Raw genomic sequence first — 144,179 nt, 5'->3', positions numbered from 1 at the left:
TAGTTTATCAACATTTTAAGCTAAACGTTCTGATCTGTTGTGTCAGCCTCATTGCGTAAAAACGTTTTTTTGATGCTAGTGGTTGTACTAATTTGGTATCTATCACATCCCACAACTGTCCCAGACGATGTTTGGAATATTTATTTCTCACACAGAATAGGTCAACTTTTGTACTATGGGGGATAGTAGATTGACGTAGGCTAGTGCTTTTGCTGTTCGTTAGGCCTACTCATCTGTTTGGCTGACGAGAAGTAAATGTGAACAATTCTTCCAATATCTTAAATATGGGCCTCAGAATTAGATAAGTATGCGTGCAGTTGCCTCCCTGATGTGTCTGTCTTCACTTGTAGCCTGTGAGAAAGACCCGATCATGTGACGGAGAGCCATGTGAGTGAGAGGTGCTTCAGAGCACGCAGCCAGGAAAAGGGAATTATAATGATTATATTCAGCCCAAGGGCACAACGGCCACTGGCCGCAAAAGGCATGGATATTTTTAGGGGGCATTATGGCCACACAAAGGCGATGCCACTGGGAAATTCGAGGCGTTATCAAGTGCTTGTCAAATTGTGATTGAGAGACTGATGAAGTGTGTACAGCCTGCGCAAAGAATAAAGCAGGGCTCATGCCTTCCATGCAACTTTTTTCAAATCAACATTGGAGTCACATCATGCAGCCTTAGAATGTATTAAAAATGAAAACATATAGCCCAACATTTGTATCACAACTAAAGTTACATAAATAACTCTAAATTAAGCACATAGTACCTGTTTCTTCGTTAACCGCTCAACACAGAATAGCCGCATGTGCGCACTCCCTCATCGTTTGGAGAAAATATCCTTTCTAATTTTTTCAAATATGTTCAATTGTTTTCTTCATACTATAAAATAATATAAAATAATGCCACAGAATTCTAAGCAAATCTTGTCTGCTAAATCAACTAGTGTAGCCCACAGCCAAATGGCAGAGCCAGATCAGGGCCTAACATAAGGACATTCAGATTATGCTATTCTGTTCTTCTGAAATAAATAATGGATTTATTGTGATGGTGTAAGCTATTTTACATGGATTTGTTAGATTTTTTTTAAATGTAGATGTTCCAAAGGTCTGCATCAGTGGTTTGTAGGCTATGCGTGGAAAGCAGGAGATACTAAATGTGTTTGTTAATTTACGGAGACTGGCAGTTATTTGCTTGACAATCACCGGCTGACAAAATGCCATGACTCCCACAGCCCTACCTAGGCTACATCTTGATTTACCCAGTTTATCAATAAAGATTTACTATTCAGATAAATAATTACCATTGTGTAGTTAGATTGGTAAAAACAAAGTCAAATTGTTTGTATAATTGATTCATTAATGCATACATGGCTGTCTCAGAAAAAGGTTGATGTAAAAATATTGAACTCAAAGATGCCCAAGCAGTAGCTGAGTTTCTGTCTGGATCAAGTGCCATTCTGTGACTTTGTGGCCCTGGTCAAAAGTAGTACACTATATAAGGAATTAGGATGTCATTTGGGGCACATCCTAGATTTCCTCCACAATGTTTGGCTTGCATTAGCCCTGTTCTATCCTGTGATGATGTGTATGTGTGAGTTGCCATCCAATGACTAACTATTGCAGCACATAGAAACAAGCTGTGTTTAGCATCTTCTCTCCATAGATGCAGGCCAGGCCAGGCCAGCGTCTTGGACTCACGGTGTTTACCTTTCTCACACGCTCTGCTCAGGTTAATCGGCTTAGCCTTGCTCCCTCTAGACTGGATATGCGTCCCAAACGGCAGCCTATTCCCTATGTAGTGCACTATAAAGGGAATAGGGTGTCATTTGGATGCAGGCCAGATACTACTAGATTTCCATTCTAGTTTTTGTCCTTACTTTGCCTTCTTAGTATTCTCCAGCAGGGCTTTCCCTTCTCTCTGCTGGATCCCCACGGGCAGTACCAAAGCAAGGAGCAAGCAAGGACCTCCTACTGCTCACTATCTGCCTGCTTGACCTTTCTCACCCAGCTTTACGTTTGGCAAGGCCAGCAGTCTCACCCTTACCCCTACCCCAAAACTAGCTAGCTTCCTTCCTCTCTACACCACCCTCTAGCCAAGTGTGTTCCAAACCGCTCTGTGTGGCCATACTAGTAGCTTGGCCAAGTTGGATCAGTGGTAAAACTTTACAGTTTGACAACCTACTATGGATGTATACCAAATGGCACCCTATTCCATTTTAGTCATTTAGCAGACGCTCTTATCCAGAGCGACTTACAGTTAGTGAGTGCATACATTTCCCCCCCATTTTTTCCCCCCATACTGGCCCCCCGTGGGAATCGAACCCACAACCCTGGCGTTGCAAGCGCCATGCTCTACCAACTGAGCTACACGGGCACCTATGTAGTAGGGGTGCAACAGTTTGCGGTGTTGGAGTCACGGTTCAGTTTCGGTACAGCAGGAAATGTAATGCCATTCACAATGTTCAGCATTCACAATGTTCCTTGTATTGTCTGTTGTGACCGGATCGTTATGTTGGGCCTCTCAAGTTTCCACTCTGATGGTGAGTTTGAAACCATTTTAACAGTTGTGAAGTCCTAAATACCAATTGGATGCATTCATGTGATTTGAACTTGTTAAGCTGTCAACCATAAACTAAAAGTACAGCTATCATGCTTGTAAACAAATTATGGAGTTAAAAAAACACATTTAATAGATTGCTTTTTATGAATAATGTTTTGTTGTTGCATTTAACTGCCGAAAATGCTGTCGAGGCCATTTCCTTAGTAGGTGACGTCAGAGGTCAGCATGTAGGAGAAGTGGGTTCTCAGGATGATAGACGAGTTTCCCACTAGTAATTATCAGTTTGAGGGCCGTTCAAGTAGGTTTCCCCAGTCATGTGGTAAATTCCCTCTTCCCACTTGGTTACGAACGCACCATGACACACTGCCTCCAGTGCCAGATGCGCAATTGTGACTCTCATAAAGGGGGCATGTCTGTTGTGCGGTATATCTCCCACTCTGGGGTAACATGTTGCATTGGATAATTCGTTCCTAATATTGAGTTGCACCCTCTTTTGCCCTCGGAACAACCTCAATTTGTCAGGACGTGGACTCTACAAGGTGTCAAGTGTTCCATAGGAATGCGGGCCCATGTGGACTCCAATGCTTCCCACGGTTGTGCCAAGTTGGCTGAATGTCCTTTGGGTGGTGGACCATTCTTAATACACACGGGAAACTGTTGTTCTTGACACACTCAAACCGGTGCGCCTGGCACCTACTTCCATACCCCGTTCAAAGGCACTTACATATTTTGTCTTGCCCATTGACCCTCTGAACAGCACACATACACAATCCATGTCTCAATTGTCTCAATACTTAAAAATACTTCTTTAACCTGTCTCCTCCCCTTCATTTACACTGATTTGAAGTGTATTTAACAGGTGACATCAATAAGAGATCATAGCTTTCACCTGGATTCACCTGGTCAGTCTGTCATGGAAAGAGCAGGTGTTCCTAATGTGTAGAGTGGGTTCTACCTACAGTTGAAGTCCGAAGTTTACATACACTTAGGTTGGAGTCATTAAAACTTGTTTTTCAACCACTCCACAAATTTCTTGTTAACATTTACATTTTAGTCATTTAGCAGACGCTCTTATCCAGAGCGACTTACAGTGAGTGCATACATTATTTTATTTTTCATACTGGCCCCCCATGGGAATCGAACACACAACCCTGGCGTTGCAAACGCCATGCTCTACCAACTGAGCTACATCAGTTGGTATAACAAACTATAGCTTTGGCAAGTCGGTTAGGGCATCTACTTTGTGCATGACACCAAGTAATTTTTCCAACAATTGTTTACAGACAGATTATTTCACTTATAATTCACTGTATCACAATTCCAATGGGTCAGAAGTTTACATACACTAAGTTGACTGTGCCTTTTAAACAGCTTGGAAAATTCCAGAAAATGATGTCATGGCTTTAAAAGCTTCTGATAGGCTAATTGACATAATTTGAGTCAATTGGAGGTGTACCTGTGGATGTATTTCAAGGCCTACCTTCAAACTCAGTGCCTCTTTGCTTGACATCGTGGGAAAATCAAAAGAAATCAGTCAAGACCTCAGAAAACAAAGTCTGGTTCATTCTTGGGAGCAATTTACAAATGCCTGACGGTACCACGTTCATCTGTACAAACAATAGTACGCGAGTATAAACACCATGGGACCCCGCAGCCGTCATACCGCTCAGGAAGGAGACGCGTTCTGTCTCCTAGAGATGCACGTACTTTGGTGCGAAAAGTGCAAATCAATCCCAGAACAACAGCAAAGGACCTTGTGAAGATGCTGGAGGAAACCGGTACAAAAGTATCTATAGCCACAGTGAAACGAGTCCTATATCGACATAACCTGAAAGGCCGCTCAGCAAGGAAGAAGCCACTGCTCCAAAACCGCCATAAAAAAGCCAGACTACGGTTTGCAACTGCACATGGGGACAAAGATCGTACTTTTTGGAGAAATGTCCTCTAGTCTGATGAAACAAAAATAGAACTGTTTGGCCATAATGACCATCGTTATCTTTGGAGGAAAAAGGGGGTGCCTTGCAAGCTGAAGAACACCATCCCAACCATGAAGCACGGGGGTGGCAGCATCATGCTGTGGGGGTGCTTTGCTGCAGGAGGGACTGGTGCACTTCACAAAATAGATGGCATCATGAGGAAGGAACATTATGTGGATATATTGAAGCAACATCTCAAGGCATCAGTCAGGAAGTTAAAGCTTGGTCGCAAATGGGTCTTCGAAATGGACAATGACCCCAAGCATAATTCCAAAGTTGTGGCAAAATGGCTTAAGGACAACAAAGTCAAGGTATTGGAGTGGCCATCACAAAGCCCTGACCTCAATCCTATAGAAAATATGTGGACAGAACTGAAAAAGCGTGTGCGAGCAAGGAGGCCTACAAACATGACTCAGTTACACAAGCTCTGTCAGGAGGAATGGGCCAAAATTCACCAAACCTATTGTGGGAAGCTTCTGGAAGGCTACCCGAAAGGTTTGACCCAAGTTAAACAATTTAAAGGAAATGCTACCAAATACTAATTGAGTGTATGTAAACTTCTGACCCACTGGGAATGTGATGAAATGAATAAAAGTTGAAATAAATCATTCTCTCTAATATTATTCTGACATTTCACATTCTTAAAATAAAGTGGTGATCCTAACTGACCTAAGACAGGGCATTTTTACTAGGATTAAATGTCAGGAATTGTGAAAAACTGAGTTTAAATGTATTTGGCTAATGTGTATGTAAACTTCCGACTTCAACTGTATTTGCTGAAATGTGTGCATGAGGGACGTTCATAACGTCGCTCGAGTACTTTCACGTGTTGGTGAAACCCCCTGTTCTCAACCACAGAGAATTGGCACATATCTGCTGCTATAAACCCAAATATTAACACAGCCTACCTAACGCTCTTGTAATTTCTTTGGCCTGGTCAGAATCAACTGCCAAGGGCTGCTTGAATGCAGAGGGGAGATGATGTTGTGTTTCTTTGGGTTTCCTTCTTGCTTGGGTGATGTGCCAAATGCTTTTGGGAACGGGCAGAAAAGGTCAGGACAATGTTGGAGTTTAATTCAATAAGAGAAAAGCTGCGAAATAGAGAGTTGAGAAGAGAAGGGAGGGCCAGAAAAGTACATTGTGGGAAATATTTTGTGAAGTGTTAAAAGAGGATGATACCAGTGAATGTTGTGTGATGATTGTGAGGCACTGTACAAATTTGACAGTCTTAAGATGGGGACTTCAAATGGGCCTATGGCACGTCAAGGGAACTGTAGCCTACTGTTCAGATGGGTTAAATGGAAACTGAAATCTGGACACTGACTGTAGGTCTACAGTATAAGCTTTCACAGCCTTAATATTAACTCCTGCAGAATTAAGCATATCCTGTAGTAAAATGATATACCAGATGTCAATGGAGAAATATGATTTCTTTCAGCATCTTGAGAGAATGCGAATGCGCAGTAAGGGCCGTCTGTAGAGGCGCTATCTTTATCAGCATCATAAAAGCTGATAGTATTTCAACCATATAAAATATGTTGGCCTCCCGAGTGGTGCAGTGGTCTAAGGCAATGCATCGCAGTGCTTGAGGCGTCACTAAAGACCTGGGTTCAATCCCAGGCTGTGTCACATCCGGCCGTGACCGGGAGACCCATGAGGCGGCGCAATTGGCCAAGCGTTGTCCGGGTTTGGGGAGGGTTTGGCCGGCTGAGATTTCCTTGTCCCATCACGCTATAGTGACTCCTTGTGGTGGGCCGAGCGCCTGCAAGCTGACTTCGGTCGCTAGCTGGACGGTGTTTCCTCCGACACATTGGTGCGGCTGGCTTACGGGTTAAGTGAGCGGTATGTCAAGAAGCAGTGCGGCTTGGCAGGGTCGTGTTTCGGAGGACGCATGCCTCTCCCGAGTACGTAGGGGAGTTGCAGCGATGGGACAAGACTGTACCTACCAATTGGGGAGAAAAAGAGATAAAATAATAACCATATAAAATATTCATCCAAGCCAAATCTAAAATCGTATCAAACATGTTGGGTAGTTTTCACAGCTTTCTATTTCCTTACGACAGGTCAAACGGATGACATTTTGCATGGAAATCGTCCCTTAAAAAGAAATTCTCCCCGGTCCCTAATCGTCTTTGCTCCGTGAAAGAAGCAGAGATGAAAGATAACATTACCGATGATTTAGTGATTTATGACATTATTCTGGTGAGCAAGGGTTTATTTAGTATTCTAGTGCAATACATAACCTAATGACAGAAGATAAGCTGCATGTATCTAATTATAGACAAGTTGACTAACAAATAGCTGACCAAAAACGTTTTTGTGTGCTGTGTAGGGCTACAGTGGCAGTTCAGGAGGAGAGTCAAAGGTTTCTTCTGAAAATAATTTTTTATTAGGCTACTCCAAAAAATGTGCGCAGACTAGCCTATAGCCTATGTTCTGTTCCGTTTGAGAAGGAGAGAGCGAAGATCAGAAGGAGGACCGGAGGGCAACTTTATAGCCTGCTACCACTATAATTGAGTTTTTATTTAAAAAACTATGTTTCTTGCCAATTATGTATTTATCAGAGTTATTGACCTCACAATAAGCCAGATTCGAGTAACTTACATTGTGGTGCAGAAACTTGAAGCAGCAGCCGCAGCACAATCAATCGGAAATGGACAGCTCATGGTGCTGCAAGTAGGCAAATTCGAGTAGGCATAATTCATTTAAACCGTCTTCATTTTAATTAGACTTTACTAACAACAAGAGTGCTTTGTGTTGGAGCCTATTTCTTCCTATTTATGAAATAAGAGGTAGGCCTACCTGTTTGACAGAGGAAATTAGGCTAGAAGAAATCCATGTATTTGTCGGTAAATTCCTCCACTGGTCATGCACTCTTTAAATAACCTACAGTGCATTCAGAAAGTATTCAGACCCCTTGACTTTTTCCACATTTTGTTACATTACAGCCTTATTCTAAAATTGATTAAATTGTTTCCCCCCCCCCCCCTCATCAATCTACACACACTACCCCATAATGACAAAGCAACAACTGGTTTTTAGAAATTTTAGCAAATTTATATTTCCATACATATTCAGACCATTTACTCAGTACTTTGTTGAAGCACCTTTGGCAGTGATTACAGCCTTGAGTCTTCTTGGGTATGATGCTACAAGCTTGGCACACTTGTATTTGGGGAGTTTCTCCCATTCTTCTCTGCAGATCATCTAAAGCGCTGTCAGGTTGGATGGAAAATAGTGTCGCTGCACAGCTATTTTCAGGTCTCTCCAGAGATGTTCGATCAGGTTCAAGTGCGATCTCTCTGTACTTTCCTCCGTTCATCTTACCCTCGATTCTGACTAGTCTCCCAGTCCCTGCTGCTGAAAAACATCCCAAGGATCGTAAGGATGGTGCCATATTTCCTCCAGATGTGACACTTTGCATTCTGGCCAAAGTGTTCAATCTTGGTTTCATCAGACCAGAGAATCTTGTTTCTCATGATCTGAGAGTCCTTTAGGTGCCTTTTGGAAAACTCCAAGTGGGCTGTCATGCCTTTTACTGAGGAGTGGCTTCTGTTTGGCCTGATTGGTGGAGTGCTGCAGAGATGGTTGTCCTTCTGCAAGGTTCTCCCATCTCCACAGAGGAACTCTAGAGCACTGTCAGAGTGACCATCGGGTTCTTGGTCACCTCCCTGACCAAGGCCCTTCTCCCCCGATTGCTCAGTTTGGCCAGGCGACCAGATCTAGGAAGAGTATTGGGGGTTCCAAACTTCTTCCATTTAAGAATGATGGAGGCTACTGTGTTCTTGGGGATCTTCAATGCTGCATACATTGTTTGGTACCCTTCCCCAGATCTGTGCCTCAATTACAATCCTGTCTCTGCGCTCTACGGACAATTCCTTCGACCTCATGGCTTGGTTTTTGCTCTGACATGCACTGTCAACTGTGGGACCTTGTATAGACAGGTGTGTGCCTTTCCAAATCATGTCCATTCAATTGTATTTACCATAGGTTGACTCCAATCAAGTTGTAGAAACATCTCAAGGATGATCAATGGAAACAGGATGCACCTGAGCTCAATTTCGAGTCTCATAGCAAAGGGTCTGAATACTTATGTAAATAAGGTATTTCTGTTTTTTATTTTTAGTACATTTGCAAACATTACATAGTACATAAAAAACCTGTTCTCGCTTAGTCATTATGTGGAGACTACTGATTCAGAAAGGGCTTTATAAAATGTGATTAATTTTGTAATCTTTGTGTTTTCTTCCCTCCTCTCTCAGGTGATGTATCTCCCATCAGCATGTCGCCCATCAGCCAGTCACAGTTCATCCCTCTGGGGGAGGTGCTGTGCCTGGCCATCTCAGCCATGAACTCAGCCCGCAAGCCTGTCACCCAAGAGGCCCTGACAGAACACCTGGCAACATGTTTCCCAGGTAACATCAACAATACAACTTTATTTTCCATATGTAACAGTAGGGATGTGCATCTTTCCCTTTCAAGACGATTCGATACGTATCTAGATTAGGGCTGACCCCATTTATCGACTGGTCGATTGTTTGGTCAATAGGCTGTTGGTCGACCAAGATTTATTTTGTCGAGCAGTCGCAAATATAATTATTTTTATGGTGCACAAAACACCTGTCTGATATGCGCCTGTCTCAGTGGACTAATCCATTGCGGAGGCCACGGGGATGGCGCAGTCCATTACTCTAAGACATGTGCTACTAAAATTGTAAATGGTTGTATTATGTAAGAATAATGGTGCAAAATAAATCATCCATATACAGTATACAGTGGGGGAAAAAAGTATTTAGTCAGCCACCAATTGTGCAAGTTCTCCCACTTAAAAAGATGAGAGAGGCCTGTAATTTTCATCATAGGTACACGTCAACTATGACAGACAAAATGAGAAAGAAAAATCCAGAAAATCACATTATAGGATTTTTTATGAATTTATTTGCAAATTATGGTGGAAAATAAGTATTTGGTCAATAACAAAAGTTTCTCAATACTTTGTTATATACCCTTTGTTGGCAATGACACAGGTCAAACGTTTTCTGTAAGTCTTCACAAGGTTTTCACACACTGTTGCTGGTATTTTGGCCCATTCCTCCATGCAGATCTCCTCTAGAGCAGTGATGTTTTGGGGCTGTCGCTGGGCAACACGGACTTTCAACTCCCTCCAAAGATTTTCTATGGGGTTGAGATCTGGAGACTGGCTAGGCCACTCCAGGACCTTGAAATGCTTCTTACGAAGCCACTCCTTCATTGCCCGGGTGGTGTGTTTGGGATCATTGTCATGCTGAAAGACCCAGCCACGTTTCATCTTCAATGCCCTTGCTGATGGAAGGAGGTTTTCACTCAAAATCTCACGATACATGGCCCCATTCATTCTTTCCTTTACCACGGATCAGTCGTCCTGGTCCCTTTGCAGAAAAACAGCCCCAAAGCATGATGTTTTCACCCCCATGCTTCACAGTAGGTATGGTGTTCTTTGGATGCAACTCAGCATTCTTTGTCCTCCAAACACGACGAGTTGAGTTTTTACCAAAAAGTTATATTTTGGTTTCATCTGACCATATGACATTCTCCCAATCCTCTTCTGGATCATCCAAATGTACTCTAGCAAACTTCAGACGGGCCTGGACATGTACTGGCTTAAGCAGGGGGACACGTCTGGCACTGCAGGATTTGAGTCCCTGGCGGCGTAGTGTGTTACTGATGGTAGGCTTTGTTACTTTGGTCCCAGCTCTCTGCAGGTCATTCACTAGGTCCCCCCGTGTGGTTCTGGGATTTTTGCTCACCGTTTTTGTGATTATTTTGACCCCACGGGATGAGATCTTGCGTGGAGCCCCAGATCGAGGGAGATTATCAGTGGTCTTGTATGTCTTCCATTTCCTAATAATTGCTCCCACAGTTGATTTCTTCAAACCAAGCTGCTTACCTATTGCAGATTCAGTCTTCCCAGCCTGGTGCAGGTCTACAATTTTCTTTCTGGTGTCCTTTGACAGCTCTTTGGTCTTGGCCATAGTGGAGTTTGGAGTGTGACTGTTTGAGGTTGTGGACAGGTGTCTTTTATACTGATAACAAGTTCAAACAGGTGCCATTAATAAAGGTAACGAGTGGAGGACAGAGGAGCCTCTTAAAGAAGAAGTTACAGGTCTGTGAGAGCCAGAAATCTTGCTTGTTTGTAGGTGACCAAATACTTATTTTCCACCATAATTTGCAAATAAATTCATAAAAAATCCTACAATGTGATTTTCTGGATTTTTTTTCCTCAATTTTTCTGTCATAGTTGACGTGTACCTATGATGAAAATTACAGGCCTCTCTCATCTTTTTAAGTGGGAGAACTTGCATAATTGGTTGCTGACTAAATACTTTTTTCCCCCACTGTATCTACAGAAATAAGACAGATCTTGCTTCTGTTGCTAGTTTGAATGTTTGTTTAATAAGCCTACCGATTCCGTGAGCACCAAGCCTCACGCAACCGCAAAATGTCGGATAAAGCAATTTTACAAATTCGTCTGTTTTTAATCTTTGCTATGCTGTAATAAAGGCTTAAAAAAAATGTTTTTGTTAGAACAGACTGTGTGGTATTACTTATGTAGATGCGATATTTCTGTTTTTATTGAAGGTATTGAAAATCATACCTTCGTCGTTATTTCGAAATACCCCGTTATGTGGTATAAACGATATATAGCCCAAGCCGTATGTGTGCGTAAAATTGTGTATGTATTATGTAGACACCTGATCTGAGCCATAAGGGAGACTAGGCATCTACCACCCCACTATCAGATTATAACCTAGCAAATTACATAGGTTGTCACTCAACTGCCCTTTCCCACCTGGACAAAAGGAACACCTATGTGAGAATGCTGTTTGTTGACTACAGCTCAGCTTTCAACACCATAGTGCCCTCAAAGCTCATCACTAAGCTAAGGACCCTGGGACTAAACACCTCCCTCTGCAACTGGATCCTGGACTTCCTGACGGGCCGCCTCCAGGTGGTAAGGGTAGGTAACAACACATCTTCCATGCTGATCCTCAACACGGGGCCCCTCAGGGGTACATGCTCAGTCCCCTTCTGTAGTCCCTGTTCACCCATGACTGCATGGCCAGGCACGACTCCAACACCATCATTAAGTTTGCCGATGACACAACAGTGGTAGGCCTGATCACCGACAACGATGAGACAGCCTATAGGGAGGAGGTCAGAGTCCTGGCCATGTGGTGCAAGAATAACAACCTCTCCCTCAACGTGATCAAGACAAAGGAGATGATTGTGGACTACAGGAAAAGGAGGACCGAGCACGCCCCCATTCTCATCGACGGGGCTGTAGTGGAGCAGATTGAGCGCTTCAAGTTCCTTGGTGTCCACATCACCAACAAACTATCATGGTCCAAACACAGCAAGACAGTCGTGAAGAGGGCACGACAAAGCCTATTCCCCCTCAGGAGACTGAAACGATTTGGCATGGGTCTTCAGATGCTCAAAAAGCTCTACAGCTGCACCATCGAGATCATCCTGACTGGATGCATCACTGCCTGATATGGCAACTGCTCGGCCTCCGACCGCAAGGCTCTACAGAGGGTAGTGCTTATGGCCCAGTACATCACTGGGGCCAAGCTTCCTGCCATCCAGGACCTCTATACCAGGCGGTGTCAGAGGAAGGCCCTAGAAATTGTCAAAGACTCCAGCCACCCTAGTCATAGACTGTTCTCTCTGCTACTGCACGGCAAGCGGTGCCGGAGCTCCAAAAGGCTTCTTAACAGCTTCTACCCCCAAGCCATAAGACTCCTGAACAGCTAATCAAATGTCTACCCATACTATTTGCATTGCCCTCCCCCTGTTTTACGCTGCTGCTACTCTGTTTATTATCTATGCATAGGCACTTTAACTCTACATTTACATTTTAGTCATTTAGCAGACGCTCTTATCCAGAGCGACTTACAGGAGCAATTAGGGTTAAGTGCCTTGCTCAAGGGCACGTCGACATATTTTTCACCTAGTTGGCTCTGGGATTAGAACCAGCAACCTTTCGGTTACTGGCATAACGCTCTTAACCACTAAGCTACCTGCCGCTACCTATATGTACAGCACCAGTCAAAGGTTTGGACACACCTACTCATTCCGGGGTTGTTCTTTATTTTTACTATTTTCTACGTTGTAGAATAATAGTGAAGACATAAAAACGATGAAATTCCACATGGAATCATGTAGTAACCAAAAAAGTGTTAAACAAATCAAAATATATTTGAGATTCTTCAATGTAGCCACCCTTTGCCTTGATGACAGCTTTCCACACTCTTGGCATTCTCTCAACCAGCTTCATGAGGTAGTCACCTGGAATGCATTTCAATTAACAGGTGTGCCTTGTTAAAAGTTCATTTGTGGAATTTATTACCTTCTTAATGCGTTTGAGCCAATCAGTTGTGTTGTGACAAGGTAGGGGTGGTATACAGAAGATTACCCTATTTGGCAAAATACCAAGTCCATATTATGGCAAGAACAGCTCAAATAATCAAAGAGAAATGACAATCCTTCATTACTTTAAGACATGAAGGTCAGTCAATCTGGAAAATGTCAAGAACTTTGAACGTTTCTTCAAGTGCAATTGCAAAAACCATCAAGCACTATGATGAAACTGGCTCTCATGAGGACCGCCACAGGTAAGGAAGACCCAGAGTTACCTCTGCTGCAGAGGATAAGTTCATTAGAGATACCAGCCTCAGAAATTGCAGCCCGAATAAATGCTTCAGAGTTCAAGTAACGGACACATCTCAACATCAACTGTTCAGAGGAGACTGTGTGAATCAGGCCTTCATGGTCGAATTGCTGCAAATAAACCACTACTAAAGTTGACCAATAAGAAGAAGAGACTTGCTTGGGCCAAGAAACACGAGCAATGGACATTAGACCAGTCCAAATTTGAGATTTTTGGTTCCAACCGCCGTGTCTTTGTGAGACGCAGAGTAGGTGAACGGATGATCTCTGCATATGTGGTTCCCACCGTGATGGGAATGAATGAGTAGGTGTCCAAACTTTTGACTAGTACTGTACATATTACCTCAATTACCTCGACTAACCTGTGCCCCCGCACATTGACACTGTTCCGGTACCGGTATATCGCCTTGCTACTGTTATTTTACTGCTGCTCTTTAAAAGTTATTTGTGATATCTTTTTGATTTTTTTTACTTTATCTATTTTTTACTTAACACTTATTTTTCTTAACTGCATTGTTGGTTAAGGGCTTGTAAGTAAGCATTTCATTCGGCGCATGTGACAAATACAATTTGATTTGATCTCCGCATGTGTGGTTCCCACCGTGATCCACGGAGGAGGAGATGTGATGGTGTGGGGGTGCTTTGCTGGTGACACTTTCTGTGATTTATTTTGAATTCAAGGCACACTTAACCAGCATGGCTACCACAGCATTCTGCAGCGATACGCCATCCCATCTGGTTTGCGCTTAGTGGGACTATCATTTGGTTTTCAACGGGACAATGACCCAACACACCTCCAGGCTGTATAAGGGCGATTTGACCAAGAAGGAGAGTGATGGAGTGCTGCATCAGATGACCTGGCCTCCACAATCACCCGACCTCAACCCAATTGATATGGTTTGGGATGAGTTGGACTGCAGAGTGAAGGAAAAGCAGCCAACAAGTGCTCAGCATATGTGGGAACTCCTTCAAGAGAAAGAGAGAACCAAGAGTGTGCAATGCTGTCATCCAGGCAAAAGGTGGCTACTCTGAAGAATCTAAAATCTAAAATCTATTTTGATTTGTTTAACACTTTTTTGGGTTACTACATGATTCCATGTGTTATTTCATAGTTTTTGTGTCTTCACTATTATTCTACAATGTAGAACATAGTAAAGATAAAGAAAAACCCTTGAATGAGTAGGTGTGTCCAAACTTTGGACTGGTACTGTATATATAGAAAATCATCTAAAATATATAAATCAAGTTTAAGAGGGACCCCTGTAGGTATAAAAACAAATATTTACAAAATGAAACATTGAATTTAGCCTGACTGCTATTCGCCCATAGAAACACATTTAATAGCATTCGTACATGACAAAACAGATAGTCAAAAAATTAATAAAATGATATGTTTTGAAGTGTCTCCTATATCTGGGAGATATAAGAAAGCTCTGGAAATAGTTTTTTTTACCCATATTTAACCCCTTCCATATACACTCAGTGGCCAGTTTATTAGGTACACCACCCTGTTCACAAATGGTTCACTACTACAGACAGTGAGTCACGTGGCCGTGGCTTGCTATATAAAACAGGCAGACAGGCGTCGAGACCTTCATTTACTGTTCGATTGAACGTTAGAATGGGCAACACAAGTGACCTAAGCGACTTTGAGGGTGGTATGACTCTCTGTGGTCACTAAAGATCCCATGGCACTTATCATAAGAATAGGGGTGTTCACCCCGGTGTCCTGGCTAAATTCCCAATCTGGCCCTCATACCAACATGGCCACCTAATCATCCCCAGCTTCCACTTGGCTCATTCATCCCCTTTCCTCTCCCCTGTAACTATTCCCCAGGTCATTGCTGTAAATGAGAATGTGTTCTAAGTCTACTTAAATATATATATTTTTAAATGCGCGCCAGTTCCATTATCTCAGAAACTGCCGGCCTTCACGCACAACAGTGTCTAGGGTTTACCGAGAATGGTGCGACAAATAAAAAAACAACCAGTCAGCGGCAGTCCTGTGGGCGAAAACAGCTTGTTGAAGGAGAATTGCAATTATCATGCAAGCTAACAGTCGGGCCACAAACAGGCAAATAATGGCGCAGTAAAACAGTGATGTGCAGAACGGCATCTTGGAACGCACACCTTGTCGGTCCTTGCCACTGATAGACTATTGCAGCAGACGACCACACCGGGTTCCACTCCTATCAGATCAAAACAGGAAGAAGCGGCTCCAGTGGGCAAGTGATCACCAACACTGGACAATTGATGAGTGGAAAAACATCCCCTGGTCCGACGAATCCCGGTTCCTGTTGTGTTATGTTGATGGCAGAGTCAGGGTTTGGATTAAGCAGCGTCCATGGCCCCATCCTGCCTGTAATCAACTGTACAGGCTGGTGGTGTAATGGTGTGGGGAATGTTTTCCTGGCACACGTTAGGTCCCTTGATACCAATTGAGCAACGTTTCCATGCCCAGAGGAATTCAGGCTGTTATGGAAGCAAAGGGGGGTCCGACCCGGTACTAGATGGGTGTACCTAATAAATTGGCCACTGAGTCTATACGTCCGTATTTTTTTAACTATTACCGGGTTACCTTCAGACGAGGCTTGTGGGCGTTGTATAGCAGAACAACCAACATGTACGTGTTCGTGAGAGACAGAAGTTGGCACATCAGCGGTACCAACTTGACTTCTGGTCAAAAGTTGGACACTAAATAGGGAATAGGTTACCATTTGGGATGCACGTTCAGTCTGCTCCATATGATGTTACGGAAAGGTCAGCTTTTCTGGGACAATAGGAGAGTGGGGAAGGTTGTTACAGATGGGCATTACTTGGGATAGGACTGTGTCTATTCACTGCCTGGCCAACCAGTTCCCTCTCTTTCTCTCTGTGTATAACTACAAAATAAAGCATTTGACACATGCTGAGGTAATCTAATTGCACAAGGCTGCAGATATGAATTGCAGACAGTGGATGTGTAGCACTGAAGCTTAGGCTACCCTTTAAGTGGGATGCTCCCCTAGTCTCCTTATATGCTCTTTATATCCACATACAGTGGGGGAAAAAAAGTATTTAGTCAGCCACCAATTGTGCAAGTTCTCCCACTTAAAAAGATGAGAGAGGCCTGCAATTTTCATCATAGGTACACGTCAACTATGACAGACAAATTGAGGAAAAAAAATCCAGAAAATCACATTGTAGGATTTTTAATGAATTTATTTGCAAATTATGGTGGAAAATAAGTATTTGGTCACCTACAAACAAGCAAGATTTCTGGCTCTCACAGACCTGTAACTTCTTCTTTAAGAGGCTCCTCTGTCCTCCACTCGTTACCTGTATTAATGGCACCTGTTTGAACTTGTTATCAGTATAAAAGACACCTGTCCACAACCTCAAACAGTCACACTCCAAACTCCACTATGGCCAAGACCAAAGAGCTGTCAAAGGACACCAGAAACAAAATTGTAGACCTGCACCAGGCTGGGAAGACTGAATCTGCAATAGGTAAGCAGCTTCGTTTGAAGAAATCAACTGTGGGAGCAATTATTAGGAAATGGAAGACATACAAGACCACTGATAATCTCCCTCGATCTGGGGCTCCACGCAAGATCTCACCCCGTGGGGTCAAAATGATCACAAGAACGGTGAGCAGAAATCCCAGAACCACACGGGGGGACCTAGTGAATGACCTGCAGAGAGCTGGGACCAAAGTAACAAAGCCTACCATCAGTAACACACTGCTCCGCCAGGGACTCAAATCCTGCAGTGCCAGACGTGTCCCCCTGCTTAAGCCAGTACATGTCCAGATGAAACGTGGCTGGGTCTTTCAGCATGACAATGATCCCAAACACACCGCCCGGGCAACAAAGGAGTGGCTTCGTAAGAAGCATTTCAAGGTCCTGGAGTGGCCTAGCCAGTCTCCATATCTCAACCCCATAGAAAATCTTTGGAGGGAGTTGAAAGTCCGTGTTGCCCAGCGACAGCCCCAAAACATCACTGCTCTAGAGGAGATCTGCATGGAGGAATGGGCCAAAATACCAGCAACAGTGTGTGAAAACCTTGTGAAGACTTACAGAAAACGTTTGACCTGTGTCATTGCCAACAAAGGGTATATAACAAAGTATTGAGAAACTTTTGTTATTGACCAAATACTTATTTTCCACCATAATTTGCAAATAAATTCATTAAAAATCCTACAATGTGATTTTCTGGATTTTCTTTTCTCAATTTGTCTGTCATAGTTGACGTGTACCTATGATGAAAATTACAGGCCTCTCTCATCTTTTTAAGTGGGAGAACTTGCACAATTGGTGGCTGACTAAATACTTTTTTCCCCCACTGTATACTGATAGACCTAAACATGATCCACGCTGGCTTTACACTGGAACAACAAACAGGTCATGGCGGCATTTTGTGTACACTCTTAGGAAAATAGTTATCTATCTAGAACCTAAAAGGGTTCTTCGGCTGTCCCCATAGGATAACCATTTGAATAACCCTTTTTGGTTCCAGGTACAACCCTTTTGTGTTCCATAGTCTGTTTATTATAGAAATTACATTCTGCAACGTTCAGAATATTGAGCCCCGTGTTGAATAAGCCCCTAGCCCCATCTGCCTTCTCCCTGACCATCCAATCAGGCCCCCTCCCCAATCCCCCCTCAGACACAGCCCCTCTCTCTCCACTCTGGAAGTTCAGAGCCAGCGCTGGAAGGATTAGGATGAGGAGGAGCTGATCCAGTTAGCTGTTAACTCAGTCTCTCTCTCTCTCTTTCTGTCCTCTCTCTCTTTCTGTCCTCTCTCTGTCCTCTCTCTCTTTCTGTCCTCTTTCTTTCTCGCTGTTTCAACATCAAAGCCCCTCAGTTATGTGTCACCCCCCTTTACCTCACCATACCAATCAAATCATCTCCATCATATGGCCCCTTCCCTCCAACCCGGCTAATGAATAAGTTTGGACCGTCAGCTCAGGTGTGTGTGTGTTTGTGTGTGTGTGTGTGTGTAACTCTGTGCTGTAATCCTGGATACAGAGGTATAAAGAGGAGTTGAACTGGATGATAGTTTATGTAGGTGAGCGTAAGTCCTGCTTCATAATGGCAAATGGGCTGGGTCCCAAACTGCACCTTATTCTATTTATAATGCACCACTTTTAAATAGGGAATAGGTTGCCATTTGGGATGCATTTCCTAGACTACTACCCCTCTGTAGACACTTGAGTCACAAGAAGGAACAAGAGGAAGTTGCGTCACTTTGGTCGGGCAACTAAACCCATATGATGTAATGGCAGGCAACCCCAACTAGTCAAGGCTTATCTATCGTACAGACGTATGTGCAGGCGGGTAACTGCCTGCCTGCCAGTTTACCAATAGATCTTAATTAATGCGTTTGTGTGTTGACTATTTTTGTCTGGAATAAGAGGGACGACCAGTCAACCACTATTGCCAAATGCGTACACACTACCATAACCTGTCAACTCAATTTACACTACGTTTGCCTTTACATTTACATTTTAGTCATTTAGTAGACGCTCTTATCCAGAGCGACTTACAGTTAGTGAGTGCATACATTTTTAGTCCCATTACTCATTTCCTAAGCTGAATCTAGTATGTATTATCCTATTTTAGACTGTTAACATTCCTTTCAGTCAGCAGGGGGCATATTTAGTCAGTTCATTTTAGGGATTTTAAATAATCCCTCTCTATTGCTCCACGACAGTAGACCTGTATTGTACCTGTATTGTAGACACAATAGCTGCCTCTCCCTATCACATGCCAAGCATTGTAGTGAAGCTATTCTGTCCGGTGCGTGTGCGTGTGTCTGTGTGTAGTCGTGGAGGGGCTGGGTGCTGCGTGAGTCTGAGATGGGTGTGACCGCTAGCTTCCTCGCCTGCCTGTATTTTGCTGCAGCCTCAGTCTACATATGTGGCTGGCTGGTGGGATTGCATCACGCTGGACGGGCTGAAAGGGCACCATGATGTAACTGTGAGTAATACTACCTCCAGTGAAGTGAAGCAGTTCAGCGCCGTGCTGTGCTGTGAGTGGCATGGAGGAGTGGATGGGGAGCAGCTACTGCTGCAGCATTGATCGCCCTGTCTCTCTCTGGGTGTGTCTGAAATGGATCCCTATTCCCTATATAGTGCACTACTTTTGACCTATGGGCCCTGGTCAAAAGTAGTGCACTATATAGGGAATAGGGTGTCATTTGGGACGCAATACGTCTCTCCCTGCATCAAGGGCCCCGGCTGACTGGCTCCCCAAAGGGATGATCAGACAGTGAAGACATTTATTCTATACATATAACAATCTGTTCTGTCAGATTACTATCTGATAGATCCAGGTCGACTATGTGGTTGATGTATTGGGCGAATGACAGTTTTCACGATCGATTGGTTATTACAAATAATAGCGCATCCATTGCTGAATAATGAGCATTCAATGCTATTATATGATAATATCACAAATTAAGACGTTATCACGTGATATAGGGTGCGTACCAAATGGCACCCTATTGGAGTGCACTATAAAGGGAATAGCGTGCCATTTGAGACGCATCCAGAATGTTATGTTTGACATATATGACATGTTCCTCTCCGTGTCGTTGTCTAGGTGTGCCCACGCCAACGGCGGAGATCCTCCACCACACACTGAGCATGCTGGTCCGGGAGAGGAAGATTTCCCATACGCCGGAGGGCTACTTCATCGTCACGCCCCAGACCTACTTCATCACGCCCTCTCTCATCAGGACCAGCTCCAAGTGGTACCACCTGGACGAGAGGATACCGGAACGCCAGCAGCAGCAGCAACAACAACAACAACAACAGCAGCCGTGTACCTCCCCCCTCTCTGGAACCATCACCCCCTCTACCTCTGGCTGTGTCAGGGACAGGTCCTATCCTAAGAACCATGGAGACTCTTATAATAGTTACCGTGATGACCCCCCCAGCCACCACACCACCCTCACCAGGAAGTCCACCAAGGAGCACCGAGAGGCCTACTCGCCCCACTCGCCCCACTCGCCCCACTCGCCTCACTCACCCCACTCCCCTCACACCCCCACACAGCCCCAGCACACCACGGAGAAGACCCGGAGCACCCTCAGCTTCCCCTTCAAGTCGGACACACTGACCAAGCACCGCGAGGGTGGCAGCAGCGGGGAGAAGCAGTCCAAGAAGTTTGGCCTTAAGCTGTTCAGGCTGAGCTTCAAGAAGGACAAGACCAAGCAACTGACCACCTTCTCGGCCCAGTTCCCCCCGGAAGAGTGGCCTCTGCGGGACGAGGAGACGCCCACGGCCGTGCCACGCGATGTGGAGATGGAGATCATCAGACGGATCAACCCGGACCTGACGGTGGAGAACGTGGCGAGGCACACAGCCGTGATGAAGAGGTTGGAGGAGGAGAGGGCCCAGAGGAGCAAGGCCAGCTCGTCTGCCCAACACAGCGCACGCAGCAGGAGGAGCCGCGGACACCGCAAGCCCCAGGGTAAGCCCTCACGCTCCCACAGTAAGACCCGCGCCTCCCGGGGAGACCCCTCTGAGGGATCCAACATGGACCTGGCGGCTGAGAGGGACTACTGGGCCTACAGCTCCTCCCTGGCGCACTCGCCGCGGGACGCCGCCGCCTCCAGGGAATGCAGCCGTGCCCGCCACCTGGCCCACAGCAACCCCAACATCATGGATTCCCACCTGCCCGTCACCCCGGAGTGGGACGTGTCGGGAGAGCTGGCCAAGAGAAGGACGGAGATGCCCTTCCCCGAGCCTTCGCACGGGCCGTCCCACTCCAAGGTGCACCGCAGCCACAGCCACACACAGGAGAGGAAGTCACGCAACGAGCGCTCAGACAACAAGGCCAAAGAGAGGTCCCGCTCCATGGATAACTCCAAAGGGCCCCTGGGGGTCGGGCTGATTGGGCCCCCGGACTACTTTGAGCGCAGCCCTGATGAGAGGGACAGAGAGAGGAGCCGCTACTACACAGACGACGGGACCTTGAGGGCCTCAACCCAGGCCTCCCACTACTCCCACTCGCGGGCCATGCCCCCTGCTGCTAAGTTAACCTCTGATGTGTGTGGGCCCGACGGCGGGATGACACTTGAAAAGAACAAAAGTAGAGACATTTTACCTGCCTACGACAGCTTGAAGGCTTACTCTCCCAAACCCATGGCTGAGGACTATTTCCAGTGCAATGCATCCAACGAAGTGGTTTTCACTGCTCCCAGCCCCTTAGGAAAACACAATCACGATAGCTTACTTAAGGTGAAGGTGGGCTGTATGTCCGACAGACAGACCCCTCAACCCCCAGAGTACAAAGAGGAAACTACAAAGGGACATAACGGCGTTAGTTTACCCATGCCCTGCCAGATGCCTGAGCCTTTGCCAAATGGACGTTCGGTACAGCACCACAACACCAACTCCGGTAGCATGGACAAGAGGAAGGAGATCTTCAGCAAAGACACTCTGTTTAAACCGCCGCCCAACGCGCTGACAGGAGCCTATGGGGACGGCAGCTACTCCAGGTCAAGCACGCTGAGGAAGACCCAGGTCATGTTGTCAGCCGAGGTGCTGGACAGCCAGGAGCACTTTGAGCAGCCTGGCCCCCTGCTAGCTGTGCCCCGGCCCCCCTCCTCTGGACCCTCGGGGATGGAGCAGGCTGGCTCGTGCCAGGCCGGGGAGGCCGCCTTCGACTACTACAATGTGTCTGACGACGAGCTGGAGGACGCTGCCTCGGCCAAGCGGGCAGAGCAGAAGCAGAAGGCCCCAGAGGGTTGTGGTGGGGGAGGAGGGGGCACCATGCAGTGGCTGCTGGAGAGGGAGAAGGAGAGGGACCTCCAGCGCAGGTTTGAAAGGAACCTGACCTTCCCCAACCCCAAGGAGAGCGACCACAACAACCAGAGCCAGCAGTCGGCCCACTCGGCCAGGCTGGACAGCATGGACAGCAACAGTGTTACAGTGGACAGTGGATTTAACTCTCCACGGTAAGCCTTGGTCGGGTAAAAACAACACACTCACTCACATAGACACACACAGCGTCTCTGTTTGTGTCGGCGGTGGTAATGAGAGGGGATGGCTTCTTATTCTGTGAATAGACTAATGGTGGGATTATTGTTCTCACATGAGAACCAAATGGACCGGTACTATTATAAAATATGGTGCTATTGATTCTAGTGAATCTGAGGTACAACCTATCATGGGTTATAGCCCTGTAGAAGAGACAGAATAGGAGGTTCCAATGTTTCCTAATTTCATAATTGCCTCATTCATGTGAGCCTATGCTTGTCTGTTTACAAAACCTCATTTTTGCTCTGAATGGATTTGGTTTGCTTTCTTTGTTACTTTTTGTTTCTTTCTGATGTCTCTGCTTCACTCAATGATTCACGTTCATTTGAACTCAGATATTTTTCTTAGTCTCTTGAATCACTTGAGCGTAAGCAGACATCTGTGTTTTTTTGGAGTTTTTAGCTCATGATACATGGTGTCTGTTACTGAAATATGTCCATTAAGACAACCATTCACATGGCTTTACCATCAACCGACAAAATATTACCTTTTTTGGTCCCAAAAGCAACATGGAGGATTTTGATATTTATCAGTGCTAAAAGAGGGAGAAAGGGGGAGTAGGCCTGTCTCTGTCATAGTGTGTATGGAGTTCATCTGTCAGGTCAGAACCGTAACAGCTAATATATCGCGAAGAACTAAGCACAGTTTTTTTAAATGTACTTTCAAATTGTGTGTAGAATTGTATTCCAGTTGTTTTAAAAGACTGCCTATTAAACTTTGGTTTTACATTACACAGATAGCAACCCCCAAAATATTTTGTGCATTACAACACTGTGCCTGATTTTACCAAATCCTTTTCGCCCGGGCCCCTCTGGCATAGTGGGAGTGTGTGACACTTCATTAGGGTCACGTGTCTTCCTGTGTCTAACCCCGACCACATGTTCCAGCCTCTAAACAAGATGGATGCCCGCGCTAGTGCCGGTCGTCTTTGATTGGTTTGCAGTTCAGGACCTCTGGGACGATCGACTCATTTGTTTTCTGGCTGAGTGCCCCCCCTTCCCTCAGCCCCTTCCACGTTTCCAGACACAGCCTCCTGCTCTCCCCCGTGGCCAGTAATCGAAAATAATGTATCTCTATTCAGCAGACGTGACTGTCGCTAACTAATGCTCCTCAGCAGACTGACCTGCCTCCTCAGCTGACTTATTCAAACAAGATGGGCGACCTTTTATGGCAGTGATTGTAGAACTGGAGTTGGAGTTGGAGTGGTGGTCCTTTCTTGTAGGGTATTTTGCCTATTTCACAGCCTCTCATGACCATGTCATTTTCCTTTCCTGTGACAAAAATGTCAATAACAAAAGTTTCTCAATACTTTGTTATATACCCTTTGTTGGCAATGACACAGGTCAAACGTTTTCTGTAAGTCTTCACAAGGTTTTCACACACTGTTGCTGGTATTTTGGCCCATTCCTCCATGCAGATCTTCTTTAGAGCAGTGATGTTTTGGGGCTGTCGCTGGGCAACACGGAATTTCAACTCCCTCCAAATATTTTCTATGGGGTTGAGATCTGGAGACTGGCTAGGCCACTCCAGGACCTTGAAATGCTTCTTACGAAGCCACTCCTTCGTTGCCGGGCGGTGTGTTTGGGATCATTGTCATTCTGAAAGACCCAGCCACGTTTCATCTTCAATGCCCTTGCTGATGGAAGGAGGTTTTCACTCAAAATCTCACGATACATGGCCCCATTCATTCTTTCCTTTACCACGGATCAGTCGTCCTGGTCCCTTTGCAGAAAAACGGCCCCAAAGCATGATGTTTTCACCCCCATGCTTCACAGTAGGTATGGTGTTCTTTGGATGCAACTCAGCATTCTTTGTCCTCCAAACACGACGAGTTGAGTTTTTACCAAAAAGTTATATTTTGGTTTCATCTGACCATATGACATTCTCCCAATCCTCTTCTGGATCATCCAAATGCACTCTAGCAAACTTCAGACGGGCCTGGACATGTACTGGCTTAAGCAGGGGGACACGTCTGGCACTGCAGGATTTGAGTCCCTGGCGGCGTAGTGTGTTACTGATGGTAGGCTTTGTTACTTTGGTCCCAGCTCTCTGCAGGTCATTCACTAGGTCCCCCCGTGTGGATCTGGGATTTATGCTCACCGTTCTTGTGATCATTTTGACCCCATGGGGTGAGATCTTGCGTGGAGCCCCAGATCGAGGGAGATTATCAGTGGTCTTGTATGTCTTCCATTTCCTAATAATTGCTCCCACAGTTGATTTCTTCAAACCAAGCTGCTTACCTATTGCAGATTCAGTCTTCCCAGCCTGGTGCAGGTCTACAATTTTGTTTCTGGTGTCCTTTGACAGCTCTTTGGTCTTGGCCATAGTGGAGTTTGGAGTGTGACTGTTTGAGGTTGTGGACAGGTGTCTTTTATACTGATAACAAGTTCAAACAGGTGCCATTAATACAGGTAACGAGTGGAGGACAGAGGAGCCTCTTAAAGAAGAAGTTACAGGTCTGTGAGAGCCAGAAATCTTGCTTGTTTGTAGGTGACCAAATACTTATTTTCCACCATCATTTGCAAATAAATTCATATAAAATCCTACAATGTGATTTTCTGGATTTTTCTTTCTCAATTTGTCTGTCATAGTTGACGTGTACCTATGATGAAAATTACAGGCCTCTCTCATCTTTTTAAGTGGGAGAACTTGCACAATTGGTGGCTGACTAAATACTTTTTTCCCCCACTGTATGAGCCATCAGGGCAGATTTCACTCATCTCCTCTGTGACTGCTGTTGTAAAGGGCATCTGTCCACAGATGTGTACTTGGTCATTTGGCCCCCTCCCTTCCCCCAGGCAGCTCAGCTCAGCTCCACCCCTCTCTTCCATAGCCCTGGCCTGCAGATGGAGGCAGTGACCAGAAGCACATCCACCTTTCATGGGTCACCTGGTCTAGCTGGAAGTGAAAAGATAGAAACAAATAAAAGTTTATTGGTCATGTACACAGTTTAACAGATGTTACAGCGGGTGCAGCGAAATGCTTATGTTAGTTACTCCTAACAATGCAGTAAAATATCAAACAAGTACACAAATATAACAAGAAACTGGCGTGATCAGACTTTTTGACATGCTGTTACTCTGTAAACCACTAATGACACCATTCCAAAGAAGTGTCTTGTCATACAGATATTAGGCTAATACCTTACATATTATCAGTCATATAATGTTTAAAACAATCCCATTGTAGAGAATATCAGAGAAACCATGAATGAGGACCACACTTGTCTATATCTGCCAGAGACTTACTCACAAATGACCCTTCTCTCATTCTCTCTTCTCGCTTTACCCATCTTTTCTTCTCATCTTTTGTTACTTCCTCTCTGGGCATTAGTTACAGCAGTTAGTGGTTAATATGGAGAGGATATCAAGTTTTGTTTTACTAGAAGGGAACGACCTAACCTCAATAAGTGCTGCCAATAGCTGGAAAATATTATAGACAATGTGTCAACAATCAATCCGATACTTTCTGCTCTCACACAATTCCACACAAACAAGGGAAGCCCAGGCAGCGTAACATTTTTCTGTATCCTCTGTGTGTGGACCTCTCTCCCTCTTTCTCTTCATTCTCTTCACCATTATTTTTTTCTCTCCCTTCCTCTCGTCTTCTTTCTTCCTTGGGTCAGCACACGAGAGAGCCTGGCCTCAAACACCTCCAGCATTGTGGAGAGCAACAGACGTCAGAATCTGGCTCTGAGTCCCGGACACCTGGGAATCGCCACGGGCAATGGTCCACCTTTCACCTTCCGGACCATTCCAGAGCCGCCCACCGCCCAACCCGAGAAACTGCAGAAACCCTCAAACTGTTTGACCTCCATAACGAGTGTGTGACAGTGGCCGGAGTGGGAGGTAAAAAAAAAAAGAGGGAAGTGTTGGGTTTGGATGTATACCCTACACCTCCACCTGTAACTGGGACGGTTACAGCATACAGACTGACAGGAACTTCACAACATACACCAGCCAGCTCAAGGACTGGTACTACATCTGTCATTCAATGGTTTTGGATTAGTTCTCCTCATCTTCTGTTGGGTAATATTTGAATTTGTGATGCTCACTACTACATTGTAACACCACTTATTCTCACAAGAGGATATTTATAAAAATATGTATTAAAGGCAGTGATCTTTTTCAAACCCATTCTAAACCTTGAAAGAAAATCATGTAATTCTACCGGTCCTTTTAGGTTTTTGTTTTTACTGAGCAGTATGTATTTCTTTAATGTGATTGATTTGACTTTGACCTACCAGTTGATATTCTGTTATTTGTTTTGGTGTCAAATTTATAATTGTATAATCTCAGGTCACGTGTAATAATTACACTCTTACAATTTTTTTGGCTGTGTGGCTGTTCAGCTTACTAAACCTACTCTTTAGCCCCCTCTACTGGCTCACATAGAGCTGTGACATAGTGCCATGCAAACAGAGTAGTGATGGGAAGTTCAGCTCTTTTTACTGACTCTGATCTTTTCGACTCGTTCAGTCAAAATAACAAATCTTTCGACTCATTTCATTCATTTGAGTCAGTAATGCCCAGAGCACGCAGGATCCCCTGTCTGCAAACGATGAACTAAAAACTCGAAATAGTCATGATCTTACAAGCCTCTCGTTCACATCGTTCACCGTAAGGGGCTTATTGGAGTTGTCATTTGTGAATGAGACTTGTAAAAGCGTGTTTTAAACTATGTACATTTGTTGATTTCTATGCATACGAATAACAATTTCTTTGGCATAGCCGCGGGAGGTAGTTTGGGGGTGGGCGTTCTGCGATTATTTTCGCCGGGTGGGGGACCTGAGATGTTTTCAGCACCCCTAATTTCCACGGCTATGTTTCATGGTACATTTGAAACGAGGTCTAGTTGTGGGCAGCAACCGGACTACATTGTAAACGACTCTTGGCGGAATGCATTGCTTGACTGCCATTAGGGTGATTAGCACAATATCGTTCGCAAACTGCATCACCCCAGACAATTCGCTCGAGTTTGTTGAGAAGAGGCTGTGTATGTTTTGGTTCTACAAAACTGTCCATCATAGCATTCTATAATCAATCAGTTTTATTCATTCTTGCACCATGCGATCATAATCAGTTCTACACGTATTTTTATTCTCTATGCTGCCTGCAGCATGATCTAGTTTGCCTGCGCGCATATATGACAGACATTTGTTGGTCGGAGCACATCTCGAGAGTCACCAGAGGAGCGCGTATTAATCCTGCTGTAGAATTCATTGCGGCCAGCAGGTCAAACTAAGCACTAAAATGAACGGGTCACTCAGAAAAACGAGTCAGTAAAAAGAGTCGTTCAAAAAAAACGACTCATTCGCAAACTGCACATCACAAATACAGAGCTCTGCTAGACAAGTATGAAAAGACTTTACCTGAACCCTCTGTCAAAAGTCCTACATCATGATAATATAACATATAATAAACCGTTATGACAACTGATTTACCACTATCATAACAGAAACCGTTGTTTAGGCCAGCAAATACGCATACTTGAGTAACGGTTTGTGTCATGACTGTGTCAAGTGAGTTGCCATAGGCAGACATAAGGAGCTGCCATTATGGTTTATAATGTTATCACATTATTATGACATTCTTACATAGGGTGGGTTAGAGGGTACCAGACCTGGGCAAATACTCAAGGTAGTCGAATATAGTTTATATAGAGTTTCAACTAAAAGGCAACTCTTTTCTTTGATATTCAAATACAGGTCAAACAATTTTTTTTAAAATGTATTTGAAAGTGTTTTGAATAACTCTCAGAAAACCAATTAACATTTGAAGGTATTTGAATATATGCAATTTATTTGAAAACAAAAAAACATTTATTTGATGGCTGCCAAATATTTTATGAACCAAAAACTACAACAGTTACTTTGAATTGGTGTAAATATATGACCATAAGCACATGGTTTGGAGGGCTCATAGATATTAATATAACCTATAGCCTAGAATTAAATACATGAAGGACATGAAATCACCTGAACATTAGAGTAGACCACTTTTGCAGCTTCAAAATGACTAACACATATATTTTCATAATGAGTGAGACATGTTATACAGTAATACTTGACATCAAGTTCTTATACAATTAGAATTGTACAATCGCAACAGTTGTTACATAGGACTTTGGAAATTGCTTTATAATTGCATTATATTGGCGTTATTACATACGTGGAATAAGGAACTGTCCCACTTCCTCATGTGTACAGTAGTTACAAAACCTCTCAGCTCATTGCTATGCAATTAAAATGCATTGACCAAAGTATTATGTAACAACATGCTAATCAAATGTTTCTCCAAAAGTAATTTGTTTTGTTACACAGGCACAAAAACAGTTTCATGTTAAGTGTTACCGAGAATACTAACAGTAACAAAATATGGCTATTAAGTGTCGAAAGGAAACAAAATATCCCCAAACTACTTTCTTGAATCAAATACAGCCAAGGTAGTTTGAAAATCATGTTAGTTTGTATTCTGAGTAAACGATTCCTTTAAATATGGTATAGTGAGTGTTTGAAACAAGAACACTTACCCTCAGATGGACAAAGAGGATCAAAGTTGTTTTTTCTAAGCATCCAACCTGCTGTTTGCAAATGGCTTTGAATTACTCTACAGTATTTTCAGGTATCATAAAATGAATTGCAGCTTTCAACCTTTTCAGTGGCATGTTGAAAAGTCATACTGTATCACAGCATCACAACTTATTTGTGTGTATCTCTACAAAATATCATTGGTTAATTGGTTTGACTTGATTATGTACACCTGGGGCAATGGACATTCAGGACATTTACAAAATGTTCAGAAATGTATTGTGTAGATCAAATATGACTGTCAGATAATATTGGAATAGTGCGTGCTCTATTCTTTCCAATTTGTATCTTCAACATGCAGTTCCAGATACAGCCCTGCCATTAGTTTAAGGCAGCCAATCCAATATTTTGTTCAAATAGTTTACAAAAGTAGTCACTTTCTGAGATCTGTAGTCAAATGGTTGTAACTATTTGTTCCCCCAATTTATTTTTGTTTTCCACAAATCATAGTTAAAACTATAGTTATCCCAGGTCTGGAGGGTACAAGTGACATGTTATTCTATGAATGTTAAGAGTGCAGCATGTCCAGTCCATCCAACCTCTATCTGTAGGGTACTATTGGTGTGTCAAGAGTACCCCTGTGTTCCATGGTACTGAACCCAGCCCCGATGCTGCTGTAGTCTTGCTGCATTACTTGATAACAAAATCCAAGTGTTTGAACTGGGCTCTTAGAGCTAACATTTACATATATAGAATCAGGTCGCTCGGCACATTTCGGTACATTGTAAATACAGATTTGGGAAATGCCTCTTTGCCCGACAGGGAGTTTCAAAGCGGTACTACACGGCAGTCATGGCCAATAATGGAAAAAAAACGTAACTTTTATTTTTATTGGGGGGGGGGGAAATCCCACTATTACTGGTGCTATTACCTGTGGTATTTTCCTGTTGAATGCATGTAATGTTCAAATTAACAACAAGGGACTTTTGAATATGGACAACGTCAAAAACCATCTCCTTTATAGAGGCAGATCATGTCTTCTCTCACCACCCCTCTGATTTGTACATTCAGGTTTCATATTTAACCCTATGTTCTCAGATACTCACTTATACAACTACCTCCACAACAGCAAAAAGATAATGAGTAGTGGCTTTCCTCTTACAAATCACTGTCATTATTCTGTATCCTGTGAATGTCAATGTAAAAGCTCTTGAAATGACTCACATACGAAGACCAGGTCAAAGTGCTGGACTGACTCTCCTATTGTCATTCTCACGACAGCAGAGCTCACCTGTATGTGCTACTTGACTATTTAGCCCCACTGTCTCTCGCTCTGCGTTTACTAGTGGTGTTCTTCTCACTCAGTTCTCACTCTCTGACTCTCTCTGTTCCTCACCAGAAATGTAATCACTTCTGTGCAGTTTGAGTAGAGGAGGGTCATTTCTCCTCTGCTCTGTTAAATGTTAAGGATATCGAAGATCAAAGGTGACCTCTTATAGCATAGCTTTTACGTATAGTACATCACCGTCCTCTCGGGACTCTGTTGTGTACCATCACTACCCATGTCTCATACAGTATGATGATGAGCCTATGAAGGGAGTGGTGTCAACCTTGGTACTCTGGTGTTAAAGTTCCAGACAACGCATTGAAAAGGTACATTTTCAAATAATGATTAACATGATCAATCCCATCTGAAATCGAAAGGGACAATTGCAGCCAAGACTGCCTTGTATTATCACGTTTGCACTGAAATAAATGCCTGGTCTTAGTCTCTGGTTGCTGTAAAATCCATCCAAGAAGGATGATCTGTTTATATTGAAAATATGTCATGAAATGCTGACAGTCCATGAAATGTCTTCCCTTCAATAACATTGTTTCTAATTGTGACAGTATGTCATACTGTAAATTATGTTTCTGTCATGCCTAGTAAAATAATTTAAACAATAAGAGGGATTTTTTATTTCTGTAATATCTGAAAGTCTCCTTTTGTGTAGTAATGGTGTTTACTGTTGTTGTAGTGTATGTGATATACCCTTTGGGGATTGTGTTACTTTTTAAGATAATAAAATAACATGTTTGGTTATGTCTTGAATGTCTTTATTTAATGTAAACCCCATGGGCTGTATGTATCAAGTGTCTCAGAGTAGGGCTGCTGATTTAGGATCAGTTTTGCCTTTTAGATCACAATTAACAAGATTATGGACGGGGGACCTGATCCTAGATTAGCACTTCTACTCTGACACTTGATACACACGGCCCCGAAAGAGCTTGTTTGCACCTGTAGATGGCGCTAACGGCATCTGATTACATAGGTTTGGTTTGCTCCTAGCAGAACTCCGCTATGCAAAGCGACTGTCTGTGCTCGCATACTCACTAAAGACCTTTGCTTGGGGAAAAAATAAAAAATAACTAATATTCCTGTTTGTCCCTCTTGAACCACCGTAGCAACAACCTAGCCAGAAACACTTCCTCAAAATAGTCAAAATGAATCTAAGATAAATCAAGAAATCTGTCATAAATTGACGTCTTAGTCGCTCAATTTTACATCTAGCTAAGATGCTTGGTGCAGTATTTCTCAAGTGAAAACATTTGCATGAAAACTAGTCATCTCTCGTTGAATGACAACACTTCATGTTCCCACTCCTACTAGGAGTAGTACTGTTCACCAATCACCGACAAAGGGGCGTAGACTTCGCCTACCGAACTTCGACTTGCCTCAAGAAAAATGTCATGTGCACGAACAGCCCCCCAAAAACTGAAGACAAACTTCACAAAAACTCCACAAAATGAAGTCATAATATACACTACCATTCAAAAGTTTGGGGTCACTTAGAAATTTCGAAAGAAATTTAAAAAATTTGTCCATTAAAATAACATCAAATTGATCAGAAATACAATGTAGACATTGTTAATGTTGTAAATGGCTATTGTAGCTGGAAATGGCAGATTTTTTTATGGAATATCTACATAGATGTACAGAGGCCCATTATCAGCAACCATCAGTCCTGTGTTCCAATGGCACGTAGTGTTTGCTAATCCAAGTTTATCATTTTAAAAGGCTAATTGATCATTAGAAAACCCTTTTGCAATTATGTTAGCGCAGCTGAAAACTGTTGTGATGATTAAAGAAGCAATAAAACTGACCTTCTTGAGACTAGCTGAGTATCTGGAGCATCAGCAATTGTGTGTTGGAGCACAGGCTCAAAATGGCCAGAAACAAATAACTATCTTCTGAAACTCGTCAGTCTGTTCTTGTTCTGAGAAATGAAGGCTATTCCATGCGAGAAATTGCCAAGAAACTGAAGATCTCGTACAGACAGAAAAAACATATTCTTTCTCCCGAGAGTTCTATATACGGTATGTCAGCTACAGAGGTGCTTGGAGCAGAGGTAGTTTTGTTTGACTCTGTTACGAGGGACCATTTACTAATGTATTTTCAAATCAAATCAAATCAAATTGTATTTGTCACATGCGCCGAATACAACAGGTGTAGACCTTACAGTGAAATGCTTACAAGCCCTTAACCAACAATGCAGTTTTAAGAAAAATAAGTGTTACGTAAAAAATAGATACAGTTGATGTCGGAAGTTTACATACACTTAGGTTGAAGTCATTAAAACTAGTTTTTTCAACCACTCCACAAATTTCTTGTTAACAAACTATAGTTTTGGCAAGTCGGTTAGGACATCTACTTTGTGCATGACACCAAGTAATTTTTCCAACAATTGTTTACAGACATTATTTCACTAATAATTCACTGTATCACAATTCCAATGGGTCAGAAGTTTACATACACTAAGTTGACTGTGCCTTTTAAACAGCTTGGAAAATTCCAGAAAATGATGTCATGGCTTTAAAAGCTTCTGATAGGCTAATTGACATAATTTGAGTCAATTGGAGGTGTACCTGTGGATGTATTTCAAGGCCTACCTTCAAACTCAGTGCCTCTTTGCTTGACATCGTGGGAAAATCAAAAGAAATCAGCCAAGACCTCAGAAAACAAATTGTAGACCTCCACAAGTCTGGTTCATCATTGGGAGCAATTTCCAAACGCCTGAAGGTACCACGTTCATCTGTACAAACAATAGTACGCAGTATATCCACAGTAAAACGAGTCCTATATCGACATAACCTGAAAGGTCGCTCAGCAAGGAAGAAGCCACTTCTCCAAAACCGTCATAAAAAGCCAGACTACAGTTTGCAACTGCACATGGGGACAAAGATCGTTTTCTTTGGAGAAATGTCCTCTGGTCTGATGAAAAAAAAATAGAACTGTTTGGCCATAATGACCATCGTTATGTTTGGAGGAAAAAGGGGAATGCTTGCAAGCCGAAGAACACCATCCCAACTGTGAATGACGGGGGTGGCAGCATCATGCTGTGGGGGTGCTTTGCTGCAGGGGGGACTGGTGCACTTCACAAAATAGATGGCATGATGAGGAAGGAAAATTATGTGGATATATTGAAGCGACATCTCTAGACATCAGTCAGGAAGTTAAAGCTTGGTCGCAAATGGGTCTTCCAAATGGACAATGACCCCAAGCATACTTCCAAAGTTGTGGCAAAATGGCTTAAGGACATCAAAGTCAAGGTATTGGAGTGGCCATCGCAAAGCCCTGACCTCAATCCTATAGAACATTTGTGGGCAGAACTGAAAAAGCGTGTGCGAGCAAGGAGGCATTCAAACCTGACTCAGTTACACCAGCTCTGTCAGGAGGAATGGGCCAAAATTCACCCAATTTATTGTGGGAAGCTTGTGGAAGGCTACCTGAAACGTTCGACCCAAGTTAAATAATTTAAAGACAATGCTACCAAATACTAATTGAGTGTATGTAAACTTCTGACCCACTGGGAATGTGATGAAATAAATAAAAGCTGTAGAGCTTCACTCTACTATTATTCTGACATTTCACATTCTTAAAATAAAGTGGTGATCCTAATTGACCGAAGACAGGGGATTTTAACTAGGATTAAATGTCAGGAATTGTGAAAAACTGAGTTTAAATGTATTTGGCTAAGGTGTATGTAAACGTCCGACTTCAACTGTACATTATGTCGACTTTGGTGTCTATTTCAGACCTTTTTCAGACTTATGGCATTTTTCAAGGATGAGCATAAGAGCAATAAAATGGGAGAAGACCACTATAAGTCTGTCCATGTGGAGAGGTGCAGCTATAGTTAGGGGCAATTTATCGGTTTGGTCAGGGCCAGCATGAGGGTACTGCAGTGACGTCTAAAATTGTTTGAATTAATCAGCACCTTGGAGAGTGCTGTCCGTTTCATCACCATAGACAGTAGGCTACTTGGCTGTTTACTCTGTCTGCTGCGCTGCAACGTTGTGTTTGACACTTTTTTTCTCAACGTGTTTCCTCCCTCACAGTAGGCTGATTGGGTGGCTCCTCACTCAGGTCGTCACCGCTTTCCCCTCCTCCTCATAGTCTGAGATGTACAATGAGCTGATCAATGAAGTTATTTTCCCCACCGGATTTCTCATTGTGACAAATGGACCAAAGATAGGGGTCTTTTGGTTAGGGACACCCGAGTGCTGTTGGTCCATGTCCTCAGGCTCTGGGCCCGGTTGCATAAAACACCTTAAGTTAATTTTCCCCCTTAAACTTGGCTTTTCTCTAAGTGGATTGCATAAGGGATTTCTTAAAAAGAATGTCATATTTTCCTTAAGTTTCCCTTAAATATGAATTCACACTTAAGGTTAACCTTAACTAATTTGACAGTTGCAAAAAAGACTTTAAGGGCACATTTGACATAATAAACTTAAGGTACCTTCTGAGCTCCCTTTACTGCTAGCTACATTTTGAGACCATGGCTGAATATATTATCATGTCTGATGATGAAGAACAACAGGAAAGCAATAACATTTTCAATGAAGGTATTTGGCTGGCGGCAGGTAGCCTGGCGAGTAGGAGCGTTGGGCCAGTAACCGAATGGTTCCTGGACCAAATCCCAGAGCTGACAACGTAAATATATGTCGTTTCCCCTGAGCAAGGCAGTTAACCCACTGTTCCCTGGGCGCTGAAGACGTGGATGTCAAAAGGATCGGACCCAAATCTAACTGCCTGTAGCTCAGGACCTGAAGCAAGGATATGCATATTCTTGATGTCATTTGAAAGGAAACACTTTGACATTTGTGGAAATGTGAAATTAATGTAGGAGAATATAGCATATTAGATCTGGTAAAAGATAATACAAACAAAAAAACGTTTATTTTATTTTTCTATTCATCTTTGAAATGGAAGAGAAATGCAGACAGTGATGTAGGATTCTAGATGTAATTTAGATGTTGTCCATCAGATGGCAGCATTGTGTGTGCAAAGTTTCAGACTGATCCAGTGAAGAATTACATCACTACACAATATTTTGTATCAAGTCTGCCAGGAGTTTTCCCAAATGTGCCAAATTTGTTTTAAAGTACATAACTATAGAGAACATACAAAAATGCTATGGTAATACAACATTTAAGATTGCACACTTCCAGGAATGTCATAAATGATGGATCATTAGCTTCCCTACATAAAATAAACTAACCTTCATCTAGATGGAGGTGGGTATGGAGTCAGAGGTCAAACTGTAGAACCCAGTTCCTACATTTGAATATACACATTTATTTTTCAAACAAAACTACACTACATTTGGATGACTACACTACCCTCAGGATGACAAATCAGAGCAAGATTACTGAATGTAAGTACATTATTTACCTTCAGAGGTTAATGTACCAAACCAGTTGCCATGATAAAAGTGTTTTGTTGTTGTGCACTATCCTCAAACAATAGCATGGTATTTTTTAGCTGTAATAGTTACTGTAAATTGGACACTGCAGTTAGATTAACAATAATTTAAGCTTTCTGCACATAGAAGACATGTCTATTCTTTACAACACCATTCTAGTCACATATCGCATATTGAGCAACAACGTCCCGTATAAGGGACACCGATCCCGTAGAGGTTAAGGCAGCCCTCCGCACCTCTCTGATTCAGAGGGGTTGGGTTAAATGCAGAAGACACATTTCAGTTGAATGCATTCAGTTGTACAACTGACTAGGTATCTCCCTTTCCCTATTTAGGGATCGAGGAAATCCCATGGATACTATGTCTGATGGGCAATTACTTACAGAAATGTTGCAAAAGCAACAAGGAACCATGCACTGCTGCCAGTGCTCCAGGTGTTAATGGCCATGTGTTTCTTCACTACAGGAAGTTTCCAGTCAGTGATGGGTGAAGTATTTCGTGTCCACAAGTCATCTGTGTGTAGGGTTGTGCACAGAGTCACGAAAGCCTTGTGTCAGAAGATGAGGAGGTTAATCAGAATTCCCACCCAGGCCGATCAGAACATCCTACAGAGTTCCACGGCATAGCAAGGTTCCCATGAGTCTGTGGCGCAATTGATGGGAGCAATCCCAATGACCGTGAAGTCACTTATGTCAATAGAAAGAACTACCACTCCATCAACATACAAGGCATTTGTAACCCAGATGGCAAGTTTCTAAACATTGTTGCCTCTTGGCCTGGCAGCATGCACGATGCCAGGATCTTGCATGAATCGCAGATTGGTAAGGAGTTTGAGGAGGGCAGACACAGAGGAATACTGATTGGAGACAGTGAATAAATACCCTTGCCGTCCGTGGCTGATGACACTATTCTTGAATCCTGCCAACCCCTCTCAGGTAAATTATTATACAGTAATACCCTTTGCTCAACTAGGAGCAACAGCGGAATGAATACAATTATAGCCTTTGGCAGTATGGTCAGGCTAGAGTAGCCTTTCTCATTTGAAGCTAGTCCCTGCACAGTTTTTGAATAGTTTCTTAGAATCACATACAAGATGTACCGTACATGTTTTGCAAGATAGTACCCCAGGTACAGTGACAGTAATGACATTATTCTCAATTGATTCAAATTAAACTGGTATTTCAATGTAAATGTTCCATTCTTTTTTACATTAATATTCTAGTCCAAGTCAATATTTAAAAGTATATTTTCGCCTTAGTCTTCTAGTTTTGTGTGCCAAAGGTTTATTATGTCTAGTTTCATAACCAAGGTCCCCTGTAGCTCAGCTGGTAGAGCACGGCGCTTGTAACGCCAGGGTAGTGGGTTCGATCCCTGGGACCACCCGTACACAAACATTTATGCACGCATGACTGTAAGTCGCTTTGGATAAAAGCGTCTGCTAAGTGGCATATTATATTATATATAACCGATTTCTGGGGTCTTATAGGGATGAACAGTGAGAGAGATATTGCTTTTTAACATTCTTGTCTTGGAGCAGCAGAGACCATTGATGTGTAATCTGTCTCTCTCATGAATGGTGGTATCTGTTAGGGGTAGAGTTGCAAAAATCTGGTAACTTTGAGACATTCCCATGAATCAGGAGGGAATAAGCAGGAAATCCGGAATCCTCCAACTAGGATTTCTGGAATATCTGGGAATTTTGGGAAAGTTACTGGATTTTTGCAACCTTACCCACTGGGCAAAAACTGGATGAATCAACGTTGTTTACATGTCATTTCAACCCCAAGTCATCAACTTAAGGGCATTTTGTAATTTTTTCACCCAACTTTTTACCTAAATCCAATGACATGGTGAATTTTTCTTGATCATTTGATGATGAATTCATGTTAGTTGCCAACTCAACCAGAATTGAAAATCTAGACATTGAACTGACGTCTGTGCCCAGTGTGTAGATAGGGAAATATTTTAGGGTGTTCAATTGCAGTTTATCCACTGATGGAGCTCTTAGACCTGTGGTTTGATGATAACCTCAGAGTTCCACCTCATGATCCCCGGGACCACCCATACGTAAAAATGTATGGGCACATGACTGTAAGTCGCTTTGGATAAAAGTGTCTGCTAGATGGCATATTATTTATTATATTATATCCTCTGGTATTGATAAATCCTGAACAATCTTAGTTTACAGTAGATGATTGAAAGATAAGTGGCTGAGCTTATAATATATATTGTCTTGGTAATTTACTGCAATATCATGTTTGTTTTTTTACGTGACGATTATATTTCATCAATTTAAGATGCGTTAGGTTAATTAAACGTGGAACAAAAGGGCAGAGGACATTGTCTCCCTGAGCACCTAGATCAGGGTTGTAGACATAGGTAGCTAGTGATGTAACTTATTAAAATAACTACAGAATGATCCTCTGTAAATGTGCCCATTATGTGATGCTGACATAGTGTAGTTAGTAGAAACAATTGAAAACTGATGTCAATAAATGTATTTTTCAATGAGACCAGTTTGTGTGAGTGTATATTCTGTGTATATTCTGAGTGTTCCGCACATTGTCAGAAATTGTACAGTGACCCAGTGAGGTAGGATATACAGTATAATTGATTGTCTACCTGTTGTAAATGGTTGATATTAATACAACTTTTGGCAAGAGGTTTATTTGTGGTTCTCTCTCAAGAAAAACCAATAGGGATGTGTGTACCTCATTACATCTCCTTTATAAACAGTGTGACAGTGTTCCCCTCAGCCCACAAGAGGGCATCAGAGCATGTACTGTATCTTCACTGCGCTTGAGAGAGAAAGAGGGACAGGAGAGATTTCCTTTTCCCATTTTTCCTTTCTTCGCTTTTCCCTTTTTCACTGGGGAGGAGGATGGAGCTGCTAATCTAAACACTGCTGCAGAGTTCCAGACAGCGTAGCACCCAGGTCTGATTTCTCTCTCCTGCTGGGTTCCTCTTGCTGCTCCTCTGGCCCTATCGTGCCCCTCTAGACCCCATCGCTTCCCCCTTGCCTTCCGCTCCGTCCCGTCTGCTGACCATGAAGCTCTGCTGGGTCCTCCTAACTCTGGCCATCTTCTGGGTGGAGCTCCAAAATGGTGAGTAACTTTCTGATCCTCCATGCCTCTCCTCCATGTCTGTTTGTTCTTTGCGTTTTAAGTTTGAATACACAGTGATATATGTTGATTCCACCATAACTGCTTTGCTGTAATCTGAGAGCAGCCTTTGGGATTTGATAATCTTATAGTTTTGTCAAATCTGAGTTGATATTGGAGTTTAGTACCACAGTGATGGGAGTGCGGGGGAGAAGCATAGTCTGTGTGCCAAGTGAATATCATTTACCTAAAGGATAAGACAGTGACAGCAGTGATTTTAGAAATCACATAAGACTTTATGCAGTAATAGCCAAAGTATTTTTTACTGTGGTGTTTGGTCTCTCTGGAAAGACTTGCACAATAATAAATATTTCATAAATCTTATGAAATACAGGTAACTGCCAAAATAAAGGAAACACGGGCCACCTTGGCATATATTCTACAAGTGTCTGGAACACTATAAGAGGGATGTGACACCATTTTTCCACAAGAAATTCCATAATTTGGTGTTTTGTTGATGGTGGTGGAAAACGCTGCCTCAGGCGCCGCTCCAGAATCTCCCATAACTGTATCATTGGGTTGAGATCTGATGACTGAGAAGGCCATGGCATATGGTTTAGATCAGGGGTGTCAAACGTCCGGCCCGCGGGCCGGATCAGGCCCGCAAACGGGTTTAATCCGGCCCGCGAGATGATTTTGTAAAGTATAAAAATGAGCTGCAATTTTTCAATAAAAGAAACTGCTGTTCCAATTGTGTCCACTGGATGGCGCAATAGCAATTGTGTTAAGCAAGCAAACTGTTTATACCGGGGCAGAGTAAATAGGTCAAGCAAGTGCAGCCAGTCCGGATGAGCTACTTTGTTTTGCCCGCGATATTTATTACGGCTTCTACTTTTAACATTATGTGCTTTGGCACCCTCATTGCCCCAATATGTCTCTGTCAAAAAAGAGAAAAGTGGACGGAGTGCAGAGTGTTCCAAGAAAAATTGTCATCCTTCTATTTATTCACGGAATTGAATGGGAAAGCTGTATGTTTGGTGTGTTCACAGCATGTTGCAGTGCTGAAAGAATATAACCTTCGTCGCCACTATGTGAGTCTTCATGCCGACAAATATGACAACTTTCAAGGACAGCGGAGAAGAGAGAAGGTGAATGAACTGTTGGTGGGTCTGAAGAAACAGCAGTCTGTGTTTACTCACAGCCGAGACATCAGTGACGCTGCAGTGAAAGCTAGCTACCTCATTGCTAATGAAATCGCAGTGGCTTCAAAACCATTTAGTGAGGGTGAATTTGTAAAAACATGCATGATGAAGGCAGCAGAGATTGTGTGCCCTGAAAAGCACCAGGCTTTTGCAAATATCAGCCTGACAAGAAACACAGTTGCAGACAGGATTTCCAATCTTTCAGTGGATTTGGACAGCCAGTTGAAGCAAAAAGTAAAGTCATTTATTGCGTTTTCGGTTGCAATTGATGAAAGCACGGACATTACAGATGTTGCACAACTGGCCATTTTCATCCGCGGAGTTGATGACACATTGACCGTCACCGAGGAGTTCGTGGAGTTGGTGCCGATGACTGATACAACGACAGCAGCTGATATTTTCACTGCACTCGTCGGCGCGCTGGACAGGGTCGGAGTGGACTGGTCCCGCGCTGTCAGCCTGGCTACAGATGGTGCGCCCTCAATTATCGGGAAAAAAGCAGGCGTTGTGACAAAGTTCAGAGAGAAAGTGCAATCTGCAAATGGAGGATGTGAATTTTGGACTTTTCACTGTATTTTGCACCAGGAGGCTTTGTGTTGCAAGTCATTAAAGATGGATAACGTCATGAAGGTGGTCATCCAAACTGTTAATTTCATCCGATCCAGAAGCCTGAATCACCGTCAGTTTGACAGCCTTCTCAGAGAGAAAGACCACATCTATGGCCTGCCATACCACACTGAGGTAAGATGGTTAAGCCGAGGTGCTGTGCTGAGGCGTTTCTTTGATTTACGAGAAGAGATTGAACAGTTCATGGAAGAAAAGGGTAAACCAGTGTTAGAATTTAATTCCGCAGAATGGATGCAGGACCTTGCATTTATGGTGGATGTTACAGAGCACCTGAATAACTTGAACAAACAGCTGCAAGGGCGCAACAAAGTTGCCACGCAGTATTATGACAGCATACGTTCTTTCAAGTTGAAGCTGTCATTGAGGGAGACGCAACTCGCCGGTGGTGATGCAGCTCACTTCCCCTGTCTGAAAAATGTGTGCGCGACCCAACATGTGGCAGACATGAAGCGGTTCAAAGATAAAATAACGGGACTGTTAAGGGAGTTTGAGCAACGCTTTCAGATTTTTGGTGAACTGGAGAAAGACTTCAACGTTTTTTGTTCGCCATTCACCGTGAATCCCTCTGATCTGCCCGTCAGCATCCAACTTGAAATAATAGACTTGCAGTGTGACTCGGATTTGAAGGGCAAATTTGCCGCAGCTGGCTTGGACACATTTTATCAGAATCTCTTGCCAGGTTACCCCAACTTGACAGCCCTCGCTGCAAAACTGTTGTGCATGTTTGGAACCACATATCTTTGTGAGCAAGTTCTCTGTAATGAGCATAAATAAAACAAAGCTGCGCTCAAGACTCACGCACAAGCACTTGAATCACATCCTGAAGTTGGCTGCCACTCAGGATGTGACGCCTGATATTGATGCGCTGGTGAAAGCTAAAAGATGCCAGGTATCAGGAGTCAAATAAACTATGCAACCCCACTTAAAGTGCTGCATGAGACACCCTGATATAGTTCTGTGATCTGTGATATACTTCTGTGAATCACTGAGGCATTGTGTGTTTGTGTGTTGTTTGTCCTCAGAATTTCAAATAACTTGAGGTGTTTTATGATTAATAGTGATGTTGTGCTTTTGGACACACTGTCCTCAGGCTCCAGCTTTATGTTTATATGTTTTTATGTTGATGTGCTATTGTTTTTAATTGATTTTATTTTATTTGTATATTTAACCTATTCTTGACTCTGTGGTTCTTGCACTTGTTTGGGGAACAGGATTTCATTATTTGTATCTACATTTCTGCCTGAGAAATGACACCCTGATATAGTTCTGTGATCTGTGAAACAGTTATGTGAATCACTGAGGCATTGTGTGTTTGTGTGTTCTTTTTCTTTAGAATTTTCAAATAAACTTCAGGTGTTTTATGATTAATAGTGATGTTGTGCTTGTACTATTTTGGACACAATGTCCTCAGGCTCCAGCTTTATGTTTTATGTTGATAGTATTAAAACAAAGAAAACAATCTGAAGTTGTTGTTTTTAAGTTATATATACCATGATTTTACCGGTCCGGCCCACTTGGGAATAGATTTTCCTCCATGTGGCCCCTGAGCTAAAATGAGTTTGACAGCCCTGCACTATACAGACACGTACACGTGGATTTTGTGTTGTAGATATGTGGTTGTGGAGTAGGGGCCTGAGGGCACACACTTAGTGTGTTGTGAAATCTTTTATGAATGTAATGTTTTAAAAACTGTGTAACTGTTAATTTTGCCAGACCCCAGGAAGAGTAGCTGCTGCCTTGGCAACAGCTAATGGGGATCCCTAATAAATACAAAATACAAATACAATCACCTCATGTTTCAGCATGATAATGCACAGCCCCATGTCGCAAGGATCTGTACACAATTCCTGGAAAATGTCCCAGTTCTTCCATGGCCTGCAAACTCACCGGACATGTCACCCAGTAGGTTTGGGATGCGCTGGATTGACGTGTATGACAGCCTTTTTCAGTTCCCGCCAATATCCAGCAACTTCGCACAGCCATTGAAGAGGAGTGGGACAACATTCCCACAGCCACAATCAACAGCCTGATCAACTCGATGTGAAGGAGATGTGTCGCGCTGCATGAGGCAAATGGTGGTCACACCAGATACTGACTGGTTTTCTTATTTGTGACCAACAGATCTGTATTCATAGTCATGTGAAGTCTATAAATTAGGGCCTAATGAATTCATTTCAATTGACTAATTTCCTTATATATGATCTGTAACTCAGTAAAATCTTCAATTGTTGTTGTGAAAACTCTATGTTTTCCTATCGTTTTTTATGTATTTTCCTATGTTTTTTTCAGGGTTTCACTCTCAAAATCACACTTTTTTATACATAAATTACAAAAATTGGACGTTGTAAGTCCACAACAATGCTTAAACCACATCAGATACCATTTTTAATGTCTGGGAAAAAATACATACATTTGGGAGGGTATAGTTGCCCAATTCAAATGTGCACCTAGCAAGAGACCATTTGGCTAGTGGTGTTTCTGTACTGTACAATGTAAAAAACAAATGCCCTCCCGATTGATACAAATCATCATGATATCATTCAGCCAGGTAGGCTTACTTTGCAGTCAACATTTAATTGGGAAGGTTTTTTGGGAAAGTCGTTAGACATGTTCATTCAAACAGCACATGAATACTGAAAAAGTCGGAGCTCTAGAAAGAGGCCCATGTTCCCGAGTTGGAATTCCAAGTTGGATGACCTTTCAAATACATTTTTCCCAGTCGGGCTTGTTTTTTTCTGAGTTCCCAGTTGTTTTGAATACACTAAGGTCGGAAGTTCGAGATTTCCAAGTTCCGAGTTCCTAGTTGTTTTGAACGCTTCATAAGCACACGGGGAGCTATTCAATATTCAAAATAACGTCACAGTGTGACGCATGGGTGCATCAATCATTGGCAGCAGCATTTAACAGGGATGGGCACAATTGATGGGGTGGGGGCCACAAAAAAACTGAACTCATCGTGAGGGCCCGCAGTGGCCCTTGAGTCTGCGTACCCACATCCGCACCCACCCCCCCCCCCCCCCCCCCCCACCCCCACCTTGTGAGCAAAACATTTTAGCGGCCCCCCTCGTGACAGCGAAGAGAAACAATTTAAGTTTTAAAGTTCATTTCCTGGAATTCTACACATCTTTCCATGGGGCAGAGAAGATCTGGCAATTGTATAACTAATTTCATGCAATTCTACTCATTTTGCCATGGGGAAGAGACAAAAATTGACAGTTTTACAGCAAATTTCCTGCAGTTCTACATATTTTACCATAGGGTGGGGGCAAATGTTTGCAGTTTTTAATATGATAACTGATGATCAATGGGCCCCACCCCGGTCGGTAATTCGACCATGCTTACTACAAGTTTAGATAGCTGGCCACTAGACTAATTTACCAATCTAAAATAAATTAGCTGACATGGGTTAATTGAGTGACTGCTGATGCACAACCACAGGCCTACTAAAGGGCCAGTTGCCCATCCCTGATTTAGAGCACGTAACAGGTGTTATCAATTAACCTGCTTTTAATTTTAGAGATCTTTGCTTTCAAAATGTCTAATACAGAACAAATGAAACAAACAATGAGCTGAAATATCATCACTCGTAAGTCTGAACAATTACGCTGTTGACAAATCTCTTTTCCTACAATATACCTGCGATATATTTTGTCTGGAACATACCCCTTATCAACTTAAACTAACCCCAAAATAACAGAATCAACATATTGTCACGACCGTCTTGAAAGGGAGCAGACCAATACGCAGCGCGTTGAGTGAACATGATGACTTTAATGAGTACAGCACGTAAATACAAAACAAAAGACGATAGTGAAGTCCAACAGTGACAATGACTGTACATGGAACAAAAACCCACAACCACAAGGTGAAAACACACAGAATAAATATGGCTCCCAATCAGAGATAACGAGCCGACAGCTGACACTCGTTACCTCCGATTGGGAGTCACTGACCAAACACGGAAACAAAACCAAAACCAAACACAACAAATGAACACACCCTATACCCAACACAACCAAATGAATACACCCTGGCTCAAACAACACAGTCCCGGAGCCAGAGCGTGACACATATCCATAATTTATATCAAACTATCTATCACACTAAATGCAATAGACTGTAGACATATGTGAGTTGGAGTTGTTGAGGTCTGGACATTTTGTGCCAGTAATGAAAACCCCCATGTTTCCTGTGCTGCTGTTGATACAGATGTGTGGTATTGAGTAGCTTTCCAGATGGGCACGCTGCACTGTTCACTACTACTCTGACTGACTCTGTGGAGGTGTGTCAGTCCACAGTGGGACTCTGACACGTCTGTGGACGCATGAAGGGGTCATTGTTATTACTGTTCTAACCCCCCTTCCATCCCTCTCTGCTGGTTTAGGCGCCTGCCAGCAAGTCAAGCGTAGGAAGGAGGCGGGAGAGAACCGCATCAGGCCTGGAGGCAAGCGGGCCAAGGTTCGCTACCCCAAACTGAACGAAAAGGAGAAGGATGCAGGAGGAAGAGGCCAGTCCATCCTGACCCAGGTTCTGGATAAGGGCCGTTTCCTGAGGCTGGGAGAGAGCATGAGCCTCACCCCGGGGAAGAACATAGAGCTGCGTTGTAAAGGCAGTAACATTGGCTGGTCCTACCCTACCTACCTGGACACCTTCAATGACTCCCGACTCAGGTGACCTGAAGGCTGCATCTCAAATTGCTCCCTATTTAGTGCACCACAGGGACCTTAGGGCTTTGGTCAAAAGTAGTGTGCCATTATATAGGGTGTGACTTGGGACGAAGCCATTGATTAAGAGATCACTTGTTTAGTCTCAAATCACTATGCCTCCAGCTGATAGTAACCTAACAATGATCTGTAATGTCATTGTGTTCCCTTTCTTTCACTCCCACCATACAGCATCAAGCAGAGTGACAAGTACAGCCAGTTGATCCTGACGTCACCCTCTGCTGCCGACACAGGGGCGTACAGCTGCTGGGTCATACTTTGTGACGGATCTGAGTGTCTCAAAGACCCCGACCGCACCTCCAGCACTTACATCTACTTCACAGGTGAGCAGGGTGCCTCTACTGTAACACTATTTACTGTTTATACTTGATGAACCTAACAACACTTCAGAGACAATTTTATCGCTGCCATTCAGACTATATAAAAATGCTTTACCTCACTTCAAAATCATCATTACCCTCGTCCCCCCTTCCCCTCCAACCAGACAAGGACGAACTCTTCGTCCCCTCTGCCATCCACTTTGAGATCATCTACCTGCGTCCGGACAAGCCTGCTGTTATCCCCTGTCGTGTGAGCAGTCATCTGGCCAAGGTGTCTCTGCACAGAGAGGTCCCCCCAGAGGAGATGGAGGTGGACGGGACACTTGTCTCCTATGACCCAACCAAGGGCTTCATCCTCCAGAAGCCCAGTCCAGAGCACCAGGGAGTGTTTTACTGTAAGGCCGTGACCAAAGCCACCCCACAGATCTCCACCAAGTACCAGCTGCTTTACGTGGAGGGTAGGAATTTAGCAACCGTGCACCATCACACACACACAGAAAAAACATTTGTTGTCAATAGATCACAATACTGAACATTTGTTGTCAATAAATCACAATAGGGAATAATGATTGTCAATAGATCACAATACTTGTGCTCACACTAACATAAGTTGCTGGTCAGTAGACCCAAAAAGTAAAAATAAAAAAAGTTAAATAAAATCTACATTATAGCCCCACAGATGGGAATGTGATGTATCTAATTTGAATTACTTTACACAATAGCTGAAAGGCAAAGCCATTTCACAATTACCACATGAATTGATTCGAGGTGTACCTCCCTATGGGCCCTGGTCAAAAAGCAGTCCACTATAAAGGAAATAGGTTGCCATTTGGGACGCAGACTTCGTCTGATGTGCATCATCGGCTTCCAGGAATAGAGTGTATTTCACTGAGTTATCGAAAGGCTGTTCCATGGTACGGTAGGGCTCTTTGTTTAATTGGACTTGTGCCTATGGCAGTGGAGACATGGACTCGCTTTGGCTGCTTTAAGTGGGTTCGATCAGTGGTGAATTTATGAAATGCAAACTGTGTGTGTGTGGTCAGGTGATATCAAATCTCTCACTTCAGCTTTGACAGGCAGGTGGAAAATAGGATTAAGGTTTAGGTTGACCAAGTATGTTTACAATCCTATAGATTAGAAAATATACTATACTTTACTATAGAAGGTACAGTATATTTTTTGTCTTACTTCAACGATCACTGACAACTAGAAATGTGTTCTGTCCTAAAGCAGTCAGTGACAGCTGTAACCACATCTGGACAGCACTTGGTCAATAAAATGGTTTGTCCCATAAAGACCCTATAATAAATGTCCTATTTAGTTATGTGGTTTGTCCTTCCTTAACTCTGTTGACAGTGCCCAGTGGCCCACCCTACGTTACCATTGAAGCTTCCTTTTCCTCTGCGAGAGGAGGAGACAATATCAACATCACCTGTACTGTCCTGGGGGAACCAGAGGTGGACCTCAGCTTCACATGGACCTATCCTGGCCAGGTAAACTGGATGTCACCCTTTCTCAGTGATGCTTGATGCTTCATCTGTGTGCTTCATCTCTTAAGCTTGTGAAATAGGTATTTTGACCTCAATGGGGAATTCCTGGTTAAATAAAGAATAAAAAGGTTACATAAAATCTTTCCACACTCTACATTGCACCCTCCTTTGTTATCTCGCTCCTGTGAAATGGCTCAATCAATCTCCTTTTGGAGGTATAATTCTGACCCAGTTCTTTCTTTCTCTATGCTCTGTTCAGGACCTCCGTCCTGTTAGTGTGCATGACTCATGGAGGCTGATCAACAGAGGAATGGGACACACCACCCGCATCTCCCAGAGCGTCATGACCGTAGATGACCTGGAGACCATCGACTTTGGGAGATACATCTGCAGAGCGAAGAACAAGCACGGGGAGACCGCAGTGGCCACCAGCGTCAACTCTTACTAGCCAGACAGAGCAGGAGAGAAGACTTATAACCTCCATAGGCAACGTTCCACTTAGGTGGCAATTTCACATTTTTCACATAAGCCATCTTGCAGCTTGAGTAGATTTCAACTATGTTTGTCACTCTGCTGAGGTTGATTGACCAGTAAAGCTAGCACAAGGAGTATACTAGTTTAGATATTACAAAACCACAGAGTTAATCTTAGTAGGTCTGTTATCCAGTCAAAATCTGAATGTATCCGGCGTATGTATGCACATTTACTCAATGATCTGTTCATACCTTTACTTCCTCTCCAAAATATGTATGGTGCACCTCTTCTTGGGCAAAGGTACCTGCAGGACAGATGTATCTGTATGCCCATACTTTCACTTCTGTGGAGAAATACATATTACAATTAAACAATTTAATGCATGCTTTGTTGGGGGATTTGATCGGTCTAAAAAGGAAGACAGCAATCGTGTGAGAGGTGCTTCTTCTCCGTCTCTCTGGTGTGAAGAATAAAACATAGTTTATAGCGGAGCAGAGTGAGCAGTGTGCCGTGCCTCACTCCTAATGTTTCAAGTTTCAAGTTTTAATTTCACTTGCACAAGTACAGTGAAATGCCTTTCTTGCAAACCCAAAACCCAACAATGCAATAATCAATAACAATGTAATACTAAAAAAAACACATGAGAAATAAGATGAAATATGAAGAACACAGTAAGTAATCATAGTATATAAAGGGTGAGTTCCAATACCATATTAAAAAATTGCAGGGATACTGGAGTGATGGAGGTAGATATGTATAGGGGTAAGGTGACTAGGCAACGGGATATTAGATAAACAGAGTAGCAGCAGCTTGTATGTGAGTGGGTGTGTGTGTGTGTGTGTAGAGTCAGTATAAATGCATGTGCATATCATGTGTGAGTGAACAGATGATGGAGTGAGCGTGTAGGGCCTGTGAGTGTGCATAGAGACAGTGCAAAAATAAAAATAAAAGGTAAATAAAGATACAAGGTTAACTCAAATAGTCTGTGTAGCTATTTTGTTAGCTATTTATCAGTCTTATTGCTTGGGGATAGAAGCTGTTCAAGTGTCAGACTTGATGCACCAGTACCGCTTGCCGTGCAGAAGCAGAGAGAATAGTACATGGCTTGGGTAGTTGGAGTCTTTAACGATTTTTTCGGGCCTTCCTTCCACATCGCCTGACATAGATGTCCTGGATGGCAGGGAGCTCGGCCCCAGCGATGTACTGAGCTGTCCGCACCACCCTCTGTAGCGTCATGCTTTAGTGATTTGGACACCGAGGAAGCTCTCGACCTGCTCCACTGCAGCCCCGTCGATGTGGATGGGGGCATGCTCACCCCCCCCCCCCCTTTCCTGTAGTCCATAATCAGCTCCTTGGTCTTATTGACGTTGAGAGAGAGGTTGTTGCTCTGACACCACACTGCCAGGTCACTAATGGGCTCCGTATGTGGAATGTGAAATGCAAGCCCAGAGTGACACACTTACTACATTTTCCATCTCTCTCACTCTACAGAAACACACTGGGCTGTTGCTGTTGCTGTTGCTGAGAATGATGTACATGGATCTAAGCAGTGTTGAGGTAATTGTACGCAAAATCTAGTTTTATCCACCATGAATTCATTTTATATTAACATGGAAACCAACTAAGAAAGTGTGTTAACATAGAAAAATACATCCCTATAATTATCCGCTTTAGATTTCATATAGGACTTTATTAATTGCACAGCAACAGTTTTTTCAACACACCAATAATTTCAACATCCAAACAAGTTATTTTGTGACATGTATCCCATCCATCAAGCATAGGTTCTCTTTGCTTTTTAACTGTAGTGACATTATCTTTGTAAACACCCCCCACTTTAAAGCTGCAGTAGGAGGTTTGGGTGAGGGAGGGGTGCTAGACAACAGGTCATCAAACATGCACAAACAGTCGTTTGAATTGGATCAATGGTGAAACAAACAAACCAACAACAACAACAAACCTTCAAAACACACAGCTTTGAGTCCTCAGGCCACCAACCTGTACAGTTGAAGTCGGAAGTTTACATACACCTTAGCCAAATACATTTAAACTCAGTTTTTCACAATTCCTGATGTTTAATCCTAGTAAAAATTCCCTGTCTTAGGTCAGTTAGGATCACCACTTTATTTTAAGAATATGAAATGTCAGAATAATAGCAGAGAATGATTTATTTCAGCTTTAATTTATTTCATCACATTCCCAGTGGGTCAGAAGTTTACATACACTCAATTAGTATTTGGTAGCATTGCCTTTAAATGGTTTAACTTGGGTCAAACGTTTTGGGTATCCTTCCACAAGCTTCCCACAATAAGTTGGGTGAATTTTGGCCCATTCCTCCTGACAGAGCTGGTGTAACTGAGTCAGGTTTGAGTGCCTCCTTGCTCTCACACCCTTTTTCAGTTCTGCCCAAAAATGTTCTATAGGATTGAGGTCAGGGCTTTGTGATGGCCACTCCAATACCTTGACTTTGTTGTCCTTAAGCCATTTTGCCACAACTTTGGAAGTATGCTTGGGGTCATTGTCCATTTGGAAGACCCATTTGACCAAGCTTTAACTTCCTGACTGATGTCTGGAGATGTTGCTTTAATATATCCACATCATTTTCCTTCCTCATGATGCCATCTATTTTGTGAAGTGCACCAGTCCCTCCTGCAGCAAAGCACCCCCACAGCATGATGCTGCCACCCCCTATGCTTCACGGTTGGGATGGTGTTGTTCGGCTTGCAAGCCCCACCCCCCTTTTTCCTCCAAACATAACGATGGTCATTATGGCCAAACAGTTCTATTTTTGTTTCATCAGACCAGAGGACATTTCTCCAAAAAGTACGATCTTTGTCCCAATGTGCAGTTGCAAACCGTAGTCTGGCTTTTTTATGGCGGTTTTGGAGCAGTGGCTTCTTCCTTGCTGAGCGGCCTTTCAGGTTATGTCAATATAGGACTTGTTTTACTGTGGATATAGATACTTTTGTACCTGTTTCCTCCAGCATCTTCACAAGGTCCTTTGCTGTTGTTCTGGGATTGATTTGCACTTTTCGCACCAAAGTACGTTAATCTCTAGGAGACAGAACGCGTCTCCTTCCTGAGCGGTATGATGGCTGCGTGGTCCCACGATGTTTATACTTGCGTACTATTGTTTGTACAGATGAACGTGGTACCTTCAGGCGTTTGGAAATTGCTCCCAAGGATGAACCAGACTTGAGGAGGTCTACATTTTTTTTCTGAGGTCTTGGCTGATTTCTTTTGATTTTCCCATGATGTCAAGCAAAGAGGCACTGAGTTTGAAGGTAGGCCTTGAAATACATCCACAGGTACACCTCCAATTGACTCAAATGATGTCAATTAGACTATCAGAAGCTTCTAAAGCCATGACATCATTTTCTGGAATTTTCCAAGCTGTTTAAAGGCACAGTCAACTTAGTGTATGTAAACTTCTGACCCACTTGAATTGTGATACAGTTAATTATAAGTGAAATAATCTGTCTGTAAACAATTGTTGAAAAAATTACTTGGTGTCATGCGCAAAGTAGATGTCCTAACCGACTTGCCAAAACTATAGTTCGTTAACAAGACATTTGTGGAGTGGTTGAAAAATAAGTTTTAATGACTCCAACCTAACTGTATGTAAACTTCCGACTTCAACTGTAGTATTGAACAGTTAGAGGTCTATATAACCTGTAAATAAGTAATTACAGTAAAGACCATCAACATTAAAAAATAGACAGGACATTATTGTTAATATCCAATTTATGAACGATAGCATGCATGTGGTGGATGCATCACCGAAAGCAAAATTCCTACAGTGAAAGCTCTCATTAATTATCTATGAGGAGTGATTACGATGGTATTGAGAAGTATGTGTTGTAGAAGGTTTATGTTTATATTTATGTAAATGTTTCCTCAATTACTATACAGATTACATGATTAAAAACAGCCAGATGGAATAACAGCCAACCGTGAGAAAAGGGGCTCAACGTACAGTAATGCTCGCAACATACAGGACAGAAACTTGTTTTAAAGCTAGAATGACTATGTATGCGGTTGATCCCACACACTACATGTCAGCACCCAAAGTCAGTGAGCTCACTGAAATTCTAAATAAGGAGTTACAGTCAGTATCAGAATGGGTGATTAATAATAAACTGATCTTAAATACATCTAAAACTAAAAGCATTGTATTTGGTTCAAAACATTCTCTAATTGCTAATCCTCAATTGGAGTTGTGCATAAAGCAGGGATCATCAACTACATTCAGCCGCGGGACGATTTTTCCTTGAGCGGAAGATCAGGGGCCCAGAACATAATTACAAATAATTTGTAAGAATGCAAATTGGCCACAAGAGGCCCAAACATATATCCTATTTGACTAAAATATAATAATTTCAAACCTTGCTTACATTTGTATACGATAACATTTACATTTGCATTTTTAGTAATTTAGCATCTGCTCTTATCCAGTATTGAGTGCATACATTTTTCATACTTTTTCGTACATAATATCTCTTTTATGCGTCGAAATACTTTGGAACAGATTTCCAAATTGGAGCTGATTTGCTGTTGTTTTTACTGTCTTTAATGTAAAAAATATATATAATCAAATTCGGCCAACGGGCCACCAGTTGGAGAACCCTGGCATAAAGGGTGTGACCATTAAAATTACCTTTAAAAAAACAGATCTCATGGAACGGCGGGGACTGTGAGGGGACACACATATTTTTTCAGTTTTATTGTTTGTATAATTCTTTGTTGTATTGTTTGTATATTGTTGTATTTTAAATTTGTGTGGCTGTCCTTGTGTATCAGTGTTTTGTTACTTGTCATGTTTTGTGTTTTTTTGTGGACCCCAGGAAGAGTAGCTGATGATTCTGCAAAAGCTGATGAGGATCCAAATAAACAAGGTTCCATACAAAAATGCCTTGCCAAAATCTGCTGGAGAAGACAGATTTTGGGCCCAGTTATCCCTCTCGCTTCGCTTCTTCCTCTCGTGTGACTCACACATTTCAGTTAATTACTATAGCTCCCGTCTTGGGCCAATCAGTGTAATTTTGTAAATGCCAGATCTCTATGGCCAGATGCATCATCCAACTGTGCTGTCTGAGATATCGCGTGTGACTAACGTATGAACGAACAGACGGACGGAGACCGATCCACAGTCCCCTCCCCGATTTCATCGTGGGGGACAACTTTTCATGACAAGTGTGCAATTTGAGTCATTTCTAATCGTAATGTACGAGGGGTAGCAAACGGCTGCCATCACTTACTCACACAAATCATGGGAGGGGATTCCATGTTATTTTTGGATTCATAGCCATGCTGATTCTCATAGCAATATGATTACAGAAGCTGAGCATCACATATTTCCAGTCAGTCAACATACAGGTCTGCCTTTGATCACGAGCACCACTGCATAACCCTTGGGAAGTCGGGGAGCTGAGGGTGCTGCAGCAACCCCAGAAAAATCACAATAAAAATATTAAAAAATATATATAGAGAGAGAGATTTTTAAATCTTCACAAAAGTAGTGCACTGGGCCTTTACTATTCCTGTATTAGCGGACCGATATAGCCGTCTATAGCGCAAAAAAATATATCTGCCCCCCCGTCTACGAAAATAATCGCAGCACCCCCAACCCCCAAACATCTTTCCAATGGCACTGGTGTGTGTGTGTGTGTGTGTGTGTGTGTGTGTGTGTGTGTGTGTGTGTGTGTGTGTGTGTGTGTGTGTGTGTGTGTGTGTGTGTGTGTGTGTCAACCACTGAGAAAGAAGAGTAACAAATATAGTGTCTCATTATATACAGGTCCTGAGATTTCCTTTTTTCCACCTATAATATCAGACAAGAAAGGCAAAGAGAAAACAACGGGTGGCGCTTCAGTGCAACATAGTCTTTTTTCATAGAGTCATTGATCTGCAGTAAGTGTCAACAGAAAGTAGATCCATTAAGGAATACTATCATAGTCAACTCTGGGTACCATGCCGGTGATCCCTGTCAGCTAATAAAGCTCTTCAGTATGAAGATTGGACTCGGTCCAATCAGAAAGGAGAGAGAGAGGCTGCTTCCTGGACTATGTCCAATCAGAGGAGAGCGAGAGAGAGCCTGCTTCCTGGAAGCAGTGGGCCGCTGTTATCTGGGTGAGACGGGAGGACTGGAGAAGACTGCAGAGTTGCGAGGTGATTGGATGGGGCTGGTGAAGACAGCAGAGCTGCGAGGTGATTGGAGGCTGAGGGAGTGGTGCGAGGGGGAGGTGGGGGACATCTTGCGGGGGCTGTTCAGGTCCCCGTTGTGCAGCTTCCACATGAGCTCCTCGTTCTCCATAGACAGCCGCTTGTTTACCTTGGATTCCTTGTGGAGAGACTCCTGCAGTATCACCTGCTCTGTGGACAGTTGTCTGGAAAGGGATGTCAAGAAAAGAGTTAGGGAGGAGAAAACACACATGGATGCATAGAAGCCCACATACAAACCAGTCCCAGATTGATTTAAGAATACAGGAGAAAGAGAGAATGAGCAGTTATTCTACCTCGACAAAGCAGCATGTCTGTCCATGCGGGCTTTCAGGTCCTCATTCTCCTGTTGGACCTTTATAAGACATTCGTCTAGCTTAACGCTTTTCTCTATCTACAAAAACAACAAAAACATTAAACATGACAGATGAAATCAACATTGTTTCTGTCTTAAAATGGATGTCTGTGAACTATATGTCATTGACAGTGAGTGGGTGGGGTATCTATGGTGCTCACCAGTTTGTCCATCTGCATGAGTTTGTGGTCCTGTTGGTGCAGCTGTTTGTTCTTGATGTCCAACACTACTTTGAGGCTCTCCAGCTCCTGTTCCAGATACAGGGAGTCTTTCTGGAACGGCACAACAAGAGGGTGAGTAACACTCAAGGTCTAACTAAGACTCAGTAAACTATAAAACACATGAAGAGAATATGTAAAGTCATTGTCGTAAACTATCAAACATATGTAAGGCAAATGTAGTAGCATCTAACTTCCAATCCTTCACAAAGATCCTATTTCTTCAGCCTGTATGAGTGTGGTAATTCCAGATGAGATTTGCCTCTGCCCATAACTGTTATACAACCATAAATCCATAATCAATTAACAGAGTGGTAGGTGACAGAAACACCACAATGTATAAGCCCTAGCACAAAATACATGTCATAAATGGTAAATGCCTTGAACCGCACAGCATGGGTCCATTAAAATTAATTATTGGTTATAAAACTATACACTGTGTGGTATTTAACTATACACCATGACTCCCACAGTCGCAAGCCGGCAGTGGGTCACTGGGTTGATCCTGGTGGTTATTGTCAGACTACTTATAGTCCACTCGAGTGGCACGCAGGGCAGTACAGGGGTCGTTATCTCAATCCCCTCATGTACATTGTCAGAATGCTGAGAGAAAAGGGCACCCACTTAACACTCATTATGACCAAAAGCTTTAACACAGCACTTTTGGGTTGCGTTGGAAATGGGACCCTATTTCCTATATAGTGCATTGCTTTTGACCAGAGCCTTGACAAGAGGCTCTGGTCAGAAGGAGTGCACTATATAGGAAATAGCAGTGGTGTAAAGTACTTAAGTAAAAAATACTTTAAAGTACTAATAAATAGTCTGAGTATCTGTATTTTACTTTATATATGTTTTTTACAACTTTTACTTCACTACATTCCTAAAAAACAGAATATACTTTTTACTCCATACATTTTCCCTGACACCCAAAAGTACTCGTTACATTTTGAATGCTTAGCAGGACAGGAACATGGTCCAATTCACGCACTTATCAAGAGAACATCCCTGGTCATCCCTACTGGCTCTGATCTGGCAGACTCACTAAAGGCAAATACTTTGTTTCTAAAAACAACAAAATGGTGACATCTGGTTTGCTTAATATAAGGAATTTGAAATGATGTATACTTGTACTTGTACTTTTAATACTTAAGTATATTTTAGCAATTACATTTACTTTTGATACTTAAGTATATTTAAAACCAAATACTTTTAGACTTTTAATCAAGTGGTATTTTACTGGGTGACTTTCACTTTTACTTGAGTCATTTTCTATGAAGGTATCTTTACTTTTACTCAAGTATGACAATTGGGTACTTTTTCCACAGCTGGGAAATAGTGTGCCATTTTGAATGCAAAAAAACACACTATACACTCGGGAGGTACTGTACGGCTAAGTTGGTAAAGCATGGCACTTGCAACGCCAGGATTGTGGGTTCGATTCTCGGGGCTACGCATATGTAAAATATATGCATGCATGACTCTAAATTGCTTTGGATTAACGCATCTGCTTTGGCATAAATTATATTATGAAAAAGGGAGTGCTGTTGCTTAGCGTCATTAAAGCCCAAATCACATCGAGAGATACCCGTCAACGGCGTCAGATTTGCTTGCGAGAGTAGGGAGCATTATTTCACATAGACCACGTAGTGTGTCACTTAATGCCGGCGTAATTGTCATGAAAAGCTAAAATAAATAGTTATATTCTCTTTTGAAATTGGAGTGGAGTTAGCCTACCCCATTCCTCGAGTTATCCAGCTATAGACTGCCTAGGCTATAGCCTATGCCTATGATCGAAATCAACACAGGCAGGCTATTGTTTTCAAATAAGTAGCCTATTTGTCAGAAAACCCTAGCCTACAGCCCAATAAATGTTTTAACTACAAGCCTGCTTAAAGTAGGGAAGATCATAACAATTCTCTAATTCCTTTTCTACAAATGACCCACTCAATCTCTAGACCAGATATTATTAATTTAAACCAAGGCACTCACTAACCATGCACTTTGTTTGAACTGTATCCATCCAATTGGCTGTAAACTACAACAGTGATATAGTCAAGAAATGACATTGACAACGTGATATATAATTCCGAAATACAATCCAGTTCATGAATGTATAGAATGTTGTTGAATTCATCCATTGCTACACCGTTTAGATATTAGCACGAGCCTATACATAATAATGGCACAGTCAGTTAAACTTAACACTAAACAGACACGTTTTCCTATATATTTGACAATTCCAGACGTAACAACGCACAAAGAGTCTATTTTCGGACACTTTATCAGCTCATTTTAACAGCATTGGTCCAGTAGATGCGAGAAAAAGACTTGCTTTCAAATTTGACGCACTATGACGCTGTTGATGCTCACGGCCAGTCTATTTTCATTCATTAACTCCCATGCGTTCTTTTCCCAGCGTGAGCATGTCCGTAAAAAATATCCCTGTGTGAGTTCGGTTTAACACTGCTTTCATAGAACGATATTGGAGTGGTCTGTAAGATAAGAGTGAATAGAGAGAGAGGTGTTGGCAGTAGGCCTACCTGATTTCTCTCAGCCAGCTCCCTCCTCCGGTCCTCCTCTGCTTTTAGCCTTTGGTTCAGGGTTGTGTTTTCCTCTGTGAGCTCTTGAATCTGGCCCTGAGGAACAACACACATCATGAGGCCACTATTTGTCACTATTTGATATTTTGAAGATATTTGACTGTTAGTTTGCAAGTGCACATCATGTACTAACTGTACATAACACCTGGCTGTCATTTATGAAAGTTGGCTAGACCAGGCCTATAGGCTAAACTGTACATTAGCTACATTTTATACTGTACATTGCATTATATTGTATCGTTGTCAAAAGAGATGATTGTTATTCATACCCTTTCTACTGCATCTATGTGGATGAGAGGAGTTGGTGCATAACAGCAGCACAACATTCCATATCAACACCAACCCAGATCCTATGGTCATATGTAAGCCGATCAAAACACAACGTAGAGGCAATCTACACCGGTCACACTACTAGAGAAACACTATTTTCATGCCACTTCGATACGGGAGTGACTTTTTTTGTAGCAGGTTAGGAGAATTTGCACAGCAGGTTAGGAAAATTAAGATAGCAGGTTAGGTTAGGAAAAGAGTTAGCAAAAATGTTCTCCTAACCTGCTATGAAAATCACTTCGTTTCGAAGTGGCATGAAAAGACTGTGTCCCCAATTTTCGGGAGCCAGCACGCATCTTTCTCATTTCAGTCAGTCAAATCAAATCAAATCAAATCAAATGTGTTAGTCACATACACATGGTTAGCAGATGTTATTGCGAGTGTAGCGAAATGCTTGTGCTTCTAGTTCCGACAGTGCAGCAATATCTAGCAAGTAATATCTAACAGTTCCACAACAAAAACCTAATACACACAAATCTAAGTAAAGGAATGGAATAAGAATATATAAATATATGGATGAGCAATGTCATTATCAGAGCGGCATAGGCTAAGATGCAATAGATAGTATAGAATAGAATACAGTATATTCATATGAGATGGGTAATAAAAGATATGTAAACATTATTCAAGTGGCATTATTAAAGTGACTAGTGTTCCATTTATTAAAGTGGCCAGTGATTTTCAAGTCTGTATGTAGGCAGCAGCCTCTCTGTGCTAGTGATGGCTGTTTAACAGTCTGATGGCCATGAAGGTAGAAGCTGTTTTTCAGTCTCTCGGTCCCAGTTTTGATGCACCTGTACTGACCTCGCCTTCTGGATGATAGCGGGGTGAACAGGCAGTGGCTCGCGTGGTAGTTGTCCTTGATTATCTTTTTGGCCTTCCTGTGACATCGGGTGCTGTAGGTGTCCTGGAGGGCAGGTAGTTTGCCCCCGGTGATGCATTGTGCAGAACGCACCACCCTCTGGAGAGCCCTATGGTTGTGGGCGGTGTAATTGTGCATCTGTAAAAGTTTGTGAGGGTTTTAGGTGACAGACATAATTCCTTCAGCCTCCTGAGGTTGAAGAGGCGTTGTTGCACCTTCTTCACCACACTGTCTGTGTGGGTGGACCATTTCAGTTTGTCAGTGATATGTACGCAGAGGAACTTAAAACGTTCCACCTTCTCCACTGCTGTCCCGTCAATGTGGATAGGGGGGTACTCCCTCTGCTGTTTCCTGAAGTCCACGATCAGCTCCTTTTTTTTTTTACATTGAGTGAGAGGTTATTTTCCTGACACCACACTCCGAGAGCCCTCACCTCCTCCCTGTAGGCTGTCTCATCGTTGTTGGTAATCAAGCCTACTACTGTTGTGTCGTCTGCGAACTTGATGATTGAGTTGGAGGAGTGCATGGCTACGCAGTCATGGGTGAACAGCGAGTACAGGAGGGGGCTGAGCACAAACCCTTGTGGGACCACAGTGTTGAGGATCAGCAAAGTGGAGATGTTGTTTCCTACCTTCACCACCTGGGGTTGGCCCGTCAGGAATTCCAGGACCCAATTACACAGGGCGGGGTTGAGACCCAGGGCATTAAGCTTGATGATGAGCTTGGAGGGTACTATGGTGTTGAATGCTGAACTATAGCCAATGAACAGCATTCTTACATAGGTATTCCTCTTGTCCAGATGGGATAGGGCAGTGTGCAGTGTGATGGCGATTGCATCGTCAGTGGACCTATTGGGGCGGTAAGGTGTCTAGGGTGACAGGTAAGGTGGAGGTGGTATGATCCTTGACTAGTCTCACAAAGCACTTCATGATGACAGAAGTGAGTGCTACAGGGCGATAGTCCTTTAGTTCAGGGTAAGAAACGGAAGGGGGAAAAAACAGTCAAGTGAGGTGCTACGTGGTCTAAATAACTAAACTGGCTAGTTTGCCTGTCTGTAAAGAGAAGGGCACTCTGATTGGATAGAGTGAAACCCTATTTCTTTGTCCACTCGGTGCTGGTGCCTCCTGTTAGCCTGCTACTATTATACATCAAATGGCAAGGACGATTGCTACAAGCTATCAATGTGCACACAGTTGTGGTCAAAAGTTTTGAGAATACACAAATATTAATTTTCACAAAGTCTGCTGCCTCAGTTTTTACGATGGCAATTTGCATATACTCCAGAATGTTATGAAGAGTGATCAGATGAATTGCAATTAATTGCAAAGTCCCTCTTTGCCATGAAAATGAACTTAATCCCCAAAAAACATTTCCACTGCATTTCAGCCCTGCCACAAAAGGACCTGCTGACATCATGTCAGTGATTCTCTCGTTAACACAGGTGAGAGTGTTGACGAGGACAATGCTGGATATCACTCTGTCATGCTGATTGAGTTAGAATAACAGCCTGGAAGCTTTAAAAGGAGGGTGGTGCTTGAAATCATTGTTCTACCTCTGTTAACCATGGTTACCTGCAAGGAAACACGTGCCATCATCATTGCTTTGCACAAAAAGTGCTTCACAGGCAAGGATATTGCTGCTAGTAAGATTGCACCTAAATCAACCATTTATTGGATCATCAAGAACTTCAAGGAGAGAGGTTCAATTGTTGTGAAGAAGGCTTTAGGGCGCCCAAGAAAGTCCAGCAAGCGCCAGGACCGTCTCCTAAAGTTGATTTAGCTGCGGGATCGGGGCACCACCAGTGCAGAGCTTGCTCAGGAATGGCAGCAGGCAGGTGTGAGTGCATCTGCACGCACAGGGAGGCGAATACTTTTGGAGGATGGCCTGGTGTCAAGAAGGGCAGCGAGGAAGCCACTTCTCTCCAGGAAAAACATCAGGGACAAACTGATATTCTGCAAAAGGTACAGGGATTGGACTGCTGAGGACTGGGGTAAAGTCATTTTCTCTGATGAATCCCCTTTCCGATTGTTTGGGGCATCCGGAAAAAAGCTTGTCCGGAGAAGACAAGGTGAGCGCTACCATCAGTCTTGTGTCATGCCAACAGTAAAGCATCCTGAGACCATTCATGTGTGGGGTTGCTTCTCAGCCAAGGGAGTGGGCTCACTCACAAATTTGCCTAAGAACACAGCCATGAATAAAGAGTGGTACCAACACATCCTCAGAGAGCAACTTCTCCTAATCATCCAAGAATAGTTTTGAGATGAACAATGCCTTTTCCAGCATGATGGAGCACCTTGCCATAAGGCAAAAGTGATAACTAAGTGGCTTGGGGAACAAAACATCGACATTTTGGGTCCATGGCCAGGAAACTCCCCAGACATTAATCCCATTGAGAACTTGTGGTCAATCCTCAAGAGGCGTGTGGACAAACAAAAACCCACAAATTCTGACAAACTCCAATCATTGATTATGCAAGAATGGGCTGCCATCAGTCAGGATGTGGCCCAGAAGTTAATTGACAGCATGCCAGGGCGGATTGCAGAGGTCTTGAAAAAGAAGGGTCAACACTGCAAATATTGACTCTTTGCATAAACTTAATGTAATTGTCAATAAAAGCCTTTGACACTTATGGAATGCTTGTAAATATACTTCTGTATACCATAGTAACATCTGACAAAAATATCTAAAAACACTGAAGCAGCAAACTTTGTGAAGACCAATACTTGTGTCATTCTCAACACTTTTGACCGCGACTGTACTATCTAACAAGCTGGGCTAGGTTAGGGAAAAAATATGAAATGCTGACGCGCATTCTGCCTGCTGCAAGTTGAGGACACACACACACAGGTCAGACACACACCCCTCCGCTGCTCCTAATCTGCAGCTTGTTTGGTCTTTAAACTCAGGCATATTAAAACAAACAAACAAATCTAATCACGAGTATCATCCGGTCTGATCAGACTATCAACTGTCAATTTACGGATACGAATACGAGTGTAGACCCCTTTCCAGTACACAACACACTGACATCACGCACAGATGCACGCGACTCTTGGCTGCAGTAAGAAAGCCATCGCCAAATGCGCCCATTCAACATAGCCTAGATTTACGTTTGTATTACTTCTAAACAAAATCACTTTTTGGGGTTCTCATACGCTTACAATTATGTTTTGATTCTTGTTTGAACAGTCGCTAAGATTACATTTGGTTGTGATCTTTGCAAAATAACTACAGTACAGGAAAAGGAGGACCGAGCACGCCCCCATTCTCATCGACAGGGCTGTAGTGGAGCAGGTTGAGAGCTTCAAGTTCCTTGGTCCACATCACCAAGAAACTATCATGGTCCAAACACACCAAGACAGTCGTGAAGAGGGCACGACAAAGCCTATTCCCCCTCAGGAGACTGAAAAGATTTGGCACGGGTCCTCAGATCCTCAAAAAGTTCTACAGCTGCACCATCGAGAGCATCCTGACTGGTTGCATCACCGCCTGGTATGGCAACTGCTCGGCCTCCGACTGCAAGGCACTACAGAGGGTAGTGCGTATGGCCGAGTACATCACTGGGGCCAAGCTTCCTGCCATCCAGGACCTCTATACCAGGCCGTGTCAGAGGAAGGCCCTAAAAATTGGCAAAGATTCCAGTCACCCTAGTCATAGACTGTTCTCTCTGCAATTATAATCCAAAAGTAGTGTGAAATGCGCTCATAATCAACATGTAAATAGAGGCTTTTTTTGCTGGTGTTCTGTAAGAACTGCCCCGTGTTCTGCCACCAACTTGCGCACATCGCCCTCGTGTGGCAATGTTTGCAAACACAGAAAGGGGTCTATGTGTCACGATCGTCTAGTAGCGAAGTAGACCAAGGCGCAGCGTGTGAAAGAAACATGACTTTATTTAATTAAAGTTTCCAAAATACAAACAAAACACGACTCGTGAAGTCCAACGGTTAACATACCGACACGGAACAAAAACCCACAACACCCAAGAGAAAACACACAGTTTAAATATGGCTCCCAATCAGAGACAACCAGCCGACAGCTGACACTCGTTGCCTCTGATTGGGAGTCACACATGCAAACATAGACATAGACAACCTAGAACACCCAACATAGAAAATGAACACATAGAATGCACACACCCTGGCTCAACATATAGAGTCCCAGAGCCAGGGTGTGACAGTACCCCCCCCTAAAGGCGCGGACTGCGACCGCGCCTCAACAAAACCCCAAACAGGGGAGGGCTGGGTGGGCATTCCTCCTCGGAGGCGGCTCCGGCTCCGGCCTTGACCCCCACCCCTCCATAATTCCCCCGTAGCGCCCCTGGTCCGGTCTGACCCCGCTGGCTGGATCTGGACTGGACATTGACGGAGCGGATTGCTTACGCTCCGTTGTGGAGCAGCTGACCGGTCTTACCAGGCTGACGACTCGCCCCCCGGGCTTGGTGCGAGTAGCAGGAACGGGCTGAACCAGGCTGACGACTCGCACCCCTGGCTTGGTGCGAGTGGCAGGAACAGGCTGGACCAGGCTGACGACTCGCACCCCTGGCTTGGTGCGAGTGGCAGGAACGGGCTGGACCAGGCTGACGACGCACACCGTAGGCTTGGTGCGTGGAGCAGGGACAGGCCGGGCTGGGCTGTCGACGCACACCATAGGCTTGGTGCGTGGAGTAGGGACAGGCCGGGCTGGGCTGGCGACGCACACCGTAGGTTTGGTGCGTGGAGCAGGGACAGGCCGGGCTGGGCTGGCGACGCACACCGTAGGTTTGGTGCGTGGAGCAGGGACAGGCCGGGCTGGGCTGGCGACGCACACCGTAGGTTTGGTGCGTGGAGCAGGAACAGGCCGGGCAGGGCTGTCGACGCACACCGTAGGCTTGGTGCGTGGAGCAGGGACAGGCCGGACAGGACTGTCGACGCACACCGTAGGCTTGGTGCGTGGAGCAGGGACAGGCCGGGCTGGGCTGGCGACGCACACCGTAGGTTTGGTGCGTGGAGCAGGGACAGGCCGGACAGGGCTGGCGACGCACCCCGTAGGCTTGGTGCGTGGAGCAGGGACAGGCCGGGCTGGGCTGACGACGCACACCGTAGGCTTAGTGCGTGGAGCAGGGACAGGCCGGGCTGGGCTGACGACGCACCCCGTAGACTTAGTGCGTGGAGCAGGGACAGGCCGGACAGGGCTGGCGACGCACCCCGTAGGCTTGGTGCGTGGAGCAGGGACAGGCCGGGCTGGGCTGACGACGCACACCGTAGGCTTGGTGCGTGGAGCAGGAACAGGCCGGGCAGGGCTGTCGACGCACACCGTAGGCTTGGTGCGTGGAGCAGGGACAGGTCGGACTGGGCTATCGACGCACACCGTAGGCTTGGTGCGTGGAGCAGGGACAGGCCGGGCTGGGCTGGCGACGCACACCGTAGGTTTGGTGCGTGGAGCAGGGACAGGCCGGGCTGGGCTGGCGACGCACACCGTAGGTTTGGTGCGTGGAGCAGGGACAGGCCGGGCAGGGCTGTCGACGCACACCGTAGGTTTGGTGCGTGGAGCAGGGACAGGCCGGACCGTACTGGGAACACACACCACTGGCTTTAAACGGGGATCAGGAACGGGCCGGACCGGACTGGCAATACACCTCAGTCCCTCTCGCCGTGCCTCTACGACTTCCTTCCCTCCTCTCGCCAATGGCTCCCGTAACCCGGTGGCCTTCTCTCCTCTTCTCCTATTTCGCCCTGTGGCAGCCTCCTGCTGCCCAGGCGCCCATGCCGTGTGCCCCCCCCTAAAAAATTATTGGGGGTGCCTCTCGTCCGTCCGACGATGGCACTGCTGACGCCGCTGCTCCTCTCTCGCCAGGGCCTTGATCCTACCCCAAGGTCCCTTGCCCCCGAGCATGTCCTCCCAGGACCACACTTTGCCCACCTGGGCCATCGCCAGCCTCTCCATCTCCTCTCCTGGCGCTTCCTCCCATGACCAGGCTGCCTGCTCCTGGACACGCTGCTTGGTCCTTGTACGGTGGGTTTTTCTGTCACGATCGTCTAGTAGCGAAGTAGACCAAGGCGCAGCGTGTGAAAGAAACATGACTTTATTTAATTAAAGTTTCCAAAATACAAACAAAACACGACTCGTGAAGTCCAACGGTTAACATACCGACACGGAACAAAAACCCACAACACCCAAGAGAAAACACACAGTTTAAATATGGCTCCCAATCAGAGACAACCAGCCGACAGCTGACACTCGTTGCCTCTGATTGGGAGTCACACATGCAAACATAGACATAGACAACCTAGAACACCCAACATAGAAAATGAACACATAGAATGCACACACCCTGGCTCAACATATAGAGTCCCAGAGCCAGGGTGTGACACTATGGTCATGTGGGCAAACCCCTAGTTAATATATCCCTCGCTGTGTGCCTATCTGACCTGTGCAAACATGTTGCAGTTTTTTGGGGCGATCTCCACCGTGCCATGCACGCGTGATGTATTGTTGTCTCTACCTTCTTGCCTTTGTGCTGTTGTCTGTGCCCAATAAAGTTTATACCATGTTTTGTGCTGCTACCATGTTGTGCTGCTGCCATGTTGTGTTGCTACCATGTTGTTGTCATGTGGTGTTGCTGCCATGCTGTAATGTCATGTGGTGCTGCCATGCTATGTTGTTGTCTTAGGTCTCTCTTTATGTTGCGTTGTGGGTTCTCTGTTGTCGTGATGTGTGTTTTGTCCTATATTTATTTTTTTGTTGATCCCAGCCCCCGTCCCCGCCGGAGGCCTTTTGCCTTTTGGTAGGCCGTCATTGTAAATAAGAATTTGTTCTTAACTGACTTGCCTAGTTAAAAAAAGGTTAAATAAAATAAAAAATAAAATGCATATGAACGTGAAGAGACTGACAGCATCTCTTAGCCAGGCAAATTAATATATCAGGATCAATATAATTGATATAGCCAAAGAAATTGTAATATAGAAACAAAGGTAAAACAAACTAAAATGCAGATAGTGTGCTGCTATTTCAGCTGCTTGGTGTGATTGTGTTAGCTTGCTTTTAGTTGGCTAGCTAGCTAGCTAGCAAAGGAGAAGTAACATTAGCCTAGCTATCCTCCATAACTAACCTATTTTATTGACTTAACAATGAACAGTTTTTTGCCAATTTTTTATTTTTTTATCAAATCATTATTTACTGAAGTTCTTGTTGCCTATTTATAAATTATTTATTAAATAATTATTTATTGAAGTTCTTGTCGCTCATCATCATTGAACCTCTGCATTGTCTCACATCAGATAGCGCGACGCCATCTGCACTGACCTGTCAGATAACTTGCAAACACTCATGGAACAGCTACAATATGCTGTCCAAACATTCAAATATGTTACCAAGGTGACATCATCCCATCAACCCCCTTTCATCCTCAAAAGTTAGTCTAGCTAATTTTGACGTTTTTTTCTTGAGCAAGTGTTCACTACTTAATTCTACATCTAGCTAAGGTGTTTTGTGGTGCTAGAATCAGTATTTATGAAATTGGAAATGTGCACAAAAATGTGCTATTGTCTGCTTGCTGGCTGAACCAATCTCAAATCAATCCACATGAAACGAAAGGCAGGGATGCTAACAACACCAGTTCACACAGTAAATGCTGAATACTCCCTCTATAGCTAGGTAGTGTAGTTCTAGCTAATGCACAAATGCATTGCGAATGATTCAGGCCTAAATTTTGCTGAATGAAGCTACTGATACCTGTCACCTAACATCTTGCTAGTGCCATAAGATACCGTCATTAATTAACGTCAAACTGCCGACACGTTCACATCACGTTTATGTCAAGTGACACGCACACGTCATGCAGACGTGTCAGTTTACTTGTCAGTTTATTACTTAAGATCTCACCATGAACGCCTTCCAAACATCTGCATGACTTCTACATACATTATGCTTTTTTGTGTATTTTTAATTGGCAGAGTAATCTAATCAATTTAATTTGTGGATTTAGCTAAAATAGGCCTATCACCTCTAGGCTATAAAAAAATATTAAGCTAGTTAATTTGCAGCCACCATTACTGTGTGGATATGGGCCTATTTCTAAAATCAATATGGACACAAGAGGGCTTCGTTGAATAAGAGGTAGGTAGCCTATAGGTTTACCTCTTTGACAGATGCAATCACTGTCACCATGCACTCCTTAGGCTATATGCTATACATTTCTGTGGAGCACTTGATGTGCTATGGTAAAAAGCAGGGCTTGAATTTAAGGGGGTATCTGAGGATATAACCCTTTTGATGGAGAAGGGCAGAAAGCTTTGGCTACCCTTTTGTGAGTAAAAACAACGGTCCAGATTATATAAAGCGATCTAGGCTATAACAATGATTAATGCAATGCTTTCTGCATAGTCTACTAGCCCAGGGTTTCACAAACTCAGTCCTGGGGCGCCCCCTGGGTGCACGTTCTGGTTTTTGCCCCAGCACTACACAGCTGATTCAAATAACCAACTCACTATAAAGCTTTGATTATTTGAATCAACTGTGTAGTGCTAGGGCAAAAAACAAATCATGCACCCAGGGGGGCCCCAGGACTGACTTTGGGAAACTTTGGGTTACAGTATGTAACCCCGGTTCTCTGAAGGAGATGAGGCAGACATCTCACTATGGGACACACCCTCTTTTGCAGGTCATTGGTTGAAGCCTTATTCAAACAGTTTGGTGGGATCAATCTGTCCAATCAGGATCTTTCCCTTCTCCCTCTCAGACATCCTTGCGTTGTTCAGCCAGAGAAGCCCAGAAGCCTCAGTGGTACAATTGAGGGTCCAGGTGGTGTGGTCGGCAAGGTGACTTAGCTCCATTAGCTTCTCCCGGTCGACGGTGCCACTTGTTCGCCAGGGATTCGCACAGCTCTTTAGCCTGCACCGCCATGTAGACGGAGAGGAGGGCAGCTTCATTCATGGAGCGCCCCGCCTGAGCTGCAGATTGATAGATCCTCTCATACACGGACGTGGTGAAACAGTCATTGGGATGAGCGAGCTTGTGGTCAGAGGAAGAGGAGCTCAAAGCCTTCGGGTCACGATGCTCAGCCAGGGAAGGCTCCATGGGAGGCGGGCTGAGCCATCCCGACGACTCTATGCCATGCATATCCAAGTGGGGGTAGCCATTCACAGGAGAAGGTGACTTGAGTGACTCCTCCTAGGAAGATTCAAACAACGCCAGACAGTCTGGGAAGGCTGGTACACAATGTCGGATGGATGTAGAATTACTCTGGAGGAGATTCCATCCATCCTAGTCTTCTTCAAAGGTCGGGGAGGCGTGGGATAGTCAACATCAAGTTTGATGGCAGCGCGTCTGATTGCTTAGAAGAAGGGGAGGTTAGTTATTGACTCCTGCCCTACCTTTTCAGTCTGGCTGGTTAGCACAAATTGAGCAGAGGGGAGAAATTCTCCAGGGGCGTAATCCATCTCCTGGAGAGAGGGCGTTTCCTGATGCGGCAAGAGACATGCCGTCGTCCTCACTTCCGGATTCTTCAGAATGCATGTCCGCCCCCTGGGAAAGGTGGGGGTTCTCGGAATCAGCCTGAAGCACAGACAGAGGGGATTCCTGAGTAGCTTCTCCCTCCTCTGGGACTTCATTGTCAACAGAGTCATCCTTGAGCAAGGACGAGGCCTGGGCAATACTTTCCATGTACTTCGCTCTACATCTATGGACACCGGAGCCCAGCTGAGCGCAATGCACACAACTAGCGGGGTCAACAAGAGCCTCCATAGCATGTTCAACGCCGAGGCAAGTAGTACAGAGTGGAGGGAATCTGTCCCGCAATTGCCAGGGAAAACTTTGCTAGGCTTGCAGTGCTTTTTCTCCTCCTTCGCTGACGACTTGGCCGGTAAGCCTGTCGCCATCTCGTTTCAACCGGACAGACGAAAGGAAATGGAATTACCGGGGGGCTAGCCAGCCACTCCACGCGCTGCTACTACGACGCGAAGTCGTGAGAGACACAGGGTAATGTAAGCTTGAGCCAGGTAAGCAGAAACAGAAAGCTTTCTTTACCAGGGTGGTAGGACATGTATGGTGTCTTTATACTTTCGGTGTAGTGAAAGTAGAGCCAACAGTGATGCTATCACCTGAGTGATGATAGCCAGCTAGCCGAGCCGTTGCGTGAGATACCAAGTGCCGACTCGGTGTGTAAACCAAGTAATTCGAGGTAGAACGAATGGCTGGGTTATCTTTCACAGGGGAATGTAAAAGGGATGGTCTTCAATGGTGGGGTAACGCTCTGAAGAAACAGCACAGCTCGTGCTAGCCAAACAAACCGAATGGGGGTTTAGCCCAGAGGTTGCTAGCTAAAACACCAGTGGTGCCATTAGCCCACTAACTAGCCAAGACACTCGAAAGTTCAGCTAGCTAACTCCGAACGGTGGGAACCGACGGAGAGCTAGAGACCCCGGGTAGAAGTAGTACATTTTTGTGGGAACCTGCTATTAGCGGGATGCTAAAGTAGTGGAGCTAGCTAGCTAACAACGCCAATTGTGTGTAGGCAACAGGTTTACTGTAGCTAGCTGATTAAAAAAAGTGCTGCTAATAAGCTAACTGAGGTAACTTCACTCGGTAAAGTGAAGCTGAAGTTAGCAGAATTCCTGAAATTAGAAAATAAGCCACTCAACGCTCCGTGGTGGGGTGGTAACCCACACTGAAAGGAACAGTTAAGTTGAGAGCTAGTTTTCTGAAGAAAGCTGCTTAACGGGCTAGTAACCAGATAGTAACCAAATAGACTTGTGAAGAGGCGAAGAATGAGGAAACCAGAGCAGTGCAGGGTGTTATATAGACATGTGGTGCTTACACCCACAAAGCTCTGATTGAATAAGGCTTCAACCAATGACCCGCAAAAGAGGGGGCGTGTCCCATAGTGAGATGTCGAACCGAGTCGACTGAAAGAGAACCCTGTACTAGCCTATGGAAGGTCTTGCTCAGCCTCAACATGGGTTCATGCTAGGTAGGCCTATAGGCCTATCGAAACATTGGATTTTAAATATAGCCTAAAGCAAGTGTCATTATCCGGTTGTTTTAAGTATTCCGGAATTAAGAATACTGTATTAGTGGTAGGATATGCCTCTAGCAAAATACCAGAAAGATAGAAGCGGTAGGTCTATCCATAGACAGAACAGCTTAACAGAAACACATTTTTGATTCTCAGGAGGGTGGAATCGTATTGAATCAGGCTATTAATTTCAGTGCAGTTGCGTACGCATAATCTATAGTCTAAATGGAACCGAAAACGTCCCAGCCTATTTTGATCACAGATCATGACAAAACCTGAACATTTCAGCTATATTTATCTTTGATCACCTACAGATTTGATACACATATTTATTCTGGATTTGACAAACAATAGCCTGACTTCTTGGATCCTTTGACTTCTCTCTGGCCATGTGTTTCAAATAAGGCTACATGTAGTCCTATTAATAAGGTCAGAATGTTTTCCTATTCATTTGCATAGGCTAACCATTGTGATTCATGATATTTATTATCTTCTGTTTTTATGAATAAATAGGCTTTTTATTTTGTAGATATGCTCTGCATGGGCCCTGCGCAAAAATGAGTGAAAATTACATAATTTTCATCAGGTATCCATAAATGACTACTGCCTAGCACCTCAGCACGTTTTTTCTTGTGACCAAGAAGTTATGATTTATTTCAAATCATTATGAGTTTTTTCAATTTCTTATATATTTTGTAATTTTTTTTCATTGTCTTTTGTGAGCATGTGGGCATGTGTCTGGTTTCTCTGTCCTGTCACGCATCCTCATCACGCATAAGAAGTAGGCAAATTTGCCTGCGCGCAAATAAATGGATAGCAGGCCTATAAAAGTGGGGATGTCAGATAGCCGAGTATTTCACCAATGAGCAAATCATTTAGCCTACCTTTTAGAACCCTACATTCCTTCATTTTTCACTAGGGTAGCTATGGAGTAGCTTGGCCATTGCATAGGGGCAGAGGGCTGCATTAAAGGTGCTGCATGGTCAATCTGAGATCTGCATTGGCTGTGCAGCATTTACGGTGATATGGCCTCTGCAGAAGTTAAGGCAGTCATACTTCTTGTGCTTCGTCGAGCATCACAGAGCTGTTGTGAAGGTAGTTATCAAGGAAGTGAATTTGTGTTTATATAGGACCTCTCGCCCTCACCTACCGTCAACCAATCATGTCAATGCTATATGGAGCCCTCCGCATTGTTACAAAATTTGAGATGCGCACAGCGATGTGTAAAGAGCTACATTTGGCCCCTGTGTGCCAATTGCGCCACGGACCACATTATCGGATCAAGCATTCATTGGCTATTTCCCATAGAGATCATTGCAGCGTGATCAGCATTTTTCATGCTGCTGGCGGAAGCGGGCGGTCAAACAGACAATCATTTTTTGTCCCGCTGATTTTAAGACGGCATCTTTGAATTTGTTGCCATTATATTCTATGCTACGAAATCACCTTTGTCGCATTATTCACACACAAGTCTTGCTTGCTCAACTTCATTGTTCATTCATCCTCTTCTCTTCTTAGTTTGGGACACGGGCATGTGTTTGTGTGTGTGTGTGTTTGTGTGTGTGGGTGTGGGTGTTTGTGGGTGTGTGTGTTTTATGCCGAATGGAGACTGCCTGCCCACTGAGATGGCTAGTGGGAGGCGAGCTGATTAATAATAATAATAATAATAATAATCAAAATTAGTATTTAATTAGCCTGTATAGGCCTACATAATAAAGGAATTTAAACTTTTTTTCACACTGCTCTACAAAAGCAACAAAGGCAAAAGCATTATATTTTTTGATCATGAAACCACATAGGCTATGCCTACAGGTTTGCTGCATGCAAAGACTAATTTAACCTTTATTTTTATTTAACCAGGTTATTCAACTGGGAATTTCACCTATATTAAACCAGATCGGTCTAATTGAGATGAACGTTTAAAAATAAAACATATTCAATAATTCTTTGTCGTTAAAACAGACGGAGCAAAACATTTCCTCTCATACAAGCAACCTACAGCCTGCAGAAAAAAACAAAAGGGCGGTTGTTTATTTATACAAACACAATGGCTCTTACATTTTACATTTTAGTCATTTAGCAGACGCTCTTATCCAGAGCGACTTACAGTTAGTGAATACATTTTTTCTTTTTTTTATACTGGCCCCCCGTGGGAAATGAACCCACAACCCTGGCGTTGCAAACGCCATGCTCTATCAACTGAGCTACATCCCTGCCGGCCATTCCCTCCCCTACCCTGGACGAATTGTGCGCCGCCCATGAGTCTCCCGGTCGCGGCCGGCTGCGACAGAGCCTGGATTCGAACCAGGATCTCTAGTGGCACAGTTAGCACTGCGAAGCAGTGCCTTAGACCACTGCGCCACTCAGGAGACACATTTGTTTTGTTGGCTCTTGTATTGTTAAACAATATTTGTTATTTACATGATATTGTAAAACTTTGTTTGTTTAAACAGTACAAAACAATTAATCTCTAACAACATATACAGTGCCTTCAGAAAGTATTCACACCCCTTGACCTTTTTCACATTTTATTGTGTTACAGCCTGAATTTAAAATGGATAAAATGGATATGTTTTGTCACTGGCCTACACACAATACCCCATAATATCAACGTGGAATTACGTTTTTCAACATGAATTAATGAATTAGCTGAAATGTCTTGAGTCAATAAGTATTCAACCCCTTTGTTATGGCAAGCCTAAATACACTATGGTGATACATCAGCAGTCAACTCATTCCAAAATCATGTGTATTAAAATGGAGTTGGTCCCCCTTTGCTGCTATAACCACCTCCACTCTTCTGGGAAGGCTTTCGACTAGATGTTGGAACATTGCTGCGGGGACTTGCTTAGTGAGGATGGGCACTGCTCGCAGTCAGCGTTCCAATTAATCCCAAAGGTGTTCGATGGGGTTGAGGTCAGGGCTCTGTGCAGGCCAGTCAAGTTCTTCCACACCGATCTCGACAAACCATTTCCATATGGACCTCGCTTTGTGCACAGGGACATTGTCATGCTGAGACAGGAAATGGCCTTCCCCAAACTGTCGTCACAATGTGGGAAGCACATAATCGTCTAGAATGTCATTGTATGCTGTAACGTTAAGATTTCCCTTCACTGGATTTAAGGGGCCTTGCCCATACCATGACAAACATCCCTAGACCATTATTCCTCCTCCACCAAACGTTACAGTTGGCACTATGCATTCGGGCAGGTAGCGTTCTCCTGGCATCCGCCAAACCCAGATTCGTCCTTCAGACTGCTAGATGGTGTAGCGTGATTCATCACTCCAGAGAACGCGTTTCCACTGCTCCAGAGTCCAATGGCGCTGAGATTTACACCACTCCAGCCGAAGCTTGGCATTGTGCATGGTGATCTTAGTCTGCTCGGCCATGGAAACCCATTTCATGAAGCTCCCGACGAACAGTTCTTGTGCTGACGTTGCTTCCAGAGGCAGTTTGGAATTCTGTAGTGAGTGTTGCAGCACTTTGTGGTCCCATTCTGTGAGCTTGTGCGGCCTACCACTTCGTGGCTGAGCCGTTGTTATTACTCCTAGACGTTTCCACTTCACAATAACAGCACTTACAGTTGACCGGGGCAGCTCTAGCAGGGCAGAAATTTCACAAACTGACTTGTTGGAAAGGTGGCATCCTTTCTATGGAGATTGCATGGCTGTGTGCTTGATTTTATCAACCGGTCAGCAACGGGTGTGGCTGAAATAGCCGAATCCACTAATATGAAGGGGTGTCCACATACTTTTGGAGTAAAAATGTGCTTAACAAGTGACATAATAATTTACATGGACTCACTCTGTGTGCAATAATAGTGTTTGACCCAAACCTAACACTTTGACTGGAGCTGGACTAGGCACCGGTGGAGCGGACTGCTCTGGCACCGGACTGGACCAGCTGACCGGAGCTGGACTAGGCACCGGTGGAGCGGACTGCTCTGGCACCGGGGTGGAGCAGAGGACCCTCGCTGGAGGTCGGGTGCGTGGCGCTGGAACGGGCCTTATCGGACTGGGGACACGCACCACTGGTTTGGAGCGAGGAGCAGGCATGGGCCGTACCGGGCTGTGGACACGCACCACTGGTCTGGTGCGAGGAGCAGGCACGGGCCGTACCGGACTGGAAACACGCACCACTGGTCTGGTGCGAGGAGCAGGCATGGGCCGTACCGGACTGGAGACACGCACCACTGGTCTGGTGCGAGGAGCAGGCAAGGGCCGTACCGGACTTGAAACACGCACCACTGGACTGGTGCGAGGAGCAGGCACGGGCCGTACCGGACTGGAAACACGCTCCACTGGACTGGTGCGAGGAGCAGGCACGGGCCGTACCAGGCTGGGGACACGCACCATAGGGCTGGTGCGAGGAGCAGGCACAGGCCGTACCGGGCTGGGGACACGCACCACTGGTTTGGTGCGAGGAGCAGGCACGGGCTGTACCGGACTGGAGACACGCACCACTGGACTGGTGCGAGGAGCAGGCACGGGCCGTACCAGGCTGGGGACACGCACCATAGGGCTGGTGCGAGGAGCAGGCACAGGCCGTACCGGGCTGGGGACACGCACCACTGGTTTGGTGCGAGGAGCAGGCACGGGCCGTACCGGACTGGAAACACGCACCACTGGTCTGGTGCGAGGAGCAGGCACGGGCCATACAGGACTGGAGACACGCACCACTGGTCTTGTGCGAGGAGCAGGCACGGGCCGTACCGGACTGGAAACACGCACCACTGGACTGGTGCGAGGAGCAGGCACGGGCCGTACCGGACTGGAGACACGCACCACTGGACTGGTGCGAGGAGCAGGCACGGGCCGTACCGGGCTGGGGACACGCACCATAGGGCTCCTCTCTCAGCTCCTCCTGTTGCCTGGCCAGCTCCTCTCTCAGTGCATCCACTGACTCCTTCTCCCTGTGGGCCTCCTGCAGCGCCTCCCTCTGAAGGGAGATCTCCAGCTCCTCTTAGCTAACAGCCCCCGTAAGGTGGTGGTCTCCTCTCTCAGAGTGCTGAGCTGCAGGTCTTGAAGGGCCTCTATCATCGCGGCCTCCTCCTCCTCCACAGTCAGCCCTTTCAGTGCCTCATGCTGCTTCGCCAACCACCCCATGTGTCCCCCCACCCCCAATTTTTTTTTATTGGGGCTGCCTCTCGGGCTTCCTTCGAGGTCTTGAACTACGATGTCGCCGTTGATCCTTTCCTGCCTGGGCTTCTTCCTTCGCCCAGGGTCCCTTACCGGCCAATATCTCCTCCCATGTCCAGAATGTCTTCCCCACCTGTGTCCAGCATGTCTGCTCCTCCTGGCCACGCTGCTTGGTCCGTTTGTGGTGGGATCTTCTGTCACGCTCATTGATAGACGGATCGGACCAAGGTGCAGCATGGTATGCGAACATATTAATAAATCAACTGAATACAGATCAAAACAACAACATACAAACGAACGTAAAGTTCTGCAGGCTACACAGCTGCTAACCAGAAACAAGATCCCACAAACTAAGGTAGGAAAATGGCTGCCTAAGTATGATCCCCAATCAGAGACAACGATCGACAGCTGCTTCTAATTGGGAACCACACCCGGCCAAAATAGAAATACAAAACCTAGAATGGACATCCAAATCACACCCTGACATAACCAACTAGAGAATAAAAGGGATCTCCAAGGTCAGGGCATGACACAAAGACACGGCGGTTGGAACAAAAAATCTCAAATTTGGACTCATCAGACCAAAGGACAGATTTCCACCGGTCTTAATGTCCATTGCTTGTGTTTCTTCACCCAAGCAAGTCTCTTCTTCTTATTGGTGTCCTTTAGTATTGGTTTCTTTGCAGCAATTCGACCATGAAGGCCTGATTCACGCAGTCTCCTCTGAACAGTTGATGCATTTATTTGGGCTGCAATCTGAGGTGCAGTTAACTCTAATGAACTTAACCTCTGCAGCAGAGGTAACTCTGGGTCTTCCTTTTCTGTGGCGGTCCTCATGAGAGCCAGTTTCATCATAGCGCTTGATGGTTTCTGCGACTGCACTTGAAGAAACTTCCAAAGTTCTTGAAATGTTCCAGATTGACTGACCTTTCTGTCTTAAAGCAATGATGGATTATTCTTTCTCTTTGCTTATTCGAGCTGTTCTTGCCATAATATTGACTCTGTCTTTTACCAAATAGGGCTATCTTCTGTATACCACCCCTACCTTGTCACAACACAACTGATTGTCTCAAACGCATTAAGACGGAAATAAATTCCACAAATTAACATTTAACAAGGCACACCTGTTAATTTAAATGCATTCCAGGTGACTACCTCATGAATCTGGTTGAGAGAATGCCAAGAGTGTGCAAAGCTGTCATCAAGGCAAAGGGTTGTTATTTGAAGAATCTCAAATATAAAATATATTTTGATTTGTTGAACACTTTTTTGGTTACTACATGATTCCATATGTGTTATTTCATAGTTTTGATGTCTTCACTATTATTATTACTGTAGAAAATAGTAAAAATAAAGAAAAACCCTTGAATGAGAAGGTGTATCCAAACGTTTGATTGGTACTGTAAATCTATTTGAAAATCTATGGCAAGACCTAAAAATGGTTGTCAAGCAATGATCAACAACCAATTTGACAGAGCATGAAGAATTTTGAAAAGAATAAAGGACAAATGTTGCAAAATCCAGGTGTGGAAAGCTCTTAGAGACTTACCCAGAAAGACACAGCTTTAATCGCTGCCAAAGGTATTGATTCAGGGGTGTGAATACTTATGTAAATGAGATATTTCTGTACTTCATTTTCAATACATTTGCAAAAACTTCTAAAAACATGTTTTCATTTTGTCATGAATTTTGGGTATTGTGTGTAGGTGGGTGAGAGATTTATATTATTTTTAATATTCAGGCTGTAACACGACAAAATGTGGAATAAGTCAAGGGGTATGAATACTTTCTGAAGGCACTGTATTCTAGCCTAATGTCACACGCATGGCTACAAACACTTAATTAATGTAACTATTCGATCCTGTTTTAATCATTCATTTGAATTAACAATATCCAGGCCTATAAAAAACATTGCGTTATTGTATATGTAGCCTACCCTACCGTGTGAGAGAGCTGCATCGAAGGATTTCAATGTCTATGTTAGAAATGAGAAATAGAGAAGGAAAATTATCCTTTCTTTGCCAGGCATTTTTTTTTGCCTTAGGCCTTTATAAACACACGTAATGTAATGTCTAGCCTACTACATGTCATATGACTGGAGATATTAGCAGAATCTTTTTAATAGCTTACGACAAAAAAATACAGGGCAAGCCTGTCACTGACTGTCTGCGCAATGCCACTGACAGGGTTGGTTGTGTGAATGAAGACATGAATTTTTCCCTGCCTGTTCTTTCCCCAATGTATCATTGCAGCAATGTATCAATTTAGCTAATGTGATCACATCACAACATAGCTAAACGTCACTCTCACCATTCAAACTTCCCCGCTAGTTCATTGCCAACAATGTAGCCTATTTAGCAATTCAGCATGCAAGAGGATCGATCGATGCTTCTCACTTCGAATAAGATTCAAACTATATCGCTGTTCATTGTCTATATATAGCATAGGCTACTTGTTTAAGAGCTAGAGAGAAGGGGAAGAGATACATTGAGGGAAAAAGGTATTTGATCCCCTGCTGATTTTGTACGTTTGCCCACTGACAAAGAAATAGTCAGTCTATAATTTTAATGGTAGGTTAATTTGAACAGTGAGAGACAGAATAACAACAAATAAATCCAGAAAAACGCATGTCAAAAATGTTATAAATTGATTTGCATTTTAATGAGGGAAATAAGTACTTGAACCCCTCTCAATCAGAAAGATTTCTGGCTCCCAGGTGTCTTTTATACAGGTAACGAGCTGAGATTAGGAGCACACTCTTGAAGGGAGTGCTCCTAATCTCAGCTTGTTACCTGTATGAAAGACACCTGTCCACAGAAGAAATCAATCAATCAGATTCCAAACTCTCCACCATGGCCAAGACCAAAGAGCTCTCCAAGGATGTCAGGGACAAGATTGTAGACCTACACAAGGCTGGAATGGGCTACAAGACCATCACCAAGCAGCTTGGTGCGACCGTGACAACAGTTGGTGCGATTATTCGCAAATGGAAGAAACACAAAAGAACTGTCAATCTCCCTCGGCCTGGGGCTCCATGCAAGATCTCACCTCGTGGAGTTGCAATGATCATGAGAACGGTGAGGAATCAGCCCAGAACTACACGGGAGGATCTTGTCAATGATCTCAAGGCAGCTGGGACCATAGTCACCAAGAAAACAATTGGTAACACAATACGCCGTGAAGGACTGAAATCCTGCAGCGCTCGCAAGGTCCCCCTGCTCAAGAAAGCACATATACAGGGCCGTCTGAAGTTTGCCAATTAACATTTGAATGATTCAGAGGAGAACTGGGTGAAAGTGTTGTGGTCAGATGAGACCAAAATCAAGCTCTTTGGCATCAACTCATCTCGCCGTGTTTGGAGGAGGAATGCTGCCTATGACCCCAAGAACACCATCCCCACCGTCAAACATGGAGGTGGAAACATTATCCTTTGGGGGTGTTTTTCTGCTAAGGGGACAGGACAACTTCACCGCATTAAAGGGACGATGGATGGGGCCATGTACCATCAAATCTTGGGTGAGTACCTCCTTCCCTCAGCCAGGGTATTGAAAATGGGTTGTGTATGGGTATTCCAGCATGACAATGACCCAAAACACACGGCCAAGGCAGCAAAGGAGTGGCTCAAGAAGAAGCACATTAAGGTCCTGGAGTTGCCTAGCCAGTCTCCAGACCTTAATCCCATAGAAAATCTGTGGAGGGAGCTGAAGGTTCGAGTTGCCAAACGTCAGCCTCGAAACCTTAATGACTTGGAGAAGATCTGCAAAGAGGAGTGGAACAAAATCCCTCCTGAGATGTGTGCAAACCTGGTGGCCAACTACAAGAAACGTCGGACCTCTGTGATTGCCAACAAGGGTTTTGTCACCAAGTACTAAGTCATGTTTTGCAGAGGGGTCAAATACTTATTTCCCTCATTAAAATGCAAATCAATTTATAACATTTTTGACATGCGTTTTTCAGGATTTTCTTGTTGTTATTCTGTCTCTCACTGTTCAAATAAACCTACCATTAAAATTATAGACTGATCATGTCTTTGTCAGTGGGCAAACTTACAAAATCAGCAGAGGATCAAATACTTTTTTCCCTCACTGTAGGCGAGTTGCCAGCGGAGAAGATGGGAACAGTGAAATATCCGCCGGAGTTTAGGCTACCCTTATCAATAAGTGGTTGCACAGATTTAGATAAATTGATCAACGGCTGATGGACAGGTTGCGTGCATGTGTTTCTATTTAGTAATGGTTGGCAATTTCATCTTCATATAGCCTAGGCCTATAGGCAATCACAGCTGTCTCTATATCTTCCCCTTAACTTTCCTTGTCAATTTATAATGAACAAAAATATAAATGCAACATGTAAAGTGTTGCTCCATGGTTCATTAGTTGAAATAAAAGATCCCAGAAATGTCCCATATGGACAAAAAGCTTATTTCTCTCAAATGTTGTGCACAAATTTGTTTATATGCCTGTTAGTGAGCATTTTTCCTTCGCCAAGATAATCCATCCACCTGATAGGTGTGGCATATCCAGAAGCTGATTAAACAGCATGATCATTACACAGGTGCACCTTGTGCTGGGGACAATAAAAAAACATGATAAAATGTGCAGTTTTGTCACACAACACAATGCCAAAGATGTCTCAAATTTTGAGGAAGCATGCCATTGGCAGGAATGTCCGACAGAGCTTTTGCCAGAAAATTGAATGTTAATTTCTCTACCATAAGCCGCCTCCAACGTCGTTTTAGAGAATTTGGCAGTACGTGAAACCGGCCACAAAACCGCAGACCACATGTAACCACCCCAGCCCAGGATCTCCACATCCAGCTTCTTCACCAGTGGGATTGTCTGAGACCAGCCACCAGGACAGCTGATGAGTATGTGGGTTTGCACAACCTATAGAACTTCTGCACAAACTGCAAGAAACCATCTCCGGGAAGCTCATCTGCGTGATCGTCGTCCTAACCCGAGTCTTGATCTGACTGCACATTTTCACCTTCGATGGCCACTGGCATGGTGGAGAAGTGTGCTCTTCACGGATGAAAGCCGCTTTCAACTGTACCGGGCAGATGGCAGAGAGTGGGTGAGCGGTTTGCTGATGTCAACGTTGTGAACAGAGGCGGTGGGGTTATGGTATGGGCAGGCATAAGCTACGGACAACGAACACAATTGCATTTTATCGATGGCAATTTGAATGCACAGAGATACCGAGATGAGATCCTGAGGCCCATTGTCGTGCCATTCATCTGCCGCCATAACCTCATGTTTCAGCATGATAATGCACGGCCCCATGTCGCAAGGATCTGCACACAATTCCTGGAAGCTGAAAATGTCCCAGTTCTTCCATGGCCTGCATACTCACCAGACATGTCACCGATTGAGCATGTTTGGGATGCTCAGGATCGACGTGTACGACAGCGTGTTCCAGTTCCCGCCAATATCTCACAGCCATTGAAGAGGAGTGGGACAACATTCCACAGGCCACAATCAACAGCCTGATCAACTCTATACAAAGGAGATGTCGCGCTGTATGAGGGAAATGGTTGTCACACCAGATACTGACTGTTTTTTTCAGGTATCTGTGACCAATAGATACATATCTGTATTCCTAGTCATGTAAAATCCATAGATGAGGGCATAATGAATTTATTTCAATTGACTGATTTCCTTATATGAACTGTAACTCAGTAAAACCTTTGACATTGTTGCATGTTGCGTATATATTTTTGTTAAGTATATATGTAAGTATATTTTTTTATATCCTACATAACTCCGACATACTGTCATGGTTCATGTGGGATCGAATGACATTATGAAGGGCAACTCAGAACAGCTGAAGATGGATTTTAAAGAACTGATTGTATCACTAAGTGACACCAACAAACGACCCATAATATCTGGCCCACTGCCCTCCCTAAATCGTGGCATTGAATAGTTCAGCAGACTTTTAGCCATCCATAACTTGCTACGAGACTATTGCAGCTCTGTGGTTGTAACATTTATTGACAATTTTGATACCTTCTGGAAACAAAGCTCGTATTATAAGGAGGATGGGATTTACCAAATCAGTAGTGGGGTGTCCGCCTTTAACCATTCTCCTGAGACCAAAATAATTTGGAAGATATTTTGATATGTGAACATTTCAAAGTTGAAGCTTACAGATAAAGTGGCTTCGGCCTCCAGTGTTTTGTCCAATGTCTGCAGCTCCTGCTCATGAGCTTTCCTGTGCTCTGAAAGAGAGATCACAGTTTTACGGAATTAGATATATAATGCAAAACACTCAAGATCAGAAATACTTCTGATTCATCAAATTTAACCAATAAGAGTCTAAGCCATGTCTAAGCCAAGGGAGGGTGGGTTCTACTAAGCTATATGGAATTATTTTAAGAAGGTCATACCAAGGATCATTTTGCTATTTGATTTAGAATTTTAAGACCCCTTGAAGTATCCTAAAAATATATCAAAAAATTATTTTATGAAAAATTGTATTTGGCCTTAGTGCTGTTAGCCCATACAAACGCATTGAATAACAGATTCACTACATGGAAAAACAGATAGTCCCGCCCAAAAAATTTAAATGACATTTGTTCTGAAGTGTCTGTCCTATATCTGAGAAATATAAGAAAGATCAGGAAAGGTTTTTTGTTATTTAGTTGTTTTATACATGTAATTAACCCCTTATTTTTGGCACTGAACAGTCTCCATATACACTACCAGTCAAAAGTTTGGACACACCTACTCATTCAAGGGTTTTTCTTAATTTTTACCACTTTTTACATCGTAAAATAATAGTGAAGACATCAAAACTATGAAATAACACATATGGAATCATGTAGTAACCAAAAAAGTGTTAAACAAATCAAAATAAATGTTATATTTGAGATTCTTCAAATAGCCACCCTTTGCCTTGATGACAGCTTTGCACACTCTTGGCATTCTCTCAACCAGCTTCATGAGGTAGTCACCTGGAATGCATTTCAATTAACCGGTGTGCCTTGTTAAAAGTTAATTTGTGGAATTTCTTTCCTTCTTAATGCCTTTGTGCCAATCAGTTGTGTTGTGAGAAGGTAGGGGTGGTATACAGAAGATAGCCCTATTTGGTAAAATACCAAGTCCATATTATGGCAAGAACAACTCAAATAAGCAAAGAGAAACGACAGTCGATCATTACTTTAAGACATGAAGGTCAGTCAATACGGAACATTTCAAGAACTTTTAAAGTTTCTTCAAGTGCAGTTGCGAAACCATCAAGCGCTATGATGAAATGGGCTCGCATGACGACCGGCACAGGAATGGAAGACCCAGATTTACCTCTGCTGCAGAGGATAAGTTCATTAGAGTTACCAGCCTCAGAAACTGCAGCCCAAATAAATGCTTCACAGAGTTCAAGTCACAGAAACATCTCAACATCAACTGTTCAGAGGGGACTGTGTGAATCAGGCCTTCGTGGTCGAATTGCTGCAAAGAAACCACTGCTAAAGGACACCAATAAGAAGAAGAGACCTGCTTGGGCCAAGAAACACGAGTAATGGACATTAGACCGGTGGACATTTGTCCTTTGGACTGAAGTCCAAATTGGAGATTTTTGGTTCCATCCGGCGTGTCTTTGTGAGACGCGGTGCGGGTGAACTGATGATCTCCGCATGTATAGTATCCACCGTAAAGCATGAAGGAGGACGTGTTATGTTGTGGGGGTGCTTTGCTGGTGACACTGTCTGTGATTTATTTAGAATTCAAGGCACACTTAACCAGCATGGCTACCACAGCATTCTGCAGCGATACTCCATCCTATCTGGTTTGGGCTTAGTGGGACTATCATTTGTTTTTCAACAGGACAATGACCTAACACACCTCCAAGGAGAGTCCCGTGTAGCTCAGTTGGTAGAGCATGGCGTTTGCAACGCCATGGTTGTGGGTTCAATTCCCACGGGGGGCCAGTATGAAAACTTATGCAATCACTAACTGTAAGTCGCTCTGGATAAGAGCGTCTGCTAAATGACAAAAATGTAAATGTAAAAATGTGATGGAGTGCTGCATCAGATGACCTGGCCGCCACAATCACCCGACCTCAACCCAATTGAGATGGTTGGGATGAGTCGGACGGCAGAGTGAAGGAAAAGCAGCCAACAAGTGCTCAGCATACGTGAGAATTCCTTCAAGATTGTTTGAAAAGCATTCCAGGTGAAGCTGGTTGAGAGAATGCCAAGAGTGTGCAAAGCTGTCATCAAGGCAAAGGGTGGCTATTTGAAGAATCTCAAATATAAAATATATTTTGATTTGTTTTCTGGTTACTACATGATTCCATATGTTCTATTTCATAGTTTTGATGTCTTCACTATTATTCTACAAGGTAGAAAATAGTAAAAACAAAGAAAAACCCTTGAATGAGTAGGTGTGTCCAAACTTTTGACTGGTACTGTTACCTTTTGACTGGTACTGAGGGACCTTCAGATGAGTCTTGTGAGGAATGTGGGCCTTAAATTTACAGATTTCTATGGGGATTTTTTAATTATGCTCATTAGATTTCCACGGGGGCACAGACATCGACTCTAGGACTTTCTAACACACTTGCTGTGCTGATGTTCACCTTACAGTAACAATGTAAGAATTAGTCTATAAAAAACAATGGTGTACATGAAAGAATTAATGTACCTTCCATAGAGTCTTCAGACTTCCGTTTAATACACCGGATCTGTTCAGAGTGGCGGGTCTCCAGCTCTAGCTTCAAAGCCTCATGGCTGGCTCTTAACTCCCCTATCTTCAAAAGAGAAGGAACATGGTTTTAGGAACATTAATGATCAATAACAAAAGCAATGTATAAAAAGCTTATTACCACTTAACATTATGACTTAACATTATGAATCATCACATCAGTAATGATGGACAGATCATGAAAAGCCTTTAGGCCTATAACTTATGGTTAATTAATTAAGATCAAATAAACCAACATGGTACAGACAGACAAAAGGCTTACCTATTAAAAATACTTATTTTAACCCAACATAATTTGAATGCTGTTCTATTCATTGAGTCAGTCAGAGTAAGACACAAAGTTCAACCCAAATTGCACCCTATTCCCTATATAGTGCATTACTTTGACCAGGGCCCATAGGGTGCCATTTGTGATGCAGACACTATTGCAGTAGAACCTTCAGCATTAGGACAAAACAAGCTAAACGCTTAAAGTATACTGACTTCAAATGCATCCAGGCAGGGCCTTGGTCGCACATGCGACTAAAAATGTTGCTGTGCGACCAGTGCTTTTATTTTGGGAGCACCATGCGACAACAAAATAATCCAATAATAAACTTAATGCGGAACAATATTCAGCCGCAACACACTTCTCTTCCAAAAACAAGACAGGCTAATACATTGTTTACAAATCATAATGCTACACATTTTTAAAAGTAGCTAATTAAACCAATCACACATCAGGCACACACCAACAAGCCACTCGCCGCGGCACACGGAACGGGGCGGGGACGGCTGTGGACAGGGTCCCACCCACCACACTTTTTCATTTGCGGAGGCTTTCCAGACAGACAAGCGATGGGCAGAGTGGGGTTCGTATATAGCTCAGGACAATGCGGACGCCTTAGAGCGGTCGGGCAGGCTGTTTGGAGAATTTATCTGACTGGATAATAACATTTAAAAAAGTGATGTCCCCAAAGTTGCACCCCTGGTAATTCCCCTCGACCACGCCCACCAATTGGGGAAAATAAACATTCTTTCCAATTGACCCTTCGCTAAGCCCCGTCCCCCTTGATTACTGTCGCTAACGCGGACAAGTTTTGCCTTTTATCTTCCTGCGAACATGGAGAAACGCATAGTAATAACATAGTAATTATTTGCTCACTGGAAAATAACCCCTTATCTTCTACCCCTTATCTTCTACTAAACATGTTACCTGTGCACGTTCATGAGAGTCTCAGCTTTGGAATAAGACACTAATATTTGTGTAAACCCTTGAGAATTGTGTTCTGTGGGTGTCACTGAGTATGCTGATACACCATTTCATGGGTGCACAATCCATAGATTAGGCTGTACAGTGCAATATGAATGTCCAATACCCACAATAGACTGACAGGGAAGGTGATTTCCCACAGTCGGAGTCCTGCAATAACAGATAAGATGCTAATATTTGATTAGACTACAGTGCATTCGGAAAATATTCAGACCCCTTGACTTTATCCACATTTTGTTACGTTACAGCCCTATTCTATTATGGATTGAATGAAAAAAATCCTCATCAATCTACACACAATACCCCATAATGACAAAGCGAAAACAGGTATTTAGAATTTTTAGCAAATTTATCCTTATCTAAATAAGTATTCAGACCCTTTGCTATGAGACTCGAAATTGAGCTCAGGTGCATCTTCTTTCCATTGATCATCCTTGAGATGTTTCTACAACTTCATTGGAGTCCACTTGTGGTAAATTCAATTGATTGGACATGATTTGGAAAGGCACACACCTGTCTATTTAAGGTCCCACAGTTGACAGTGCATGTCAGAGCAAAAACCAAAGCATGAGGTCGAAGTAATTGTCCTTAGAGCACCGAGACAGACAGCCATTGCTAGCGTACACATGAGTTTAGTCAAAAACCCTTCTTTAGATTATATGTCTATGACCACAACGCAACAAGCTGTTCTATATTTTGCACGCCTGCTGCCCAAATTGCAGCCTTCCCGACTGTAAGTGCTTGAGATAACTTAATCTACAGCTATTTTTTAGAAGATATTGATCCGCTGTGGCTAAATTATGCTTTCTGGTATAGTATTTAGAATTATTTTTGTTCAGACAGAAATAATATAATTTAGGGGAAAATATTATTTTATATACACTGCTCAAAAAAATTATGGGAACACTAAAATAACACATCCTATATCTGAATGAATGAAATAATCTTATTAAATACTTTTTTCTTTACATAGTTGAATGTGCTGACAACAAAATCAAACAAAAATTATCAATGGAAAACAAATTCATCAACCCATGGAGGTCTGGATTTGGAGTCACCCTCAAAATTAAAGTGGAAAACCACACTACAGCCTGATCCAACTTTGATGTAATGTCCTTAAAACAAGTCAAAATGAGGCTCAGTAGTGTGTGTGGCCTCCACGTGCTTGTATGACCTCCCTACAACGCCTGGGCATGCTGCTGATGAGGTGGCGGATGGTCTCCTGAGGGATCTCCTCCCAGACCTGGACTAAAGCATCCGCCAACTCCTGGACAGTCTGTGGTGCAACGTGGCGTTGGTGGATGGAGCGAGACATGATGTCCCAGATGTGCTCAATTGGATTCAGGTCTGGGGAATGGGTGGGCCAGTCCATAGCATCAATGCCTTCCTCTTGCAGGAACTGCTGACACACTCCAGCCACATGAGGTCTAGCATTGTCTTGCATTAGGAGGAACCCAGGGCCAACCGCACCAGCATATGGTCTCACAAGGGGTCTGAGGATCTCATCTCGGTACCTAATGGCAGTCAGGCTACCTCTGGCGAGCACATGGAGGGCTGTGCGGCCCCCCAAAGAAATGCCACCCCACACCATGACTGACCCACCGCCAAACCGGTCATGCTGGAGGATGTTGCAGGCAGCAGAACGTTCTCCACGGCATCTCCAGACTCTGTCACGTCTGTCACGTGCTCAGTGTGAACCTGGTTTCATCTGTGAAGAGCACAGGGCGCCAGTGGCGAATTTGCCAATCTTGGTGTTCTCTGGCAAATGCCAAACGTCCTGCACGGTGTTGGGCTGTAAGCACAACCCCCACCTGTGGACGTCGGGCCCTCATACCACCCTCATGGAGTCTGTTTCTGACCATTTGAGCAGACACATGCACATTTGTGGCCTGCTGGAGGTCATTTTGCAGGGCTCTGGCAGTGCTCCTCCTGCTCCTCCTTGCACAAAGGCGGAGGTAGCAGTCCTGCTGCTGGGTTGTTGCCCTCCTACGGCCTCCTCCACATCTCCTGATGTACTGGCCTGTCTCCTGGTAGTGCCTCCATGCTCTGGACACTACGCTGACTGACACAGCAAACCTTCTTGCCACAGCTCGCATTGATGTGCCATCCTGGATGAGCTACACTACCTGAGCCACTTGTGTGGGTTGTAGACTCTGTCTCATGCTACCACTAGAGTGAAAGCACCACCAGCATTCAAAAGTGACCAAAACATCAGCCAGGAAGCATAGGAACTGAGAAGTGGTCTGTGGTTACCACCTGCAAAACCAGTCCTTTATTGGGGGTGTCTTGCTAATTGCCTATAACACCTGTTGTCTATTCCATTTGCACAACAGCATGTGACATTTATTGTCAATCAGTGTTGCTTCCTAAGTGGAGAGTTTGATTTCACAGAAGTGTGATTGACTTGGAGTTACATTGTGTTGTTTAAGTGTTCCCTTTATTTTTTTTGAGCAGTGTAATTTCGGCTAAATTAGTTATATTTTTAAAAAATGGTGCAGGTAAAATCTCTTGACATGCACCATCTTGTTTTCACGAATGTCCCAAAAAATAGAAAAAATAGAAAATACTTTACAAGAATAATGTGGCAGCTACTGTCTAATAATAATAACAATTAAATAATAATAACAATAACAAGAAACATTAACAGCAAAAAAAGTTGTTGTACAACTACTAATAGGCCTACAACTAATAAAAACTACTGCTACAACTACTAATACAACTAATACAGCTAAGTAGTATTCGGAAAGTATTCAGTATCCTTAATTACATAAGTAATCAGACCCTTCGCTATGAGACTCGAAATTGAGCTCAGGTGCATCCTGTTTCCATTGATCATCCTTGAGATGTTTCTATAACTGGATATGTCCACCTGTGGTAAATTAAGTTGATTGGATATGATTTGGAAAGGCACACATCTGTCTATATAACGTCCCACAGTTGACAGTGCATGTCAGAGCAAAAACCAAGCCATGAGGTCGAAGGAATTGTCCGTAGAGCTCCGAGACAAGATTGTGTCGAGGCACAGATCTGGGTAAGGGTACCAAAACATTTCTGCATCATTGAAGGTCCCCAAGAACACAGTGACCTCCATCATTCTTAAATGGAAGAAGATTGGAACTACCAAGACTCTTCCTAGAGCTGGCCGCCCGGCCTAACAATCGGGGGAGAAGGGCCTTGGTCAGGGAGGTGACCAAGAACCCAATGGTCACTCTGAATGAGCTCCAGAGTTCCTCTGTGGAGATAGGATAACCTTCCAGAAGGACAACCATCTCTGAAGCACTCCACCAATCAGGCCTTTATGGTAGAGTGGCCAGATGGAAGCAACTCCTCAGTAAAAGGCACATGACAGCCAGCTGGCAGTTTGCCAAAAGGCAGCTAAAGGACTCAGACCATGAGAAACAAGATTCTCTGGTCTGATGAAACCAAGATTGAACTCTTTAGCCTGAATGCCAAGCGTCACGTCTGGAGGAAACCTGGCACCATCTCTACGGTGAAGCATGGTGGTGGCAGCATCATGCTGTGGGGATGGTTTTCAGCGGCAGGGACTGGGAGACTAGTCAGGATAGAGGGAAAGATGAACAGAGCAAATTACAGAGAGATCCTTGATGAAAACCTGCTCCAGACCGCTCAGGACCTCAGACTGGGGCGAAGGTTCACCTTCCAACAGGACAACCACCCTAAGCACACAGCCAAGACAATGCAGGAGTGGCTTCGGGACAAGTCTCTGAATGTCCTTGAGTGGCCCAGCCAGGGCCTGGACTTGAACCCGATCGAACATCTCTGGAGAGACCTGAAAATAGCTGTGCAGCGACGCTCCCCATCCAACCTGACAGAGCTTGAGAGGATCTGCAGAGAAGAATGGGAGAAACTCCCAAAATACAGGTGTGCCAAGCTTGTAGCATCATACCCAAGAAGAGTCGAGGCTGTAATCGCTGACAGTGCTTCAACAAAGTACTGAGTAAAGGGTCTGAATACTTATGTAAATGTATATTTTCGTTTTTTCTTTTTCATAAATTAGCAACATTTTCAAAAAAGCTTTGTCATTATGGCGTATTGTCTGATGAGGAAAAACAACAATTTAATCAATTTTAGAATAAGGCTGTAACATAACAAAAGTATTCAGACCCCTTGACTTTTTCCACATTTTGTTACCTTACAGCCTTATTCTAAAATTGATTAAATTGGTCAGATTCAGCTGCCAAGGGCTGCTTGAATGCAGAAGGGAGATGTGTTGTTGTTTCTTTGAGTTTTGGTCTTGCTCCGGTATACTGGGGTGATGTTAGCGTAAATATGTCAACATATTTTAGGTGTTGGCAGCTGCATAGGCTATTCTCGTTGAGCGTGGCGACATACTGTTAACGTCTTATCCACAACTCTCTGTCCATTGCTGTTGTAATCTACTGGGAAGCCAATATTTTCCCAAACTGGAGATTTAAACAATGATGGAGGATCCTCCAATTCTGGTTTATCAACCCCACCACTCGCCATCGTACAGAACTAGTTCCCGGCAGTACCTCACAAAAGGACAGTTTGAAATACGCCAATTAATATTTGAATTCACCTCTACAGTTCGTTCTGTGATTTCAGTGGACAAGGAGAAGAACGGAGCCAGTGTTAGCCTTTTGGCATACACTCAGTCTGTATCTGCGTCCCAAATGGCACCTTATTCCCTTTTAGAGCACTACTTTTGACCAGGGCCCTCTGGTGTAAGGTAGTGCACAATATAGGTAATAGAGTAGCATTTGGCCCTGGACAAAAGTAGTAACATTATATAGAGAATAGGGTGACATTTGTGATGCATCCAGTAGCTTTACGGTACCTGCTGCACCATTAGGGCCTTGCACTTGTCGGCCTCCTCCTGGTAGGTGAGGTGGACCTTGTCCCACTCGGCCTGGTAGAACACTCTGAGCCTCTCCTCCAGCTGGGACAGCTCAGTTTGGTGCTGCTCCTGCATCATCTGGAGCACACCCTCCAACGCTCCACGCACCTCAGCCTTCTCCCGCTCCAACCGGTCACACGACTGGGACGAGCGCACTGCAGGATCAAAGCAGGGGGGAATGGAAGTTAGTTATGTGGTTTAATGGTTTGCATCTCCTTAATGTGTTTTGTCTTGCATCTTATCAAAGAAGCCCCTCTTCCTTCTCCAACCACGCACACGAGTAGGGCAAGCTCACTGCAGGGTGTCAGTAGGATTCACAGCAGAAGGGAAATCACAGCTAGTTTTGTGGAACTGTATCTTCTAATGGGAAATGTGTTGCTTTGTCTTGTCTCTTATTGTAGAAGCAAAGCATTAGACCAACAATGGTAATACAACACCGTCTAACAAAGGGGCTGAGACGGCTAGTGGGTTTAGCACTGGGACTCACAAACTAATGTGTGCCTGCTACTCTCAATCGTGCTTATTGGATTAGTTTAATTTCTCAATATGACATTTCAGGGTTGCTTACTGAAAATTTTAGTAAATCAAATGTCATTGACGGTGAGGGACTTCCACAAATTCTGTCAGTTTTGATAAAAGAGAAATAAGAGAAGTGAAAACCCTGGATGTGCAGAGGCAAATAAGGACTATTCATCAAAACCCTTTTTGAAGCTCCTGTTATGACATACTGCATTGGAAAGTCACATGCATAATACAAAATATATATTACTCAGTGCCAGTCTCTGGCAGAGTACAGAGGACATTGCCCAATTGGCAAGACAAAGACATAACCATGAGTTATCAAAAACACACTTTCACATTTGGCTGAAATCAATGTCATGCCCTAGGAATGTCTTAATACTGACTCACTTCTGTCCTACATGCAACATATATCTGCTACAGTAGGACTGTACAGTACACCATTTTACAGTTTGAACATGAAAATGCTGCTGTTACTACTACCTCTTTGTAACACAAAGCAAAATGCACACTGCTCACCACCACAGCTGTTCCTCTCTTCGACCAGTGTTCATATCTACCCTGTAACGTAAACAGTCCTACAGTATAAACTAACCAAGGCAAGCAAAGGTCCACCATGGCTCTGGTTGTTCACTGCGTGCCGTGCCACATTCCTGGTACAGACAGCGTAGATGCCAGTGCCAGTGTAGATGGCCAGCAGTTGGCCTAGCCAGCCCATGAGGATGTCCATTGGCTGGCGCTACCATGGCGATGACATAAACCTTGTCTGGACGCGATGGGGTGAGGTTGTGTTTCTCTAAGCGGGAGGTAAGCTTTGCTTCTTATATGGTGTCGAGTAAAGCTTAAACCATGTATTTAGATTGTAGGTAGGTATTGTAGTTAGGTATTGTAGGTAGTTTATCTAGGTAGTTATTGTAGGTTATTGTAGGTAAGTATTGTATTCAGCTGAGCTCAGTGAAGCACGAGGCTACCTGGAGCAATAAAGCTAGCTAGCTAGCGGGTAGCTACTGGTAACTATTAGCAACTGTGGATAGTTGTTTCCAATGTTATTTCACGCTTAAGAGTACCTGTAATTATGCCAGCTAGCTACCTACCATTCAGCTGTTTTTCTAACCTCATTATCTGAAGCGTTAACGTTAGGTAGTTAGTAGCTACTGTACTCGAAATTTAGCTAGCTTGATGCTACCTGGATAGCTAACTAAACAATAGCTGGAACGACCTAGCTGTAATGTTTGGAGATGCTTTCTCTCCGTTGGGACAGATGCGAACTGGCTGAATCGATTCAGTGGCTAGCTTTGCACTTAACTGGCTAACAGTAGCTACTAAGGGTAAGTTATAACCTACATTTATTTTTGTTTTGTTTTTACATACTGGTAACCAGAGTCGTTCAAGGGGAATTCGGGACATGGGTGACTAGTTAACGTTAGCTTGGCTCTCTGTGTGTTTCGTGCCGTGGGAGGAGGGGTTGGTTTGTTGGCAGAGAGCAATGGCTAGCTAGTATGCTATCTATTCTAGCTAGCTAACTAACTGGCTGAATAAGTTGACAACGTACTCACTCAAACTGTCAAAACTAACCCAAAACTACACAACATTAGACACGGACACAAATGATCTGTTTGGCGTGTTAACACACTGTTGGTGGTTTGTTGTAACCGAGTATTGGTACTAAACCGTGTTATTGGAGGCTGGCATACTAGTTGGTTATGGCGTCATAGGATTCGGTGCCCTGGGCAGTTTTCACGGAAGAATACCATACCAAGTTAGCTAGCTGAATAAACTAAGTTGGAGTCTGTTCCCTTGAAAACATTGAACCGCTGTATTTTACAACAATTATAATTTCTAAAGTGGAAGTTGGGAGAGTTATATTTGAGTGTTTCAGTGAAATGTAAGTGAGGGAGGCCCCGCTCTCTTGCTTTCCCAGATGTTTAGTTAATTTCATTCCGATCTCCTTTGCATTATTGTAGCCTTTTCTGTAGCCTGTCAACTATGTGTCTGTCTATCCCAGTTCTCTCCTCTCTGCACAGGCCATACAAACGCTTCACACCGTGTGGCTGCTGCCACTCTAATCTGGTGGTCCCTGCGCGCACGACCCACGTAGAGTTCCAGGTCTCCGGCAGCCTCTGGAACTGCCGTTCTGCGGCCAACAAGGCAGAGTTCATCTCAGCCTATGCTACCCTCCAGTCCCTCGACTTCTTGGCGCTGACGGAAACATGGATTACCACAGAAAACACTGCTACGCCTACTGCTCTTTCCTCGTCTGATCATGTGTTCTCGTATACCCCGAGAGCATCTGGTCAGCGCGGCGGTGGCACAGGAATCCTCATCTCTCCCAAGTGGACATTCTCTCTTTTTCCCCTGACCCATCTGTCTATCTCCTCATTTGAATTCCATGCTGTCACAGTCACTAGCCCATTCAAGCTTAACATCCTTGTCATTTATCGCCCTCCAGGTTCCCTTGGAGAATTCATCAATGAGCTTGACGCCTTGATACGTTCCTTTCCTGAGGATGGCTCACCCCTCACAGTTCTGGGTGACTTTAACCTCCCTACGTCTGCCTTTGACTCATTTCTCTCTGCCTCCTTTTTTCCACTCCTTTCCTCTTTTGACCTCACCCTCTCACCGTCCCCCCCTACTTACAAGGCAGGCAATACGCTTGACCTCATCTTTACTAGATGCTGTTCTTCTACTAATCTCACTGCAACTCCCCTCCAAGTCTCCGACCACTACTTTGTATCCTTTTCTCTCTCGCTCTCCTCCAACACTACTCACTCTGCCCCTACTCAGATGATAATGCGCCGTCGCAACTTTTGCTCTCTCTCTCCCGCTACTCTCTCCTCTTCCATCCTATCATGTGGCGCAGTGGTCTAAGGCACTGCATCGCAGTGCTAACTGTGCCACTAGAGATCCTGGTTCGAATCCAGGCTCTGTCGCAGCCGGCCGCGACCGGGAGACTCATGGGCGGCGCACAATTGGTCCAGGGTAGGGGAGGGAATGGCCGGCAGGGATGTAGCTCAGTTGATAGAGCATGGCGTTTGCAACGCCATGGGTTGTGGGTTCGATTCCCACGGCTGGCCAGTATAAAAATATATATATATATGTATTCACTAACTGTAAGTCGCTCTGGATAAGAGCGTCTACTAAAATGTAAATGTAAATCATCTCTTCCCTCTGCTAAATCCTTCTCCCTCCGATCTCCTGATTCTGCCTCCTCAAGCCTCTTCTCCTCCCTTTCTGCATCTTATGACTCTCTATATCCCCTATCCTCCCGGCTGGCTCGGTCCTCCCCTCCTGCTCCGTGGCTTGACGACTCATTGTGAGCTCACAGAAGAGGGCTCCGGGCACCCGAGCGGAAATGGAGGAAAACTAGACTCCCTGCGGACCTGTCATCTTTTCACTCCCTCCTCTCTACATTCTCTTTCTCTGTTTCTGCTGCTAAAGCCACTTTCTACCACTCTAAATGTCAAGCCTCTGCCTCTAACCCTAGGAAGCTCTTTGACACCTTCTCCTCCCTGCTGAATCCTCCTCCTCCCCCTCCCTCCTCCCTCTCTGTGGATGAATTCGGCAACCATTTTGAAAAGAAGGTTGACGACATTTTCTAACCTCATTATCTGAAGCGTTAACGTTAGGTAGTTAGTAGCTACTGTACTCGAAATGTAGCTAGCTTGATGCTACCTGGATAGCTAACTAAACAATAGCTGGAACGACCTAGCTGTAATGTTTGGAGATGCTTTTTCTCCTTTGGGACAGATGCAAACTGGCTGAATCGATTCAGTGGCTAGCTTTGCACTTAAAGAGGTAGGGTTTCAAGTGTCTCCGGAAGGTGGTCAATGACTCCGCTGTCCTGGCGTCGTGGGGGAGCTTGTTCCACCATTGGGGTGCCAGAGCAGCGAATAGTTTTGACTGGGCTGAGCGGGAACTGTGCTTCCGTAGAGGTAGGGGGGCTAGCAGGCCAGAGGTGGATGACTGTTCAAGACGTATTTTCCCAGTATAACTCGTTTTTTTTCAGAGTTCCCAGTTGTCTTGAACTCACTGAAGTCTGAGATTTCCCAGTCCGAGTTTCCAGTTGTTTTGAACTCGGCAGATGTCATGCTTGATTGACAGCATGGCCAATGTATTCAACCTTTTCAACCATGGTGTTGCGAGTGAATGTTTATCCTTTTAAGCTTGGAAAAGAGACCATTTCAGATGTTTTAAATCTTTAAACCCAGACTTGGACCACACACCCTCTCCACCAAATAGCAGGCAGGCGAAGCAAAACAGTGATTGCTTTGCAACGCTTGCAGTTAGCCACTGATTCCTTCAAACCACTCATTGTTGAATTTGAGATTTCTGACTTGTTGTGTAATGTTTATGTCCAATTGCCTTTTATCTATAATTTATCTTCATATAAAAAGGATTTAAACGGATTTGCCAGTAGATTGTCGATGTGATTCATGATGATGAGTGCTTGTCTAGCTTGCTATCTAAGATTTTGAAATTAACATGATCAGTCCAATCAAAGCTATGGTAGATACAGTTGAAGTCGGAAGTTTACATACACTTAGGTTGGAGACATTAAAACTTGTTTTTCAACCACTCCACAAATTTCTTGTTAACAAACTATAGTTTTGGCAAGTCGGTTAGGACATTACTTTGTGCATGACACAAGTAATTTTTCCAACAATTGTTTACAGACAGATTATTTCACTTATAATTCACTGTATCACAATTCCAGTGGCTCAGAAGTGTACATACACTAAGTTGACATCGCCTTTAAACAGCTTGGAAAATTCCAGAAAATGATGTCATGGCTTTAAAAGCTTCTGATAGGCTATACCCACAGTAAAACGAGTCCTATATCGACATAACCTGAAAGGCCGCTCAGAAAGAAAGAAGCCACTGCTCCAAAACCGCCATTAAAAAGCCAGACTACGGTTTGCAACTGCACATGGGGACAAAGATCGTACTTTTTGGAGAAATGTCCTCTGATCTGATGAAACAAAAATAGAACTGTTTGGCCATAATGACCATTGTTATGTTTTGAGGAAAAAGGGGGTTGGGGCTTGCAAGCCGAAGAACACCATCCCAACCGTGAAGCACGGATATGTGGATATATTGAAGCAACATCTCCAGACATCAGTCAGGAAGTTAAAGCTTGGTCGCAAATGGGTCTTCCAAATGGACAATGACCCCAAGCATACTTTCAAAGTTGTGGCAAAATGGCTTAAGGACAACAAAGTCAAGGTATTGGAGTGGCCATCACAAAGCCCTGACCTCAATCCTATAGAAAATGTGTGGGCAGAACTGAAAAAGCGTGTGCGAGCAAGAAGGCCTACAAACCTGACTCAGTTACACCAGCTCTGTCAGGAGGAATGGGCCAAAATTCACCCAATTTATTGTGGGAAGCTTGTGGAAGGCTACCCGAAACATTTGACCCAAGTTAAACAATTTAAAGGCAATGCTACCAAATACTAATTGAGTGTATGTAAACTTCTGACCCACTGGGAATGTGATGAAATAAATAAAAGCTGAAATAAATCATTCTCTCTACTATTATTCTGACATTTCACATTCTTAAAATAAAGTGGTGATCCTAACTGACCTAAGACAGAGAAGTTTTACTAGGATTAAATGTCAGGAAACTGAGTTTAAATGTATTTGGCTAAGGTGTATGTAAACTTCCGACTTCAACTGTATAATGTGATTTGACGTAATTTTATCTGTGGCCAATGACCTTGAGCCTTCTTGGATGGGCACTTCTAATGTAAATTTATGGCAGCACCCAATGGGGCTTGAACTGCTAGCTCTCCCTGTAGATTCTGCGGTGACATAGTGTCACCATGAGTGACAGAACACTGAGCCAATCACGCCACAACTAGAGAAGGTTACCAACGTCTATGCTCTGAATATTCTGCTGGCTGCCCCTCCACCACAGAAAGCACTGAGCTAGGCTGAAACACCTGCATTTTGGAGCTGCCTTACTCAAGAAAGAGACCATGCTTGTATGCGGCTTTATTAACTCAATAAAGGTGGGGCTCAAAACAGGTGTGCCCCACCTGCCCTGAATGATGGGTCGCCACTGGCAGGGATGGATGGGTATTAAAGCATAGTTCCAGCTCTTGGTGCCATTCTGTCGGCATGTGTCATAGAATATGAATCTTCTTATGCAATATGTTCAATGATGGAAACCTTCCTGTAACAGTTTAGAGAGAGTTTCAGGAGGATGGGGAATTTGAGGCTCTTTATCATGTGTACCCGTCAGTCATGTGTAGGCCAACCAGTCAGCCATGACAACTGTTTCTCGCTGCATTCTTTGTAGTCCATCTAGAATTAGCTCGAAATTGGATATTGTAAATAACCAGCTCAAGTCTGCAGAAACAAGTCTAGGATAGGGGACCCTGGCAAGGGAGTTTGGGGTTATCACAGAGATAGCATATCACACTGTGAAACAAGGCACTGGCTCTGATGCATTACATACATGTGTGGTGTAATTATGTTAGCCGAAGACTTCACGTTGCACAGCTCAACACCTGCTCCATTCTCCATGGGAGGAAAGTGAGCAGCAAAAATTAGATAAAAAAACAAATTTAAACAAATATTTATCTGACTTACTGTGACTGTGCAGTAGTAGGGATAAGTCTGCCTGCAACACATTCAAATGCTTACCTAATGCTGGAAGGAAAAAGGAAAACACCAGACCTACAGGAACAGAGCCCAACCAAATGTGTGGCCTATTCATAAGGTTGTGGTATGCACTACAGCTCTACAGATGGAGCCCTACATTCCACAGGCATGATGCATAACAGGGGATATAGTCATAGGAGCCTTTCCAGGCTAAATTCCTCACACCAAAACAACTGTAATGGTCCACCTGAGGATGGGGGCAGAAGCCATATCTAAATGTTATCGGTCTTGGCTTTTTGTTAGGGTTATTCAGGCTTTAAGTGGTTTTCAATGCGCCCAATTCCATACACTGTAGGTGGTGAGGCAGGCAAAAAACGATGACATTTGCTTGCAGTTTATACTGAACATAAATATAACGCAACATGCTTCATGAGCTGAAATAAAAGATCCCAGAAATTGTCCATATGGACAAAAAGCTTATTTCTCTCAAATGTTGTGCACAAATTTGTTTACATCCCTGTTAGTGAGCATTTCTCCTTTGCCAAGATAATACATCCACCTGACAGGTGTGGCATATCAAGAAGCTGATTAAACCGCATGATCATTACACAGGTGCACCTTGTGCTAGGGACAATTAAAGGTCACTCTAAAATGTGCAGTTTTGTCACACAACACACTGCCTGCCACAGATGTCTCAAGTTTTGAGGGAGCGTGCAATTGGCATGCTGACTGCAGGAATGTCCACTAGAGCTCTTGCCAGAGAATTTAATGTTCATTTCTCTACCATAAGCCGTCTCTAACGTCGTTTTAGAGAATTTGGCAGTACGTCCAACTCATCTGCGTGCTCGTCATCCTCACCAGCGTCTTGACTTGACTGCAGTTTGGCGTCGTAACCGACTTCTCCACTGGCATGCTGGAGAAGTGTGCTTTTCACGGATGAATCCCGGTCGTGTGTGTGAGTGGTTTACTGATGTAAACGCTGTGAACAGAGTGCCCCATGGTGGCGGTGGGGTTATGGTATGGGCAGGCATAAGCTATAGACAACGAACACAATTGCATTTTATCAATGTCAATTTGAATGCACAGAGACACAATTACGAGACCCTGAGGACCATTTTCGTGCCATTCAAACGTTGTGAACAGAGTGCCCCATGGTGGCGGTGGGGTTATGGTATGGGCAGGCATAAGCTACAGACAACGAACACAATTGCATTTCATCAATGTCAATTTGAATGCACAGAGACACAGTGACGAGATCCTGAGGCCCATTGTCGTGCCATTCATCCGCCACCATCACCTCATGTTTCAGCATTATAATGCATGGCCCTTTGACGCAAGGATCTGTACACAATTCCCTTAAGATGAAAATGTCCCAGTTCTTCCATGGCCTGCATACTCACCAGACATGTCACCCATAGAGCATGTTTAGGATGGTCTGGATCGATGTGTAGGACAGCGTGTTCCAGTTCCCGCCATTATAAAGCAACTTCGCACAGCCATTGAAGAGGAGTGGGACAACATTCCACAGGCCACAATCAACAGCCTGATCAACTCTATGTGAAGGATATGTGTTGCGCTGCATGTGGCAAAGGGTGGTCACACCAAATACTGACAGTTACCTTTTTTTTAAGGTATCTGTGACCAACAGATACATATCTGTATTCCCAGTCATGTGAAATCCATAGATTAGGGCCTAATGAGATGAATTAAATTGACTGATTTCTTTATATGAACTGTAACTCAGTAAAATCTTTGAAATTGTTGTTTCTATTTTTGTTCAGTGGTATTGGTGAAGAGTAATAATACTAAAGGGTAGTATATCTTGAATCTGGCGGCGTACCAAACAGACAATGCAGTACACTATAATTAGCCAGCCGCTATAAGTGGAGTGGTGACATCACTGGGGAAGCAAGCCCACACTGGCTAGGTGGAATACTGAATACTGTCTGAGGGGGTAATAAACACTGACTGTGTCCCAAATGGCACACTGATCCCCACATAGTACACATGACCTCTGGTCAAAAGTGGTGCACTATATAAGAAATAGGGTGCCATTAGGAATGCAACCACTGACTGCAAGTGTTGGGCTCAGGACAAATGCCTTGTGGTCTTTGCCTCCCTCCCCTCCCCCATGCCCTGTACAGTAGTACCATGCACCAACAGCACCAGTGGGTATGTCTGTAGAGTTCTCTGGGGGTCTTAAACTCTCACTGGCATAAAGAATGTGCTAAGAAGCTGATACATTGGGCTTAATGGGAAAGAGGAGTCATGTGCTGGTCCCAAGGCTGAGACACGTTGTCTAACCACAAATATGGAAGGAGGAGTGGAGCCACACTAGCCCCCAGTCAGACCACTGCAGCCCCATGGGATCAGAACCGAGATGGAGCCTTAATAGACCAGCCCATAAACCACAGCATGGCCATGAGGGGTGTGTCCAAGGCCACACCAGTGTGTGTGTGTGTGTGTGTGTGTGTGTGTGTGTGTGTGTGTGTGTGTATGTGCAGTGTGCGTGTGTCCTTGTCTCCATTGCTCTCCCAAGGCCTCAGCTGGTTTGACATTCCAGCACAGGGGGCCCACTCCGCCCAAGCCGACTGGTAACAGCCTCTATGTTGGCCGGGGGCCAACCCAAGGACCTCCATGGGAACATGAAACATGCTGCATCAGAGACACATCCACCACTCAGAACAGAGGGGCTAATAAAGCAAACACACACCCCTGCTCCAATGCGTCTGGTCTGGGCGTCCCATCCTCTCCTTGGTGGAGGACGGAACAAATTAACCAGGGGAGGATCTAATTACAGAGGGAAGGAAGGAAGGCACACAAGTAATTGGAGGACTGGCTGGTGACAGTGCCTGCAAAAGAACAGTAAACTCACTGTTTATGTAATTGATTGTTTGGGCTTGTGACAGACTTAAGCTATTTATTACACTCATTTATAGTCATGGCAGTAAAGTTTTTTGAAAAGGACGGTCACAAAGATGGTTTCTGTGCTTCCTCCCCACACGCTGAAAGCACGACATCACTGTCAACACAAAACCTGAGTTCTGCATAGTGGCATGGCCATTGTCGTCACTCCAACCCTTTCAGACGGATTGGGTCTGAGACTAGTGCACTAAGTGCTCTCTCTGACTGTAACATAGAATTGCTGCACAAACAAAGCAGAGTAGGATTGAGCCCCTATCTGTGTAGCGTTTAGCCGTAGTGTTAGCTAAAGTGAACGTAGTATAACTTTAGAGGTATTGTGAGGTGAGGGGTTAGAGTTGGCCGGGGTGAAGTGTCCCCTAGGTACAGATCTAGGACCAGCTTCACTTCCTCCAATCATAATCTTAACCATTAGTGGAGAAAATGCTAACCTGTCTGAAGATCAGCATCTAGAGGCAACTTCTCCTTAGGGCTTGTGAGATGAACTTACTTACCCAGCTCTCCCCGTAGGGTCATCAGTTCCTGGGACAGGTCCCTGCGCTGCTTCATGGCCTCATCACGCTGGGGAAGAAACACAAACACACACACACTGTTAGTCATCATTTAATCTCAGTCTCAGTCTTGCAAAATAACCTTATTTTTGGGATTTGAATTGCTGTCACACTGCAACAGGCCTGAGTCACCCACACACAACAGTTCAATAAGAGGAACCAAAAAAATTGAATTCATATGAGCCTTCAATTCAATATAGTCCTTTAGAATAATTTAAAGTAATTTCAGATGCATTTCAGACATATTGAAAATGAATCACAAGCACTTCTGGGATAAATCCAATGACATATGCCAGATATATCACTTGGCAGATGACCGCTCCGTTAATGTGGATGTCAGCTCCCCTGAAGTCAATTTAATTAAGAAGATATCGAGCCCGGATATTCCAGCCCTGCTCACCTCTTACTATCTCTGAATGACTCATTAAATAAATGTTATTCTATATAAAATACAGTATCAAAATATGCTTTACTTCACCGGAAGGTGCAACACATGGAGGAAAAAACGAAAACAGGGAAGAGAAAATCCCCCCATTGCAAATGAGCTGAGAAAGAAGCTCGAACACTTTTCTCCTTCCGTTTCACTCCTCCACTCCTTTTCTTTCTACTTACCCTTCTTGCTCTTTCTCTGTCCCTATTTTTGCAGTGGAGAGGGACCAGCCCTGCAGCTGCAGTGCTCCTGTCTGCCACCCAAACTGACGCAGAGGGAATCCAAAAACACTATTTACCCCTCTAAACTGTCTCATACTCCTTAACAGATCCATACCAGACAGAGAACACAGCCCCACTCACACCAACTGAGGAGGACCACAGGCTTAATGGCTAATGAGTCTTCAGTCACAGAAAAGACAAGTCAAATAAAAAAATCCTAATAAAGGTTCCCTATCCCATCTCCACTAGAGACAGAGCAGAACAAAAGATAGAGAAGTCCTTTACCCGGCCTCCAGAGCAGGGAGGGTTAAGGCACGCTCTGCTTCCCGAGCAGCCCATGGTCCAGACTCAGTCTCCCCCAGGCTACGGAGGCCCAGAACACCAGGACACACACAGGACAGCAGCCCTGGTGGACACCACCTCTCTAGGACTTCACCTACATCTGACTGAGGCACAACTGAAAAGGTGCTCCATTGGCCCTGCTATCTGTGTGCTGAGAGCTTTACCATATTCTCCCTAAGAGAGGGGCATGGTGCAGAGTGCTGTGGGTCAGCCTCCTCACAGAGCTGAAATGAGGTCAATTTAAGACAGTGGTAGCAGGCAGCAGTGGTAACAGGCAAACCGGAGCAAATTGAGATAGGTTGTGTCCCAAATGTCACCCTATTCACTATATCGAGCACTACTACATTTGACCACAGCCCTATGGGCCTTGGTCAAAAGTAATGCAATACATAGGAAATAGGGTGTCATTTGGGATACAGGCAGCCATAGATAAAAAGGCCTTTTCAGTTTAGTTGAACTAATATGTGAGCAAATCCCCATTATAATTCTGAGGACAGGCTACCCTCATGTACTACACCATGATAATATCATGTACATAAGATGATCCTCCATGGGAGGTTTAGATCTTTTTGACTTTATGTTTTGTTTTACCCCATATGTAACTCTGTGTTGTTGTTTTTATCGCACTGCTTTGCTTTATCTTGGCCAGGTCGCAGTTGTAAATGAGAACTTGTTCTCAAGTGGCTTACCTGGTTAAATAAAGGTGAAATAAATAAAATAAAAAATTAAGAAAACCAGTAATCAATCCAGATCCAGTTCTAATAGTCTGAGAATGTTGAGTGAAAAATACATACAAAGGAAGATTAAAGAAGGGCAGGCAGGAAAATGACAAAAAATGTCTGGAAAGTGAGAGAGGATAATTAAGGGTGTTATTATCATCCTAATCATTTAAATTATAATGTTCTTTACAAACAGCAATGAACAACATTAACTTTTGAATCACACCTCTGTCTCTTCTTCTACAGATATTGCAGTAATCTATGTCCAGTGCTGACAGGAATTAGCCAAACAGGTCAATAGAAATGGGAGAGGCTATACAGACACGCCTGGTGCCCAAATTATTGACGTATGTCGCACAGCTTTAGAGTGGCGATGAAGGGATCAGGTTCAGTCAGTTCAGTCAGAATGGATCCGATTCAGTCAGTTCAGTCAGAATGGATCCGGTTCAGTCAGTTCAGTCAGAATGGATCCGGTTCAGTCAGTTCAGTCAGAATGGATCCGGTTCAGTCAGTTCAGTCAGAATGGATCCGGTTCAGTCAGTTCAGTCAGAATGGATCCGGTTCAGTCAGTTCAGTCAGAATGGATCCGGTTCAGTCAGTTCAGTCAGAATGGATCCGGTTCAGTCAGTTCTGTCAGAATGGATCCGGTTCAGTCAGTTCAGTCAGTCTTCGAGATGAGCCCTGAACAAAAAGTATGCTTCAGGCATACCAGAGTTACTTTTATAATCTAAGAATATAATGCTTATCTTTATACAAAATATTCTGATCAAAAACTAACGAATTAGCCTCCTTCTGTATGTCTATATCTGTATAGCAGACGCAGCAGCCATCTGACATCAAGAAATGCACGTCAGTGCCTATATCTCTATCTCCCTCTATCTCTCTGGGGTTAGGCCTAAGCTTCTCTTCCTTTGTGTGTATATATATATATACAGTACCAGTCAAATGTTTGGACACACCTACTCATTTATTTTCAATATTTTCTACATTGTAGCTTTGATGACAGCTTTGCACACTCTTGGCATTCTCTCAATCAGCTTCACCTAGAATGCTTTTCCAACAGTCTTGAAGGAGTTCCCACATATGCTGAGCACTTGTTGGCTGCTTTTCCTTCACTCTATGGTCCAACTCATCCCAAACCATCTCTATTTGGTTGAGGTCAGGTGATTGTGGAGGCCAGGTCATCTGATGCAGCACTCCTTCACTCTTCCTTCTTGGTCAAATAGCCCTTACACAGCCTGGAAGTGTGATTTGGGTCATTGTCCTGTTGAAAAACAAATGATAGTCCCACCAAGCACAAACCAGATGGGATCGCGTATCACTGCAGAATGCTGTGGTATCCATGCTGGTTAAGTGTGCCTTGAATTCTAAATAAATCACTGACATTGTCACCAGCAAAGCACCCACACACCATCACACCCCCTCCTCCATGCTTCACGGTGCGATCCACACATGCAGAGATCATCCGTTCACCAACTCTGCGTCTCACAAAGACACGGCGGTTGGAACCAAAAATCTCACATTTGGACTCATCAGACCAAAGGACAGATTACCACCAGTCTAATGTCCATTGCTCGTGTTTCTTGGCCCAAGCAAGTCTCTTCTTATTATTCGTGTCCTTTAGTAGTGGTTTCTTTGCAGCAATTCGACCATGAAGGCCTGATTCACACAGTCTCCTCTGAACAGTTGATGTTGAGATGTGTCTGTTACTTGAACTCCGTGCAGCATTAATTTGGGCTGCAATTTCTGAGGCTGGTAACTCTAATGAATTTATCCTCTGCAGCAGAGGTAACTCTGGGTCTTCCTTTCCTGTGGTGGTCCTCAAGAAAATAACAACGCTTGATGGTTTCTGCACTTGAAGAAACTTCCAAAGTTCTTGACATTTTCCGTATTGACTGACCTTCATGTCTTAAAGTAATGATGGACTTTCGTTTATCTTTGCTTATTTGAGCTGTTCTTGCCATAATATGGACTTGGTCGTTTACCAAATAGGGCAATCTTCTGTCTACCACCCCTACCTTCTCACAACATAACTGATTGGCTGAAACGCACACAAATTAATTTTTAACAAGGCACACCTGTTAATTGAAATGCCTTCCAGGTGACTACCTCATGAAGCTGGTTGAGAGAATGCCAAGAGTGTAGAAAGCTGTCATCAAGGCAAAGGGTGGCTACTTTGAAGAATATAACATTTGTTCAACACTTTTTTGGTTACTACATGATTCCATATGTGTTATTTCATAGTTTTGATGTCTTAACTATTATTATACAATGTAGAAAATAGTAAAAATAAAGAAAAACCCTTGAATGGGTAGGTGTGTCTAAACTTTTGACAGGTATGTATATTTATACAGTGCATTCGGAAAGTATTCAGACCCCTTGACTTTTTCCACATTTTCTTACGTTACAGCTGTCGTGACATGACTTACTTTAACGTATGACTGTTATTTATCGAATCACCTATCTATGTTTAATTGTCACTCGATTAAATTAATCATGTAACAATTAACTCATTAGGAAGAACCACGGAAGAAGTTGTTTAATGAGTTACCATCTCCCTAATTAAACTCTTAGAAGATATATATGTTATATATCGATAACAGTCGCTTATTAAATAGTTACCTCTTATCAGTCTCATTCTGAACGTCGCATAGTCCTTGAACCTGCAAGAACCCTAACCTTATTGCTGAATCAGCAATACACAAATTGGCTTAATTATTTATTTACTAACTAAATAAATAATAACACAATACAAACACACATAGGTCATTGATTATTAACATAATACAATGAAAACAGGTCCCTAGTGGACTGGACTAACATTAGCATGAATGGTTTGGTAGTGGAGGGGTCAGAATGGAAGGGAGAGACAGAGATTCAAACTATCGTAGTTACTTTGGAAACTACGCTCACAGTAATCATAATATTTATGCACCCTAATAATCGCTCATTCGGATTAGAAATGCAACAAGTATTTACGTGTTGCTGTTGTCGATAGTTGAGTTGATGATATAGGACTCTGGTTTGTCCACCAGAGATCTCAATGTCCTTGGTAGAGTTTCTGGTCGTAGTGGTGGTTAGAATGGATACTTCAGATGTACCAGCGGTTGTCGGAGAGGGATCGTCCTTTCCAACTCGTGTTTAGTGACTCCCGAGTGGCGCAGTGGTCTAAGGCACTGCATCGCAGTGCTAGCTGTGCCACTAGAGATCCTGGTTTGAGTCCAGGCTCTGTCGCAGCCGGCCGCGACCAGGAGACCCATGGGCGGCACATAATTGGTCCAGCGTCATCCAAGGTAGGGGAGGGTTTGGCCAGCAGAGATGTGGGTTCGTTTCCCATGGGGGGCCAGTATGATAAAAAAAAATCAACAAAAGAAATGTATGTATTCACTAACTGGAGCATTTCAATTTTGGAGAATCTCTTATAAAATGGGTCAAAATCATGTATAGTAACCCTAGGTGTAAAATAGTAAATATGTTTTAAACTGTCAAGAGGAGTGAAACAAGGTTGTCCACTATCGGCATATCTATTTATTGTGGCCATCGAGATGTTAGCTATTAAAATCAGATCCAATAATAATATCAGAGGATTAGAAATCCAGGGCTTAAAAACAAAGGTGTCATTGTGCGCTGATGATTCATGTTTTCTTTTAAATCATTTACATTTACATTTACGTTATTTAGCAGACGCTCTTATCCAGAGCGACTTACAGTTAGTGAATACATATATATATATATTTTTTTTCATACTGGCCCCCCGTGGGAATCAAACCCTCTATCAACTGAGCCACAACTGAGCCACAACTAGAATCCCTCCACAGCCTCATAGAGGATCTAGATACATTTTCTAACCTCTCTGGATTACAACCAAATTATGACAAATGTACAATATTACATATTGGATCACTAAAAAATACAATTTTTACATTACCATGTAGTTTACCAATAAAATGGTCTGATGGTGATGTGGATATACTCGGAATACTTATCCCAAAGGAAATAAATGATCTCACTTCAATAAATTTTAATAGAAAGTTAGCAAAAATAGATAAGATCTTGCTACCATGGAAAGGTAAATACCTGTCAATTTGTGGAAAAATTATTATTAAAAGTATTATCCCAGTTTACCTATTGCTTATGGTCTTGCCTACGCCTAGCAAACAGTTTTTTAAATTATATGAGAAAAAAATATTCCATTTTATTTGGAACGGCAAGCCAAACAAAATTAAAAGGGCCTATTTATATAATGCATATGAATTCGGAGGACAGAAATTATTAAATATTAAAGCATTAGACCTATCACTAAAAGCTTCAGTCATACAAAAGTTATACTTAAATCCGAACTGGTTCTCAAGCAAATTAGTAAGATTGTCTCACCCAATGTTCAAGAATGGCCTTTTCCCCTTTATTCAGATTACAACCACTCATTTTCAGATATTTGAAAAGGAAATAATCTCCCAAATATCACTATTTCTAAAACAAGCCATAGAAAGTTGGTTGCAATTTCAATTTAATCCTCCAGAAACGACAGAACAAATAATGCAACAAATATTGTGGTTAAATTCAAATGTACTAATTGACAAAAAAAACTTTATTTTTTGACAAAATTTTAAAAAAAAGGTATACTCTTCGTAAATGATATCATCGGTAGGACTGGTGGAGTTATGCATGCAGCTAACAAAAACGTATGGAAATGTCTGCTCTACCCAAAATTACAACCAAATAATTGCAGCCTTACCGCAAAAATGGAAGAGGAAAGTGGAAGGGGGAGAAAGTAAGGAACTTGTCTGTCAGCCTTGCATTGAAGAACATAATTGGTTAAGGAAAACTGTGATAAATAAAAAAGTATATCAGTTTCATTTAAGGACCAAAGGATTGACAGCCGTCCCATATAGATTGCAAAATAGTTGGGAAGAGATTTTTGATGTACCGATCCCATGGCATAGTGTTTATGAACTGACATGCAAAACGACACCGGATTCAAAAATTTGAATCTTTCAATTTAAATTATTATATAAAATTCTTGATACCAATATATTGTTATTCATATGGGGGATACAATCTTCCCAGCTCTGCAGATTTTGCTGTGAAGAGACAGAATAATTAGATCATTTGTTTTGGTTCTGTCCATTTGTAGCTTGTTTTTGGACACAGGTCCAGGAATGGCTAAAGGATTGCAATATTTACCTGGAGCTAACCTTGCAGATCTGTCATAGTCAATCAATCAATAATCTATAGAAGCAATGAGAATAGAAAGGTTCAGCACTTTTGTAAAACATCACAGTACAGTTGAAATATATAAGGCAAATAAAAATCCTATATGGATGGTGTTAAGAGATAGATGGGAGGTGTTGAATGGAGTTGAAGGATGGGACTAATAACAAATAACAACACATAATAACAAGATAACTAATAATGTGAGCATACTGTGTCCATAATAAGTATGTAGGTTGTATGTTGGGAGCTTTTGGGAAAGAGCACAGTTAGAAAGATATGGCATATAGAAGCATACCGGATGGACATCATGAAATTGATCGGAGAGGTTGAGAGTAGAAGAAGTTCAGGAGCAAAAACTAATAAAAACAAATAAAATAGAATTATTGTAAAATTGACTGTATCCATAAAATGTAGAGAGTAAGTATAAGCTGGAAGTAGAGGCCTAAGCATTGTTGTTCACTAATTTACCCCAAGTAGGGAAAGGATGGCGGGGTTGAACAGTAATAAAGGGGAGTATATATATAAAAAACATGGGGGATTGGAAGTGATGCAGACAAATACATTGATGGAAGTTACAATCTATCTGCAATATTAAGCTGATCTACCCCCCCCCCCCCCCCCCCCCCCAAAAAAAATAAAAAAAATAACGGTAAGTCGCTCTGGATAAGAGCGTCTGCTAAATGACTAAAATGTAAATGTAGTGAAAGTTCTCTAGACGACTATACATGCCAGCTGCAGACTGAAATGATAAGGTCTAGTGCATTGTCTTCCTCTTCACCTCATGTTGAGAGTTTCAGAGTACTCTCATACTTAATCATATATTTTATACAACATTTAGATGTAAAATTGATAGATAAAATATGTACACTTTCCGAGTTACAGTTATTACTTGATACCATCCTTAATGACATCACAAAATAATAAACAATATTACATGATTATTCTTTAGATCCCCACTGACCATTTCAAACACTTGTTCCAAAGTCCAATCTTTTGATGTTGGAGTCTTGGTGGGAAGACTTCCTTTGTTAACAAAGAGGTCCTTTCTCCCAATACTTCATGGCAAGGAAGAGAAAGTCTGCACGGTATTTACAACCGGTCATAAAACTGGCTCCCAGGAAAGGGGGTGTTCAAACCTTTGCCTAGCCGGCATGTTTGATCCTCAACCCATGAGGGCAAGTCATGACATACACAGCCGTATTCTAAAATGTATTGAATTGTATTTTTTTAGAATATTCGCATTAACATTTGTCGCCAATTGGATGGAAACCTAGCTATAGACACCCTAAAGACTCTGGCAAGTGCGCTAGTCCAGTGTCACTTTGATTATGCCTGCACATCATGGCTCACCAGCAGCCCCAAACATCTCTAGAATAAGCTTGTAACAAGGTTGAGCAATTTTTCATCTCTATCTCTGTAATGTGTCTGTATCTATGTCATTGTATATGGTGTATGTATTTATGTAAACTAATTGGGAACATGGGGCTTCCCGAGTGGCGCAGCGGTCTAAGGCACACTGACTACGGTCGCCAGTTGTACGGAGTTTCCTCCGACACATTGGTGCAGTATGGCTTGGCGGGGTCGTGTTTCGGAGGACGCATGGCTCTCGACCTTCGCCTCTCCCGAGTCCGTACGGGAGTTGCAGCGATGGGACAAGACTGTAACTACCAATTGAAGGGTAAAACAATTACATCAAATTAGGAACACAATGGAAATAAGTCCCTGACTTTATTGTGCAATCGCAGTCACTTTTAAAAATCTTTGTGTATAAATATATTTTACTGACAAATAAAATCAATCAATGAATCAATCAATCCAAACTGGGCAGCCAATTGATGAATGGAAAGAGAAACACCAAAAGGTTTAATGACATTCGGAGATTGTCAAGCCAAGCCTTTGATCCTGTGTAAGCCTACAAGGTAGGGAGGGATGTCGTTTCTGTTTGTCGAGATTGAAATAGTCTATTTATTGTGGTGTTGAAAATGCAAACCATGATATTGAAGTGCCTGAAGTCAGTATGCTTTGTTTATTGGTTGTGTCGTGCATTGGCAAAGAAACTTGTTGGTGGAAAATTTGTTGCATATATTTTATATGCTTGTAAATATGGCATCAAAATGTTGAAAATCTAACTTCCCCCTAGCTGATCATTGTCTGCAGCCAGCTCTGATTGTAGTGTAATGAAACAGGCAGGGAGAGTGAGCTCGTCTGTGGTGGTTGGTGAACCCTCAACCTTCTGGCCCATAGCCCTGCATGGCATCGACAAAAGCATGCTAAAGTGGCAAAGTCGGTATCCACATTTATGTACACAGGCTCGCTACAGTTATTGTTATTTTTGGTCGTAAACATTATTTTGAGTTAATTCTATGAGGGAGGAAGGTATTCCATTTATTTTACAGTAGAAGGGGAAGGCCATGTGAAAATATTTTTAATGTTGGGGAGGGGGTGCATTTTTTTATGACACCTTGACTTGGACCAGCCCCTTACAGTACATTTAAGGAAATCAGTCAATTTAAATGAATTCATTAGGCCCTAATCTATGGATTTCACATGACTGGAAAAACATATATGCATCTATTGGCCACAGAACCCCCCCCAAAAAAAGTAGGGGCGTGGATCAGAAAACCAGTCAGTATCTGGTGTAACCCCCATTTGCCTCGCATAGAGTTGATCAGGCTGTTGATTGTGGCCTGTGGAATGTTGTCCCACTCCTCTTCAATTGCTGTGTGAAGTTGATGGATATTGGAAAGAACTGAAACACGCTGTCGTACACGTTGATCCAGAGCGTCCCAAACATACTCAATGGGTGACATGTCTGGTGTATAAAGTAATCCTTCTTCCCCCACCCCCATAAAAAAAAAGGTGGTTGTCCCACTGGCTATCATAAGTTGAATGCACCAATTTGTAAGTCGCTCTGGATAAGAGCGTCTGCTAAATGACTTAAATGTAAATGTATACAGACCATGGAAGAACTGGGACATTTTCAGCTTCCAGGAATTATGTATATATCCTTGCGACATGGGGCCGTGTATTATCATGCTGAAACATGAGGTGATGGCGGTGGATGAATGGCATGAGAATGGGCCTCAGGATCTCGTCACGGTATCTCTTTGCATTCAAATTGCTGTAGATGAAATGCAATTGTGTTTGTTGTCCGTAGCTTATGCCTGGCCATACCAGAACCCCACCGCCACCATGGGGCACTCTGTTCACAACGTTGACATCAGCAAACCGCTCACCCACACAACGCCATACAAGCTGTCTGCCATCTGCCAAGTACAGTTGAAACTGGGATTAATCCGTGAAGAGCATACTTCTCCAGCGTGCCAGTGGCCATCCACGGTGAGCATTTGCCCACTGAAGTCGGTTACGATGCCGAACTGCAGTCAGATCAAGACCCTGGTGAGGGTGATGAGAATGCAGATGAGCTACCCTGAGACGGTTTCTGACAGTTTGTGTAGAAATGATTCGGTTGTGCAAACCCACAGTTTAATCAGCTGTCTGTGTGGCTGGTCTCAGATGATCCCACAGGTGAAGAAGCCGGATGTGGGGCTGGCATTGTTACACGTGGTCTGCAGTTGTTAGGCTGGTTGGACGTACTGCCAAATTCTCTAAAACAACATTGGAGGTGGGTTATGGTAGAGAACTTAACATTCAATTATTTGGCAACAGCTCTGGTGGACATTCCTGCAGTCAGCATGCCAATTGCACGCTCCCTCAACACTTGAGACATCTGTGGCATTGTGTTTATTGTCCCCAGCACAAGGTGCATCTGTGTAATGATCATGCCGTTTAATCAGCTTCTTGATATGCCCCACCTATCAGGTGGGTGGATTATCTTGGCAAAGGAGAAATGCTCACTAACAGGGATGTAAACAAATGTGTGATATTTTTCGGGGGATAATTAAGCTTTTTGTGCGCATTGAACATTTTTGGGATCTGAGTAATTGTTTGTTTTTAGTTGTACATTTTTGGTGAAAATCATTACAATAAATGTGCTTTAGCTGTCACCCTGGCCTGATAATGGCTACATCTAGCTACTTCCATCTCCTTACTGCTGGGCAGCAGTGCTCGGCAAGCGGGAGTGAAGGACACTGTCCCCCGTGTTGTTGTGTTGCCGGCTTGCAGCGCAAACTCTTCCCATTTAGCAGTAGACTGACATCCAGATGGTTACAACCAATATTACAAGTTATTTCTCATGTAGACTGCTATCCTACTCAAAATAAAATTATGTGGGATAGAACAAATTGGCCACCACCGCCGGCGACGTGATACAGCTGGTTAGGTTTAAATTACAAATCAATCTTAGGTTGCGTTCCAGAGCTGAGACGTTGCTGCTGCCTGACAGATCTTACAACGCCTGGATAGGTATTTTAAGTATCAGCTAACCACATCATATTTTATAGCAATCTGTCAGTCGATGACACAGTCGATGATGTGGCATGCAACCATTGGTTGATGCATGCAACGTCTGAACAGCATAACGCAACCATTGTCTGCTTATTGCCCCTGCCCCGCGGAGGGGGTGCCCCAGAGCAAAACATCTCACTGGCAAATGTTTCTGGTCGGGGCAAGGCTACTCTGGTCTGCTTATTGCCCCCGCCCCGGCCATAATTTTTTTTCCAGTGAGATGTTTAGCTCTGGGGCACCCCCTCCGCGGGGTGGGGGCAATAAGCAGACCAGTGTGAACCCGCTCTCTTCAGATTTTTATTTTAAGGGGTGTCTTGCGTTCTCTACTGTCTCTGCCTCGGATTTCTTCCCTGTTGTTAGCTAGTGATAGCAAATAATAAGTGAACAACAGGCACAACAAGTAAGTTGTTTTTCTTTATGTTGCCTAATGCCATGTGCGTCCACTTATATCAGTACATTTGTAACAACCTAAACATTACTCTATTTGATCAAATAAGCCTTGTAATTTGACTCTCTCATAGAACTCCATGCAAAAAGGCCTGCTTATCTTGCGAGGACAGATTTTGAGTGGAGGTAATCATCTCGCTTCGTCTCTTCCTCTCTGGTGAGAGAGGAAGCTAGGCCTATTTGAAACATTGCCATCTACTGGCAGCATTTACCCACCAGAATCAGAAGCTCGAAAACCCTATTACAAAAAAAGCTTTAAAACCCTATTAGATTTTTCCCAAAGTCAAAGTAAAAAAATATATATATATATTTTATTTCATTTGGCAATCAAATATAATTTCAGTATAGTTTTATTTTTTAAAATGTTTTTTTTAATGATTTTATTTCCGTTTACTAAATTGTTTTTCCAATGTTAGTTTTACTTTTAGTTTTAGTTTACTATAATAACCTTGACAGCGACATACTGAACCTGTTGAAACCTGACAATATATCTCCAATGAGGCTACTATTGACTTCCAATGGGAGTATAGGAGCTACTGATTGAGAGAGGGGGCTGAGAGGGGGCTGAGACAGCTGCTTTACCAATACCACAGACACCAGGAAATCAGCTCTGCTGTTTTTCTGTCCGTTCAGATAATCACTTTCACAACCATTCCACCTTCCACCCAAACGGAAGGAGCGTGTGTGTGTGTGTGTGTCTGTGTGTGCATGTTGGGAGAGCAACTCTCTCTGAAATCAGTCTTTGGAACAAGGACATTGTCATTAACTGACAGAGCTTAGGCTATACAATAAGCATTTAACCTTAATGTACAGTGGGGAAAAAAGTATTTAGTCAGCCACCAATTGTGCAAGTTCTCCCACTTAAAAAGATGAGAGAGGCCTGTAATTTTGATCATAGGTACACGTCAACTATGACAGACAAAATGAGGAAAAAAAATCCAGAAAATCACATTGTAGGATTTTTAATGAATTTATTTGCAAATTATGGTGGAAAATAAGTATTTGGTCAATAACAAAAGTTTCTCAATACTTTGTTAATCAAATCAAATCAAATCAAATTTTATTGGTCACATGTGCCGAATACAACAGGTGCAGACATTACAGTGAAATGCTTACTTACAGCCCTTAACTTACAGCCCTTAACAAAAAAAGTAGAAGCGCAGAAGTAAAATATAATAACAGTAGGGAGGCTATATATACAGGGGGGTACCGTTGCAGAGTCAATGTGCGGGGGCACCGGCTAGTTGAGGTAGTTGAGGTAATATGTACATGTGGGTAGAGTTAAAGTGACTATGCATAAATAACTAACAGAGTAGCAGCAGCGTAAAAAGGATGGGGTGGGGGGGCAGTGCAAATAGTCCGGGTAGCCATGATTAGCTGTTCAGGAGTCTTATGGCTTGGGGGTAGAAGCTGTTGAGAAGTCTTTCGGACCTAGACTTGGCACTCCGGTACCGCTTGCCGTGCGGTAGCAGAGAGAACAGTCTATGACTAGGGTGGCTGGAGTCTTTGACAATTTTGAGGGCCTTCCCCTTACACCGCCTGGTATAGAGGTCCTGGATGGCAGGAAGCTTGGCCCCAGTGATGTACTGGGCCGTATGCACTACCCTCTGTAGTGCCTTGCGGTCAGAGGCCAAGCAGTTGCCATACCAGGCGGTGATGCAACCAGTCAGGATGCTCTCGATGGTGCAGCTGTAGAATTTTTTTAGGATCTGAGGACCCATGCCAAATCTTTTCAGTCTCCTGAGGGGGAATAGGCTTTGTCGTGCCCTCTTCACGACTGTCTTGGTGTGTTTGGACCATGATAGTTCGTTGGTGATGTGGACACCAAGGAACTTGAAGCTCTCAACCTGTTCCACTACAGCCCCGTCGATGAAAATGGGGGCGTGCTCAGTCCTCTTTTTTTCCCTGTAGTCCACAATCATCTCCTTTGTCTTGGTCACATTGAGGGAGAGGTTGTTGTCCTGGCACCACACGGCCAGGTCTCTGACCTCCTCCCTATAGGCTGTCTCATCGTTGTCGGTGATCAGGCCGACCACTGTTGTGTCGTCGGCAAACTTAATGATGGTGTTGGAGTCATGCCTGGCCATGCAGTCATGGGTGAACAGAGAGTACAGGAGGGGACTGAGCATGTACCCCTGAGGGGCCCCCGTGTTGAGGATCAGTGTGGCAGATGTGTTGTTACCTACCCTTACCACCTGGGGGCAGCCCGTCAGGAAGTCCAGGATCCAGTTGCAGAGGGAGGTGTTTAGTCCCAGTATCCTTAGCTTAGTGATGAGCTTAGAGGGCACTATGGTGTTGAATGCTGAGCTGTAGTCAATGAATAGCATTCTTACGTAGGTGTTCCTCTTGTCCAGGTGGGAAAGGGCAGTGTGGAGTGCAATAGAGATTGCATCATCTGTGGATCTGTTGGGGCGGTATGCAAATTGGAGTGGGTCTAGGGTTTCTGGGATAATGCTGTTGATGTGAGCCATGACCAGCCTTTCAAAGCACTTCATGGCTACAGACGTCAGTGCTACGGGTCGGTAGTCATTTAGGAAGGTTATCTTAGAGTCCTTGGGCACGGGGACTATGGTGGTCTGCTTGAAACATGTTGGTATTACAGACTCAGTCAGGGACATGTTGAAAATGTCAGTGAAGACACTTGCCAGTTGGTCAGCACATGCTCGGAGTACACGTCCTGGTAATCCGTCTGGCCCTGCGGCCTTGTGAATGTTGACCTGCTTAAAAGTCTTACTCACATCGGCTACGGAGAGCGTGATCACATAGTCATCCGGAACAGCTGGTGCTCTCATGCATGCTTCAGTGTTGCTTGCCTCGAAGCGAACATAGAAGTGGTTTAGCTCGTCTGGTAGGCTTGTGTAACTGGGCAGCTCGCGGCTGTGCTTCCCTTTGTAGTCTGTAATAGTTTTCAAGCCCTGCCACATCCGACGAGCGTCAGAGCCAGTGTAGTACGATTCAATCTTAGTCCTGTATTGACTCTTTGCCTGTTTGATGGTTCATCTTTGTTGTACCCTTTGTTGGCAATGACACAGGTCAAACGTTTTCTGTAAGTCTTCACAAGGTTTTCACACACTGTTGCTGGTATTTTGGCCCATTCCTCCATGCAGATCTCCTCTAGAGCAGTGATGTTTTGGGGCTGTCGCTGGGCAACACGGACTTTCAACTCCCTCCAAAGATTTTCTATGGGGTTGAGATCTGGAGACTGGCTAGGCCACTCCAGGACCTTGAAATGCTTCTTACGAAGCCACTCCTTCGTTGCCCGGGCGGTGTGTTTGGGATCATTGTCATGCTGAAAGACCCAGCCACGTTTCATCTTCAATGCCCTTGCTGATGGAAGGAGGTTTTCACTCAAATTCTCACGATACATGGCCCCATTCATTCTTTCCTTTACACGGATCAGTCGTCCTGGTCCCTTTGCAGAAAAACAGCCCGAAAGCATGATGTTTCCACCCCCATGCTTCACAGTAGGTATGGTGTTCTTTGGATGTAACTCAGCATTCTTTGTCCTTCAAACACGACGAGTTGAGTTTTTACCAAAAAGTTATATTTTGGTTTCATCTGACCATATGACATTCTCCCAATCCTCTTCTGGATCATCCAAATGCACTCTAGCAAACTTCAGAAGGGCCTGGACATGTACTGGCTTAAGCAGGGGGACACGTCTGGCACTGCAGGATTTGAGTCCCTGGCGGCGTAGTGTGTTACTGATGGTAGGCTTTGTTACTTTGGTCCCAGCTCTCTGCAGGTCATTCACTAGGTCCCCCCGTGTGGTTCTGGGATTTTTGCTCACCATTCTTGTGATCATTTTGACCCCACGGGGTGAGATCTTGCGTGGAGCCCCAGATCGAGGGAGATTATCAGTGGTCTTGTATGTCTTCCATTTCCTAATAATTGCTCCCACAGTTGATTTCTTCAAACCAAGCTGCTTACCTATTGCAGATTCAGTCTTCCCAGCCTGGTGCAGGTCTACAATTTTGTTTCTGGTGTCCTTTGACAGCTCTTTGGTCTTGGCCATAGTGGAGTTTGGAGTGTGACTGTTTGAGGTTGTGGACAGGTGTCTTTTATACTGATAACAAGTTCAAACAGGTGCCATTAATACAGGTAACGAGTGGAGGACAGAGGAGCCTCTTAAAGAAGAAGTTACAGGTCTGTGAGAGCCAGAAATCTTGCTTGTTTGTAGGTGACCAAATACTTATTTTCCACCATAATTTGCAAATAAATTCATAAAAAATCCTAGAATGTGATTTTCTGGAAAGAAAAATCTCAATTTGTCTGTCATAGTTGATGTGTACCTATGATGAAAATTACAGGCCTCTCTCATCTTTTTAAGTGGGAGAACTTGCACAATTGGTGGCTGATTAAATACTTTTTTTCCCCACTGTATTTCATCCGTGTTTTGACAGTAGTCAGGTGTTAAAGACAACCCTTCCATCCATCTGTCAACTCTATCATCTTGATCCCCTTCTTAATTACTTTACATCTGCATTCTAAAGTCTCAACAAATGGAATGTAACTATGTTCTGACATGTGCTGCCAGAGACATCATTTCAGCAGGTTCCCAGGGGCCTCTGGGGGAAAGGCCTAGCAGACATGGGTTGTGTCCTAAATGGCACCTTTTCCCCTATATAGTGCACAACTTTGGACCTGGGCCCATAGAGCTTTGGTCAGAAGAAGAGCACTATGTAGGGAATAGGGTGCTCTTTGGGACAATTGACGTCCACCACTGCACCAGCGCCACTGTATCAGCCCCCAGTCTGACATTAGCCAGAACCAGATACACACATCAATTTAACTGATATTACCCTCTCTATAAGGAAACACCGAGAGCATTTAAGAACAAATATAAACCCTGGAGGCAGGGAATAATGCTAATGAATTACATGGAATTTGGAAATTATGATGATAAATAATCTCTGTCCCAGGATCAATACCATTTGGTCTCAGTGTAGTTTCTCATGGACAGAGTATCTCATGGACAGTGTAGTTTCTCATGGACAGCACTAATTTGTTATTGATGAAGATGGGAGAGTGGTTTGTTTCCCTCATGAGGTAGTCTGTTTGAACATCTGCAGGCTGATATGTACTGTGACTATCACTGAGAAACACAGCACCCACCCAGCGTTTAAGCGCTTATCAAGGCAGCAGGGATAATGAAGGGGGAAGAAAAACACACTTATTTGGAGGTAAGGGGCTTTGGCAAGACAGCTATTTCCTCAAAAAGACCTCTGGCTGCCTCACAAATGGCACCTACTTCCCTTTATGGTGGACAAATGTTGACTTTTGGTCAAAAGTGGTGCACTATAGAGGGAAAAAGTGCCCTGTATATCAGGACCTTTAGTGAACTACTGCCATTATCTAATACTGTAGAGACACAATTGATGGTCCTAGTGTATCTAACATGGAAATAAATGTTTAGGTGAAAGGTTAAATTACATGATACTATAAAAGATGGTCTAAAGATGAAAGCTTTCAAAGGTCAAGTGACAGTGCTGAGAGCAAATGGCCAGTCCTCTGATAACTGAGGAAGCATGTCACTTCATGCACTTAATCTATTGCTGTGTGTGTGTGTGTGTTTATTATAGAGAATTTATAAAGAAATAATTTCATTTTTTAATATTTTAAAAACGTTAACGCACTTGGACTGAAACAAGGTGTAAAAACATTTTCTGATCCATTTCATCAAGGACAATTCTATAGTTAGTTGGCACTAATCTGGCCAAGGTGAAGGAAATAGCTTATGGCACTATAGGCTATGTGTCCCAGCAGGGTCAGATAGCGGCTGTTTTTACACTGTGTTTATGGAGACTTGGCATGGGAATCTAACAATGACATCACTCACCCAGTATATACAGTTGAAGTCGGAAGTTTACATACACTTAGGTTGGAGTCATTAAAACTCGTTTTTCTCCCACTCCACAAATTTCTTGTTAACAAACTATAGTTTTGGAAAGTCGGTTAGGACATCTACTTTGTGCATGACACAAGTAATTTTTCCAACAATTGTTTACAGACAGATTATTTCACTTATAATTCACTGTATCACAATTCCAGTGGGTCAGAAGTTTACATACACTAAGTTGACTGTGCCTTTAAACAGCTTGGAAAATTCCAGAAAATTATGTCATGGCTTTAGAAGATTCTGATAGGCTAATTTACATCATTTCAGTCAATTGGAGGTGTACCTGTGGATGTATTTCAAGGCCTACCTTCAAACTCAGTGCCTCTTCGCTTGACATCATGGGAAAATGAAAATAAATCAGCCAAGACCTCAGAAGACAAATTGTAGACCTCCACCGGTCTGGTTCATCATTGGGAGCAATTTCCAAACGCCTGAAGGTATCACGTTCATCTGTACAAACACTAGTATGCAAGTATAAACACCATGGGACCACGCAGCCGTCATACCGCTCAGGAAGGAGACGCGTTCTGTCTCCTAGAGATGAACGTACTTTGGTGCGAAAAGTGCAAATCAATCCCAGAACAACAGCAAAGGACCTTGTGAAGATGCTGGAGGAAACAGGTACAAAAGTATCTATAGCCACAGTAAAACGAGTCCTATATCGACATAACCTGAAAGACCGCTCAGCAAGGAAGAAGCCACTGCTCCAAAACCGCCATAAAAAAGCCAGACTACAGTTTGCAACTGCACATGAGGACAAAGGTCGTACTCTTTGGAGAAATGTCCTGTGGTCTGATGAAACAAAAATAGAACTGTTTTGCCATAATGACCATCGTTATGTTTGGAGGAAAAAGGGGGATGGTTGCAAGCCGAACAACACCATCCCAACCGTGAAGCACGGGGGTGGCAGCATCATGCTGTGGGGGTGCTTTGCTGCAGGAGGGACTTGTGCACTTCACAAAATAGATGGCATCATGAGGAAGGAAAATTATGTGGATATATTGAAGCAACATCTCAAGACATCAGTCAGGAAGTTAAAGCTTGGTCGGAAATGGGTCTTCCAAATGGACAATGACCCCAAGCATACTTCCAAAGTTGTGGCAAAATGGCTTAAGGACAACAAAGTCAAGGTATTGGAGTGGCCATCACAAAGCCCTGACCTCAATCCTATAGAAAATGTGTGGGCAGAACTGAAAAAGTGTGTGCGAGCAAGGAGGCCTACAAACCTGACTCAGTTACACCAGCTCTGTGAGGAGGAATGGGCCAAAATTCACCCAACCTATTGTGGGAAGCTTGTGGAAGGCTACCCGACACGTTTGACCCAAGTTAAACAATTTAAAGGCAATGCTACCAAATACTAATTGAGTGTATGTAAACTTCTGACCCACTGGGAATGTGATGAAATAAATAAAAGTTGAAATAAATCATTCTCTCTACTATTATTTCACATTCTTAAAATAAAGTGGTGATCCTAACTGACCTAAGACAGGGCATTTTTACTAGGATTAAATGTCAGGAATTGTGAAAAACTGAGTTTAAATGTATTTGGCTAACGTGTATGTAAACTTCCGACTTGAACTGTACTAAGCCATAATGGTACAAGAAACATACAGCATAATATGTATGAGCTGAAAATACAATATTTGGCCAAGAGTTCTACAAATATTTGTTTAACTGTACACAATTGTATAGCCTAAGCATGAGTTCATATTCCACATCTGCAAGTCTCTACTATGACAGCTTAATTTGTGTTATGGCAACCAAAATGAAGGAGGGTCGCGGTTGGTCTGGGTTGGTGTGGGGTGTACGGTATAGTGAGCCAGGGAGAGGGGAGTTGCTGATAGGATAAGCTCATCTGTAGTGCACTGTGGGAAGGTGTAATTGCCCCAGGGTACTTGTTCCTGAGAATGGAATCAAAACAAACAGTGAGCTGAAGACACACACGCACGTACACACGAAAGCACACACACAAGCACACACACACACATCTATAAATGTCCATATAAACACACCCAGTGTTCTATCTGACCAAGCAGCGTGAGCAACATGATTAAGAAGCACAATGTAATCTAATGTACTAAATTCTAACTGTAACTAATGTCGTTAATTCTATCAGTATAAAAAGCAACAATAACTCCCATACCAGAACAGTCTTTGTTCCTATGTGTATTTTTATGGTTAAGGCCAAGACCTCCATACAGAAACACTAGTTAAACAGAAAAGGTGTGTGTTTCCTACCTTTACCAGGGTTTGCTGCAGGACCACCACAATGGCCTGAAATTTGCAGTTACTTGCAGCCAGGAGTCCCTGGAGCTGCTGGAGGCTCTGGTTCATCCTCTCACACTGTGCCTGGTAACTCTCCGTGCCCCTCGCACTGCACTCTGTGGGCATCAGGTCTGGTGGCACTGGTGGCTGCTGCTGAGGCTGCGGCTGGCACCGTGGTGTCACCCTCGGTCTGTTCTTGTCCACTGCAAGAGAACATCCACCGTTCAGCGTTGTCACAACGTTCAGCATCATCATTCCCCCCTCCATGATACCCGTGGCTGGGTAGAAGACTAGCAACCCATAAACTCCAGCCAGAGTCTACTGTACAGTAATACTCCAGCCCAGCTCCAGCCTATACAGGATGGCTGTCTGTCCAGTAAAGATGGAGTACAGTACAGAACAGTGGCACTGTCCTGACTCCTGTCCAGAGAGCCCACTTAGTACCAGGGAGATGATTCACAGAGCCATTAGTTCCCAGAGAGAGAGAGAGAGAGGCTCCACTCCACCAGCCCCACCACGCAGCAAAATGGAGCCCCTGAATGAGATTACATCTCCATCTCCTGATTCAATCTTCCTCCTGCTCTGCTCTCCAGACAGACGCTGTGTTCGCCGGAGCATGCTTATTTTAGCAGGGCTGTGCCACAATGGTTTTGATTTACAGAAGCTTTATAAATATAAACACCCCTCCGCATAATAACTGCATGGATCCCACTAATGAACAGAAGTCTATGTTAGCACTGCCACAGCTTCTCAAAAGTGAAAGGAGACAGACAGAGCGTTAGTGGTGTTAGCTACAGTGTGTTTAATTGATATTGGACACCTGTGGCTGGCTGGCAAGCTGTGAGGTGCTAGGTGCTGCTTGCCTCGTTCTGTTGGGGGAAAGGCTGGGTAATATGTAATGGGACAGTGAGGACAGGCTTAGACATAGCAGGAATACCAGCATTAATGAGGGAAAGATAGCACCAATGCCCTGTTACGCTTCCATTCATGTTACACTGGGATCTGGACAGATTGAGGATTTAGGAGGACAACTGGCAACCGTAATTAAAACACAAGAACAAACAAACGTGATAGTGTGTTCTGTTTTTGAATGTGACTGGTGAGAGCTATGTGTAGTACAGTAGAGTTCTATGGACGAGAAACTCCACTTAGAAATTTGCCATCTACTTCCTACATACACTTATGCTGATGTCTGAACATTCAAAACATTAATATCCCTGTACAGACATACTATATGTACCCCATGAACCCATCGATTAACATACAGGGTAAAATTACTCCAGTTAAATTTAGAGTGGCAAGGACGGCAGCATCCAAACACAGTACAACAGTGAGGTAGAGGATACAACAGTGAGGGAGAGGATACAACAGTGTAGGAGAGGATACAACAGTGTAGGAGAGGATACAACAGTGAGGGAGAGGATACAACAGTGTAAGAGAGGATACAACAGTGAGGGAGAGGATACAACAGTGTAGGAGAGGATACAACAGTGTAGGAGAGGATACAACAGTGAGGGAGAGGATACAACAGTGTAGGAGAGGATACAACAGTGAGGGAGAGGATACAACAGTGTAGGAGAGGATACAACAGTGTGGGAGAGGATACAACAGTGTAGGAGAGGATACAACAGTGAGGGAGAGGATACAACAGTGAGGGAAAGGATACAACAGTGAGGGAGAGGATACAACAGTGAGGGAAAGGATACAACAGTGAGGGAGAGGATACAACAGTGTGGGAGAGGGTAAATATATATTTGTACTATATTTTTCTTCTTCATTATTTTCCCCTAACCCTATCATCTCTCCTCTAATTGGAGTAAACTAATGGACAACAAAACTTAGGCTTCTACTTCCAGCTTATACATACTATACACATTTTACGGACACAGTATATTTTACATTAGTTATTTAAATTTTTAAATTTTAGTCATTTAGCAGACGCTCTTATCCAGAGCGACTTACAGTTAGTGAGTGCATACATTTTTCATACTATCTTGATTAGTTTTTTTTATCCCACCCTTCAGCTCCCTTCAACCCCTGCCATCGATCTCTGACCACCATCCAGTTTTGATTTCTATTAGCCATATATTTTTCAACTGTGCTGTGATGTTTCACAAAAGTCCTGAATCTTTCTATTCTCATAGTTTCTACAAATTGTAAATTAAAGATAAAATGTTTTCTAATAGTATTTAAATATTATTGATCGATTGACTATTACTTTTTAAATCACCCAGCAGTGCTATTTGCAGAGTTTGCTCCAGGTAAATGTTGTAATTCTTCAGCCATTCCTGAACCTGAGACCAAAAACAAGCTACATATGGGCAGTACCAAAACAAGTGATCTAATGATTCTGTCTCTTCGTAGCAAAATCTGTAGTGCTGGGATGGTTGTATCTCCATGTATACAACATTCTATTGGTTGCAAGAATTTTATATAATGATTTAAATGTAAAAACTTAATGAATCCGCCGTTGTTTTGTGTATCAGTTCATAAACCATGTGCCATGGAATCGGTATATCGAAAATCTCTTCCCAAATATTTTGCAACCTGTATGGCACAGCTGTCAATTATTTGGAACTTAAATTAAACTGGTATACTTTTTTCTTTAACACAATTTTCTTTAACCAGTTTTGGTCTTTAATGCAAGGCCGACAGACAAGTTCCTTACCCTTTCCCCCTTCCACTTGCCTCTTCCATTTTTGCGGTAATGCTGCAATTACTTGGTTCTAATTTTGAATAGAGCAGACATGTCCATATATTTTTGTTAGCTGTATGTGTGACATACAGTGAGGGAAAAAAGTATTTGATCTCCTGCTGATTTTGTACGTTTGCCCACTGACAAAGAAATTATCATTCTATAATTTTAATGGTAGGTTTATTTGAACAGTGAGAGACACAATAACAACAAAATAATCCAGAAAAATGCATGTCAAAAATGTTATAAATTGATTTGCATTTTAATGAGGGAAATAAGTATTTGACCCCCTCTCAATCAGAAAGATTTCTGGCTCCCAGGTGTCTTTTATACAGGTAACGAGTTGAGATTAGGAGCACACTCTAATCTCAGCTTGTTACCTGTATAAAAGACACCTGTCCACAGAAGCAATCAATCAATCAGACTCCAAACTCTCCACCATGGCCAAGACCAAAGAGCTCTCCAAGGATGTCAGGAACACCATCCCCACCGTCAAACATGGAGGTGGAAACATTATGCTTTGGGGGTGTTTTTCTGCTAAGGGGACAGGACAACTTCACCGCATCAAAGGGACGATGGACGGGGCCATGTACCGTCAAATCTTGGGTGAGAACCTCCTTCCCTCAGCCAGGGCATTGGAAATGGGTCATGGACGGGTATTCCAGCATGACAATGACCCAAAACACACGGCCAAGGCAACAAAGGAGTGGCTCAAGAAGAAGCACATTAAGGTCCTGGAGTGGCCTAGCCAGTCTCCAGACCTTAATCCCATAGAAAATCTGTGGCGGGAGCTGAAGGTTCGAGTTGCCAAACGTCAGCATCGAAACCTTAATGACTTGGAGAAGATCTGCAAAGAGGAGTGGAACAAAATCCCTCCTGAGATGTGTGCAAACCTGGTGGCCAACTACAAGAAACATCTGACCTCTGTGATTGCCAACAAGGGTTTTGCCACCAAGTACTAAGTCACGTTTTGCAGAGGGGTCAAATAATTATTTCGCTCATTAAAATGCAAATCAATTTATAACATTTTTGACATGCGTTTTTCTGGATTTTTTTGTTGTTATTCTGTCTCTCACTGTTCAAATAAACCTATCATTAAAATTATAGACTGATCATGTCTTTGTCAGTGGGCAAACGTACAAAATCAGCAGGGGATCAAATACTTTTTTCCCTCACTGTAACCAGTCCTATTTATGATATAATTTACAAAGATTATATCGTTTTTTTTCCTCTCCAAAAATATTTTAATTTATTTAATCAATTGTTATATTTGAGTTTAACCATAATATTTGTTGTAATATTTGTTCTGTCTTTTCTGGTGGATTAAACTGAAATAGAAACCAACATTCTATGGCTTGTTTTAAAAATAGCGATATTTTGGAAATGATTTCATTTTCAAATAACCGAAAGTGAGAGTTTGTACTCTGAATAAAGGGAAAAAGGCCATTCTTGAACACGGGGTGAGCCATTTTTACTAATCTGCTACAGAACTAGTTTGGATTTAAGTATAGTTTTTGTATGACTAAAGCCTTTAGTGAGAGGTCCAATGCTTTAATATTTAATAATTTATGCCCTCCAAATTCATATTCATTATATAAATAGGCCAGTTTAATTTTGTCTGGCTTGCCATTCCATATAAAAGTGAATATTTTTTGCTAATATAATTTAAAAAAACTAGTCATTAGGTGTAGGCAGGGCCATAATAATATGCCATTTAGCAGACGCTTTTATCCAAAGCGACTACAGTCATGCGTGCATACATTTTTGTGTATAGGTGGTCCCGGGGTTCGAACCCACTACCTTGGCGTTACAAGCGCCGTGCTCTACCAGCTGAGCTACAGAGGACCACCCATAAGCAAATAGGTAAACTATGATTATTCAACAAATAGTTAGGTATTTTCCTTTCCATGGTAGTGAGATTGTATCTATTTTTGCTAACTTTCTATTAAAATGTATTGTAGTGAGATCATTTCTTTCTTTCGGGATATGAATACCTAGTATGTCCACTTCACAGTCAGACCATTTTATTGGTAAACTACAAGATAATGTAAAAGTTGTATTTTTGTGTGATCCAACATGTAATATACAGTGGGGAGAACAAGTATTTGATACACTGCCGATTTTGCAGGTTTTCCTACTTACAAAGCATGTAGAGGTCTGTAATTTTTATCATAGGTACACTTCAACTGTGAGAGACGGAATCTAAAACAAAAATCCAGAAAATCACATTGTATGATTTTTAAGTAATTAATTTGCATTTTATTGCATGACATAAGTATTTGATCACGTACCAACCAGTAAGAATTCCGGCTCTCACAGACCTGTTAGTTTTTCTTTAAGAAGCCCTCCTGTTCTCCACTCATTACCTGTATTAACTGCACCTGTTTGAACTCGTTACCAGTATAAAAGACACCTGTCCACACACTCAATCAAACAGACTCCAACCTCTCCACAATGTCCAAGACCAGAGAGCTGTGTAAGGACATCAGGTATAAAATTGTAGACTTGCACAAGGCTGGGATGGGCTACAGGACAATAGGCAAGCAGCTTGGTGAGAAGGCAACAACTGTTGGCGCAATTATTAGAAAATGGAAGAAGTTCAAGATGACGGTCAATCACCCTCGGTCTGGGGCTCCATGCAAGATCTCACCTCGTGGGGCATCAATGATCATGAGGAAGGTGAGGGATCAGCCCAGAACTACACGACAGGACCTGGTCAATGACCTGAAGAGAGCTGGGACCACAGTCTCAAAGAAAACCATTAGTAACACACTACGCCGTCATGGATTAAAATCCTGCAGCGCACGCAAGGTCCCCCTGCTCAAGCCAGCGCATGTCCAGGCCCGTCTGAAGTTTGTCAATGACCATCTGGATGATCCAGAGGAGGAATGGGAGAAGGTCATGTGGTCTGATGAGACAAAAATTTAGCTTTTTGGTCTAAACTCCACTTGCCGTGTTTGGAGGAAGAAGAAGGATGAGTACAACCCCAATAACACCATCCCAACCATGAAGCATGGAGGTGGAAACATCATTCTTGGGGATTCTTTTCTGCAAAGGGGACAGGACGACTGCACCGTATTGAGGGGAGGATGGATGGGGCCATGTATCGCGAGATCTTGGCCAACAACCTCCTTTCCTCAGTAAGAGTATTGAAGATGGGTCGTGGCTGGGTCTTCCAGCATGACAACGACCCGAAACACACAGCCAGGGCAACTAAGGAGTGGCTCCGTAAGAAGCATCTCAAGGTCCTGGAGTGGCCTAGCCAGTCTCCAGACCTGAACCCAATAGAAAATCTTTGGAGGGAGCTGAAAGTCCGTATTGCCCAGCGACAGCCCCGAAACCTGAAGGATCTGGAGAAGGTCTGTATGGAGGAGTGGGCCAAAATCCCTGCTGCAGTGTGTGCAAACCTGGTCAAGACCTACAGGAAACGTATGATCTCTGTAATTGCAAACAAAGGTTTCTGTACCAAATATTAAGTTCTGCTATTCTGATGTATCAAATACATATGTCATGCAATAAAATGCAAATTAATTACTTAAAACTCATACAATGTGATTTTCTGGAGTTTTGTTTTAGATTTCGTCTCTCACAGTTGAAGTGTACCTATGATAAAAATTACAGACCTCTACATGCTTTGTAAGTAGGAAAACCTGCAAAATCTGCAGTGTATCAAATACTTGTTCTCCCCACTGCAGTACACTTATCACAATTCGATTGAAATCCAGAGAGGTTAGAAAAATTATCTAGATCCTCTATGAGGCTTTGGAGGGATCTAAATTGTGGATTTAAAATAAAACATGAATCATCAACGTACAATGACACCTTTGTTTTTAAGCCCTGGATTTCTAGTCCCTTGATATTATTGTTGGAACTGATTTCAATAGCTAACCTTTCATCAGCTTAGTTGAAGTGTCGCACCCAATCAGAACCCAAAGTACAAGCTTGCTTTACTCCAAAGTTTATAAACAAAGAAAATGTAAACAAACACTATACAGCCTCAAAATATGGTTAAAACTATAATTTTGAGGCCTCCCGAGAGGTGCAGCGGTGCTAGAGGAGTCACTACAGACCCGGGTTTGATCCCAGGCTGTATCACAACTGGCCGTGATCGGGAGTTCCATAGGGCGGCGCACAATTGGCCCAGCGTCGTCCGGGTTAGGGGACGGTTTGGCCGGGGGGGCTTTACTTGGCTCATTGCACTCTAGCTACTCCTTGTGGTGGGCCGGGCGCCTGCAGGCTGTTTCCTCTGACACATTGGTGCGGCTGGCTTCCGGGTTAAGCAGGCGGGTGTTAGGTGGTGGGTCATGTTTCGGAGGACTTATGACTTGACCTTCGCCTCCCGAGCCTGTTGGGGAGTTGCAGCGATGAGACAAAATCGAAAAAGGGGAAAAAATACAACAACAACATTTTTTAAATAATGTTGATACCATGGATGGTCATCCCTTGCATCCATAGCCCTGTCTATGAATTTGAGAGTGGTTACATTTCTCCAGTCCCATCCCTCAGCTGTTCACCGTACCGGGGGGAAACTGCTTTGTTATTGTTTATACTGCTGATTGCCGCTTTAACATCCATCTGAACAAACATTACAAACCAAAAATGTCAGATATGGTTTGCAGGTTCAATGGTCACAACCAAACAGTAATTTGTATATTCAAAATAGGGTTTTGATGTCCTAACGAGGGACAGAAATAACGTTTCAGACTCCAAGAAACATTCCTTACCCCAGGATACTTCGGGTGTCTATCCAGGAATAAAATGAAAAAGGAGCACTCTGTGTCTGCATTGATCTGAGTTTTTTGTATGTCGTCAATAAACACTCAGATCAATGCAGACTCCATTTTCTTGTACTGGGGTAAATCATGTTTTGAGGATTTTCAAATCCCCCAGTCAAGCACCCGATTCCCCTTTTTTATTCAAGATGGACTGAAGCACATTTGGGTATGTTTTCTTTCCAAGATCTAAAGCTGGAGTTGTTGTGTCAGAATCACAGTGACCACAGGAGTTGGCCTGGCTAGAGAAGCACAATGCTCCTGTGAGGTCAACAACATTCCAGCAGGCCAACAGACAGAGAGGACAGTGTTGGAGCTGTAGTGGACTAATGGGGAACTGGGCCACAGACCATAGACCAGACCACTGAGGTTAAAGCCACTGCTTCAGGGAAACAACTATACACTTTCAGAGAGCCCATTGGGAGAAAATTGAATACTAGGGATAAGTAGACGACGTTCAAAATCTCCATAATTGATATACAGTAGGTAAAGTATTGTTTTAAAACTAAATCATCACATCAACAACTTCCCAGGCACTACTGTATGTAGGAGGTGAACATGAAAGCATACTTTTCTTGAACAAATAAGCTTGTGATAGTGTATTAGATTCACAGTACTGTACAGTAGGCCAATACAGTGGACCTCTGGAGACCTCATCATTAACTACTTTATGCCTCAAAGCCAAGACAAATTACTAAACTCATTAGGTACCACCCACAACATAAACAGAAACATTGATCTTGCCATAACCAGTGAACAGTAAGAACACAATAATAATGGTATTCTGGAATCTAGCAGAACGTTCCATGGTGCAAGATAGGGAAAATATATAATGACCACTAATTTGTTGTCGGAAATGAGGTTGTAAATAAAGTATCATATGCATTGTGCGTTGTTTTTCAAGGTATACTTACTGGTTTAAAGATTCATAAATAATTATTTTGACCCAGTTCAATAATCCTGGATCTGGTCAAATGAATTATCTAATGTAGAATATTACATTTGCAATGATCCTGATTGAGTTATAAGAAAGAGATGAATAATGTCTGGGATTGGAGAAACCAGAGGAAAAACACAAATGTGAGTTTCCCCATCTCACACTGACAACACACTGTTCTTAGGTTGTGTTTACACAGGCAGAACAATTCTGATATTTTGCACAATTATTGGCAAAAGATCAGATATGATTGGTCAAATGACCAATTGTTGACAAAAGATCAGAATTAGACTTCCTGTGTAAACGCACCCTTAGATAACCCTAAATTCATTTCTGACAGGCCACTTAAACTTTAAGCAATATCACTATGTCTGTGCGATAAGGCCAGCATGATCAGAAATTGGTAAATGTTCATGTTTTGTATACCACTTCATGATAATAATATTTTGCTGATTTAAGCTATTGTTAACAATTCTATTAATAAAATAAACTACAAAAGCACTCGATTGAGTCTATACTGAGTGTACAAAACATTAAGAACACCTTCCTAATATTGAGTTGCACCCCCCCACCGCCGCCCCCTCTTTAACCCTCAGAACAGCCTCTGCAGCATTGCAGTTCTTGACACAAACTAGTGCACCTGGTACCTACTACCATACCCTGTTCAAAGGCACTTAAATCTTTTGTCTTGCCCCTTCACCCTCAGAATGGTACACATACACAATCCGTGTCTCAATTGTCTCAAGGCTTAAAACTCCTTCTTTAACCTGTCTCCTCCCCTTCATCTACACTGGTTGAAGTGGATTTATCCAATTACATCAATAAGGGATCATAGCTTACACCTTGATTAATCTGGTCAGTCTACGTCATGGAAAGACGTAGACTGTTCTTAATGTTTTGTACACTCAGTTATCGTATCATAGATCACATGTAAATTAAGTAGCATTCATAAACATGCCACATCTTGCACAACCATTTTGTCAATACTGGAGTGCTGTTGGCTTGACCAGCACCTTGCTGGTTTTGAGGGGAATGTGGTGTGGTGGGTATGAGAGGTTCTCTGTGTTGTCTGTCACCCTCTGCTGGTGATGTCAGAGATCTCTAGACTCAGTGAGGATTCCTTATGCAATACTGCTGAGGCAGCCAAGACCTGCCCATACGCCATGTGATACACGGGCAGTGGAAATACTGCAGTGGATACTATTGTACACATTTTTATATACAGTAGATCTCAATTTTGAGTACACTGTCATGTTGAATCATTTGTAATATTTATTGTGGAAAATATGTAAAGGTCATAGTTTCTAATCAGTTCTTTACTTTAGGATTCTTCAAAACAGTTTTAGTGCCATAACAGCTACTTATCCACTTGGGTGATTGGAGAAGGAACTTTTCCTCCCCTCTAGGGAGTGAGTCCTGGGGAAAAAATGGACAACCGATAACTGCGGAATGTTTCAATAATTCATGTTCATCTCTTCTACCTGAATAATTCAAACCAGTCCTAACGGGCAGGTGGCCATGTTCTCACTAGACAAAGCAGGTGCTTCTGTTGACATCCAACTAGTGTCTGCCATGGCAACAGAGCACCTATAGCTACTGTAGTTTGATCAAGTACACAGATGTAGAGATAATGACATAACTTGGACATTGTAACTCTTTCTCCTAGCTCTGTAGCACGTATATTCCCAATCTGATATTAATAACAGTGGATGACTGGTGTAGTAACACCATAGAGACAGGGGTGTGCTGGTGCCAGTATGAATATGTATGCACTCACTAACTGTATGTCGCTCTGGATAAGAGCGTCTGCTAAATGACTAAAATGTCAATGTAAAATGTGCCACAAGGGGATGGCACGGCCTAGCACAATGCATGATGGGTGATGGGAGGCTGATCACAATAACACTCTTGTTACGGCTGTGTGGTGTTGGAATAACACCAGTGAAACAATATTGATTCTGAACAATCTCTTCTCTAAAAGGCACTTTCAATTCAGAAACCAACTCAGGCAGTGTTGTTCAATATATTTTTCCTGGTCTTTCAAACAAATAACCTGTCACTGACTGTTACAGGGGCAACATCGATAGATACAGCCTTCAGTCAGTGCCGAACAGTACCCCCTTCCGTCCACTATCTACATCACATTAAGAGACAGACTAAGTGATCCCCAGCTCAAGAAGAGGTTAGTGCCTGATTTCGGTTCTGACGTGGATAACACTAGATCAAAACCGGTCCAAATATTACGCTAACGTGATGACATTCTCAGAGCTGATCACTGCCTTAGAGCAACGGAACACAGAATTACACCAACTCTACGACACCAAATCCAATTCTGCTCTGATATGTGGTGTTGACCAAGCCTGTGTTGTGTTCCAGTCTTTTAGTGGGTTCAGGTGTGGAGCATTCTGTTGATGTTTTGGATGTCACGCTGCTTGCTTAGCGAGTACCACTTCCTCCTGATTCGGCACACACCGAGGCTCGAACCCACACGTGACCACCCTAGTTGACATCGTACCAACCGTTTGAGCTTCTTTGAAGTGGTGAATCTGGTGTAATCAGAAGTAGAGAGAAGATTCAACCAGGAATGACTAGGGATATCAGCAAGACAAGAGAAAAACATTATTGACGCAGCAAAAGGAAGCACAACTCAACTGGATGCACAGTCCCTTGACTCCCTTCACCTCCACATGCAGCAAGACACAGGCTGCCTGCTTCTTCAACTCCACTTGTTAGGAGACATCACAAAAATACCCAATTCAGCACTGTCCCAGAGGTTGCTTCAACTTTGGTCCAACTTCAACCAGGTCTCTTCAGAGGAGAAGAAACCCAATCAAACTGTGCCTCTGTCTTCCGATCTCTTTTGCGTGCTTCGTCGCCTAAAGACGTGGATGCGCAACACAATGAGCCAGAAAAGGCTGACACAACTGACCCTTATGCACGTTCACTTGTGAAATTCTGGACACATTGGACTTACACGCCATGATGAGGGCCTTAATCAGTGTCAACCCGGAGCTCAAGGACACTTTTGGTGTTTTATTACTGCCGACGCTTCAGGCCCTGCAGCACGAGTTAAGACTGGCTACGAGACTATTGCAGCTCTGTGGGTGTAACATGTATTGACAATTTTGATACCTTCTGGAAACAAAGCTCATATTATAAGGTGGATGGGATCCACCCAAATAATTTGGGTTCCTGGATCCTTTCACTGTCATGAGCCCTCTCACTCCACCGGGTTACCACCTTAATTTGTTTCCACTATCTTCCACTTTGCTCACCACTCTCTCTCTACTCAGCCTAACTAGCTCCACCTGTCCCTGCTCTGCTCGGCTCTAATTACTCTGCCAGCTGCGCTGCATTACCCACTAACCTCTCCCAGTATTTAAAGTCCTGTCTTTCAGCTCTCCTTTGTCAGATCGTCTGCAAAGCTCACACCCGGAACCTGTTTGCTCGCGCTTCTGGCTCACCCTTGTTTTGTGACCCCGGACCTGCCTGATTCTTGGATACTCTTCTGCCCCAGGAAAACCAGACCTGCTTTCTGCCATTACGACTCCTGACTACTCTTCGACCCCGGTAACTCTGACCCGCCTTCTGCCTTGCTACAACGTGTTTGGATTTCCCTTGAACTGTACTTCTGCCTTGTTTCATCCGCCCCGTTGTGTCTGTGTTTCCTCCCCCCCAGGACTTCTGGACCACCAACCACCGGCGTCATCGGACGCATCGCTGCCACTGGGGGGGGGCACAGACCCAGCACATTGGACGGAATAACCCCTGGAGCCTTCACTCACTCCCTACTTCCCTTTTCCCTTAAGTTTAATAAACTTTCTGGTGTGACGCAATTGTGGTCCTCTTGTCGTCTGTCTGAACCGTGACAGTACGATCTGACCATTATGGACTCAGCGCACACTTCCCCCGACATGGAAACCGAAGAACCTGAGCAACCCACCGCCATGCTACGCCTGGAACACACTGAGAGAGAGCTAGGCCGCATGAGCGGCGACATCACCTCTCTGCTTCAGGTCGGCCACCAACAGCATCAGCAGTTCCAGCAGCACCAGCAGCAGTCCCAGCAGCAGCAACAACAACTCGCCATGATCATCCAACTCCTCACCAACCTTACCCCAGCCAGTCTGCCCACCAGCCCTGCCTCCGAGTTACCTGCCCCGGTCATTGCAGCCGCTGCCCCGGAACCCAAGATTGGAAACCCCGAGCGGTTCAACGGCGATTCTACCCAGGTCCGGCCATTCCTGACTAGCTGCCGACTTCAGTTCTCCTTGCAGCCAAGGACCTTCGCCACGGAGGGGGCTAGGGTCGGGTATGCCATCACTCACCTGACGGGCCGAGCTCGACTCTGGGGAACAGCAGAGTTCGAACGTCAAACCCCCGCATGTGCAACCTTCGACCTGTTTGCTGAGGAGATGCTGAAGGTGTTTGACCTGGATTCACCAACCGCAGAGGCGTCTCGTGAACTGTTCAGTATTCGACAAGGCAGACGTACAGTCGCAGACCATTCCATCGACTTCCGAACCCTGGCAAGACGAAGTTCTTGGAACACACCATCGTTGGTGGACGCGTTCTTCCATAGCTTGGCTGACTATATCAAGGACGAGTTGGTCTCCCATGAACTGCCTTCCACTCTTGATGAAGCCATCGCACTGACTGTCCGGATCGACAGAAGGATACAGACCCGTCGTCGTGAGAGGGGGCGCCAAGGTCCACCAACTACCGGCATTCGGAGAGATCCGACTGGGCTCCTGTCAGCTACTGCCACTCACCCAAGTCAGCTTGATCAGTCTGAGCCTATGGAGATTGGGCGAGCCTCTCTCACTCCTGCAGAGCGCCAGCGCCGCTTCACCTCTAACCTCTGCCTCTATTGTGGAGGTGATGGACATCGTGTGGTAACCTGCCCTTTAAAAGCCGAAGCTCACCGGGCATAGGGGGAGTCCGGTTGAGCTCAATGACCATCCAGTCCTCCGACCGCAAACCCCTGCTGCAAGTTCACCTCCGCCTCTCTGACTCAACTCACACCCTGGCTGCTCTGGTGGATTCTGGCGCCGAAGCCAACATAATGGACATCAAGCTGGCACGCCAACTGGGACTGGAGAACCTCCGTTTGACACCTCCTATTCCTGCCCGGGCACTGGACGGACACTTACTCGGATCGGTCACTCATGTCACGGCCCCGGTCTTGATGGGTCTGTCCGGAAACCATCAAGAAACTATCCAGTTTCACCTGCTCCCCTCTCCAGGCCAACCCCTCATCCTGGGTTACCCATGGCTCCGCCGGCACAACCCTCAGCTCGACTGGGTGACCGGGGTGATCAGGGAGTGGGGAGAGGACTGCCACCGAACCTGCCTGCTTGCTGCCGCACTACCCCCTCGGCCAGTACCTACTAACTCCGCTCCTGACCTCTCCCATGTCCCAGAATGCTACCATGGTCTCAGAGAAGTGTTTAACAAAGCAAGAGCCACATCTCTGCCCCCTCACCGACCGTACGACTGTGCCATCGACCTCCTCCCTGGAACAGCCCCTCCAAGGGGCCGTCTTTATTCGTTGTCTGCTCCTGAAAGAAAGTCCATGGAGGATTACATCAATGACTCTCTGTCCACAGGATTGATCCGTTCATCTTCATCTCCGGCTGGTGCTGGCTTCTTCTTTGTGGGGAAGAGGGACGGATCTCTTCGCCCCTGCATCGACTACAGGGGACTCAACGACATCACAGTGAAAAACCGTTACCCTCTCCCTCTGCTCACCTCTGCTTTTGAGTTGCTCCAGGGAGCCACTGTTTTTACCAAGTTGGATCTCAGAAACGCTTACCACCTAGTGCGGATCCGGGAGGGAGATGAATGGAAGACCGCATTCAATACACCAACAGGCCACTACGAGTATCTGGTTATGCCTTTTGGCCTCACCAATGCTCCTGCTGTGTTCCAGGCTCTAGTGAATGATGTACTGCGGGACATGTTGAACAAGTTTGTCTTCGTTTACCTGGATGACATCTTAATCTACTCCAGAAACCTGTCTGAACACACCCGCCATGTCCAGCAAGTCCTTCATCGTCTTCTGGAGAATTCCCTCTACGCCAAGGCAGAGAAATGTGAGTTTCACGTCAAGACAGTGGCCTTCCTGGGGTACATAGTGGCAGAGGGAAGTATCCAAATGGATCCTGCCAAAGTATCAGCAGTCACTTCATGGCCAGTTCCGGAGAACAGAAAGAAGCTGCAACAGTTTCTGGGGTTTGCTAACTTCTATAGAAAGTTTATCCGGAACTACAGTACCGTTGCTGCCCCTCTCACTGCTCTAACCAGCACCAAGCAACCCTTCACCTGGACCCCAGCAGCCGACAAGGCCTTCAGTACCCTCAAGGTAAGGTTCACCTCCGCTCCCATCCTCCAGATGCCTGATGTGGACCGGCAATTCATTGTGGAGGTGGACGCCTCGGATGTGGGAGTTGGTGCTGTGATTTCTCAGTGGGCTGCGGAGGATAGGAAGCTCCATCCCTGTGCCTTTTTCTCACGTCGGTTGTCCCCCTCTGAGTGCAATTACGACATAGGGAACCGAGAGCTGCTGGCTGTGAAGCTTGCCTTGGAGGAGTGGCGTCACTGGCTGGAGGGGTCCACCATTCCATTTCTCGTTTGGACCGATCATAAGAACTTGGAGTACATCCGCACGGCCAAACGGTTGAACTCCAGGCAGTCCCGCTGGGCCCTGTTCTTCACCAGGTTTAATTTCACTCTGTCATACCGGCCTGGATCACGCAACACCAAGCCAGACGCCCTCTCCCGTCAATTCCAGAAGGATGACAACCCCTCCAAGGATCCTGTGTCGATTCTGCCAAGTCCCTGCATCGTAGCAGCTCTGACCTGGGCTGTTGAGGAACAGGTGCTGGAAGCTCTCCGTAACCAGCCCGGTCCCAGCACTTGCCCAGCTGACCGCCTTTTTGTCCCCGAAAACCTGAGGTCCCAGGTCGTTCAGTGGGGACATGACTCCCGCCTAGCTTGTCACCCTGGCTCCACCCGCACTTACAACCTGCTCGCCCAGAGGTTCTGGTGGCCCTCTCTGAGAAAGGATGTACGGGAATTCGTCCAAGCCTGCCCCATCCGCAACCAACACAAGTCGTCCTGCCAGCCCCCAGCCGGATTGCTGCAGCCCCTGCCTGTGCCCAGACGTCCCTGGTCTCACATCGCCCTTGACTTTGTCACGGGGCTGCCCCCTTCAAGTGGCATGACCGTCATTCTCACCATAGTTGACCGATTCAGCAAGATGGCACACTTCATTCCCCTCCCCAAGCTCCCAACCGCCAAGGAGACCGCCCAGGTGGTCCTGGAACACGTCTTCCGGATCCACGGACTGCCAAAGGATGTAGTTTCTGACCGTGGTCCACAATTCTCCTCCGCTTTTTGGAAGGAGTTCTGTCACCTGCTGGGAGCCACAGTCAGTCTGACTTCCGGATTCCATCCCCAATCCAATGGGCAGTCAGAGCGGGCAAATCAGGAGCTCGAGAAGGCACTGCGATGCATGACTTCACGCAACCCCCACTCCTGGTCGCAGCAATTGACATGGGTGGAGTACGCACACAATTCTCTGACCTGCTCTGCCATCGGTATGTCCCCTTTCCAATGTGTTTATGGTTACCAGCCTCCTCTATTTGCCAGCCAGGAAGGGGAGGTTACTTGCCCATCTGCACTTGCTTTTGCCCGTCGATGTCGCCGCACCTGGTCACAAGCCCGAGCCACACTTCTCAGATCCGTTGCCAGCTACACTACCGGGGCCAACCGTCGGAGAATCCCTGCTCCCACCTACCATGTTGGTCAAAGGGTGTGGTTGTCGTCAAGGAACCTGCCACTCAGGGTGGAGTCGCAAAAGCTGGCACCTCGGTTCATTGGCCCATTCCCTATCATAAGAGTGATTAGCCCAACTGCTGTCCGGCTCCAACTGCCTAATTCCATGAGGGTGCACCCCACTTTCCATGTGTCTAAGATTAAGCCCATTCATGAGAGTCCGCTGGTCCCTGCTGCGCCTTGTCCTCCTCCTCCACAGCTCGTCGATGGTGGTCTGGTTTACACCGTCCGCCGCCTGCTTCGGTCCAGACGGAGGGGTAGGGGTCTCCAGTACCTCATTGACTGGGAGGGCTATGGACCTGAGGAAAGGACCTGGGTGCCAGCTAGTCGGATTGTGGATAGGACTCTCATCACCGCCTTCCACCAACGGCATCCTGATCAACCTGCAATCCGTAGGGGCCGCCCCAGAGGGATCCCTAACCGTCCTGCCCGCTCGGCTTCCTGTCCTGTGCCTGATCCTGTCTCGGGACCTGTCCCATCTCCCGACCACGGCCCTCCGGCTTCCTCCGAGGATGAGGACGTTCGCTCGGACCGTTCGGAGGAGTTCTAGCCCTCCTCCGGCTCCCCTCCTCCCGCCCGGCGTGGTGTTGCTCTTGGGACTTCTGGGGCCGTCCCTTGGGGGGGGGGTTCTGTCATGAGCCCTCTCACTCCACCGGGTTACCACCTTAATTTGTTTCCACTATCTTCCACTTTGCTCACCACTCTCTCTCTACTCAGCCTAACTAGCTCCACCTGTCCCTGCTCTGCTCGGCTCTAATTACTCTGCCAGCTGCGCTGCATTACCCACTAACCTCTCCCAGTATTTAAAGTCCTGTCTTTCAGCTCTCCTTTGTCAGATCGTCTGCAAAGCTCACACCCGGAACCTGTTTGCTCGCGCTTCTGGCTCACCCTTGTTTTGTGACCCCGGACCTGCCTGATTCTTGGATACTCTTCTGCCCCAGGAAAACCAGACCTGCTTTCTGCCATTACGACTCCTGACTACTCTTCGACCCCGGTAACTCTGACCCGCCTTCTGCCTTGCTACAACGTGTTTGGATTTCCCTTGAACTGTACTTCTGCCTTGTTTCATCCGCCCCGTTGTGTCTGTGTTTCCTCCCCCCCAGGACTTCTGGACCACCAACCACCGGCGTCATCGGACGCATCGCTGCCACTGGGGGGGGGCACAGACCCAGCACATTGGACGGAATAACCCCTGGAGCCTTCACTCACTCCCTACTTCCCTTTTCCCTTAAGTTTAATAAACTTTCTGGTGTGACGCAATTGTGGTCCTCTTGTCGTCTGTCTGAACCGTGACATTCACAGCATTATAAGGCTGTGTTGAGACAATGACTTATCAATGACCCAAGTCCAGATCATTTAATGCCTACCATTGTGTCGCTGAGTTGGTGCCACAAAGAGGGACTTAGGGAAATTGCAATTGGCTCAGAACAGGGCAGCACAGCTGGCCCTTGGATGTACACAGAAAGCTAACATTAATCAAATGCATGTCAATCTCTCCTGGCTCAAAGTGGAGGAGAGATTGACTTCATCACTACTTGTATTTGGGAGAGGTACTGACATATTGAATGCACCGAGCTGTCTGTTTGAACTACTGGCACACAGCTCGGAAACCCATGCATACCCCACAAGACATGCCACCAGAGGTCTCTTCACAGTCCCCAAGTCCAGAACAGACTATGGGAGGCGCACAGTACTACATAGAGCCATGTCTACCTGGAACTCTATTCCACATCAAGTAACTCATGCAAGCAGTACATTTTAGATTTAAAAAACAGATAAAAATACACCTTATGGAACAGCGGGGACTGTGAAGTAACACAAACATAGGCACAGACACAAGCATACACACACACGATAACATACGCACTGTACACACACGTACACATGGATTTTGTGTTGTAGTTATGTGGTAATAGAGTAGGGGCCTGAGGGCTCACACTTAATGTGTTGTGAAATCTGTTGTGAATGTATTGTAATGTTTTTAAAATTGTATAACTGCTTTAATTTTGCTGGACCTCAGGAAGATTAGCTGCTGCCTTGGCAACAGCTAATGGGGATCCATAGTAAATACAAATACAAAAGACCAATGGTTTTATAAGCTGCCGCCTTGCAGTTAGTATTCTTTATTCAATGCGTTTTGGGGATGTACTGGTTTTTGCTGTGTTACAAAATGTTATATTATTGCAATGTTAATGTGTTGGCTACTCTTGTGAGCCATGCACAATAGCTTGTGGATAGTATGTTGTTGGCTACTGTAATTAGTCAACTGTGCTTTTTCTCTTCCTGAACGTGGTGTTTTGTTGAGGAATTATTTCTAATGATTGTGTGCTTTGGTGGGAGGTTCTGATGATAAGTGAGTCCACTTTGCTGGATTTAGTTGGGTGGCACTGGCCCGTTTTGTAAGCGGTGCACTCATGATTTATGCGCTTATCTATTCAGTTGTAGGGGGTTTGGAGTCGGACACACACTCTGCTGTACGATAGACAGTTTAGTTTGAGTCGAGTTGAGTCGGGACTCTCTCTCTCCCTCCTCTCTGTTCCTCTCCTCCTCTCTCTCTCCCTCTTATCTTCTCTCCCCCTTGTGGTGGATATCAAGAGATCTGGAGCAGTGTTCGCAAAAGTCTCCTACTTCTATTTTCTATACGTTTACAATTCAAAATGGGAACATGGCAGTCTCTCGCCCTCTGCTCGCAGGCCTGCTCTGGCCCATGTCAAACAATGTCAAACACGTAGACTTACTAGCCCACTAGCAAGAAACACATGGCTCGGTCCCGCCGGTGCTGGATTGAGGTGAGCGCTTTTCTTCGTGATGGCTCGCATAGCTGTCCATGGACCTGATTATGTTTTTTTGCACTAAGTTTTATTAGGCACAATCTTGTGTTTACTAATTTTGTTACAACACCCCTCTCGTGTTCTCTCGCTCTCTATCTCTCACACACACACGTTATAATTATTTAGAACAATTAAATGTGCGCACTTTCACAACAGGCTTTCTTGCAAACAGCCATGAGTTAAATTAACTTAGGCTGCGGTGATACTTTTACTGAATCTTGTCCTATGCTCAGGCTACTCATCAGATTAGGTATTGTATTTTATTGTTAGTCTGCATATATGCATGCAATTCTTTATTATAAAGGTGATCCACCCACTACTCAAAACTAGTGACTGCCAATGAAAATAACCCACATCTCAGGGTGAAACTGGCATACAAGATGAAGAGTGCTCTCATGCATACATACACTCACACAAACACAGACCTAAACATACACTACTAATCCAATGTGAAAAGCATATTTCTGAAATCAACATGAGTTTCAAGAGGAATCCCATTTTGAGTATTTTGTTTAAATAAAGATGAATAATATAAAGAAATACAGAATATGAAAAACATGTTCCTCTGTAAATGGATACAGGTAGGTAGCATGACAGATTAACCTCTCCTGGTACACAGCTAAAAATAGGTCCACAAACAGTTTACAGCACAACTCCATGTGAGAAGCATGAACGGCAACAACAACAGTGAAATTAGCCCGTGTAAAACAGAGGAAATAGCCGTAAATAGCCATTGCCATAGCCATAGCAGTTTCCTGTGTTAGCGGTGCGGTGCAGTAATAAATAGACCTGTGTAGAACACCCCGGTGTTCTTCCTGTATCCTGACAGCAGCTGCAGGTTCTGGAGTAAACTCTTGGCTGTCAGGCGAACGTGGATGTTGAGCAGAGAGAGTTTCAGAGACCATAACATCTCTCCAAACACCAAGGAAGGGATATACCCAAAACTAACTTCTGTACTTTAAATCCAAACCAAAATCCAAAGATAGTAAACTGGCTGTGCACCACATGCCATAATATATATTTGTAAAAAAGTATTGGTATTTGTTATTTATATTTATAGTTACATTTTATATTCTTCAAAGTAGCCACCCTTTGCCTTGATGACAGCTTTGCACACTCTTGGCATTCTCTCAACCAGCTTCATAAGGAAGTCACCTGGAATGCATTTCAATTAACAGGTGTGACATCTTAAAAGTTAATTTGTAGAATTTATTTCCTTCTTAATGCGTTTCAGCCAATCAGTTGTGTTGTGACAAGGTAGGGGGTGGTAAACAGAAGATAGCCCTATTTGGTAAACGACCAAGTCCATATTATGGCAAGAACAGCTCAAATAAGCAAAGAGAAACGACAGTCCATCATTACTTTAAGACATGAAGTACAGTCAATATGGAACATTTCAAGAACTTTGAAAGTTTCTTCAAGTGCAGTCGCAAAAACCATCAAGCGCTATGATGAAACTGGCTCTCATGAGGACCACCACAGGAATGGAAGACCCAGATTTACCTCTGCTGCAGAGGACAAGTTCATTAGAGCTACCAGCCTCAGAAATTGCAGCCCAAATAAATGCTTCACAGAGTTCAAGTCACAGACACATCTCAACATCAACTGAATCAGGCCTTCATGGTCGAATTGCTTAGCAGCAGTAGATGTGCTCATGTTCAGTATGTTAGTACAGGGTGAGCTGCACACAGTGGACTGCATCCTCGGGCACACCGGCTCAGTGCTAACAGTATAAATCTGGTTCTTAGGCACATGATTACTGTACACAATAGCTGTAGGATCCGCAGTGGCATTCGGGGCAGTTAGAGGGACATAAATTAGGTTAGTTATATTGTGTCTACCAACGCCCCTGATGTAGTGTACATTTGCTGAAGCATTTTGACAACTCTGCGTCACAATGGTAGGGATTAGCTGAGCTGGGCTTGGGTCATTGCTAAGTTATTGTCTCAATGCAGCCTTATTATGCTGTGAAAGGATCCAGGAACCCAAATGATTTGGGTGGATCCCATCCTCCTTACACAACGTGTTTTGTTTCCAAAAAGTATCGAAATAATATTGACCCTTGTGGGACCCCAATGTTATAGTAAAGAGAGTCCGACTGAGTGTCCCCCAGACGAACCCTTTGACTTCTATTTGTCAGATAGGAATACATCCAACTAATGGCTTCAGTGGACACATTAAGGGAGGATAGTTTGGATAGGAGGACCTCATGATTCACAGTATCAAAGGCCTTTTTAAGGTCCAAAAAGACTGTGCCGACTTCACCACCTACTGTATGTCCAGTTTAGATTTAATGCACTCCAGAAAATAGCAATTTGCTGTTTCGGTAGAATGGTTAGTTTTGAATCCAAATTGAATTTGATGTATGGAGTTGACCTGATTGACGTGATCAGTCAGGTGATCAGCCACCCATCTTTCAGCTACTTTTGATAGCACTGGAAGAATGTTTATAGGTCGGTAATTTTCCACCAGTGTTGGGTCACCAGATTTTAAAACAGGTATCACTGCAGCAGACTTCCAAGCATTGGGGAAGAGTTCATATTTGATGGACATATTAACTAGATGTACAGTAGAGGCAATCAGGGAATATTTGTGTCTCGTCAGGAACACAGTGTCTAGACCAAATATATATTTTGTTCTAGAGGTCCTGAAGAAGCTGACTCTGAGATTTCAGGAATTCTGAATATTGGTTTATTATTATCCATAGGAGTGAGAACTGTGGTCTTGGCTGAAAATCTTTGAGCCAGTTCCCTGACAGAGTCAACAAAAAATTTGTTAAAGGTGGTGGATATGAAATTGGAATTAGAATCCCATTAACCTTTAATTCAGGATGCTTTTCTGACTTTTCAGCTCCTCTCCCTGTTAGTTTGTTGAGATTTTCCCAAATCACTTTGCCATTTCCATTTGCTTCATTGATCACTCTGAGGAAGAACTTTGCTTTTGCTTTTTGTATATGCCTTACCACCTTTTTTCTCAGTGATGTAAATATACGTCTGTCATCATTCTGACCAGACTTCAGTGCCTCCAGAGGTCCTCGTTGAGCCATGGTAGAGAGGTTTTCCATCTTGGCTTATGTTGAAATGTCCTGGTAAAAGAGGAATCCACTTTGTTAATAGCAGACAGAAATGTTCTGTATCCAGATTCTGGGTCTGAATTTGACTTATAGCTGCATTGTAGTTACTCTGCTCACTTTTTGGGATTTTTTTATCGTACTGTTACACATTGATATTGTTCTTAAATCTATTTTTAGTGAGCTTTCTAGCCACCAATGTAACATTGTGGTCAGATATGCCAGTTAGTAAGTTAATGGACTTAGTTATTCGATCACGTCTGTTAGCGAACACCAGATCAATTTAATTCTGGGATGTCTGTGTTACTCTGGTTGGTCCTTGTATTATTTGGGTCAGGTTGAAATGGTCTGTGATCTCTTTGAGTTTTTTCCTGCAAGTTTTGTTTTCCCAGATTATATTGAAATCACCCATGAAGATGATCTCCTTCTTATGATCACATTCTTTAAGCATGGCATTTAGATGGTCATAAAACGAGATATCAGATGTTGGTGGTCGATATAATCCAATAATAGTGAGAGACATATGAGGGGAGAGGAAGACATTCATCCCCATACATTCAAGGTAATTGGCATGTTTCCATATGATATGATTCCATTTAAAGTTATCTTTCATGTACATAAGCAATCCACCCCCTCTGCCCTCTCCCCTGTCCCTCCTGAATATGGAATATCCAGGGACATTAAAGGCAAAAATAGGAGAAGATTTCTTGAGCCATGTCTCAGAGAAACAGAAAAAATCTAGATTAGAGTAATTCACTAAATGTTCTACCCGTTCACTCTTAGAAATAATGCTATGAATATTCAGATGACCTCCTAATATTCCTCTAGGCTTGGAACGAGGGTCTGCAGATTGCTCATTCTCTTGAAAAGCCATGTTAGTGACAGAGGTTATGCTCACATACACAGAATGTCCTTCTCAGAACCAGGTAATATAGGCTACTCAAATATAGATTATTTCAATCATTCATGTTCCACCATTCATCAATGATTTTGGTCTGGATTGCTAATTAGGGGGACTTTTCTCCACTTCTCCCAGAATTACATCCTCCATATCAGCCTTTTTTTCTGCATGTGTCCTAAATCCAGATTCTAATGGGAAGCTTGGTACCCTGGGACTCTTGGGTGTTTGTTGATTCCGGATTGTTTGAATGAAGGCCAGCATTGATGTTTGGCTGCCTTCTTTTGTATTCTGCAGAGAGTTGCACCGACTTTGGGGTCCCTTATTATCCTCTGAGTTTTCTATTAGGTTATGATTGTCACTGGTCTCAGTACCCACTTTCCCAGCTTCATTTTGAGCATTTCCCCTCTTCTTCTTCTTCTTTTTCTTAGAATGAGAGGTAATTGTTGTGGATGTCTTTCTCCATGTCATGCCAGAAGAACCTCTGACGGGTGAGGGAAAGGTTGCGTGGCTGACCCTGGTGGCCAGCCAGCTCAGAGTCTCAGGCAGGACATATTGGAATCTCTTGGTTTTGGTCAGCGGATTTGTGGAAACTCTCTATAGGATATCATTCAGTAGTGTGAGCTTCTCCCATTACTTGAGAATCTTGAGAGCGAGCTTGTTCTCATTGTGACGCTCACGTTTGGATGGTCTGCACTTCCTCTCAACATAGTGTAGCACTCTGGAGATGGTGGCATCATGTTGTTGGTGGGACTTGAGCTCTTCTACGGACAAGGAGGGGAGTGGGTCTTGGCCAGCTGGTGCCAACGTGCTCATGTGGTGCACAAACGAAGCAGCTCTCTGCAGAGACGCAGACTCCCAGTCTTCATGAGAGGAGAGTAAGGCTGACACATCATCGTCAGATGATGGGGGACACACAGGGGAGAGCAGACGGCCCAGTAGCGGAGAGATCAGACTGGTGCTGATGGAGCAACCTGGCAATCATGCGAGTGATGATCTTGTAGATCCGAATGGAAACAACACCAAGTTTGATTGGCTTACATTTGACAAAAGGATCAGGGTTGGTGTTGACCTTTTATTCTCTGATAAAGAAACAAACAACATCCATAAATGAAATGTTGTTCCCTTATGCACCAACTCCTCTCTTCATTTACATTTACATTTACATTTTAGTCATTTAGCAGACGCTCTTATCCAGAGCGACTTACAGGAGCAATTAGGGTTAAGTGCCTTGCTCAAGGGCACATTTACGTCATTTAGCAGACGCTCTTATCCAGAGCGACTACAAATTGGTGCATTCACCCTATAGCCAGTGGGATAACCACTTTACAATTATACTTTTTTTTTTTTTTTTTTTTTTTGGGGGGGGGGGGGGGGGTGGTGGAAGGATTACTTTATCCTATCCCAGGTGTTCCTTAAAGAGGTGGGGTTTCAAATGTCTCCGGAAGGTGGTGAGTGACTCCGCCGTCCTGGCGTCGTGAGGGAGCTTGTTCCACCATTGGGGTGCCAGAGCAGCGAACAGTTTTGACTGGGCTGAGCGGGAACTATGCTTCCGCAGAGGAAGGGGAGCCA

General features: G+C 43.9%; 3 protein-coding genes across 3 annotated transcripts in view; 2 read left to right on the top strand and 1 right to left on the bottom strand.

Annotated features, from left to right (window-relative positions):
* The window catches only part of LOC311107298 (storkhead-box protein 2-like), a gene marked incomplete at both ends in the record, with an annotated part of 141,129 nt that extends 115,029 nt beyond the window's left edge, over positions 1–26,100 (top strand). The window contains 3 exons of the mRNA XM_084149781.1: positions 8,796–8,948; positions 19,827–22,188; positions 25,896–26,100. Of these exons, the coding sequence (XP_084005907.1) occupies positions 8,796–8,948; positions 19,827–22,188; positions 25,896–26,100 (2,720 nt within the window). The remainder of the gene's footprint in view (positions 1–8,795; positions 8,949–19,826; positions 22,189–25,895) is intronic.
* A 12,313-nt stretch (positions 26,101–38,413) lies between these two features.
* On the top strand, positions 38,414–48,417 carry LOC311107492 (platelet-derived growth factor receptor-like protein). Its single transcript, XM_084149989.1, has 6 exons — positions 38,414–38,649; positions 44,860–45,145; positions 45,371–45,522; positions 45,684–45,977; positions 46,876–47,012; positions 47,269–48,417. Exons 1-6 carry the CDS (start codon positions 38,592–38,594, stop codon positions 47,455–47,457), a joined length of 1,116 nt encoding a protein of 371 aa, XP_084006115.1. The 5' UTR covers positions 38,414–38,591; the 3' UTR covers positions 47,458–48,417.
* A 5,184-nt stretch (positions 48,418–53,601) lies between these two features.
* On the bottom strand, positions 53,602–119,832 carry LOC311107656 (microtubule-associated tumor suppressor 1 homolog A-like; the record flags this gene model as incomplete). The annotated part of the gene is made up of 9 exons (XM_084150183.1): positions 53,602–53,866; positions 53,996–54,093; positions 54,216–54,326; positions 56,813–56,908; positions 80,343–80,413; positions 82,836–82,941; positions 88,967–89,181; positions 99,565–99,631; positions 119,539–119,832. 9 exons carry the CDS (start codon positions 119,830–119,832, stop codon positions 53,602–53,604), a joined length of 1,323 nt encoding a protein of 440 aa, XP_084006309.1.
* Positions 119,833–144,179: the final 24,347 nt, after the last annotated feature.

The sequence above is a fragment of the Coregonus lavaretus genome (genome assembly GCF_964263955.1).
Source record: "Coregonus lavaretus genome assembly, chromosome: 32".
Classification (NCBI taxonomy): Eukaryota; Metazoa; Chordata; class Actinopteri; order Salmoniformes; family Salmonidae; genus Coregonus; species Coregonus lavaretus.
This window is presented reverse-complemented; position numbering and strand designations above follow the sequence as displayed.

Excerpts from the sequence above, each read along its gene's own strand:
- LOC311107492 (XM_084149989.1), top strand. The coding sequence starts at position 38,592 with ATGAAGCTCTGCTGGGTCCTCCTAACTCTGGCCATCTTCTGGGTGGAG. Across the intron at positions 45,523-45,683 it reads CACTTACATCTACTTCACAG|ACAAGGACGAACTCTTCGTC; the intron begins GTGAGCAGGGTG and ends CCCTCCAACCAG. Across the intron at positions 45,978-46,875 it reads CCAGCTGCTTTACGTGGAGG|TGCCCAGTGGCCCACCCTAC; the intron begins GTAGGAATTTAG and ends CTCTGTTGACAG.